The sequence below is a fragment of the Prionailurus bengalensis genome, chromosome X, assembly GCF_016509475.1.
Source record: "Prionailurus bengalensis isolate Pbe53 chromosome X, Fcat_Pben_1.1_paternal_pri, whole genome shotgun sequence".
Lineage (NCBI taxonomy): Eukaryota > Metazoa > Chordata > Mammalia > Carnivora > Felidae > Prionailurus > Prionailurus bengalensis.
Window position 1 is genome coordinate 53751475 of NC_057361.1, and position 144179 is coordinate 53895653.

Genomic DNA, 144179 nt, shown 5'->3' on the forward strand with positions numbered 1-144179 from the left:
AGACTCTTAAATACAGAGAACAAACTGAGGGCCAATGGGAGGGACTGGGGGGAGGGGAAAATGGGGGCTGGGCATTAAGGAGGGCACTTGTTGGGATGAGCACTGGATGTTGTATGTAAGTGATGAATCATGGAAATCTACTCCCAAAGCCAAGAACACACTATCTATATACTCTGTATGTTAGTTAACTTGACAATAAATTATATTAAAAAATAAACATAAATAAGTACATAAATAGATAAATAAATAAATAAATAAATAAATAAATAAATAAATAAATAAAATTTTAAAAAGACCATCTGTGAAAAACCCACAGCTAATATCGTCCTCAATGAAAAACTGAGAGTTTTTCCTCTATGATCAGGAACAAGATGTGGATCTTCGTTCTCACCACTGTTATTTAACACAGCACTGGAGGCCCTAGCCTCAGCAATCAGATAACAAAATGAAATAAAAGACATCCAAATGAGTAGGGCAGAAGTAAAACTTTCACTATTTGCAGAAATCCTGAAATAGTCCCCCGCAAAACTGCTAAAACTGACAAAATAATTCAGTAAAGTTGCAAGATATAAAATAAATGTACAGAAATCTGTTGCATTTATGCACACCAATAATGAAGCAGCAGAAAGATAAATTAAGAAATGAATACTATTTACAATTGCATCAAAAGTAATAAGATACCTAGGAATAAACCTAACCAATGGTTTGAAAAACCTCTATGCTGAAAACTATAAAACATTGATGAAAGAAATTGAAGATGACACAAAGAAATGTAAAGACATTCCATGCTCATAGATTGGTAAAACAAATATTGTTCAAATGTCTATGCTAGCCAAAGTAATCTATACATTTAATGCAGTCCTTATCAAAACACCACCGGCATTTTTCACAGAGCTAGAACAAATAATCCTGAAATTGTATGGAACCACAAAAGACTCTACATATCCAAAGCAACCTTGAAAAAGAAAAGCAAACATAAGACATCACAATTATGTAATTTAAGTTATATTACTGTTGTGATAAAAACAGTAAAAAGAAAATAATGGTACTGACAGAAAAATAGACACATACATCCATGGAACAGAATAGAATTTAAACCTTAGAAATTAAACCATATCTATATGGTCAATTCATGTTTTAACAAATATGGAAAGAACATCCAATGGGAAAAAGACAGTCCCTTCAACAATGGTGTTGGGAAATCTGGGCAGCAATATGCAAAAGAATGAAATTGGACCATTTTCTTATACCACACACAAAAGAAATTTAAAGTGGATTAATGAACTAAATGTAAGACCTAAAACTATAAAAAAATCCTAGAGGAGAACACAGGCAGTAACTCTTTGACATCAGCTATAGCAACTTGTTTCTACATATGTCTCCTGAGGCAAGCAATACAAAAGCAAAAAATAAACTATTGAGATTCCATGAAAATATAAGTTGCTGAGAATATATACAGATTGCCAATAGATACATGAAATTTGCTCAACATCACTGATCATCAGGGAACTATAAATAAAAACTCCAAGAGTTTTCAACTATTGAGACTTATTCAAAATAAAAGCTTCTGCACAGTGAAGGAAACTATCAACGAAACTAAAAGGCAACTGTTGGAATGGGAGAAGATATTTGCAAATGACATATGTGATAAAGGGCTAGTATCCAAACTTTATAAAGAACTTATCAAACTTAACATTCAAAAAAACCAAATAACCCAGTGAAAAAATGATCATAAGACATGAATAGACACCTTTCCAAAGAAGAAATTCAGATGTCTAACAGACATATGAAATGATGTTCAACACCACTCATCATTAGGGATATACAAATCAAAACCACAATGAGAAACCACTTCACACCTGTCAGAATGGCTAACATCAACAACACAAGAAACAGCAGGTGTTGGTAGGGATGCGGAGAATGAGGAACCCTCTTTCCCTATGGTGGTGCAAACTCGTGCAGCCACTCTGGAAATCCTTATGGAAGTTCCTCAGAAAGTTAAAAATAGAACTACCCTAGTATCTTGCAAATACACTACTGTGTGTTTATCCAAAAAAAGAAAAAAAATCAAGGACACTGATTCAAAGGGATACATGCATAGCGATGTTCATAGCAGCAGTATCTACAATAGCCAAATTATGGAAACAGTCAAAGTATCCATTGACTGATGAATTAATTAAGAAGATGTGGCATATACATACAACATAATATTATTGAGTCATAAAAAGAATGATATCTTGCCATTTTCAAATACATAGATGGATTTAGAGAGCATTATAAGAAGTGAAATAGTCAGAGAAAGACAAACACCTATTATTTCACTCATATGTGTAATTTAATAAACAAAGCAAATGAGCAAAGGGGAAAAAATAGAGAGAGAGGTGAACCAAGAAACAGTCTTAACTGTAGAGACAGACTAATGCTTACTAGATGGGAGGTATGTGAGGAGATGTCTGAAATAGGTGATGGGGATTAAGCAGTGTGCTTGTGATGAGCACAGGGTGACTTATGGAAATGTTGTATCACTATATTGTACACCTAAAACTAATATAACACTGTAAGTTATCTAAATGGAATAAAATAAATACTTAAAAATAAAAAAATAACAAAACTAAAAATAATAAAGTAATTCATAAAAAATCATAGCATTTGATAATTGAGTTTATTTGTCCCAGGTCATTGTATAGGCCATTATATGATGGATATTTTTGACCATTTATGTCCATTTTGGTGAATATCTATGAGCAAGTATTGATGTGGTATAAGGTATATTCATTTTACTTTTATTTTTTTAATATATGAAATTTATTGTCAAATTGGTTTCCATACAACACCCAGTGCTCATCCCAAAAGATGCCCTCTTCAATGCCCATCACCTACCCTGTCCTCCCTCCCACCCCCCATCAACCCTCAGTTTGTTCTCAGTTTTTAAGAGTCTCTTATGCTTTGGCTCTCTCCCACTCTAACCTCTTTCTCTTTTTTTTTTCCTTTCCCTCCCCCATGGGTTCCTGTTAAGTTTCTCAGGATCCACATAAGAGTGAAAACATATGGTATATTCATTTTAAATATTAGCAGATATTAACAAACTACTGTTTTTAATGTTTATTTTTGAGAGGGGGGGATCTGAAGTGGGCTCTGCACTGACAGAAGAGAGCCATATGAGGGGTTCAAACTCACAAAATGGGAGATCATGACCTAAGCCAAAAATGGGAAGCTTAACCAACTGAGCCACCCAGGCATCCCAACAAACTACTCTTGAAGGACGTTTCAATATACAGTTTACATTACAGTATGAGAGAACTTGTTTTTGCACACATTTGCATGCACTTTTATCAATTTTTGAAATGCTTGAAGAATGTTAACAAATAGTTGGTTGGTGAGAAATTATATCATTTGTTACTTTGATTTTCAGTTTTCATTTCCCTGATTACTGGTGAGATTATCTTTTCTTGTGTTTATTTTTCATTTGGGTTTTCTTTTTTATTTATTTACTTTGCCATCTATACACATATTTTCATGGGTATTAATTGTATTATTTCTACATGTTGTTATATATGTGGGAGATATTTTGCCTGGTATATTGCTCCTAGTTCCATTTCTCTCATGTTATTTTTATTGTGGAGAACTATTCCACATATTTTATATGGCACTTTTACTTTATTTGATCTCCAAATCTACATGTGACATTAGCCAACAAGGTGTTTTTTCCTCATTTTAAAGGTGAGAACTCTTGGGGCGTCTGGGTAGTTCAGTCGGTAGGTGTCCGACTTCGGCTCAGGTCGTGATCTCATGGTTCATGAGTTTGAGCCCCGCATCGGACTCTGCACTGGCAGCTCAGAGTCTGGAGCCTGCTTCGGATTCAGTGTCTCCCTCTCTCTCCGCTCCTCCCCCACTCACACTCTGTCTCTCTCTCAAAAATAAATAAGCATTAAAAAAGTTAAAAAAATAAAGATGAGAACTCTAAATCTTAGGTAAAGAAATCTTCCTGGTATTACACAGCTAGTATGCGGCAATAGCAAGACTTAAAAAGTTAAGCCTATTTACCCCTCTATTAGTTTTCTACTGCAATTGTAACAGATTAGCTTAAAACAACACATATTTGTTATTTTACAATTCTAACAGGTTATAAGTCTAAGATAGGACTCACTGAGCCAAAATGAAGATGTCAACACGGTTACATTTCTTCTGGAGGCTCTACAAGATAATCTATTTAGTTGCCTTTTCCAACTTTTTATGACCTGGATTTCCTGGGTCATGGCTCCTTTTCTCTATCTTCCAACCCAACAGCAGTGAGTGGAGTCTTTCTCACACTTTGTCACCCTGGAATTCTCCTCTGTCTTTCTCCTCCAATTTAAAGCACTGTTGTGATAATATTAGGCCCACACAGATAATACAAGATAATCTCATTTTAAAGTCAGATGATTAGCAACCTTAATTCTATCTGCAAACTTAATTCCTCTTTGTCATATAATTTAACATATTCACAAATTCTGGGGATTAGGGCATGTACATCTTTGAGTAAGGCATTATTCTATCTACTTCATTCCCTCAAACTAGTGTCTTTTCCACTGTAACAGAATAACAAATAGCCAAAGAAGTAGATCAATTTGTTTGGAAGGTAAGGCTGAGAAGGGAGCAGTCTACCACAGCCTGGGCTATACCCTGAGTTTCTATTGTATTCACCTTTCCTGAAGCAACAGTTGAATCCTGAGAATGCCTGTGTTTTCTTCTTCTCATCTAAATAGAGATTTAGATTTCAAAACTTCACACAGTTATTTTTTCCAAATGGTTAACTTGTCATAAAGTAATTCATGCAAATTCAGCTGTCCTATAACTTGTTTTCAGACACGTGCACATGCTTTCTGTATACTGGTAGGCACTAATCCAAAAGACTTAATGATAGAAATATAGAGTGAGAAATATTGAAGATACCTCAAAGATCAGCTAATAAGAAAATATAATTTTACAAGTGAGAAGACGGTGGACAAAGAAGGAAGGATAAGCAGTAAACTAGAAAGATTAGGAGGGGCAGATAACATCATGTAATCTTCTATCACAATATGAAGAAAGTATAGGCATGAGACCAAAGACAAGATGGGATCTGGGAGCAAGCATTGAATTTTAGGTACCCAAGAGGATAAACACTCTCCACAAGAGAATGGGTTCTTTTGCTGTTAAAAAATGATGATATGGCATTGACTAGAATTTTTCTCAGGAGTCCTCAATTCAATAGAAAAACGATGCAATGAACAGAAGGTAGAAGATGACAGATGTTTGGCTATTTAATATAATGAAAAGTAATACAGAAGTTGAATGAGTTTTCTTGGGAGATTGTGAGCCTTCAGTTATTGGAAGCATCCAAGTAGAGTTTGTGTAGCCATTTGGAAAGAATACTTTATTTACAATTTCAGGTTTATTTTACTAATATTTTTTTCTTTGAATGAAAATCTACACATCTGCTTAACCAAGAATATAAAACAGGTAAATGAGGCTTTTTTCTTTAATTTTTTAATGTTTATATTTGAGAGAGAGAGAGAGAGAGAGCGAGCAAATGGGGGAGGGACAGAGAGACAGGGAGGCACAGAATCTGAAACAGGGTCTAGGTTCTAAGCTGCCAGCACCAAGCCTGATGCGGAGCTCGAACTCATAGACCCTGAGATCATGACATGAGCCAAAGTTGGACGTTTAACCAACTAGGCCACAACCAGGTGCCCCAAAGATCCTTTAAGAGCACTGGGAGGCAACCTAATCTGGAAGCAAACACCTCCCCATGTCTTCTGAAGTCTCCTTTTGATCACTATATTTGTAATCCAAGATACCCCAGGAGAATTTAGGGGTCAGATGCTTAGAAGAACAAAGTTGTGACAGTGTTATAATGGATAAATTAGAATAGCAGAGGGACCGGCATTGACATACAACACATATTTGGGGAACAAGCTGGTTGATCAAGTAGTGAAAATATCAGGTACAACTGAGTCAACCTCGAAGTTGGAAAAGTCCCACCTGTCATTTTCCTAAAAATGAAGTTTACAAATGCAGCCATTTTATGGTAGGATTTTGCTCACCATGAAGCCTGGCTCAAGGCTATTTTTTTATTCATCATTCACGTATTTCATTCATCAAGCATATTGAGCATCAAGTCTGTATCAAATGCTATGCTAGGCTCTGAGGCTATAATTGGAAGCATGAACGAGGTTATCTCTGGTCTCACAGAGCTACCATTATAAGCTTTAAAGACAGGCAGTTAAACAAGAAATTTTAATAAACTGTTTAATATACAGGGTTTATTAGGAGTATATGGCAACGTCATCTAAAAGAGAAACATGGGAAGTCAGGAAAAAACTCTGGAAGAAGGGAATTTTAAAAAGAGACCCAAAAGATAAGTTAGAGAGTAAATAAGGTGAAGCATGTTGGAGCCAAATAGAACAACACATAAGATCTGGAGGTAAGAGAAAGCACACAGTACCTTGGAAAAATGGGAAACTGATATAATTCTGGCATGGGTGGATCATAGTATATGAGGTGAGGAAGGTCAAACAGTGAGCTAGAAAGATTAGTAAGGTGCACATCACAAAGAGCCATGTAGTCCTTGTTAAAGATTTTGGCTTTTGTCCTAGTGAAAATGAAGTCATTAGTTTTCTTAAAATACAGTTATAACTTTCTTTTTCATGCATAGAAACACACACAAAAAGAAACAAAAGTGAGTTTATATTCACTTTCCATAATTAAAAAAATTAATATATGAAGTTTTGAAATTTAAACTTTAAACATTAAATTTCAAAATGAAAAATGCAAATCACTCTTTCCCAACCAGATCACTCTCCCTAAAGGAAACCACTGTTAAAAAAACATATTTTTATGACTATCAGAAAAAAAATCCTTACCCTACCATCTGTGTGTGTGTACACACACACACACACATACGTACATAGATGTGTGTGGATGTATGTGTGTGCATGTGTGTATCTATAAAGCAAATGCAAGATGTTCACTCTTTTGTGCCTTGCCTTTTACTTAATGATATATCTTGGAGATATTTCCATATATGCATTCACACATACATATATTCAACACATTTTACCAGTTTGAATGTCTTCCTTACTCAGGGGCCCTGCTAAACTCTGTATTACTCTAATTTCAGTCATTACAGCAAATGCTGCTGGAGGGTGTTAAGTAAGGTATTAAGTAAAAATCACCTTTGTGGTTTGGGAAAGTAGTTTTGGCTGTTATTTGAAGAGCAGAATATGTGGGACAGAAATTAAGGCAAAAATCACAGCAAGGTGGTTATTATAATGATCCTGTTAAGAGATGAGTATGGCTCAGACCAAGGCTATGGTAGTGGAGAAACAGAGAAGTAGGTGTATTCAAAAGACATTTAGAATACTGATATGACAGCATTTGTCAATGGAATGCATGTGGAGAGTGAGACAAAAACTAGGAATCTTGGATGACATTCAGCTTTTTAGCTGGAGAAATGGGAGTGGGAGGGAAGATGCTATCATCTTCCTGAAGCTTATCCTGATGCCCACCCTTTGAAAATTATCTCTCCTTTCTCTTAAGTGATATATCACTTTGTATAGGCCTCCCTCTCTCATTTACCATGTTCTTTAATACTAATGAAAGACTTTATTCCTGCATTGTCTAATTCTTATTTACTGCCAGCTTCTTACTGGGGGGTGGGGGAAGATAGGCAGGTGTAAGGAAAGTAGAGGGGGTAAAGAAAGAGAGTAACATTAATTGGTCAACTATTATGTACTAGGCCCTTTTATAGACATTCTTCCATTTTGTTTTCACAACCTGATTTTGCAGGTGACAGATTAAGGCTCAGAGAATTCAAGCAACTTCCCCAAGATCCTCTTTAGGAAGAGGCAGAAACAGGATTCAAACCAGAATTGTCCATGCCCAAAACCCACAATCAGGAAGCCACATAATGTAAAGAAGAGTAAAGTAGGAGCTAATGCCATTCATAGAGCTATTCAAGGAAGGCAGCCAAAAAACAAGACATATTAACTGAGCATGATGGGGAAAGAGAGGTTTGCCAAGACAGGTAGGAAGGATCTGGGACAAAGGAGTGGGTAAATAAGTGTTAGGAGGATGCTCAGGGAGTGTGTACATGAATAAAGTACCAGGAGGCTGAAGGAAATATACCTTTGGTCTTGGGACATAGATAGATACCTGAAGACTAGGGGTGTCAAGAATCCAAGAATCAGCCTGCATTTTCAAGTTAACTAGCAGGGGGTGAGTTTCAAAGCAACTGAGATTTGAGCAGTGGTTCTCAAAGTGTGGTCCTCAGTCCAGCAGCATCAGCATCACCTGGCAACCTGTTGAAAATGCAGATTATCAGGCCTCACCACAGATTTACTGAAGCAGACACTCATTGCCTTAACAAATCCTCCAAGGAATTCTGGTGCATACTTAAGGGTGAGACCCATTGCTTTGGAGGGCTGAAGAAAGCAGCAAATAGAATTCAAGAACTAGTGTTTCCTGAGAGAGCCCAGGACAGTTACACATTGCAGCAGTGTAGATGAATACTTTCAAAGCATGATGGAGCCTGCTGGTCAGAAGTGGTGGTGGGGAATGTAAAGGGAGTGTGGTGGCTTCAGAGGTGTGGTCTCTAGGGGAAAACCTTTTCATCCCTGAACCTCTCCACTTTTTTCCATAGGTCTTTCTTTCTTTCTTTCTTTCTTTCTTTCTTTCTCTTTCTTCTTTCTTTTAGAACTGTTAAGGGTAAGCTAAATCAAATGACCCTGTGATAAAGTAGACAGACTGGCTATGCTGGAACACTGCCCATGGCTTTTTGTTTCTGTTTATGTATTTATGAGAGGTGAAGAGGGGTAGAGACAGAAGGGGAACAGTATCTGAAGTGGACTCTGTGCTGATCGCAGAGAGCCTGATGTGGGGCTCTAATTTATGAACCACAAGATCATGATCTGAGCCAAGAGTCCGACATTTAACCCACTAAGCCACCTAGGCAACCCTGCCCATGGCTTTTATTTTCACCAAGTACCTTATGCTGTCGCTAAATTTCACTGTAAGAAGGATGGAAAGGAAAAATAAAACATTTATTGAAGGTCCTCAATGTGTTGAGCAGTGTGCTAATGGTTCATGCAAATGCAAGCTTATTTAATCCTCACAATGTTACACTCATGGAGATTTATTTATTTATTTATTTATGAGACAGAGAGAGAGAGAAAGAGGCAGGGAAAGAAGGAGAGAGAGAATCTTAAGCAGGCTCCACACTGCCTGATGCAGTGCCTGATCTCATGACTGAGGTCATGACCTGAGCCTAAATCAAGAGTTGGAGGCTCAACGGACTGAGCCACCCAGGTGCCCCCAGTCATGAATGTTTTATTGTTTCTATTTTACAGATGAGGAAACAGTGGCTCAGAAAGGTTAAGTAACATAGTTCAGAAGAAACCATGTAGGATACAATCGCTAGTCCTAACTTCAAACACCATGCTTCTCATATTAGATAGTGAGCTACCCTGTGAACCTCTCATCTAACCATCCTAGGGCCATGCCTTGTGATTATCCATACAAAGTTAACTTGGAAATATCAATTAGGTGAATTGATAAATGGATGGGTTAGTGAAAGTATTTGAAACTTAAAGGACTTTTTCTTTCTTCCTTTCTTTTTTTTTGTTTTTTGTTATTGAAGTATAAGTAACATACAGTGTTATATTACTTTCAGGTATTTACTGTAATGACTCAACAATTCTAAACATTGCTCAGTGCTCATAAAGGTAAGTGTACTCTTGATCTCCTTTATCTATTTCATCCCTCCCTTCAACCACCTCCCCTCTGGCAGCCACCAGTTTGTTCTCTGTATTTAAGAGACTATTTTTAACTTTTTTTTTTAAATAAAAGGACCTCTTCAGGCCCTCTACCCATTTTTAAATCATATTATTTGGTTTTTTGGGGGTTTTGGTTTTGAGTTGTATAAATTCTTTATATGTTTTGGATATTAATCTCTAATTGGATATATCATTTATAAATATTTTCTCCCATTCAGCAGGGTGCCTTTTTGTTTTGAGACTTAAGGGACTTTTAAGTATATTCTGGTCTTGTGTTTCTCAAATGTTCTTTTAAAGCTATCAAGATTCCTTGCTGGTGCTCCAGGGTTAAGCACATTGCCTGGGTGGGCAGCCATACAAGTGAGAAAGTCCCTAGGTACCCTTAGCCCTGACCAATTTTTTTCTTTTCCTAGCCTTACCAGAAAAGCTACACTTCATCTTCCATAGGTAGTGGGCATTTACTGTAAGATTCTGTTTGGGTCAATAGTTTTGCTGTCAAAAATAATTTTGAAAAATGACAAATCTAGACCGCCTTCTTCATTTTACAGGTGAAGTACTCAGTCCCATAAAGGCAAAATCATGTATCCAAGATTACCTGTGTTTTCTTTAGTAAAATAACTAAAACTTAAAACCAGCATTCATGAAATATTCTTTTTTTTTTAATTACAGAGAGAGACAGAGAATGAGCATGGGAGGGTCAGAGAGAGGGGGAGACACAGAATCTGAAGCAGGTTCCAGGCTCTTAGATGTCACCACAGAGCCCTGATGTGGGGCTCGAACTCACAAACCACAAGACCATCACCTGAACTGACCTGAGCTGAAGTCAGAAACCCAACCGACTGAGCCACCCAGGCACTCCAAAATATTCTTTTTTTATTTTTACCATGAATTAGTACAACTTGTTTTCTAAGAAGAATTTAGATTAATTTCTTTGTTGAAAAATTTGGAGTGATAACTTTTTTTTGGAATTTTTTTTGCCAGATACTGTGCTAAATATACTGTGTATAATTTTATTTCAGTTTTCATAAAAGCCTTATAAGATATGTACTATTATTATACTCAATTTTACAGAGGTAAAACTGAGGTTTAGAAGGATTTAATGACTTTTCCAAGGTCACAGGCTCAGGAAGTTGTAGAGTTGAGATTTCAATCCAGATTGTCTGATTCTAGTTTCTGTGCTCTTAATAAGTTGCCATGTTGCAAGTGTTTATATTTCAAAGCAGGCTGTAGTGGGAGTATTCAAACTACAGCTTGTGGGCCAAATCTGTCCTGCTTCTTGTTTATGAAATTAACTTTTATTGGTTCATAGATATATCCAATGTGCTGCAATAGCCTGTTTTAATACTTATGACAGAGAGATGCTATATGTTCTCCAAATAAAATGTTTATTAACTGTCCTTTTACTGAAATACTTTAAAAACCTGTATTCTATAGGTATCAAGTTAAACATTTTTTAGGTGTCTCCTGAGGAAAAACACCAGAAATATGCCTAGGATTTGTAGAAGAGGTAGGCATTGTGTGCCCTGCAGTGAATTGCTGAATGAATAAAACAAGCTCAGAAACCTAGCCTCTCTGCCTCCTGCAGCCTTCATTGTGTTGGCTTAAGTGTGTCTATATGACCTCTTTCTTGTTGTCTTTTATGAGTCACAACAGAGGCCTTATCCCTTCCACTCCCTGTCATAAATGCCTTAGAGCCTGGACTTGGATCTCAGCTTAATGGGTTTGATCCCCACCTTCCCCTTTAACTCCAAGGTCTGCATCCGTGCCAGGTAGGGAAAGAGGCAGATAACTCCAAGGGCTGCTGTAGCCTGATCCAGCTTCCTTTGATCACTAAGTATTTCTCAGGGAACTGTAGCTTGCGACTCCACCCTTCTCCCCGTCAGTTGCTTCTACTTGATTAAGCCTGGGGTGCAGTCTGTGAGGGCAGCTCCCAAGTGTCTAGGCACTCTTAAGCACCTCCACTGGTTTATGAGCCAGACTTTGCCCCACCAGTTCAGTCTTTGAAAGTCCTCCTCCCTGGACCCTGCTCCAGACACTTTGAATCCAGGAGAGAAAGATGTGTCAAGCCTGCCTGGAGAACAGCATCTGCTTCTAGCCAAGATCTCTCATCACAAAGTAAGGATACTAAGTGGTGGAATCACCATCATACCTATCTCCTTCTTATACCTTGTTCTGTTGGGTAGATGCAGTCCTTTCCAAAGAGGCATGAAATTATCTGCCTTTTCTCCACAAATTACTCAGTACCCATTCTTTCCTTATACTTTGCATTTTTGAAATCTCTTTTTCTTCTACTGTTAATATAAATAATATGCTGTCTTCATGGAATCCCAGATATGTAAGTTTATAGAGCTGGGAGAGTCTGTATCTAGTTCTATGCCTTTATTATGCAAATGGAGAAACTGTAGCCAGAAGAAAATAAGAGCCTGGGCCAAGGCCAAATGGCTGATTACTGCCAGAGCAAACCAGGGCTGGAACCTAGGGCACTTGACTGAGGCTAATCACTTTCCACTACTCTCTCTTTCCAGCAGGGACAAGGATAGCCTTTGTTTTTTTTTTTTTTTTTTTTTTTTTTTTTTTTAATCCAAACTCCAGTTTCACTTAGAAATTTTAGGGCCCATTTACTTTTTTTTTTTAGTTTTTTTTTTAATTTAATATTTCCAGTTATTCTGGGTCTTCTCAGATTTTAGGATGTTGACCTATTTTCAAGCTACATCTGGTCTCCTTGATGGAAAAAATGTTGGTAATATAGTCCTGGGTTTTCACTGTAGGAGTTGCTAGAAATTGCAGAGGTAGAACTAATGTACATAAAAAAAAAAAACTATCAGTAACTGGTGGACAGCAGGCACATAATTTTGAAGTCACTTTTCCTAACTCAAAAAGGTCCTCTGTTTCTCCCCTTAGCAGCACAGTGTGGTAGTGTGGCAGCTAAAAGTCTAGACATACGCAGTAAAATCCCCAACTCAACTTTTACTTCCTAACTGTGTGACCTTGAACAAGTTACCTTCCTTCTCAAAGACTGGTTTTATTCAATTGTAAAATAAGAATAAGAGCAGCCTTTTCACAGGATATTCATGAGACTTAAAGAATGCATGTAAAGTGGTTAGCTTAGGGCCTGACATGTAGGAAGCTCTTTTGTTTTATTACCAGATTCATTTTTCTCTATTAACAAGCAATGATCACCTTAGAATAACAGACATGGCTGATAACTGTGCTTCACAGCAAGAAGGAAAAAATTTGGCGGTGGTGGGGCCCCTTCCCACATTTAATAATATTTCTGAAATAGAGCTGCTGGAATCTGTGAGCTTTGAATGGGCAACTGGCAGTGCATTCTCCTCCCCTTTTCAGCAAAAAACCAACTACCAAGCTTCAATAACAAAAATGAAGCCCACCCCCTGTGATTCCTCCTGAGATCCTAACCAGGATTTGGAAAACACCCATATATGGTCAAAGAACCATCTAGTGTTTTGTACCAAACCAGGATAAACAAGACATTCCAATATAAGGCACCCAGCACTGCCCCTCGTCCATTCATCCCACCCCAGTAACACCAGCCAAATTGGAATCTTGGACTTAATTTATGAGAAAGGCTCTGTAACCCAGGATACTGACTGAACAGGGCTGGCTGTCTCTCGCTGGGGTCTGCAGTGCAGCATCACTAGGCTGCTGACATGAATATGGAAGGATTTACTCTAGCAAAGGTAAGCTTTCTTTCTTCCCTTTCCAAACCCTACCTCACCTTCTTTTCTTTGTAAAACCTTTATGTGGCTGGATTTAGGAGAATTTTTGGCCACTGGGAGAGAAAGTCAGTGGCAGAGAAGTTGGAGGAAGCTTGGCTAGGTGTGCAGGGAAGTTAAAGTGAACAATAGGCTCCTTTCATTCCTTTGGCCAAAATGACCAGGACCACCCTGGCTTAACTGCTTCAGGAATGGTTATGGAGTTGTAGAGAGTAGTTAATTTTCTTGTTGAAATAATGTGCTAGTCCTCTGTCTCACAAATTGAGGAGTTTATTGATGTGATGGATCTGAAGACTAAAGTGAGAATCTCAAATGCTTGAAACAACCACTTGGTTTCGTGTTTTGAGATCCAGATTGGCATAAACTAAGCCAATAAACGAGAGCTGAACCAAACTATCAGCTTAAAATCTAAATTATTTCTCATACATAATGTCTAAATAGTAGAAATATTTTAGAAAACATGTTTTCAAATTCTGGCTTTGGCAGTAACTGGCTGGTTGACTTTGAGCAAATCCCTTCACCTCTCTGGGGTTGAAATAAGATGGTTTCTAAAAGTCTTTATGGATGTATGAATCTATAATGCATTCAGTCTTTTTACAGAGCATCTATTGTATTCCAAGCCCTTTGCTAGGGTCTCAAATCCATGTATTTATTTTAATTTCAAAATACTCCTGTAAGATAAATATTGCTATTTTTGGATGAGAAAACTGAGGCTCAGGGAGGTAAAAGTGATTTGTTGAAAGATCACATAGCTATTACAGGCAAGAGGAAGAATTTGATTCTAGGTCTTCTGATTTCAAATTAGTTTGCTTCTATGATACCACAATTGGAGTATGAAGAAATAAAGCAGTCTTATTACTACAAATGCAAGTATGTAGTGGAATCATATTGTCCCAGAAATGATATAAAGGTGATATGCCAGAAATTATTGCCAGGCTGAGGTATCAGGACTCTTAGGTTCTAGTACTAGTTCTGAGGACTTTAGGTGAGTCCCTTCCTTTTTGGGCCTCAATTTTCCTACCTCCGGAATACTAGGATACAGTAATAATGATTAAACAATAATACAAATTGTATTTGTACTATCTGGATCCTCTTGGGGCTTTTAACACTCTCTCCATTTTCCGTCCCAGAAAAGAAAGGCCTATGCCTATTGAAGGTGAGAAAATCCCTATATGGAATCTATTTTTTTTTTTTAGTTTTTATTCAAATTCCAGTTAGTTAATATACAGTGTAATATTAGTTTCAGGTGTACAATTTAGTGATTCAACACTTCTATATAACACCTGGTGCTTATCACAAGTGAACTCCTTAATCCCCATCTCCTATTTCACTCATCCCCCCACCCCCACCAACTCTGGAAATCATCAGTTCATTTTTTACAGTTAACAGTCTGTTTCTTGGCTTGCCTCTCTCTCTCTCTCTCTCTCCCTCTCTCACTTTTCCCCCCTTTGCTCATTTGTTTTGTTTTGAGTTACAGAGTGAAGAAAGAGCATTAAACCTTTAAAAAACAGAGAACTAAAAGGTCAGTCTTGACAGTGGGTTCTGTTAGGAAGGCTGCTGAGATTAAGACAGGTGGCCAAGAGTAGCTAAGAATTCCTGTGCTCCCTTGAGTGATCCTTTCACTCTAAAATAAACCTGTCCAGCCCAGTGTAGCCCAATGCAGAGAGAAATATGGAGGGAGAGAAAAGAGCATTGTTTTGTTGAAGGAAAAACTTGCAAATTCTAGGGAAAACAACGCAATTTGTCCTGGGTAATGGGGATCAGGCCCACATGATACTGAGATGACAGGAAGATAAGGTAAAGGAAAGAGAGGCTTGACCTACTGCTAGCTGACCTTCCCCCTAAGGCTATTTTCAAGTGTATATTAGTTAAACTATATCTAATTCCAAGTAGCCCAAAAATTCATTCACCCTTTCTCTTTCTCTCTTTCTCCATCTTTCTATTTCCCCCTCTCCTCCTTTGGTCATCTCTTCATTCTTGTTTTCTTTTGTTTTCTTTTCTTTCTTTTGATTTTATTTCTTTTCTTTTCTTTTCACCCACGACTCTTGCTCACCTTGCCTATTTCATTTCTTTTTTTTTTTCACCTTTCCCTCTTATTTTCCATCCTCAGTCTGGCCTTTCTTTAAGACTTCCTCCTGTGGACTCAGCTGGGAGAAAATATCCCTGCCCAAGTGAAAAGTTTACATAGGGTTTTACATCCTTTACCTCACCAGATTTTCATAGCAAACTTTTGAGGAGCCCAAAGGAGAGATTATTTCCATTTAACAGATCACCTCCACTTATAGCTCAGGATATTAGGTGCTTGTTCAATATCACAACTAATACATGATGATTCTGGAACTATAACCCTTTTTTTTCTACAATATGAAAACTTTCAGTTTTACCATTAAATACCCAAGTGATCCTTAAGGAGTTTTATGGGTTTTCCCTTTCTTCTATTCTTATACTGTATTATAAAAACAAATTAAAAATGACAACAACAGTAGCAACAACAAATGCAGTTTTGGGAAGAAAAAGAGGACTGGCCAGTGTGTTAGAAACTAAGAAAACTAATATTTATCAGGTGCTTGTTAAGTACTCAATGCTATCTCATTCAAACACAACTGAAAACAATACTCAAACCTGAATTTATCTGACTCAAAAGTTTTGATTTTTTTTCATTATATCATGTTGCTTCCAAAGAGACTAATCTCAGCCATATACATATACATGTACATGTATGCTTAGTATGTGTTACTGTGTATCGGAACTTATGAGTGTGTACATGTTGTAGCTATCTATAAAATGTTAAAGCTTCGTGATCCTGTCAAGTTTCATTTCTAAACCTGTTTCCCATTTGTAATAATAATAGCTATTAATACTTTTTGATTACTGACTTGGGCAACTTGATCACTTATTTGTGTCCTATTAACTTACAGATTTTAATTTATTTAATACTCAAAGCTACTCTGAGATGTAACTAATAGTATTAATTTAATTTCAAAGATGAAAACACTATGTCTAGAGAAATGAAGCAGTTTATAAAATCACAGAGCTTGGAAAAGTGGAGCCAGGATTTTGTTTAGGTAGTCTGATTCCAAACCCTGTGCACTGGATGAAAAATGGGGAAGACAATCCTTATCTCACAAAAGTTTAGAATTAACAAGATGGCAGATATAAAAACCATGTTGTATAGTGGGAAGTGCTAGGCAAATGCTAGGTAGCATTTTTCTCCCAGGATTTATTATCTAGCTCTTCTGGTCATTAGTCACCACTTTTTAATGCTTGTTCATTGTATGCTGAAGATCTGTACTGGTTTATTTATAGAATGTTTTCACATTTATTATGTACTTCTCTAATGGTGAAACTCTTACCTGGGGCAGTTTTCTCTCTAGTTAAGTGAGTTTAAGGCACAATAGCTTTGCTGGCATCTTTGCTTACACAAGGTCTATGTTATATCCAGACTTTTGTTGAATTAAGACACTCCCTTCCTGTTGAGTGTTCCAAGGAATTTGTGTGACCATATGTGGTACTATGTGTAGACACATGTAAATGCACCTGTGTTTCATTAGTGAATGTGAGTATTGGCAGAGTGTGAGAGCTTAAAAGGACTTTTTTTTTAAATTTTTTTTCAACGTTTATTTATTTTTGGGACAGAGAGAGACAGAGCATGAACGGGGGAGGGGCAGAGAGAGAGGGAGACACAGAATCGGAAACAGGCTCCAGGCTCTGAGCCATCAGCCCAGAGCCTGACGCGGGGCTCGAACTCACGGACCGCAAGATCGTGACCTGGCTGAAGGCGGACGCTTAACTGACTGCGCCACCCAGGCGCCCCTAAAAGGACTTTTTGAGAGCTCTTTATGTAAAATATTTTTTGTAGTTCTGCAATTTGCATTTCATTATATTCTCAAATATTCTGACCCCACAAAGGTAGTAACTATATAATGCAGCTCTATTATTTTATAGATAGGGAAACTCAGGCTCACTAAGGTGATGTAACTTGTGTAAAGTCACTCTTTAAATCAGTGGCAAACTTGAACTAGTGTCAACTAGTGGAAAAATGTATGTTTGGGGCGCCTGGGTGGCGCAGTCGGTTAGGCACCCGACTTCAGCCAGGTCACGATCTCGCGGTCCGTGAGTTCAAGCCCCGCCTCGGGCTCTGGGCTGATGGCTCAGAGCCTGGAGCCTGTTTCCGATTCTGTGTCTCCCTCTCTCTCTGCCCCTCCCCTGTTCATGCTCTGTCTCTCTCTGTCCCAAAAATAAATAAACGTTGAAAAAAAAATAAAAAAAAAAATAAAAATGTATGTTTGTGTCACTTTATGACACTCTAGTAGTAGCTGTTTATGGTATACCTGCAGAGCCCCCATCACCATTTTTGGCAAAAGATACACAAAGACTTCTAAGACATGATGTCCACCTCCAGAGAGTTTATAGTCAAATTTGGGAAATAAAAACAGTTCATGAGGCAGCTCACCGAAGGGTAACAAAAATACAAAGTCTGACTTAATGTAAGTAGTCTTTAAGAGGACACTGGTATAGAAAGCCTACAAAGGGCCTTCTGGGGAAGTTAGGATTTAGATTCGCCTTAGAGTAGAAATATAGAACATATGGTGTGTGGGGACAGTGCAGATTAATAAAACAAACAAACAAACAAACAAACGAAAACTATAGCCAGGGGGGAGAAGGAGAAGAAAACAAGCAGTTACTTTCTGTTATGTTCCAAACTCTAATTGTACTGAGGCCCTTTTGTGTAAGTTTTCAAATTTACTTCTCCAAGGTTGATATTATTATATATATTTCATAGGTAAGGAAAAAAAGTTTAGCATGGTTAAATATTACCAAAGACTGCCCAACTGGTCAGTGGGAAGCCTAGGTTTTGGAAAGAAAAATCCAGGAACAGGTCCTCCTCTATATCAAGGGCTTTCTGCCAAATCACATATGGAGACTGGGGATAAACACTTTGGCCACTGCTGTGTGGGGAAGGGCCTGAGATTTTGTAGACAAGTCTATTGTTCTGTTTATTAATAAAGGTAAATATCTAGGCCTAGCCAGAATAAATATCTGGGAATTTCCTATCCATATGTGAGTCTGTGCATATTTTTGATTTTCTCTTTTTGATTAACAGTCCCTATCTCATGAGTGTAGGACTAGGATTTAGTGAAATAATTTATATAAACCACTGAACATGGTGTTTAGTATATAGTAACTTCTCAATAAATGGCAGTTTCCATAATTATTATCATAATAATAAATGATATCAATTCAGTGTCTCCCTTCCAATATGAGTATGCATGTCTGTTTCTAGAAGTGATTATAACTACATATGATTGCATGTTTCAGAATGTACAGGGTTTTCCCAGATATGGCTATGGATATGGCATATTCATGTTCTCTGTGTATATATGTATGTGAGTGTGCAAGTATATTTTGTGGAAAGTGGTATAGTAAGGTGATTAAGAATATAGACAATGGAATCATAATTTCTGGGCTAACAACCCAACTCTAACTGATTGTTAATGAGGTGACCTTGTTCAAATTACTTTACACTTCTGTAGTTTTTTCCTCCATAATGTAGGGATAATAATGGCATATGTTTCATAGTGCGGTTGTGAGGATTAAAAGATTTAATCTACATGGGCTGCCTAGGTGGCTCAGTCAGTTAAGCATCCGACTTCGTCCCAGCTCATGATCTAGCGGTTTGTGAGTTCGAGCCCTGCTTTGGGCTCTGTGCTGATGGCTTGGAGCCTGGAGCCTGCTTCGGATTCTGTGTCTTCCTCTCTCTCTGCCCCTCCCCAGCTCATGCTCACACTCTGTCTCTGTCAAAAATAAATAAACTTTGGGGCGCCTGGGTGGCTCAGTCGGTTAAGCAGCCGACTTCGGCTCAGGTCATGATCTCGCGGTCCGTGAGTTCGAGCCCCCTGTCGGGCTCTGTGCTGACAGCTCAGAGCCTGGAGCCTGTTTCAGATTCTGTGTCTCCCTCTCTCTGGCCCTCCCCCTTTCATGCTCTGTCTTTCTCTGTCTCAAAAATAAATAAACGTTAAAAAAAAGTTAAAAAAATAAACTTAAAACAATTTAAAAAAAGATTTAATCTACATAAAACACATGGAATAGTGTCTGGCTTATTATGCACACTCAATAAATATCAATTTATTATTATTATTATTAAAGTACAAAGGTTCTGTGTGACAGTGTGGTTTTATGGGTGGATGCAAGTGCGTGCATTTCTGCTTTTAGATAAGATTGCATAAGCTTATTTATGTGTATTTATATTATTGTCTGCGTTTCTGAGTTTGACTGTAGCTGTGTATGGTATGACTGAATGTTTCATCCCCCCCCCCCCCACAAGTCTAACATCTTGGCTGATGTACTATGAAAACCTAGAATGAAAGCCTAGAGGTTTTTGTTCTCACTCTGACTCAGGATTGGTCCAATAAAAAGGGTTTGTGCATAGCAGAGAACATTTCATCTGAGAAGTTAATATTTCCCTCACATATTCTCACTTGTTTTGTTTCATTTTTCACTTCTTTGAAGTATAACATATATGCAGAAAAGTGCACAAATGCTAAATTTATAGCTCAATATATTTTCCAAGTTTATAGCTCAATATATTTTCACAAACTGAATACACGCATGTAACCAGTATGTGTAGATCAAGATACATAACATTACTTAGAAGCTTTTATCCTCTTCTTTTCTTAGTCACTTTTCCCTTCCTCATGTTTACTCCACAGGTAAACATTATCCTGACTTCTAACAACATAGATTAGTTTTGTCTGATTTTGTGCTTCACAGAAATTAATTCATATAGAATGTACCTTTTTCTCTGGTTTCTGGTGTCTTGTTTCTTTCTGTAACATTACATTTGCGAGAGACATCCATATTTTTATGTAAGGTTGTAGTGGGTTCATTATCATTGCTATATAGAATTCCATTGTATGAATAAAATACAATTTAGTCATTCATTCTAGTGTTCATGGACATTTAATTATCATTTGTTTTTAAACACAATTCAAAGAGGATGGGAAGTGACAACAATGAAAAAAGAAGCAGAGGAAGAATTGGTGACTTGACTTAGGTAATAAGTGAGTTAGTGTCCAAATCAGGTTTCTAGTGCCTGTTTTCTGATTCTTGGGCCAGAGTACATTCTTACTTTTATACTTTTGAAGGAACTCTATCCAGATTTCTAATCTGAAAGAAGTGATACATAATTATCACTATAAGTGACCTTTTAACTTTGCTCTCCAAAGTCCAATATACAGATATTATTGAATGTTTCTTGAACTGAAAGGGATCAGGTAAGAGAGAGAGAGATTCTGGGCTAATTGGTTTTTGCTTTCTCAGGCACTTTGTTTGGCTCTTGCCTTTTTAGTTTTCCAGACACACACAAAGCCCTTTTGTTTTCTTTCTTTCTTTCTTTCTTTCTTCTTTCTTTCTTCTTCTTTCTTTCTTTCATACCAGCAGCTATTCATTTGCCTGTTTCCCAGAGTTATGTGGGCCATGAAACCAGGCCATCTCTTCTGGGCTCTGTTGTTTCTGCAACCTTTGTGGCCCCGACTGACTGATGGGGCCACTCGAGTCTACTACTTGGGCATCCTGGATGTGCAGTGGAACTATGCTCCCAAGGGAAGGAATGTCATCATGAACCAGCCTCTGGACAATGATACGTATGTTTAATCATTTGTGCAATTATAGCTGGAGTGGGGGGGGGGCACCACTGAGCTCAGGAGGTAGCCTTTTGAAGACCTTTTTTCAGGGTGTGGTTAGCCAGCTCCTGATCTCCATGGCCATACACCCAGTGGCACGTTTCCTGGTAAGATGGTTAGTTCACTCAGGTGCCAGCATCCTATATGGAGTCTGCTTTTCCACACTGAGGTGTCCCAGCATTTTTAGGGTCCTAAAGGTAATTCCATATTCTCTTGATTCTAAAATGTTATCTACAATGCTTTCAAAGAAGAAAGAAATGTGAAAAATATACAGTATTTCTAAGATGTATGTGATGGAACCATGCTACCATAGGTCAGTGGAACTATATTGATTTCAGATATGTGAAAACTTGAAAAATTATGGTATCCTCAGAATCAGGTAACTAACAGTAATGGCTATCACCATGTAACACTTTCTCTATGACAGTCACCATACTAGAAATTTACATACTTTGTCTCACCTAATTCTCACAAAACTCTAGGACGTGAGTATGAATATCCTCATATTATAGATGAGAAAACTGAGATTCAGGAAGATCAAGTGACCTGCCCAAGTCCCACAGCTAGTAAATGGAAGAGCTGGAATTTAAGCCTGTGTAAAGTGAATACAAAATTGGTACTCTTGTCACAATTCTGCCTTTCACAGTTTCCATAAGATTAACCTTTCTTTTTTAATGGTTATTTTTGAGACAGAGAGAGAGTGTGTGATAGAGAGAAAGAGAGAGAGAGAGAGAAAGAGAGAGACAGCGACCAAGTGTGAGTGGGAGAGGGCAGAGGGAGAGGGAAACACAGAATCAGAAGCAGGTTCCAGGCTCTGAGCTGTCAGCACAGAGTCCAATACGGGGTTCAAACCCATAAACTGTGAGATCATGACTTGAGCCGAAGTCGGACACTCAACCAACTGAGCCACCCAGGCTTCCTGAGATTAACCTTTCTTAATCTTAGAGGCTTGAAGATTCTCCACAAATATCTATTGGGGAAAAAAAAGAAATGTATTAAATATTCTTTTGTGATATTGAGTCACTTTGTCTCCCCAAAGTGTCAGAGTTTTCTAAAGTTGATTGTAATGTCTTAGAACTCTATAAGAAAAACTAAAGTAAGACTAGCAGCTATCTTTTTTTTTAAAACCACCTTCCTATCCATCTAGTTTTGGAGTAACAGTCTTTTTATTAAAGGTGTCCTTGAGGGATAACTTTATTATCTTCCATTCCTAATACTTTGAAATAATAGTTAACATTTATTAAGCTGTTACTATTTTCCAGGCACTGTCTTAAGCTCTTTATGTATTTAAAATTTTTTAGTCACCAGTATTGACTGTTCAAGTTGGGTACCATGATTATGTCCATTTTACGATGGGAAAAATATGCATAAAGAAGTTAAATAACTTGGGGCACCTGGATGGCTCAGTTGGTTAAGCGCCCAACTCTTGACTTTGTCTCAGGTCATGATGTCACGGTTCATGAGTTTGAGCCCTACATTGGACTCTGTGCTGACAGTGCGGAGCCTACTTGGGATTCTGTCTTCTTCTCTTTCTGTCCCTCCCCCACTTGCTATCTCTCTCTCAATCTAAATACAAATAAACTTTAAAAAAAAGCTAAGTAACTTTCTCAAAGTTCCACAAATTTGTAAGTGACAATATGGGCAGTATGGGAATCATCTGGCTCCAGAGCTTGTGATCTTAACCATTATGCTAGAAGACCTCTCATATATAGCAAGATGACTCAAGTTCAGGTCATATGGATTGGGAGTTGATGACCTAAAAAGAGTGAGTCTGTAATTGCTTGTCTCTTCATTACTATATATTAGGTTGAAGTGTGAAATTGCCTTTTTTTTGTAGTTTAAAAGTGGTCAAATATCAACAATTTAATATGGTCTAATTTCAATTTTATATAGTTGAATTTAATGCTTCCAATTGTCTAACAGTTAGATTCTAACCTAAAGCTTCTGTGTTTTGATCAGTACAATCACATTTTCTTTTAAACAAAAATAGACATTTTTTGGTAAGCTCCCTCTGGAGAAAGGTCTCCAGATGTTTAAAGACTGTGGCAAAATTGTGCATCGTTATTTTCTTTCTTCCCAGAGTAGCTTCCAGCTTCTTAAAATCTGACAAGAACCGGATAGGGAGCAGCTACAAGAAGACCATCTACAAGGAATACAGAGATAGCTCTTATGTGGATGAAATAGCCCAGCCTACTTGGCTGGGCTTCTTGGGGCCAGTGTTGCAGGCTGAGGTGGGAGATGTCATCCTTATCCACCTGAAGAATTTTGCCACTCGTCCTTACACAATCCACCCCCATGGTGTTTTCTATGAGAAGGACTCAGAAGGTAAATCAGACCACCCTTTCTTTCTCCTATCCACAACGAAGACTGCATTTCTTTTAGTGTCATTTTAGAGACAGGAGCTGGGAATGAAAATAATATTTAATCTCCTTATTGATCTGAATTGGCAGGGTAGATAATATGGAGATTCAATCTACCTTTTATCATAAAGAATTACTTGAATAAGATTTTTTCAAAATTTTATTTAAATTATAGTTAGTTAAAATATGGTATAATATTGATTTCAGGAGTAGAATCTAGTGATTCATCACTTATATATAATACCCAGTGCTCATCAAAACAAGTGCCCTCCATAATATACATAAAATATTTGACTGTACTTTGGGAAGAGAAGAGTGTGCTTCAAATGTAATGGAGTGTTATTCTAGTGTCACAGTCTTTTTTTTTTGCATCCATATACCACATTTAATATAATTTACATATGTTTAATTTACTTATATGTTGAGGTGGGTTTTACTTGACTAGTTAACATATTATATTTTGTAAGCATTTATAATCCTAATTTCATTATTTTACCTTAACATTTTGAACAACACATTCTTTCTTCTGAATCTTAAATAATTCCGTAAACCCTTGAAAAACTTAGTGAGCATCAGGTACTGTGCCCATGGGTTTATTTATTTATTTATTTTTAATTTTAATTTATTTATTTAAATTCAAGTTAGTTAACATAGAGTGTAGTATTGGTTTCAGGAGTAGAACCCAGTGATTCATCATTTAAATATAACATCCAGTGTTCATCTCAGCACAGTGTCACAGTCTTCTGAAAGGTCCGGTTTTCTTCTTAAGAGGAAGTTCAGTTTACTAATCTGTAACCCCCATCCAATGGCCTATGATAATGACACAACAGTGAGTGAGGGAAGTAGAAGGGAATCAGGTTTTGACTGGGCCACTAACGTCCTGTATCACCTTGGGTAAGTTATTTTTCCACAGTTTTCTCCTCTGTAAAATGGGTAAGTGGACCAACTGATCATTAAGTTGGCTTCATTTAAAAAAGTAATTCTAATATAGTTAACATTCAATGTTATATTAGATTCAGATGTACAATATAGTGATTCAACACTTCCATACATCATCTGGTACTCATCACAAGTGCCCTCCTTAATCCCCATCACTTATTTAAGCCATCCCCCCACCCACCTTCCTTCTGATAACCATCAATTTGTTCTTTATAGTTATGAGTCTGTTTCTTGGTTTCTTCCCCCCTCCCCATTTTATTTATTTTGCTTATATGTTTTCTTTCTTAAATTCCACATATGAGTGAAATCACATGGCATTTGTCTTTCTCTGACTGAATGATTTTGCTTAGCATAATACTCTATAGTTCTATTCATATCATTGCAAATGGCAAGATTTCATTCTTTTTATGGCTGAATAATACTCCATTGCATATATATCTATATATCTATATCTATATCTATATATCTATATCTATATCTATCTATCTATCTATCTATCTATCTATATTATAGATATAAGCAACAGAAATAAAACGGGGAGGGGGAAGAAACCAAGAAACAGACTCATAACTCTATCTATAGATATCTATATTATAGATAGATAGATAGAGAGATGGATATCATATCTTCTTTATCCATCCATCAATGGATGCACACCTGGGCTGCTTCCATGTCTTGACTATTGTAAGTAATGCTACTATAAACATACGGGTGTATGTATCCCTTTGAATTAGTGTTTTTGCTCTACTCTAGAGGAAGGGGGTGGGTCCACACAGTGCTGGGTCCTTTAAGACTTCAAGTTTTGAATCCCAGCCATGTGCCAAAGAAAGCACACAGGAGAGCTGTGGTGCAGGGTAAGTTGACTGATATTGTTATTCTGTGATGGCTGCCTGAACAGTGCAGGGTGTAAGATCCCTTGTCTGGGAACAAGAGATTAGGGTGGTGCCATTCCCCCCACCCAACACCAACAGGATGGGACTTCAGAGCAGTACAGCAGCCCCCAGTGAAAGCAGGAAATGTTTACACTAAACCCACCCCCCTGTGCCTGGCAACTGCATATTTACTAGAACAAGACTGACTTTAAGCCAGCACAGAATGTCTCTCCTCTAGAAGACCAGCATAGGCAGCACCCAACATGCACTAAATATACTGAAAATTGAGTGCTTCAAAATGACACCTGCAGTTCTGGTGGAAATAGGTCCAGGCTTATTTTTTTCCTGTTTTTTTCTTTCTTCTTCTTCTTTTTTTCTTTCTTTCTTTCTTTCTTTCTTTTTTTTTTTTTTTTTGGAATCGGTTCATAGTTTCTTGTTTGTTTCATTTCCATTTCTGTTCTGTTTTGTTTTTTTGTGATCAGTCTTCTTTTTGTATTTTCTTTTTCTTTTTACTTTACTATTTTTTTCCTTTATTTTTCTCTGGAATCGACTGTATAGGTTTTTTTTTTTTAATTCGCTGTTTTTTTTTTAAATTCCCTTTCCATTTCTCTTGTTTTGGGGAATCAGGATTTTTTCCTCTAGGCTTATTTTAACAATCAAATCAAAGCACACCTACTTAAATGTCCAAACACTTCCCATTAAAATCAAAGAGAAACTCAACAGAGGACTGACCAGTGGGAAAGAGCAGACAAAACACAACAGCAGAGTGCACACAGCATATACCAGAAATACTTCTTAAAGTGCCACGTGACCCCTTTTTAATATAGCAGTACTCTCAGTTTCAGGAAACATAACACGCTTTTAAACCATGCAAAAGGCAGAAACTTAGCCAAAATGACAAGAGGAATTCTCCCCAAAAGAAAGGTCAAGAAGAAATCATAGCCAGGGAGTTGCTCAAAAAAGATATAAACAATACATCTGAACAAGAGTTTAGAACAACTGTCATAAGACTACTAGCTCGGCTTGAAAAAGGCATAGAAGACACCAGAGAAACCCTTACTGAATAGATCAAAGACCTAAAATCTAGTGAGGCTGAAATAAAAATTCTATAACTGAGATGCAAAACCAACTGGATTAGTCACAATGAGGACTGAAGAAGCAGAGGAGAGAATAGGTGATACAGAAGATAAAATTGTGGAAAATAATGAAGTTGAAAATAACAGGTAAAGTAAACTATTACAACATGAGGGGAGACTTAGGGAACTTAGTGACTCCATTAAATGAAACAATATCTGTATCATAAGAGTCCCAAAGGAAGATGAACAGGAAAAAAGGGGCAGAAGTTTTATTCAAACAAATTATCGCTGAGAACTTCCCTAATCTGGGAACGAAAAAAGGCATTCAAGTCCAAGAGACACAAAGAACTCCCCTCAAAATCAGCAAAAACACGTCATCAGCTTGACATATCAGAGTGAAACCTGAAAAATACAAAACTAAGAAATAACTTGGAAAGCAGCTAGGGACAAATGTCCTTAACCTACAAGGGTAGACACATATATGGTTAGCATCAGACTTGTCCACTAAAACTTGGCAAGCCAGAATGGAGTGGCAGGAGATATTTCACATGCTGAACAAGAAAAATATGCAGCCAAAAATTCTTTATACAGCAAGGCTGTCATTTAGAATAGAAGGAAAGATAAAGAGTTTCTCTTTTTCTTCTTCTTCTTTGGGGTCGATCCCCAGTAGTGTGATTACTGAATCATAGGGTAGTTTTATTTTTAATATTTTGAGGAACTTCAGTTAGCTTTAGTTTGAAATTCTGTAATTGTCTATTTTCCAAAGAGGGCCTGAAGAAAGGGCGGTGAGGGCAGGAATTCTGTCTTCTTTCTTGCTTCTATGCCATTGGTTTTGCACGAGGATACTATTGGATCAGGCTGTGCAGCACTTTCCATGGCCACAGCTCCTTCTCCAATGGCTGGCACCTCTCTAGGTGCTGGGAGGTTGATATAAAGTCTGTGGTTCTTTGGCTGGATATTACCTGAACAGGTGCCCTCTTCAGGTTGTGAGGACCACTGTCTCATATATCATCTCTCTCTTGGCTTCTATATCTGTTACGTTCGTTCTCACTCACCCTGAGATTGGGCATGTGCAATTTCATTTTTTAGGCTCCCTATACCCAGATGGCTCCTCTGGTCAGCTAAAAGCTGATGACTTTGTTCCCCCGGGAGGCAGCCACATTTACAACTGGACCATTCCAGAAGGCCACGCACCCACTGATGCTGACCCAGCATGCCTCACCTGGATCTACCATTCTCATGTAGATGCTCCACGAGACATTGCTACTGGTCTCATTGGACCCCTTATCACTTGTAAAAGAGGTACAGACCCCATGGGTGAGCTACTGAGATGTGGTGTGGGATATTTCCAGGAAGCAGTGATGTGTGTTGGATCACCTACATATTAAACAGGAACCTCAAGGAGTGTTAATCCAGCACCTTTATTTATTATTAGGAATAAACCACACTAAACTTCCTTTCTACTATTTTTTTTTATTTCATTACCTTTTAAAAAACTTTTGGGGCACTTGGGTGGCTCACTTGGTTAAGTGTTTGACTTTGGCTCAGGTCATGATCTTGTGGTTTGTGAGTTCAAGTGCTGCATCAGGCTCTGTGCTGACAGCTCGGAGCCTAAAGCCTGCTTCAGATTTTGTGTCTCCCTCTCTCTGCCCCTCCCCAGCTCTCCCTCTCTAAAAAAAAATAAACATTTAAAAAATAATGTTTTATTATTTTTTTTCTTCATTTTAAAACCTTGAATTAGTAATGATGAGAGTCAAGTAACATAAAAGTAAGGTGTGCACTAAGAGTTTAAGTGTGATTTATATCAAAAGTGGAGCCATTAGGATTTGGGGAGAACTGGAACTTGGTTGGAAATATGATAAGTTTAAGTACTGCCAGGCCCAGAAGACCTGGGTGTTGCAGAAGTATGGTCAGATTAAAGCCCTGGGTTGAAGGCATAGGTAGGGATGGTGGGAGGGATATTAATCCTATATGCTTAACCTTCAAGTCCTAGGCTCAGCTGAATTGGGTTTAACTGGGGTAATCGAAATTTGGAAATCGAAATTAGCAGTAAAAGGGGTGCCAGGTGGCTCAGTCAGTTAAGCATCTGATTTTTGATTTTGGCTCAGGTCATGATCTTACGGTTTGTGAGTTTGAGACCCATGTTGGGCTCTGTGCTGATAGCACAGAGCTTTCTTGGGATCCTTTCTCTCCCCCCCTCTTTCTCTCTGCCCCTCCCCCACTTGATCTCTCTGTGTCTAAAAATAAATAAATAAACATTTAAAAATAGGAAAATAAAAGAAATTATCAGCAAAAGGCCTTATCTGTTTTCCTGTTGACAACAGACTCTTAAGTCACCCTGTATTGCTATTTATTTCTTATGAGTACCCTTTGCAGGTTACTGTTGCTAAGGAAGGGATGTTTTCAAGGGCATCTTTCTTTCTCACTCTAGGAACCCTGGATGGGAATTCCCCTCCTCAGCGGAAGGATGTGGACAGTTATTTCTTCCTGCTCTTCAGTGTGGTAGATGAGAACCTTAGCTGGCATATTGATGAGAACATTGTCACTTACTGCTCAGACCCTGCCTCAGTAGACAAAGAAGATGAGGCCTTTCAGGAAAGCAATAGGATGCATGGTGAGCTGGGAGAGGGTGGCCACACCATGATAGTGAAGACTGATGGAGAGTTTGTACTGGGCCTAGCATTTGGTGGGTACTTTCACATATTTGGTTCTTTTTAACTTCACAAGAACTTAAAATAGTAGGTATCTTTTCTCTGTTTTACCTATAAGGAAACTGAGGATCCAGGATCACAGCTAACAGATCTGTCAGCTGTTATCCAGCTAACAGATAAACTGCACAGCTAAAATTCTAACCCTTATCTGTCTTCCTGCACAGTCTGTGCTCTTGCCATTAGATGCCCTGCCTTCTAATGTGGAATGGCCTAGGTTATCAATTCTAAAGTCAAGTACTATATGCTCAGTCACTCAGGGTGAGGGTTGCCCACTGATATAATTAGTCAACATTTCTTTGTCCTAAAAAGGTTAGAAGAATTACCCACTTTGTGGGGGGAAATGGTTGGCAATGAGGGAGTTGATCATCTTAATTAATCCAAAACAAACTAAAGACACAAAAGCCCTGAGTCATGAGCAGATAACTTATTTTAGTAATAGAAACAATTTGATTTTATTTTTGTTTAATTAAGAAAGGGATTTACTTCTTCTCAAAGCCAGACAATTCCAAGGGGAGGCGAAAACTCAGATGGAAGATGTAGGGATGGCTTGCACAGTTCAAATTTATCTTTAGTGTTACACCAATTGCTTTTGATAACCATGGTAATTAGTTAACTTGAAAATTGTCCTGTGGAAATTTCCGAAGGAAATTGGCCTGGAATGAAAGATTAGCTTGCAAAATAAACCCCATTCTTTAGAAAACTTCTTCAGATTTCTGGGTTGGAATCTTGGTTCTATCACTTAATAGCTCTGTGGCTTTGGCAGAGAAGTAACTTTATTTCTCTGAGCCTTGGTTTTCTCGTTGTTTGTTTGAGAGCAACAATATCTGCTTATTTCCCAGGAGTGTTTGTAAGGTTTTAAATGAAATAAAGCATATGGTCAACATAGTCTACTTTTTAAAAATTTATTTAAATGTTATCTATTATTATTGTCAGATGGCAAACCTTCTCCCATTAGGCTGTATTTTCCTAACTCTGATATTTTATTTGGATTTTTATTTGCAGCAATCAATGGCTTTGTTTTTGGTAACTTACCAGATCTAAGCATGTGTGCACAGAAGCGTGTGGCCTGGCACTTGTTTGGCATGGGCAATGAAGTAGATGTCCACACAGCTTTCTTCCATGGACAAATACTAACCATCCGGGGCCACCGCACTGATGTGGCTCACATCTTTCCAGCCACCTTTGTGACTGCTGAGATGGTGCCTCAGGAACCTGGCACCTGGTTGATTAGCTGTCAAGTGAATAGTCACTTGCGAGGTGAGATTAAGCAACTCTGACCCTTGAAGTATAGAAGGGAGATGGCATTAATGGTCATCAGGTGTCTGGAGCCATAAGATAGGTCTTTCAGGTGGGACAGCTAGGTATAAAGAATGAAATACTAGACTAGAATTCTGGGACCTAGCCAGGACTTTCCCTAGCTCAGCAGTTAACTTGCTGTCCTCTTTGCTCGGAATTTGAAGGAATTAAGATCTGGAGCAATTTGCAGCTTATTGAACAGGGAATGAAGGAGAGAGTAAAGAAGAGTAAGGCTTCTTCAGGAGATCATAGAGTACTGTGAACAAGTAGTGATGCTCTAGTTGGGAACCAACAGTTATAGGGGTAGAAGATTTGGTTTTCAGAGAGAACATTGTTGAAGTAATGACATAGTGCATTGAGAAGCATCAAAGGAGAAGGAGAATATATGAGACAATGAAAAGAGCACTAGATGAGTGATTAGAAGGTTTGAGATATTGTCTCACCTCTGTCAAAAACTCACTGTATGACTTTGGAAAAGTGTTTTCCCATATATAGACCTCATTTTCCACATCTATAAAATTTGTTAGTCTACATACTAAGATCATTGCTAGCTCTTTCTTTTTTTTTTCTTTCAAATTTTTATTTAAATTCTAGTTAGGTAACATATAGTATAATATTGAGCTCACACTTTCTAGCATTATTTGATATATGATAAATTAGGTGGATCTCAGGAAGGTAATATGAGCCAGCCAGAAAAGCCTGAATTCAAATCTTGGTTCTACCAGTTGTTTAATTAACTTTGGTTGAGCTCAGGTAACTTCTCTGAGAGAAGAACATAAGCATTCCAATTTGCAGTTAAAAGATAGGATTATAAATCTCAGTTTCACCATTGACGAGCTGTGTAATCTTGGGCAAGTTTCTTAACCTCTCTGATCCTTAGTTTTCTTCATCTGCAAAAGGGCACATTAAAAGTTTGTTTCACAAGACTTTTAATCCTCATAATCATATGAGGATTGAAGGAGGTAACATATGTAAAGGTAACATAAGGTATTATTATCCGTTATTACTATGCATACCTCAATGTAAATTCTTGCACATTTGGAGATACTATTTAGAATTCAAATTTTCCTGGGGTGCCTGGGTGGCTCAGTTGGTTACGCATCTGACTTCAGCTCAGGTCATGACCTCACGGTTTGTGAGTTTGAGCCCCGCATCAGGCTCTGTGCTGACAGCTCAGAACCTGGAGTCTGCTTCAGATTCTGTGTCTCCCTCTCTCTCTGCCCCTCCCCTGCTCATGTTCCGTCTGTCCCTCTCTCTCTCTCAAGAATAAATAAACATTATTATTATGATTATTTAGAATTTGAATTTTCCTGACATCCCCAAGTCTGCAGCTTCATCTCTATGTATAGAAGAAGTTCCATTATTTTGGGAACTTTCCAGTTTACATGTAACTTACTTCCCTTTTTCTTCTTACTCCTCTTTTTAAAAAAATGTGATGCTCCTGCCAGCCCAGTGGTAGATTTCCCTATTCTCCTCATTTACAAAACAGGGGTTAAAACTCAGATCTAGGAAGTGACTGGCCTAAGGTCATATAGCGAGTGATAAGGATTAGATTTGAACTCAGGTATTTCTGACTTCAAACTCTGTGATGTTGCTACAATGTAAGCCTTTTGAAGAAGCAAGAATGTGATCTAGTAAACAAACAAGTGGTGGTGAGCAAGTGAAGGTACTTGAATTCCCACATGGAATTCCCACATGGAATGCTCCCTTTCTCCCAGTCATGCTGTTAAGGAGTAAAAGAAAGTGGCATAGTGAAGGGGGGTTGGTAACAGGAGAAGGAGGAAGGTGGGTCATCTGGGTATATGACCTGTTGGGTAGAATGGATCCAGCCATTATGTCCTTCCTCCAGATGGCATGCAAGCACTCTACCAGGTCAAGTCTTGCTCCATGACTCCTCCCATGAACCAACTCACAGGCAAAGTCCGGCAGTACTTCATTGAGGCCCGTGAGATTCTATGGGACTATGGCCCGATGGGACATGATGGGAGTACTGGGAAGAATTTGAAGGAGCCAGGCAGGTAAGAGGCAGTGGGCTTCCTCCCCCAGCTCCTGGGACCAGCCCACCACCTATTACACCCTCTCAGAAATCTTTCACTTCACATAGACGTTACAATCATTGTCTGGCTGGAATTACATGACACAACTGTTAGCAAAATTCTTGTGGTCCCTTAGAGAGTTTGCTCTTGGGAAGCTACAAAGATTTTTGTAGGGTTATGTCATATTCTCAGCAAAGGATCCAAGTAGAGTTTGGGATTGCTCCTGTTATGATTCCAGGCCACATTCAGAAAATAAAACTCAAAAGAAACCAGAACAGTTGAAATGGCATTTATCCAATTCTTCTTTATTTGACTCATTGTTTACCTCATGGTCCCTTCCTTTCTTTTCTACAGCCTGAAGGAGGCAATTGAAAAGGAGTGTAAAAAGCACTGTGAGAAATGTAGGAAGAGTGGGAGAAACCCACATTGTAGCCATTCCATTCTCACCCTTTTGGAAGAACTTCTCCAAATTCTCCTACCTCACCCATGAATCATGTAGGGAAAATAGAGCAGAAGGTTAGTTCCCTATTCAGTTGCTAGGTCTTAACTTATACTGACTCACTGGGCTATCAGTGATTCCAGATCTTTTACAGAAGAGGTACTTAGTAAATGACTAGGAGAGTTTTGGGTGGAATATTCTAGGGCACCTGTCGTGTTTATTCTTCTAGTGAGGAATAATGGAATGAATCTGTAGAAACCATAAAAAAGTAGGAACTTGGATCTCAGCATAGCTTCTAGAATCTCCAACTGTGCTTGCTAAGTTTGTTGGCTTTCACTTTTAAGTTAAGAATATTTTTTATTAAGGTGAGAAAGGATCTTGAATACATGAGGATAATTAGGACATGTATAAGGCTATGTAACTTAAGAGGGCAGAACTTTTCCCATTGTCTGGAACTTGCTAAGGGAAGATTTCAGCCTACTGTAAAGAATCCCAACCATTAAAACTCCAATAACAAGAAGGATTGTTTTCTCTGAAAATAAGTCCCCTGACCTTTGAAAGACTCAAGCAGGCAGAAGCTATATATCATTAATTAGTGGTGTCATCAAAGGATATAATTTCACTGTGTGGAATTTAACCTGGGTTATCCCTGAGGTTCTTACTAAACATAAGTACCCATAACTTAATGAGACCAAGGATGAGATGGGGATCTATATGATATATAATTAAATCATATGACATTTACCTCTTTATATCCAGTGGCTCAGATAAATTCTTCCAGAAGAGCTCCAGTCGAATTGGGGGCACTTACTGGAAAGTCCGATATGAAGCCTTCCAAGATGAGACATTCCAGGAAAAGGTGCAGATAGAGGAAAATACGCATCTTGGAATCCTGGGTGAGGAATTTTTAACATATGAAATTCATTTACTGGAACCTGAGAACTGGTGAGGACTTAGACACTGGAACCTGGGGAACCTCAGAGGTACACTTGAAACAAGCATCTCCCAAACTGAGTCCTGAGGGATGAATATCTGGTGAAAAAAAGGCTACAAGTCTGAATGTGTTTGCAAAACACTAGGTTAAACGTGGTCAAATAGTGTTTTCTGCAGGACTTCTCATAAACTTGTATTTATTTTTGTTCATCAAAAATATTCAAAATGTGAAGAATATATAGAATTCATCATACTTAATTCCTGAACTTTTTATTAGTGAACATCTTCTGGTAACACTGTTATACAGATCACACTTTAATTTTTTTTAACATTTGTTTATTCTTGGGGGGGGGCAGAGAGAGAGGGAGACACAGAATCTGAAGTAGGGTCCAGACTCCGAGCTGTCAGCACAGAACCCAACATGGGGCTTGAACCCACAAGCTGCAAGATCATGACCTGAGTTGAAGTTGGATGCCTAACTGACTGAGCCACCCAAGCGTCCCCAGATTACACTTTTAGAAGTTCTTCTCTAGGTGTATTTCTGAAGGGATATACAAGGCAGTAAGACTGTTCAGGTTCCTGGCAATATGAGACCAGGAACAGACTGGCATGACATGCAGACATGCTTGCTATGGTGAGGGATATAGTACAAGGTTTAAAGCCTGATCCTGGATAACGCATCCAGAAGAATAATATTCTGTAAAGCACAGATATAGCAAAGTTGGGTGTGGTTTAGCCACTTGGTAGAGCCAGGAAGTAAAATAGATTGGATAGAAGAAAACTTTTGTAATGAAAGTAATGGAATTGGCCATGTTCTGGGGTTAAGTGTGTGTCAGTTGATTCTAGGAAATATGAACATAGACAACAGGTATTACATCTGCTGGACAGGAAGATGCAAGGAGCAGAAAGCCACTTTGGGAAAGAAGGTGGACCGTGAGTATTAAGAAGCTATCATTAGCTGGTGTCCAGTATGAGTTTCAGTCTTCTTTGTTCAACATTTTTATTGGGAAAACATACATATAGCATAAAATTTAACATCTTAACCATTTTAAGTGTACACTTCAACGGCATTAAATACATTTCATAGTGTTGTGTAATCATCACCACTATCCATCTTCATAAATCTTTTCATCTTATGAAACTGAAACTTTACACCCATTAAACAATAACTTCCCATTCTTCCCTCTCCCTAGTTCCTGACAACTGTTGTACTTTCTGTCTCTATGATTTTAACTACTCAAAGTGCCTCATATAAGAGGAATCATGCAGTATTTGTCTGTCCATGACCAGCATATTTCACTTAGCAATCACATTGCAGCATATTGCAGAATTTCCTTCCTTTTTTTCTTGTCATCTATCATTCTCATGTCTTTATTTTTTATTAAATTTAAAAATTTTAATTCTCTTATAGTTAACATACAGTGTTATATTTGTTTCAGGTGTATGATACAGTGATTCAACTGCATATAACATAACACCCAGTGCTCATCATGACAAGTGCACACCTTAATCCTCACCACCTATTTACCCCATACACCCATGTCCCCTGCCCCTGGTAAATAGTTTGTTTTTTATAGTTAAGAATCTATTTCTTGGTTTCTCTATCTCTCTCTTTTTTTTCCTTTGTTCCTTTGTTTTGTTTCTTAAATTCCACATATGATGGATATTGTATGGTATTTATTGTTCTCTGGCTGACTAATTTCACATTATACTCTCTAGCTTCATCCAAGTTAGTGCACATCAAAAGATTTCATTCTTTTTCGTGGTTTAATAATATTTCATTGTATGTGTATATTATATTTTGTTTATCCATTCATCTATCAGTGGACACTTTGGTTGCATCCACATTTTGGCTATTGAGAATAATGCTACTATGAATATGGGTGTACAATATCTCTTTGAGACATGCTTTGGATACATTTTGTTATGTGCACAGAAGTGGAAATGCTGTATAATACGGTAAATTTATTTTTTTAAATTTTCTAAGGAACCACTGTACTCTTTTCCATAGTGGCTGTAACATTTTGTATTTCCACCAACAGTGCACAAGGGTTCCAATTTCTCCACATCCTTGCCAATGCTTGTTTTCTCTTTTGTTTTGTTTTGTACTGTATTGTTTTTGTTTTGATAGTAACCATCCTAAGAGGTATGAGGAGGTATCCCATTGTATTTTTGATTATCATTTCCCTAATAATTGGTGATGTTGAATATCCTTCCGTGTTCCTATTGGTCATTTGTACATTTTTAAATTTAAATTCAAGTTAGTTGACATACAGGGTAGTCTTGGCTTCAGGGTCCTTTGTGTATTCACTGGAGAAAAGTCTATTTAAGTCACTTGCCCATTTTTAGTTGAGTTTTTTTAATTTTTTGTTGTTGATTTTTAGGAGTTCCATATGCATTATTGATATTAATCTCCTATCAGACTTAGGAATTGCAAATATTTTTTTCCCCATTCTGTGGGTGGTTTTTAACTCTGTTTATAGTGTATTTTGATGCACAGTTAAAAAATACTGAAATTAATTATGTTTATTTTTTTCTCTTATTACCTATGCTTCTTGTGTCATATCTAAGAAATCATTAGCAAAGCAAATGTTGGGAAGATTTCGCCATATGTTTTCTTACCAGAGTTGTATAGTTTTAGATCTTAAATTTACGTCTTGAATATATTTTGAGTTAATATTTATATATGGTAATGAGGTATTAAATAGAAGTCCCACTTTATTGTTTTGCATGTGGAAATCCAGTTTTCTCAGCATTATATGTTTAAAAGACTGTTCCCACAGAAAAGGTCTCTTCAACAAATATTGGCAAAACTGGTCAGCTACATGCAAAATAATGGAACTGCACCACTTTCTTACACTATACACAAAAATAAATTCAAAATGGATTAAAGACCTAAATGTGAGACCTGAAATCATAAAAATCCTAGAAGAGAGCACAAGCATAAATGTCTCTGACATTGGCGGTATCAACCTTTTTCTAGATATGTATACTAAGGCAAGGGATATAAAGCTAAATAAACTATTGGGACAACATAAAAATAAGAAAGCTTCTGCACAGTAAAGGAAACAGTCAACAAAGCTAAAGGGCATCCTACCCTATTTGCAAATTATCAACCTAATATTTGCAAATTATTATCCAATAAGGAATTAGTATCTAAAATATATAAAGAAGTTACACAACTCAACACTCAAAAACAAATAATCCAATTAACCATGGGCAGAATAAATGAACAGACATTTCTCCAATGAGGACATTGAGATACCCAACAGACACATGATAAGATGCTCAACATTACTCATCATTAGGGAAATACAAGTCCAAACTACAATGAGGTATCCCCTCACACCTGTCAGAGTAGCTAAAATCAAAAACACAAGAAACAACAAGTGTTGACAAGAATTTGGAGAGAAGAGATCCCTTTTGCACAGTTGGTGGGAATGCAAAGTGGTGCACCCACTTTGGAAAACAGTATGGAGGTTCCATAAAAAGTTAAAAATAGAACTACCCTAGAATCCAGTAATCACACTACTGCATATCTACCCCCAAAATATAAACACTAAATCAAAATACAATGCTAAACCAAAGGGATACAACCATCTGTATGTTTATAGAAGCATTACTTACAATAAGCAGATTATGGAAGCAGCCCAAGTGTCCATTGATATAAGAAGATATACAGATAGATAGATAGATATAGATATACATCTATCTATATACATATATATATATATGTATATATATATACACACACACACACACATATATATATATATATATATACACACACACACATATATCTTCTTTATATATAATTCAGCCATAAAAAATAATGAAAGCTTGCAATTTGCACCAACATGGATGGTGCTAGAGAGTATAATGCTAAATGAAAAATGTCAGTCAGAGAAAGATAAATACCATATGATTTGACTTCTATGTGTAATTTAAGTAACAAAACAAATGAGCAAAGGAAAACAAAGAGAGAGAGAGAAAGAAATAAAGAAGCAAAACAAGAAACAGACTCTTAACTATAAAGAAAAAACTGTTGGTTACCAGAGGGGAGGTGCGTGGGGGGGATGGGTGAAATAGGTGGTGGGGATTAAGGAGGGCACTTGTGACGAGCACCAGATGTTGTATTGAAGTGTTGAATCATTATATTATACACCTGAAGCTAATATAACACTGTATGTTAAATACACTGAAGTTAAAGTAAGAATAAAAATAAAGAAGAAAATACACTTGCTAGTTACAATTCTATTCAGACTTTCTATTTCTTTATGCTTTAGTCTTGGTAGGTTTTCTGTTCTAGGACTTTTTCCATTTCATCTAGGTTACCCAATTTGTCAGTATACAATCATTCATAGTACTATCTTACAATATTTTTTATTTCTGTAGAATTGGTAATAAAGTCTTCACTTTTATTTCTTATTTTAGTAATTTGAGTCTTATCTATTTTCTCTTAATCCATATCTATGACAGTTAGTCAATTTTGTTGATCTTTTCAGAGAATCAACTTTTGGTTTCATTGATTTTCTTTATTGTTTTTCTTTTCTATATCTCATTTATCTCTGATCTAGTCTTTATCAGTTTCTTCCTTCTTCTATTTTTGGATTTAGTTTGTTTTCTTTCCCTAATTCTTTAATTTGTAAAATAAGTTGTTGATTTGAGATGTTTTTTCAATGTAAATATTTATAGTTATAAAGGTCTCCCTTAGCACATTTTCCATGGCATCACATTTTGCTATGTTGTGTTTTCATTTTCATTTGATTCTTGGATCATAGGTGCAGCATTAGGTGTGGAAAGTGAGTAGAAAACAAACCAGAAACACTGAACTAGGGTTTAAGCCTGCACAAATGCTCAGGGTATTGTCTTGGTACTTCTGGTTAATCTCAAAGATGACTGAGCTAAGTTAGAGGTGGTGAATAGTGGAACAAAAACGGCTCCATGAATCATGGCCCAACTACCTAGTTCAGGACCTGGATAGAGGATATAATAATTTTATATGCTCAGAATTGGTTTAGGCTTGAGGCAAGATCAGATAGTTAGATGTATCTTACTAGGAAATGCAGCTATGGGAATTGGGGCAATAAACGTAAGGGAAATGGGATTGAACCTGACAGTGGGGGTGGGTGAAAGACTTGGCTTTAAGTCATGATCTGTTTCTAATCAGTTATTTGAATTTGGGAACATCAATTCAACCTCTCTGAGCTGCAGTTTCCACATTTGTAAAATAAAAATATCCCCAATATAATGTTTGAAGATCCAAATGAGATAATGAATTTAAAAAAGAAGTTTTTTATAGCTGTCAATTGCAACACACTTATAAGGGATTATTTTTATTATTACACAGGGAGGGTTTATCTTTTTCACTTCCTTTTTCTTTCCCTCCCTCTTATTTTGTCAACGTTTATTTATTTTTGGGACAGAGAGAGACAGAGCATGAACGGGGGAGGGGCAGAGAGAGAGGGAGACACAGAATCGGAAACAGGCTCCAGGCTCTGAGCCATCAGCCCAGAGCCTGACGCGGGGCTCGAACTCACGGACCGCGAGATCGTGACCTGGCTGAAGTCGGACGCTTAACCGACTGCGCCACCCAGGTGCCCCTTATTTTGTTTCCATCCTCCCTGGTCATCTCTGTTTTCATTCCCATTGTCTCTCCTTTCCATCTTCCAGGACCAGTGATCCGGGCTGAGGTGGGTGACACCATCCAGGTGATCTTTTACAACCGTGCTTCCCAGCCATTCAGCATACAGCCTCATGGAGTCTTTTATGAGAAAGATTATGAAGGAACAGTGTACAATAATGGTGAGCAAGCAGGGTTTCCAACTGATGTGGGCTGCAGTAAATATCAAGTAGCTCTTGAGGACAAATAAATAGGGGAGGAAATGAGGGAAGAGACAGAATTAATTGCCTTGCATGGATATTGTTGAATGCATGCATGATATTACAGTGAAGCAGAGCTGGGCTAAAAAAGAGACATATTCTTTCAAATATATTTCACATATATATTTCAAAATGATTGACATTTCAATGATATTTGTTTTTCCCATCCATGAGCATGGACTGTCTTTCAATTTCTTTGTTTTGTCTTCAGTTTCTTTCATCAGTGTTTTATAGTTTTCAGAGTACAGGTCTTTCACTTCTTTGGTTAGGTTGATTTCTAGGTTCTTATTTTGGTGCACTTGTAAATGGGATTATTTCTTAATTTTTTTCTGCTATATCATTATTAGTGTATAGAAATGCAACATATTTCTGCACATTTAATTTGTGTATCCTGGACTTTACTGAATTAATTTGCCATTGCCAGTATCTTTTTTGTGGAATCTTTAGGGTTTTCTTTAGATAGTATCATGTCATCTGCAAACAGTGAAAGTTTTACTTCTTTATTACCAATTTGGGTGCTTTTTATTTCTTTTTGTTGTCTAATTGCTGTGGCTAGAATTTCCAGTACTATGTTGAATGAAAGTAGTGAGTGGACATACTTTCCTTGTTTCTGACTTTAGGGGGAAAGCTGTCAGTTTTCACCGATTGAGTATTATGTTCTCTGTAGGTTTTTCATATATGGCCTTTAAGGTTAGTATCCAAAATATATAAAGAACTCATACAACTCAACACTCAAAAAAATAAATAATTCAATTAAAAATGAACAGAAGATATGAACAGACATTTCTCCAAATAAGACATCCAGAAGGCCAACAGACACATGAAAAGATGCTCAACACAACTCATCATTAGGGAAATGCAAATCAAACTACAATAAGATATCACCTCATGCCTGTCAGAATGACAAAAATCAAAAACACAAGAAACAACAGGTGTTGATGAGACTGTGGAGAAACAAGAACCCTCTTACACTGTTGGTTGGAATGCAAACTGGTGCAGCCACTATGGAAAACAGTATGGAGGTTTTTCAAAAAGTGAAAATTAGAACTACCCTATGATCCATTAATTTCATATTGGGTATACACCCACAAAATACAAAAAACACTACATTGAATATCATGTCATCTGCAAATATTTAAAGTTTTTCTTCTTCCTTGGTGATTTTGATTTTTTTTTAATTTCTTTTGTTGTCTGGTTGTGGCTAGGACTTCCAGTACAATGTTAAATAACATTGGTAAGAGTGAACATCATTATCTTGTTCCTGACCACAGTGGAAAAGACCAAATTATTGGTTGCTGGAGGGAAGGTGGATGTGGGATGGGTGAAATAGGTGATGGGGACAAAGGAGTGCACTTATTGTGATGAGCACTGAGTGTTGTATGGAAGTGGTGAATCACTATATGGTACACCTGAAATTAATATTACACTGTATTTTAGTGAACTAAACTTTAAATAATAAAAACTTTAAAAATTCCCCAAAACACTAATTTAGAGGGATACACACAGCCTTATGTTTACAGCAGCATTATTTACAATAGCCAAACTATGGAAGAAGACGAAGTGCCTATCAATAGGTGAATGGATAAATAAGTGACTATATATATATATATAGCCACATCTGCCTACTTTTTTATATTGTTTTGAAGTTTATATTTGAGAAAGAGATAGAGTGTGAGTGAGGGAGGGGCAGAGAAAGAGGGAAACACAGAATCCAAAGCAGGCTCCAGTCTCTGAGCTATTAGCACAGATCCCAATATAGGGCTCAAACTCACAAACCACGAGATCATGACCTGAGCTGAAGTTGGATGCTTAACCAACTGGGCCATCAAGTGCTCCCATGCAACATTTTCTTTATCCATTTATCAAAGGACATTTGGGCACTTTCAGTAACTTTGTATTGTTGATAGTGCTGCTATAAACGTTGAAGTGCATATGCCTCTTCAAATTTGCATTTTTGTATCCTTTGGATAAATACCTAGTAGTGCAATGGCTGGGTCATAGCGTAGTTCTAGTTTTAATTTTTTGAGGAACCTTCATACCGTTTTCCAGAGTGGCTGCACCAGTTTGCATTCCTACCAACAGTCCAAAAGAGTTCCCCTTTCTTTGCATCCTCACCAACATCTGCTGTTTCCTGAGTTGTTAATTTTAGCCGCTCTGACAGGTGTGAAATGGTATCTCTTTATGACTTTAATTTGTATGTCCCTGATGATGAGTGATATTGAGCATCTTTTCATGTGTCTGTTAGGCATCTGGATGTCTTCTTTGGAAAAGTGTCTATTCATGTCTTCTGTCCATTTCTTCACTGGATTATTTGTTTATTGAGTATGGAGTTTGATAAATTATTTATGGATTTTGGGTGCTAACCCTTTTTCTGATATATCATTTGCAAAATCTTTTCCCATTCTGTTGGTTGCTTTTTAGTTTTGTTTATTGTTCCCTTGCTATGCAGAAGACTTTTATCTTGATGAGGTTCCAATAGTTCATTTTATTTCTCTTGTCTCTGGAGACATGTCTAGGAAGAATTTCCTGTGGCCATGGTCAAAGAAGTTGCTGCCTGTTTTCTTCTGTAGGGCTTTGATGGTTTAATGTCTCACATTTAGGTCTTTCATCCATTTTGAATTTATTTTTGTGTATGCTGTAGGAAAGTGTTCCAGGTTCATTCTTTTGCATGTCGCTGTCCAGTTTTCCCAACACTATTTCCTGAAGATTCTGTCTTTTTTCCATTGGATACTCTTTTCTGCTTTGTCAAAGATTAGTTAGCCATAGATTTGTCATTCCATTTCTGGGTTCTCTGTTATGATCCACTGATCTACATGTCTGCTTTTGTGCCAGTCCCATACTGTCTTAATTAATACAGCCTTGTAATGAAGCTTGAAGTCTGGAATTGTGATGCTTCCAGTTGTGGTTTCCTTTTTCAACATTACTTTGGGTATTTGGGATCTTTTCTGGTTCCATACAAATTTTAAGACTGTTTGTTCTAGCTCTGTAAATAATGCTAATGTTATTTTGATAGCAATTGTATTGAATGTGTAGATTGATTTGGGTAGTATCAACATTTTAGCAATATTTATTCTTCCAACCCATGAGGATGGAATGTTTTTCCATTTGTTTGTGTCTTCTTCAATTTTATTCATAAATTTTCTATGGTTTTCAGCATACAGAAATCAAACTTTCATTCTTCATAGATGGCGTGACACTTACATGGAAAATTTGAAAGACTCAACAAAAAAACTGCTAGAACTGATACGTGAGTTCAGCAAAGACACAGGATGTAAAATCAACCTACATAAATTGGTTGCATTTCTATACACCAATAATGAAACAGCAGAAAGAAATCAAGGAATTGATCTCATTTACAATTGCACCAAAAAACAAAAGACACCTAGGAATAAACCTAACCAAAGAGGCCAAATAAGTTTTAAAGGCCCTTTTAATCCTTCAGTCCTATGAGTTTAGAAAACTGTAACTTGGCAAAGTTTAAATTTCCCCAGTTTGCATAACAACCATTAACAGAACCAGAAACTAACTTTGGTCTCTTCACTCCTACCAAGGATTCTTTTTAATATTCTATATTGTACATTGCTGCTGCTCAAAAATACCTTGTGGTTTATAATATTAACCACACTCTTTGGAGCTGTTGATTCTCACTGTAGCAAATATGATAATTAGTCATATTTTTCCCTGCAGGCTCATCCAACCTTGGCTTGGTGGCCAAGCCCTTTGAGAAAGTAACATATCGCTGGACAGTCCCCTCTCACGCTGGCCCTGCTGCTCAGGATCCTGCCTGTCTCACCTGGATGTACTTCTCTGCTGCAGATCCCATAAGAGATACGAATTCCGGTCTGGTGGGGCCCCTATTGGTGTGCAAGGCTGGTGCCTTGAATGCAGATGGTAAACAGGTATTGCCAAGGTTTATGGATGGAAAGCCTGCTGGGAAGAAGACAAGGCTATGTTGTTAAATAGGAGTTAAAAATGGAATGTGTTCTAGAGATAAGGGAATGGAAAAAATAACCAAGCTATTTAATCAGAAATGGATACTTGGTGACCTCATGCTATTTTGCATGGTATTCTTTCATTCACAAATATCTTTCTTAGTTTCTATTCCTTTCTATTCTTTATCCTCTCATCACCTCCTCATTTTTTAAACCTCTCCTTCCTCTAAACCTTGATCTTAATTTTTTAAATAGTTTTTTTCTAATTTTTAAATGTAAATTAAAGTTAATTAACACATGCTGTTGTCATGGATTTGGGAATAGAGCCCAGGGATTCAACTCTAAATATGATACCCAGTGCTCATCCCAAGTGCCTTTATTAATGCCCATCACCCACTTAACCCATTCTCCCACCCACTTCCCCTCCAGCAACCTGCAGTTTTTTCTCTGTATTTAAGAGTCTCTTATGGTTTGCCTCCCTCTCTTTTTTTGTCTTATTTTTCCTTCCCTTCCCCTATGTTCATCTGTCATGTTTCTCAAATTCAACATATGAGTGAAATCATATGATATTCATCTTTCTCTGACTGACTTATTTCAGTTAGTATTACGTTCTAATTCCATCCACGTTATTGCAAATGGCAAGATTTCATGCTTTTTCATTGCCAAGTAATATTCCATTGTTTATATAAACCACATCTTCTTTTTTTTTATTCTTATGCATATATTTTATTTATTTTTTTTTATGAAATTTATTGTCAAATTGGTTTCCATACAACACCCAGTGCTCATCCCAAAAGGTGCCCTCCTCAATACCCATCACCCACCCTCTCCTCCCTCCCATGCCCCATCAACCCTCAGTTTGTTCTCAGTTTTTAACAGTCTCTTATGCTTTGGCTCTCTCCCATTCTAACCTCTTTTTTTTTTTATTCCTCCCCTCCCCCATGGGTTCCTGTTCAGTTTCTCAGGATCCACATAAGAGTGAAAACATACGGTATCTGTCTTTCTCTGTATGGCTTATTTCACTTAGCATCACACTCTCCAGTTCCATCCACGTGGCTACAAAAGGCCATATTTCATTTTTTCTCATTGCCACGTAATATTCCATTGTGTATATAAACCACAATTTCTTTATCCATTCATCAGTTGCTGGGCATTTAGGCTCTTTCCATCATTTGGCTATTGTTGAGAGTGCTGCTATGAACATTGGGGTACAAGTGGCCCTATGCATCAGTACTCCTGTATCCCTTGGATAAATTCCTAGCAGTGCTATTGCTGGGTCATAGGGTAAGTCTATTTTTAATTTTCTGAGGAACCTCCACACTGCTTTCCAGAGCGGCTGCACCAATTTGCATTCCCACCAACAGTGCAAGAGGGTTCCCGTTTCTCCACATCCTCTCCAGCATCTATAGTCTCCTGATTTGTTCATTTTGGCCACTCTGACTGGCGTGAGGTGATACCTGAGTGTGGTTTTGATTTGTATTTCCCTGATAAGGAGCGACGCTGAACATCTTTTCATGTGCCTGTTGGCCATCCGGATGTCTTCTTTAGAGAAGTGTCTATTCATGTTTTCTGCCCATTTCTTCACTGGGTTATTTGTTTTTCGGGTGTGGAGTTTGGTGAGCTCTTTATAGATTTTGGATACTAGCCCTTTGTCCGATATGTCATTTGCGAATATCTTTTCCCATTCCGTTGGTTGCCTTTTAGTTTTGTTGGTTGTTTCCTTTGCTGTGCATAAGCTTTTGATCTTCATAAGGTCCCAGTAATTCACTTTTGCTTTTAATTCCCTTGCCTTTGGGGATGTGTCGAGTAAGAGATTGCTACGGCTGAGGTCAGAGAGGTCTTTTCCTGCTTTCTCCTCTAAGGTTTTGATGGTTTCCTGTCTCACATTTAGGTCCTTTATCCATTTTGAGTTTATTTTTGTGAATGGTGTCAGAAAGTGGTCTAGTTTCAGCCTTCTGCATGTTGCTGTCCAGTTCTCCCAGCACCATTTGTTAAAGAGGCTGTCTTTTTTCCATTGGATGTTCTTTCCTGCTTTGTCAAAGATGAGTTGGCCATACGTTTGTGGGTCTAGTTCTGGGGTTTCTATTCTATTCCATTGGTCTATGTGTCTGTTTTGGTGCCAATACCATGCTGTCTTGATGATGACAGCTTTGTAGTAGAGGCTAAAGTCTGGGATTGTGATGTCTCCTGCTTTGGTCTTCTTCTTCAAAATTCCTTTGGCTATTCGGGGCCTTTTGTGGTTCCATATGAATTTTAGAATTGCTTGTTCTAGTTTCGAGAAGAATGCTGGTGCAATTTTGATTGGGATTGCATTGAATGTGTAGATAGCTTTGGGTAGTATTGACATTTTGACAATATTTATTTTTCCAATCCATGAGCAGGGAATGTCTTTCCATTTCTTTAAATCTTCTTCAATTTCCTTCATAAGCTTTCTATAGTTTTCAGCATACAGATCCTTTACATCTTTGGTTAGATTTATTCCTAGGTATTTTATGCTTCTTGGTGCCATTGTGAATGGGATCAGTTTCTTTATTTGTCTTTCTGTTGCTTCATTGTTAGTGTATAATAATGCAACTGATTTCTGTACATTGATTTTGTATCCTGCAACTTTGCTGAATTCATGTATCAGTTCTAGCAGACTTTTGGTGGAGTCTATCGGATTTTCCATGTATAATATCATGTCATCTGCAAAAAGCGAAAGCTTGACTTCCTCTTTGCCAATTTTGATGCCTTTGATTTCCTTTTGTTGTCTGATTGCTGATGCTAGAACTTCCAGCACTATGTTAAACAGCAGCGGTGAGAGTGGGCATCCTTGTCGTGTTCCTGATCTCAGGGAAAAAGCTCTCAGTTTTTCCCCGTTGAGGATGATGTTAGTTGTGGGCTTTTCATAAATGGCTTTTATGATCCTTAAGTATGTTCCTTCCATCCCGACTTTCTCAAGGGTTTTTATTAAGAAAGAGTGCTGGATTTTGTCGAAGGCCTTTTCTGCATCGATTGACAGGATCATATGGTTCTTCTCTTTTTTTTTGTTAATGTGATGTATCACGTTGATTGATTTGCGAATGTTGAACCAGCCCTGCATCCCAGGAATGAATCCCACTTGATCATGGTGAATAATTCTTTTTATATGCTGTTGAATTCGATTTGCTAGTATCTTATTGAGAATTTTTGCATCCATATTCATCAGGGATATTGGCCTGTAGTTCTCTTTTTTTTACTGGGTCTCTGTCTGGTTTAGGAATCAAAGTAATACTGGCTTCATAGAATGAGTCTGGAAGTTTTCCTTCCCTTTCTATTTCTTGGAATAGCTTGAGAAGGATAGGTATTATCTCTGCTTTAAACGTCTGGTAGAACTCCCCTGGGAAGCCATCTGGTCCTGGACTCTTATTTGTTGGGAGATTTTTGATAACCGATTCAATTTCTTCACTGGTTATGAGTCTGTTCAAGCTTTCTATTTCCTCCTGATTGAGTTTTGGAAGCGTGTGGGTGTTCAGGAATTTGTCCATTTCTTCCAGGTTGTCCAATTTGTTGGCATATAATTTTTCATAGTATTCCCTGATAATTGTTTGTATCTCTGAGGGATTGGTTGTAATAATTCCATTTTCATTCATGATTTTATCTATTTGGGTCATCTCCCTTTTCTTTTTGAGAAGCCTGGCTAGAGGTTTGTCAATTTTGTTTATTTTTTCAAAAAACCAACTCTTGGTTTCGTTGATCTGCTCTACAGTTTTTTTAGTTTCTATATTGTTTATTTCTGCTCTGATCTTTATTATTTCTCTTCTTCTGCTGGGCTTAGGCTGCCTTTGCTGTTCTGCTTCTAGTTCCTTTAGGTGTGCTGTTAGATTTTGTATTTGGGATTTTTCTTGTTTCTTGAGATAGGCCTGGATTGCAATGTATTTTCCTCTCAGGACTGCCTTGCTGCGTCCCAAAGCGTTTGGATTGTTGTATTTTCATTTTCGTTTGTTTCCATATATTTTTTAATTTCTTCTCTAATTGTCTGGTTGACCCACTCATTCGTTAGTAGGGTGTTCTTTAACCTCCATGCTTTTGGAGGTTTTCCAGACTTTTTTCTGTGGTTGATTTCAAGCTTCATAGCATTGTGGTCTGAAAGTAAGCATGGTATAATTTCAATTCTTGTAAACTTATGAAGGGCTGTTTTGTGACCCAGTATATGATCTATCTTGGAGAATGTTCCATGTGCACTCGAGAAGAAAGTATATTCTGTTGCTTTGGGATGCAGAGTTCTCAATATATCTGTCAAGTCCATCTGATCCAATTTGTCATTCAGGGCCCTTGTTTCTTTATTGACCGTGTGTCTAGATGATCTATCCATTTCTGTAAGTGGTGTATTAAACTCCCCTGCAATTACCACATTCTTATCAATAAGGTTACTTGTGTTTATTAGTAATTGTTTTATATATTTGGGGGCTCCGGTATTCGGTGCATAGACATTTATAATTGTTAGCTCTTCCTGATGGATAGACCCTGTAACTATTATATAATGTCCTTCTTCATCTCTTGTTACAGCCTTTAATTTAAAGTCTCGTTTGTCTGATATAAGTATGGCTACTCCAGCTTTCTTTTGGCTTCCAGTCGCATGATAAATAGTTTTCCATCCCCTCACTCTCAATCTAAAGGTGTCCTCAGGTCTAAAATGAGTCTCTTGTAGACAGCAAATAGATGGGTCTTGTTTTTTTATCCATTCTGATACCGTATGTCTTTTGGTTGGCACATTTAATCCATTTACATTCAGTGTTATTATAGAAAGATACAGGTTTAGAGTCATTGTGATGTCTGTATGTTTTATGCTTGTAGTGATGTCTCTGGGACTTTGTCTCACAGGGTCCCCCTTAGGATCTCTTGTAGGGCTGGTTTAGTGGTGACAAATTCCTTCAGTTTTTGTTTGTTTGGGAAGACCTTTATCTCTCCTTCTATTCTAAATGACAGACTTGCTGGATAGAGGATTCTTGGCTGCATATTTTTTCTGTCTAGCACCCTGAAAATCTCGTGCCAATTCTTTCTGGCCTGTTTATCCATTTATATCAGTTGATGGACATTTGGGCTATTTCCATAAATGGCTATTGTTGATAGCATATAAACTTTAGGGTGCATATGCCTCTTCAAATTTGCATTTTTGTATCCTTTGGATAAATATCTAGTAGTGCAATGGCTGGGTCATAGCGTAGTTCTATTTTTAATTTTTTGAGGAACCTTCATACCGTTTTCCAGAGTGGCTGCACCAGTTTGCATTCCCATCAACAGTCCAAAAGTGTTCCCCTTTCTCTGCATCTTCACCAACATCTGCTATTTCCTGAGTTGTTAATTTTAGCCACTCTGACAGGTGTGAGATGGTATCTCTTTGTGATTTTGATTTGTGTGTCCCTGATGAAGAGTAATGTTGAGCATCTTTTCATGTGTCTGTTAGGCATCTGGATGTCTTCTTTGGAAACGTGTCCATTCATGTCTTCTGCCCATTTCTTAACTGTGTTATTTGTGTTTAGGGTGTTGAGTTTTGTAAGTTCTTTATAGATTTTGGATACTAACTCTTTTTCTGATATCATTTGCAAATATCTTCTCCCATTACATGTGTTGCCTTTCTTGTTTTGTTTCCTTCACTGTGCAGGGTTTTTTTTGTTTGTTTTTTGTTTTTTGTTTTTTGTTTTTTGTTTGTTTGTTTGTTTTATCTTGATTAGGTCCCAATAGTCCATTTTTACTTCTCTTGCCTTTGGAGACATGTCTAGTAAGAAGTTGTGGCTGAGGTTAAAAAGGTTGCTGTCTGTGTTCTCCTGTAGGATTTTGATGGTTTCCTGTCTCACATTCAGGTCTTGTAACCATTTTGAATTTATTGTTGTGTATGATGTAAGAAAGTGTGCAATTTCATGCTTCTGCGTGTCACTATCCAGTGTGATCCTAATTCCTAAATGTATTTTAATATTTGTTTGTGTTCTTTTATTTCCATCTCACCATTTCTAGCTGTATAACCTTGGGCAAGTTACTTAACCTCCCATTGCCTCAGCTTCTATATCTGTAGTAAAGGTTAACAATAAAGTCAGTATCTTGGGTTTTTGCAAGGATTAATTAAAATAATCCATGTGAAGTTTCTTTATCACAGTATCTGATATATAATAAGCACTCAGTAAATGTTAGAAGTAATAATAATAGTGATGATGGTGATAATGATCATCATCATCATAATAATGATAATAGTACATTAATAATAATTATATACCCTTTTCTCTTATTTTCTTCAGAGTCTTCTCTTGATCTCCAAGCCACCTTTCCCCGGGTGACTCTATGCTCTCTTCTATCACTCTTTATTTCTCCATAATCCCCATCTTGTGCTTCTTCATGTCCACTTTCATATATTCCTCCCCTCCAGTCTCGTCACTTTATTTTATTTTGACCTCTTTCACCCACCTTCAGTTTGAAATTACCAGAGGAGGGGCGCCTGGGTGGCTCAGTTGGTTGAGCATCCAACTTCAACTCATGTCATGATCTCACCGTTTGTGGGTTTTAGCCCTGCGTCTGGCTCTGTGATGACAACTTGGAGCCTGGACTCTGTTTCAGATTCTGTGTCTCCCTCTCTCTCTGCCCCTTCCCCTCTTTCATTCTGTCTCTTTCTCTTTCAAAAATAAACAAACATTTAGAAAATTGAAATTTCCAAATGAAAAACTGTGTAGCAACAACTACAACCCTAAGCAGGAGGAATGGGCATCACTCTGTATCTCAAAAAATAAATAGGAAAAATCGGGGTTTCTTAGGTCTAGAGCTGCACAACTCACAAATGTTGAAACCATTGTCATTTTTTTCCTATGTTCTCTACCATGGACCTACAGAAAGGGGTGGATAAGGAATTTTTTCTCCTTTTTACTGTGTTGGATGAGAACAAGAGCTGGTACAGCAATGCCAATCAAGCAACTGCTATGTTGGATTCCCGACTGCTCTCAGAGGATGTCAAAGGCTTCCAAGACTCCAATCGGATGCATGGTATGGAGAGTTTTTCCCCTGAGCTACAATTGAGAGGTTACAAGTAAAAACCTAACCTAAACGTAATCATGTCCCATCTGTGAAAGCACTGATCCCATGGTCAGCTCTACCCAAAATATGAGCTAGATTGAATAATTCAATCTAAGACAACAGATCTTATATTTTGTGCCTTCTTGGGCTCTATCTTGTGTTACAAAGTATGGGGGGCATTGGAAAAAGGTGCTATGAAATAAGAATTGCAAACAAGGCATCCACCAGAGAGTGAAGAGAGTAAGCTGGGATGATACCCATCCAGTCTTACCTCTTTCTGTTATTGACCACTATCCTTACTCCCCAACTCCATATTCCTGCCAAACAGGACTATTTTTCTCTATATAGACATACCTTGTACTTTTCTGACTTCATGCTTTTACAATGCTTTGCCCTCCAGTTGAAGCGCCTTTCCTTGTACTTTTTCCTTTAGCTTGTGGAAATTCTTTCCATTCCCTAAGGTCTTACTCAAAAGCGACTTAATCCATGTAACCATTTTTAGCACCCAATCCCAGGATAATGACACCCTCTTCTGAACCACTATTCAATTTGATCAGACTATTTTAATAGCATGTTCTATATAGTAATTTGTTACATGGCTTTTGACTTCTGCTAGAGTGTACTTTCCTGAAAGGTGGGTATTGTTTGCTGCTCTCTGTATAGTCTACATTTTCTAATACACAGTAAATGTTTAATGAACAAGTGAACTACCAAATTAATGGGTAGGTATGTAAGTGGGTGAGTGAGTAAATGTGAAGACATGGTCCCAGTTTGCAAAGAGCTCCCAACATTTTGCAATGAAATAAGACTAATAACACACATGAAATAATTATAGAACAATACAAGATCAATTATAATGAAGTGCTAAATTATGTGAAACAGCTCTCAAATGACATGGAGTTCATAGGAGAACGTTAATGAGGAACAATCCAATTGAGGGATTCCTGGGAGAAGGGAGTGCTGGAGCTGGTTTTGGAAGCTAAATAGGTTTGCGATTATACATTACAGGCAATGGAAGCAGAATCAGGAGATTAGCAACATTCTCATCAGCATTTTGAAGAATTGCCAAGTAGGATTACTCATTAAAGGTGATTCCAGTGGATGTGAGGACATTAAAAGGGGGTCAGATTTAAGCAGACCTCCCTATATTTTCAAAAGGAGTGTGAAGAAAGGGAGGGAGTCATGAATGACTGTGTTGTCTTTTGACTGTCTCTTTGGTTCTCATAACCAGTTATATCAGCTGGAAAAAGTAAACAAGTCCTGTGAACCAAGTTCATTTCAGTTTGACTTTATGAAGCACGTGAGTAGTACCAGACAATATGCCAGGTGCTTGGGCAGTCACACAAATATAGAAAAATGTGCTTGCTTCCAGGTCAATCTAGTGTGGGAGATACATTTGTAAGTAAATCATTGGACTCTGTGATAAGTGATATGGAAGAATTTTGTAGGGGGGGAAATTTCATGGAAATGAGAGAGAAGGAGAGAGAGAGAGGCACACACAGAGAGACATGGTGGGGGGGAGAGAGAAGTAGCCCTGCTTCACAGGGGAGTTGACATTTGAGCTGAGGTATAATGGATGAGTAGCAGTTTGCTGTAGAGAAACTAGAGGAAAATGTTATTCCAGGCAGAGGGAATAGCATGTGAAAACTCAACATGTGTTTATAAACACCTAGCATCTTTAAGGCTACAGAAGGATACAGAGACAAATAGAGCTCACAGGAATAGTGTGTTTCTCTGTGTGAGATAGGGTAGGAGGATAGACTGAAGGCAAGGGTACCAGGGAGAGGGTTTTTTCAGGAGTTCAGGCCAGAAATTATGAGAGCAAGATACTAGGCCATAGCAGTGAAGTAAAGAAAAAGAGACAGATTGAAAGATGAATATGGAAACTTGAGGAAACCCCAATACTTTCAGGAGGGATGGAGAACAAGAACAAGATGAAAGAGAAACAATCAGAGAGGTTGTAAGAAAACCAGGAAAGTGTGGCGTCACAGAAGCCAACGGAGGAGAGTTTCAAAAGAGTGGGAATAGTAGACGCTGGTATCTGTGTGTGTGTGTGTGTGTGTGTGTGTGTGTGAAAGAGTTGTGGTAGTGGAAAGAATTTCAGTTTTGCAAGAACGTGAAGTGTGATATAAGAGTTACAGGGGGTGAGTTCAGAAAGGACAGCTGGGCCCTTATCTCAAGGAGGCAGATCTTCATAAGTAGAACTAAAGTGGCTTAGGGAAGAAGGCAGAGAAGTTGAGGATGAATCCAACATTTCAAATTGTGGGAAACCATAGTACAGAACTGATGCTATGCTCCTGGCCAGTGCTTGAAGAATCTGTTCTCATCTTCCTGTTTTGTGTTGTGTTTTTGTTTTCCAGCCATTAATGGGTTTCTGTTCTCTAACCTGCCCAGGCTGGACATGTGCAAGGGTGACACAGTGGCCTGGCACCTGCTTGGCTTGGGCACAGAGACTGATGTGCATGGGGTCGTGTTCCAGGGCAACACTGTGCAGCTTCAGGGCATGAGGAAGAGTGCAGCCATGCTCTTTCCTCATACCTTTGTTATGGCCATCATGCAGCCTGAAAACCCTGGTAAGTGACTCAACAGCTGTCCCTAGGCTGAGAGGCTCTGTTGGGTATGGTGCTGGGTGAGGGGGGAAGGTGAAGATAAAAGAGGACAAGTTAAGGGTTCATGGGAAGTTTTCAAAACACTCTTATCTCCTCTCTCCTTAATGTGCACTCTGTTCTGGTTATTTGGATTTTTTCTTAGCTGTAGGCAAAAAGTAAAGAGCTAAGGAAGTTCTTTTCTGGAACAACAGGAAAGAAATATGGATACTGCCCAACAACAGGGCAATTCTTATATGGGTAGAGGGTGGACTTAACTGTGTAGTCCCATAGCTATATAGAGATTTTATAGCTAAAATCCTTGCATTGTGAGGGAGGTCCACAAGATGTACCTATCTTTAAAGTGCTTTTAACTCTGATATTCTATGAAGATTTGTGCAAACTTCTGGTGGGAGTGGGGTGGGGTGTGCTGTAACAAATTCAGCCCAGGAATCAGAACATAAAACCTTTTAGCCCAAGGTATTTAATTAATTTGCTATTTAATTGTGGTCTAACCAACCCCCACCCTGTGGCTGCATTTCATCATTCTTTTCTTTCTCTGTCCAGCCCCCTCACTTCCTCCCTCCGTTTCCTTTCCCATCCTCCCTTTTTCCTCCCTTTTTCCTTTCCTTTCTCTCCCTCCCTCTCTCTCCCATTGGTCATGCCCCTCCCCTTCCCTCTCTTTGTCTATCCCTTTCCCTCATTTCCATATCTTTCTTTCATAAAGAAAATTAGCTAGAATATTTCTTTTTTTAAATATGGAATTTATTGTCTAATTGGTTTCCATACAACACCCAGTCCTCATCCCAACAGGTGCCCTCCTCAATACCCATGACCCACACTCCCCTCTTTACCACCCCCCATCAACCCTCGGATTGTTCTTAGTTTTCAAGAGTATTTCTTTAGATTCCATCTATGTCTGACATTTTATAATGCAATAGTACTTTTTCTTTGCAGTTTGTAGTGTGTATTATTTTTTTAGGCAGTAGGTGGCAATAGCGTTTTCAGAAAAATTTGTGAATTCCATACAGTCTCCACTAAACTTTTATTTTAGTTCTGTAAATTCCATTACTGTTTGGAAAAAAAAATCCTCAACCAAACAAGTTTCCTTGACAATTTAATAATTTCCTTCTGGCACTACATTTGAAAAACATTTGACATAAAGCTGGTCTCCACAGACTTCTTGGAACTTCATTGATGGCCATCTACCTGGGGGATACTTTCTTGGTTAAGGAGAGATGGTGTTAGAAAATTAGAAACAATGGTTTATGGAGATGAAAAAAAACAACAGACACAAATGCTTGTAGTAAGGCCTAGGGTGGAAAACTTCTAAATGAAAAGACTTTCCAGGAAGGAAGGAAGGAAGGAAGGAAGAAATAAGGAAGGCAGGCAGAGAAGTCAAAGAAGCAAAAGGTGAAGGGGAAGAAAAAAGACCCTCCTCTCTATCCTTGATCCCAAAACCAAACCCTATGTTTACTCTCCTTCCTGCAAAATTAGCCAGGCTCCTCAGCCAAGTTTATATGTGTCCCTATGCTTACTCTTACTTTGGATAAATGAAATTATTTTTGTACCCACACAAAAGGAGTCCCAAGGAGGGTTGTTGTAGATGGTTTAAAAACATTATAATTGGTGATATGGGGGGAGAGGGAGTGAATGGGTTTATTAAAGACTTGAAAGGTTACTCTTGGTCCAATATCCCTTAAATATTAGCAAAAGCCCAGACTCTTCTTACCTTTGCATTTTACAGATCTTTCAAACTCTTTTTTCTTTATGAATAATTAATGAGTAATAAATTGTTGGAAGTGGTAGAACACTTTTGAGATAATCTCAATTTAGTTACTTTACTAATGAGAGGAAAGACAGAGACCTGGATGGAGGGGGTGATGATTTACTCAGGTTAAATACCTTGGCTTTTTTTTTTTCTTACTGTCTTGCCCTTTCCCTATCAAGTTCTATTAATTCTTACTCCTAGATGATCTCTTGAATCTGATGTTTCCTTCATTCTTTCCCTGAGGGCTTGATATCCAATGAAGATTGAGAGAGACCGTTGGGAGTAGCTCTCCAAACCCAAGACAAAAATACTGAGTTAATGGAAAAGCCAGCACTAGAATTTGGCTTTGGAATTCTAGAGGAAGGAGTAGCAATGGGGATTGGTAAAGATACATATGTAATTAAGTAACTTTGCAGATGCCTTAAAAACACCACCATGAATATTCAACATTTTGTGTACTGGAGGCTTACAGTTATGTTTAACAAACTAGAAAAACAAATCCCCAGAAAAAATGCAGCAAAAGGTTAAAAGTGTTTGATTCCTGTGGGTTTATTGGTGATTTTTAATCCTCTTTTATTTACTTTAAATTTAAATAAGGTTACATTTAATAAAAATGAACAATTGTATTTAAAATATTATCTTGCATACCTCATCTCTTCCAATACAACTAATGATACTGGAATTTTAATAGACAGGGAAACTGGAAGATAAAAATCTAGGGCTTGTAATGTCTTATTTCCACCCAATTCATGTTAGATTTCTCAGCAGCAAAGAGAAGAATTCATTATTTATTATTGCCCTGTCCTTCAGGGTGTCTTTCCTTTCCTTCATCATTGGAGCTTTCCTTATTCATCATTCCTCTATTCCCTCCTTTAAAATCTTGTTTTCTTTCCACTGCCCCTTTTTCCTGCCGTTTCTCATTTCTCCTCTTCCTCACCCATCTTCTTTGTTTTTCTTATCTTTTTTTTACTTCAAATATTTAATAATAAAAATTCTAATTATTATCTTTAAATAAAAATATTTAACAGTAAACAATATTCAACCACATGATTCATGTTAATAACAGATAATATCATATTGAAAAAATTACAGTTTAATATAGGAAACATTAACCATCAAATTCCTAGAGGATTTTGACCACAGGCCTTTTTTCTTAGTCCAAGCAATTCTTACTAGAAATGTCACTGAAGGCAAGGTAAACAAAAGCAAACATGAAGCATTGGGACCTAATCAAGATAAAAAGCTTCTGAACAGTGAAGGAATCTTAAAGGCAGCCTACAGAATGGGAGAAGATATTTGCAGGTGACATACATGATAAAGGGCTAGTGTCCAAAATCTATAAAGAACATATTAAACTCAAAACACACACACAAAATGTTCCAGCTAAGAAATGGGCAGAAGACATGAACATACATTTTTCCAAAGAAGACATCCAGATGGCTAACAGACACATGAAAAGATGCTCAGCATCACTCATCATCAGGGAAATGCAAATCAAAACCATGATTAGATATCACCTCACATCTGTCAGAATGGCTAAAATTAACAACTCAAGAAACAACAGCTATTGATGAGGATGTGAAGAGAGCGGAACCCTCTTGCACCATTGGTGGGAATGCAAACTGGTGCAGCCGTTCTGGAGAATAGTATGGAAGTTACTCAAAACATTAAAAATAGAACAACCCTATGACCAGGAATTGCAGTTAGGTATTTGCCCAAAGGATATAAAAGTACAGATCTGAAGGGTCACATGCACTCCAAATTTTAGAGCTGCATTGTTAACAATAGCCAAACTATGGAGAGAGCCCAAATGTCCATCGACTGATGAATGCATAAAGATGATATAAATATATATATATATATATTCTCTAGCTGACTTATTTCACTTAGCATGATACACTCTAGCTCCATAAACATTGTTGCAAATAGCAAGATATCACTATTGGTTGAGTAATATTCCAGTATATATTATATATAATATTATATATTATTTATTAAAATACATATTATATATGTATTACATATATATGTTATAATGCTATATATGGATATATCTTCTTTATTCAACAGTTGATGGACATTTGAGCTCTCTCCATCATTTGGCTATTATTGACAATGCTGCTGTAAACATCAGGGTGCATGTGACCCTTCAAATCTGTATTTTTGTATCTTTTGGGCAAATAGTGCAATTGCTGTGTCATAAGGTAGTTCTATTTTTAACTTTTTGACTAACTTCCATATTGTTTTCCAGAGTGATTGTGCCAGTGCATTCCCACCAATGGTGCAAGAGGGTTTCCCTTTCTCCACACCCTCACCAATATCTGTAGTTTCCTGTGTTGTTAATTTTAGCCATTCTGACAGGTGTGTGGTGCTATCTCATCGTGGTTTTGATTTGCATTTCCCTGATGATGAGTGATGATGAGTGATGTTGAGCATCTTTTCATGTGTCTGTTAGCCATCTGGATGTCTTCTTTGGAAAAATGTATGTTCATGTCTTCTACCCATTTTTAACTGGATTGTTTATTTTGTGGGGTTTTGAATTTGATAAGTTATTTATAAGATATTGGCTACTGACCCTTTATCAGACGTCATTTACAAATATCTTCTTCCATTCTGTAATCTGCCTTTTAGTTTTATTGTTTCCTTTCTTATGTCTTTTTATCTCTCATTTCTTATCTCTCTTCATTTGTTCATTCTTTTCTTCTTCTACTCCCAACTATTTTTATGTATATTACTTTCTGTCTCTTCTTTTTCTTTTTTTTCTTCCATTCTTTTTATCTCTCTTCTTTCTTCTTTTTTCTTTCTCTTTTTTACTTCCCTTCCCTTTATTTTCACCTTTTTTCAACTTTTCTTTCTTCCTTTGTTTTCCCCTCCTTTTTTGACTTTCCTTCTTTCCCATTACCTTCCCTTTTTATTCATTTTTCTTTCTTTCTCTTTTATTTATGTCTTTTCTTTCCCCTTCTTCCTGTTTTCTTCTTTATCCTTTTTCTTCCATTCTGTATATATCTTTTATTTCTCTATGTCTTCCTCTCTGTTTTTCCTTCATTTTTAGTCTTCACATCTTATTTTCCTTTTATTTTACAATTAAATTTTCACAAAACATGATTAATATGTTTTCTTCCACTTACTGGTCTAGATATAGGGATGTAAAGATGAATTAGGCAGCTCATAGTTATTGTGAAATGGAAATGATGACACCATTGTCCCAAGAACTATGGTAATACACAGCAAGCTATAACAAATTCTGTCTGACTTGTAGAGTAAAGCTTTCCTAGAGAATCAGGCCTTCAAACTGAGCATTTAAGTATGAGTAAACTGTCACCCAGCAAAGAAAGGGGATGGGGGGGGGGGTGAAGGGAGCATTATTATAGGCAGCAGGAAGCTTATGATAGTGACTTGGTAGAAGCATCTGCCTGAGAAAGGTTACATAAATTGGTTTTATTCAGTGACGTTCAACTCAAGGCAGTATGCTAAAAACTGTTTGGAAATGTTTGGAGGTACTTTTAGTTGTCACAATGACAGGGGATATGGAGGGGGTCATATTATTATTTAGAAAATGGGAGTCAGAGATGCTAAAACTTTATGCAATATGTAGGACAGTTTTAAACAATAAAGAATAATCCCATGCAAAATGTTACTATCAGCCCTGTGAAGGAATACTGAGAAGTAAGGCTTAAGTGATGTAAAGTAGGAGGCTAATGCAAGAGGTGATGAGAGGCTACCAATGGGTGTAAGCAACATGGAAAGAAGGGTTATAGTTAAGGGACATTTGACAGAGAAAATACAGAACTATTCTGAGGGGCTGAGCAAGAATAAAAGACACCCAAGTTTTCTAGCTTATGTATTATATGTTTTGTGGCACCATTAACCAAATGAGCAAATACAGAAACAAGGGCAGAGTAATAAAGTTTTCAGAGAAAGTACTCATTTTAAGGCATGTTGAGCTTTAAGTTCTTCATGAAATACAGGTGGCGTGGATTTCACAATAGGTAGTTATGGGTAGAAATGTAAAGTTTGGGGAGCAAATTTGAATGGTCTCATAGTTCATGTCCATAAGCATGTAAAGTGATAGGAAAGAAAACTTAAAGCAGAAATCAACATTTAAGAGCCAAGAAGGAAAAGAGAAGTCAAAGTAAGGAACCAGCAAATAAGGGGTCAAAGAGTTAGGAGGAGGCTCAGGTTCCAAGGACAGAGGAGTGCTGAAAAAGTGGCTTGGATAACAATGTTCATATGAAAAAAATTTAGATGATGTACCAGTCCAAAGTCACATGACTTCTTAGAATGTCTTCTATTTGTTTCATTCCCTTCAGTGATCATCAGACTTTCTTCCCCACACCAACTTCTGATCTATGACTTTGGGCAGCATATATGTTTATATATGCATTCATTTGCATATACATTTATTTACTCAAACGTATTTATCACACATTTTCAATGTGTTAACACTGGGGAATAAAGGTGAAAAGACAATGATTCTTATTCTCAGGAAAGATCCACAATAAACACATCAAAACCTACATAAAACAAAATAAATTTAGATTGGGATATATGTCATGAAGGAAATAAAATACAGTGATGTGATAAAATGATAGGAGCATCATTACTTTAGACAGGATGATCAGGAAGACATCTTTGAGAATGTGATATTTAAGCTAACGCCTAAATAATGAGGAGAAAAGAGCTATATAAAGTTTTCTGAGCAGAATATTTCAAACAGAGGGATAAGCAAGTGAAAATGTCCTAAACTGGGAAGAAGCATGGATTTTCAAGGGTCAGAAAGGTCAGTACCATTGGATTGTAGTAAGCTAGGAAAGTGACTGACATTATATCAGGCTGGCAAGATTCATATTATGTAGGGTCTTATAGACTATACTTAGGAGATTGGATTGCATTCTTAGTATAAAGGAAGCATTTAAAGCATTGGAGCAATGTGTTCTGAATAATATTCGTTAAAGAGAGCCTTGAATCCTATGTGAGGAATGGTTGAAGAAGGAAGGGGAAGAAGCAGAGATTTGGAATACTACTGAAGTTTTCCATGTGATAGATGATGGTGGTTTTGACTAGGGGAGTGAGGGTGAAAATGAAAGGGTAATTTTTGAGGAATAGCTGATAAGATTTACTGATGGAATAGATGTGGGACAGTAGGGGACAGAGAAGAGTTGGGGAGTAGTTGTGGAAAGAAAAGAGTAGAATCTTTCAAGAAATATATAAATGAGTGAAAAACTCTTTCATAAAGAGGAGCACTTAGTCCTTAACCATGTGGTTTAGATGTAAAATGAGTTAAAAATAGAGAGGCCAAGAATGTAGAAGTCATTGTGGGCCAGAATAGTCATGGAGAGATTTCTAGAAGAAATGAAACATGAGTTGGGTCTTGGAAAATGAGTGAGCTCTCTTAGGTATTTTGGGGAGGGGTGGGTGAGTACATTCTAGGGAGGAACAACATGAGTGAAAATTCCAAGATAGAAATGAGATATGTGATAAGGGATGTCAGGGACAGCTTTAGTTGGATCACTAGGTGCATTTGGCACTGGATCATAGTCTGGAGCCACCTCATAGAGGCCTTTGAAAACCAGGAGAAAAGAATCTGTAGTGATGGGATAGGTAATGGACAGCAAGGGAAGGAATGATGAAAAAAAAAATGTTTTAAGAAAGTCATTTTCTCCTGATTAACATTCTATAAGCCTTAATGTTCTTGACATAGAAAGACTGGGGCTTGATATCAGTTCCAGGCAGCTCCACAACTCTCATATTTAAGCCTGGTATCCAAACCTTTTATTATAAAAACCTAGGTAAGGCCAATCCAAAGCCCTCTGATATAAGCATCCCTATAACCAAGTTTTTGTTTGTTTGTTTGTTTTTGTTTTGGGGGGTTCTATTTAAGGCCACCTTTATTTCCTTGGTACTTGGTAGAAAATAGAGACATTGGTCAATGAATTGTTTGGAATAATAATTATTACAATTTTATTTACGTATTTATAACTTTACTTATTAAAATTTACTATGCATTATGCTAAGCAATGTGTAAACATTATTATGTTTAATTCTAAAACAGCCCAGTGAAATAAGTAAAATGACTCCCATTGTACCTCTGAAACATACAGAGGCTTAACTTACTTCAAGTTATATAGCTAATAAATGTCAGATAGGGTGACCAACTATCCCACTTTGGTCAGAACTGAGGATTTTTCACAGAGTATGGGACTTTCAGTGCTAAAACTGGGAAAGCCCTGGGTTAACACAGAAAAGTTGTCCATCCTGGAGGCAGAGTTTAGTTTTAAACCTAAACAATGGTAGTTTTGCAAGCAGAGCTTCTTAAACTCCGTGCTCATTGCTTTCAATACACTTATAATAATCTGTGGGGTGCCTAGATGGCTCAGGTTCTTGGGTTCAAGCCCCATGTCAGGCTCTGAGCCAGCAATCTGTTTTGGATTCTGTCTCCCTCCCACTCTCTCTGCCCCTCCCCTGCTTGTTCTCTCTCTGTCTCCCCTCTCTGTATCAAAAATAAATAAACTTTAAAAAATAACAATAATATTTTATCCAATGCATAGAAGAACCTTATTTGAAACTACACACTCTGTGCAGTATGCCTAGAGAGAGGCAGGGAATCCCCCAGGCGCTATGCAGGGATATTCAGATTCAGGTTTTGCTCTCTGTTCTTTCTTTAGGGATATTTGAGATTTACTGCCAGGCAGGCAGCCATAGAGAATCAGGGATGAAGGCAATCTATAATGTCTCCCAGTGTCCTGGCCACCAACCTGACTATCATCATCGATACCAGGCTGCAAGAATCTACTACATCATGGCAGAAGAGGTGGAGTGGGACTATTGCCCTGACAGGAGCTGGGAACTGGAATGGCACAACCAGTCTGAGAAGGACAGGTAAGGCTTCAGAAAATAAGATATCACACTTTCAGAGACTCTGCATCATTTTACCAATAAGGAGGATACTAAAATTCTGAGAAGAGGACTTATCTAAGGTCACGTAATAGGATACCAGGAAATCTGGAACCGGTGGTGGAATGCAGATAAGCTGGAACTCAGCACTTCTTCTATGTTGCAATGATGTAGGCCTGAAGTAAAAGATCTTATCCACACCTTCATGCTCTTAATCTTTGCCTCTTTTCTTCTGGTAGCTAGTAGCACCTATACCAGAAGTTAAATTTTGTAGAGGTATCACTCAAAAGATTGAACACCCCAAGCTTACCCATCACTTGACAAAATGTCATTAAGCTACAGGCTAAGCTGTATAGCAGAAAAAGCTCAACATAGAGTGCCTTACGTGAGTTATAGTTTTATTTCCTGCTCACATACTAGTATAAATATGAACAGACCAGAACCAGTAGTTAAACTAATCACTCGTAATACATTCTTTCATCTCTGTAGCTAAGATGCCGATTTTTGTTGTAGAGATTCCAAGCTATCACAAAAGGAGAAAGCAGTCCAAGGCAAGCATCACTGTCTATAAGACAATGACCTAAAAGTTGTAGACATCACTTTCTCTCATAATCCATTATCATGAACTTATTAATGTGGCCATACCTAGCTGCAAGAAAGTCTGGGACTTGGAGGTGGTAGATGGTTGGACAAAATGAATGAAGGGGAAGGTGATGTACAAGCTTCCAGTTAAGGAATAAGTAAGTTATGGAATAAATCACAGCATGTGAAATATGGTCAATGATTTTGTAATAAAGATGTATTGGCACAGACAGTAACTACACTTGTGGTAAACATAGCACAAATATATACATTTATCAAATCACTAAGTTGTACACATGAAGCTAATGTAACATGGTATGTCAACTATAGTAAAAATAAATAAATAAAGCCTGGAAAATATAATCTATGGTTAGGTGGCCATGTGCTCAGTTCAATCTAGGTGATTCTATCATTACAAGGAAGCAGAGGAGAACAGAAACTGAAATACAGTTTATCAATTTCCACTACAATTTTGGTGCTCTCACAACAATTTAGCAATTCTTGCCTTTTATGTTGGTTGTTGATTGTTGACATTTCCTTGCTAAGTTGTTCTGAAACCTAGAAAAAGTGTATTTTCTTCCCTGGGCCTTAATTTACTCACCTTTAAAGACACGTGATACAGGGGCGCCTGGATGGCGCAGTCGGTTAAGCGTCTGACTTCAGCCAGGTCACGATCTCGCGGTCCGTGAGTTCGAGCCCCGCGTCAGGCTCTGGGCTGACGGCTCAGAGCCTGGAGCCTGCTTCCGATTCTGTGTCTCCCTCTCTCTCTGCCCCTCCCCCGTTCATGCTCTGTCTCTCTCTGTCCCAAAAATAAATAAACGTTGAAAAAAAATTTAAAGACAAGTGATACAGTTAAAAGAAAATGACTAGAAAGAGATAAGGAGGAAGCAGCAAACTTGAATCCAAGTGCATGATCCCTTGATACCTTCTGGCTGACAGTATAAATGAAGATAAGTTCTGTCACCTCTGGACCACTGATTACACTTCTACCTATCTCATTATCTTATTGTAAATGTCAAATGATAAAATGAATAATAAGGTATTTGTAAACCAGAAAGCATCCCTTAAGGAGGAATCTGTAAAATTCCATTTCCTCCTTACCTTTTCCCATTCCTTACTCAGCAGCAGCAGCAGCAGCAGCAAAAGTTAGTACTCTCCTTGCACCTTGTACCTTGTCCTTTTGTCAAACTGATTCCATCTGAGAAATCACTAAGACTGGAGTTGAGCCCAGGGCTTCTGATTCTTATTCCAGTGTTCTGGCCATATTAATTGTACTAAAAATTCCTATCTGAATTATGGTAAACAAGGAAACATTAATATAAACTTAAATCTGCTATCTTTACTGAAGTTATACGACCAATGTGGTGGGAAATCTGACATTAGAAGGATTCTATTTGTGATATGATGTTGGGTCTGACTTAGGTTTCTCATAAGTGAAATTAAGGAGTCGAAGCCCAGGTGATGATACCACTCTTTGTATTCCATTAGTTATGGTCACATTTTCCTGAGCAACCAGGATGGACTCCTGGGTTCCAGATACAAGAAAGCTGTATTCAGAGAATACACGGATGGTACATTCAAGATCCCTCGGCCAAGGACTGGACCAGAGGAACACTTGGGAATATTAGGTGAGTTCTTCCTTGTGTTAGAAGTTTATACTGATCCTAAGGATGCCATGTCATATAAGGACCTTTTTTTCTTTCAATTAGTTTTTCCTTATTATATAATGGAACAATAGTCATATATTTTTTTTTAATCAACCATAAAAATAAGCAATCAAAGGGAGGATTTATTAATTTTGTTGTAACATGAACCATATTTTTCAGGAATCTCTCTAGGGATGTTTGATTGTGATAGATTTTTTAAATATACTAATGATAGGGGAACTTAGTAACATGAAAGAATAGGAAAAGCACTATACAGGGAATCAGTATTACCCTTGAACCCAGTTTAATTATTCATACAATTTATTCACTTTTTTATGGGCCAATGAGTTTCCTCATTCTTGTCCTCACAGAGAAGAAACCCATTGGCCTTTACAGAGATCCCAACATTTTTTTACTCTGTGCTAAACTCCTTACTGACAATGATTCCACAGAGCCCTGATTACCTAGATCCTTGGGATATTATAGATAATAGATAGATAGATAGATAGATAAATTAAATACATACATACCTACATACATACATTTGGGGTGGTAAAATAAGGATAATTGGGGCCACAATTTTCTTGTTGAAGTATCCTCATCCTGTAAGTAGCAGTATCAGTTAAAGAGCTTCTGGATTTAAAAAAATGGAACTGGTCATGATTTTCAGTCTAATGACTGAAAACCTTAATTCTAGAGAACTCTTCTGTGTGTCCTTTCTTCAATTCCTTTAGTACCCTTGTTCCAACACTCCACTAATGAGACTTTTCCTTCTTTTGCATATTTTAGGTCCACTTCTCAGAGGAGAGGTTGGTGATATTGTAACTGTGGTGTTCAAGAATAATGCCAGCCGCCCCTACTCTGTGCATGCTCATGGAGTGGTAGAATCTAGCACTGGTTGGCCACTGGCTGCTGATCCTGGTGAGTTGAAACACTTAGCTGAAGGGATAAAAGATGTGTAGCACCTCTGCTTCAGCCCTCTGACTTGTTTCTTTTTTTTTAATTTCTCTTTGAGAACTTAAAATATAATATTAACCAGGATAAAGTCACAGCCTGAGTTTGTCTCTATGAAACACTCATTTTCAATTTCAGAATAGGGTACTTAGTTTCACCAAAGAAATGCCTAATATTGATCACACATGGAGCAGTATACTGGCCTTAACCCTGGATGCATATTGAGTTTCTCACCCTCTCTAGATCTGAAGTTAATCTTGGCTATAATGTGAGCTTCTAAACATGATTAGAGAGCGACATGTCCCATACCAAAAATTGATCATTAATCTCAGTAATAGATAAGGTTCTTGTCATCCTATTACAGGATAAGTTATAATCCCATTTATATACTAGGTTTCTAATGTTAAAATGTAGGGTGATCATAATCTTGACCACATTGTCTTCCATCCATTTATTCATTGAGTAAAGGCTTGCAGGCAGCCTTGTTGGTGAAGAAACAATTTTAGAAGTTATGGATGCAGTAGGAAATAATACTTGCTCCTACCTTTACAAAACAGGCAATTATTATAGACAGACAAATAAACTGGTAATTATAATTCTATGTTTTATGTGTTAATAAGAGTTCTTAAAGTGTGCTGGAGAGGTATAGAAAAGGCTACCTAGGGAGGGGCGCTAAGATGGCAGGGTAGAAGGAGGACTAAAAGCTCCTCTCATCCCTTGAAAAAAAAAGCTAGATAATTTTCATATTATTCTGAACACACAAGTGATCAATCTGAGGATGGACATAACAAACTACACAAATAGAGAAAGAAAAGAGGCCACATTGAAGAAGGTAGGAAGTGTGAAGACACAGTTTTGGGGAGCAACAGATTGCAGTTGCTTCAGAGGGGAGCAAGCCCTGGTTTTAGGGAAGGGAACACAAGAGTGGAGCACATAGGATAACACACAAGGAGAACATTTCCCAAGGCCACTGGTTGGGAAAATTAGAGGGGCTGGTTTTTGTGAGTTCTTGTAACCAGCGGTGCTTGAAGACTGGAGTTTTAAAGGTCATTGGACACATAAGTCGTGCATGGGGGGGGACTGTTCACTCTTCTTGGAGTGCATCTGTGAGAGGTGGTGTTCACAGAGATGCCTTTCTGGGTACAAAAGAGCTTGCAGGTGCCATATACTTCCTCCACTCCTCAGTATATGAGCAGAGCCCAAAACTGGCTGCCTAGCCTGCTTGCTCCAAGTTCCATGCCCCTGTGCTCTGGTGAAACTGACCTTCTTGGATTAAACTACACCAGTACCAGCATGGTAAGACCCTCCTAAAACCAGCAAGGGCCCTGGCCTACAACACATTCCTAAAGTTTGGCATTTTAAAGGTCAGCAGGCTTGGTTGGAATAGAGCCTGGAGGGCACTGAGCTACTACTGTAGAGAAGGAAGGAAAACAACTCAGACACGGATAGCATGAAAATGGCCATCTGAAAAATACCTAAGATGCACAGGGGGGAGATTATTCACTATTCTGGGAGTACTTCCCTGAGAATATCAAGCCTGAAGACCACTCTTCATGGACAAAGGAGATGGCCAGCACCATTTGGCTCCCCACCTTCAGTTTAAGCTCAGAATCACCTTCAGTAAACAGCATAGTGCTGACAGTGCCTGCCTAACCTACTTACACCAAGTCCCACAACCTGCGCTCTGCCAGAACTGCCTTTCTCAGTCAAGTTTGCCTCAATCTGGGACCTTTCCTCAGAAGACCAGCAGAAAACACATGCATACAATGTCTCTGGACCAGAGGGTTCTACAACATTTCAGTTCTAGTGGAAGTAGCATCAGTTCTCATTTAACAAGCAGACCAGTACACACCTAGTTAAAACTCAGCACACTCTGGCCAAGGTCCAAACCCTGCCCAATTCAGGGAAGGAGAGCTTCTGCGGAGGATTGGCCTGAAGGATAGAGCAGCCAAAACACAGCAGCAGTGTGCATGCAGCACACACCAAGGACACTCCCTAAAGTTCCAGGATCTGGACAGTATATGGCCTCTTCTTCATAAAGCCATTATTCTAAGTAATAGAAAACATAGCAGGCTTATCTAACACAGAGAAGAAGACAGCAACTTAGACAAAATGCCAAGATGAGGTAATTCATCCCAAATGAAACAAAAAGATAAGGTCACGGCCAGAAATCTAATTGAGACAGATGTAAATAATATGCCTAATGGAAAATTTAAAGCATCAATCATAAGGATAATTCTGGACTTGATAAAAGAATGGAAGGCTTCAGGGAGGCTGTTAAAGCAGAGATATAAAAGTTACAAATCTGTCAGAAATTGAAAGCACAATAACAGATTCAAAACAGACTAAGAGTAATGAACACAAGAATGGAAAATGCAGAGAAATGAATACATATAGAAACTAATAATGAAGGTGAACAAAAGAAAGAATTATGTAACACAAGAATAGACTTAGTGAACTCAGTGACAACATCAGACATAATAACATTTGTATCGTAGGAGTCCCAGAAGAAGAAGAGTGAGAAAAGAGGGCAGAAATTTTATTTGAGCAAATGATAGAAGAAAACTTTCTGAATCTGAAGGAGGAAACCAAACATCCAAATCCAGGAAGCACAGAGAACTCCATCAAAATCAACAAAAGCAGGAAAACACCAAAATACATTGTAATTAAATTTATAAAATATTAGCTATACAAAAAAAAATCCTAAAAGGACCAAGACAAAAGAAGTCCCTAACTTACAAGAGAAGACCCTAAGGTTAGCTGCATATAACTCAAAAGAAATTTGGCAAGATAAAAGGGCATGATATATTCAAAGTGATGAATGGGAAAAATATGCAGCCGAGAATAGTCTATATAGTGACGCTGTCATTTAGAATAGAAGGAGAGATAAAAAGTATCCCAGACAAACAAAAACTAAAGGAGTTCTTGACCACTAAACCAGCCATGGAGGAAATATTAAAGAGGACTCTTTGAATGGGAAGGAAAGATCAAAAGTGACAAAGAAATAAGGATCAGAGAAAATCCCCAGAAACAATGAGAAAACAAGTAGAAAAAAACAAAAACTAAAGGAGTTTTTGACCACTAAACGAGCCATTCAAGAAATATTAAAGGGGACTCTTTGAATGGGAAGGAAAGATCAAAAGTGACAAAGAAATAAGGATCAGAGAAAATCCCCAGAAACAATGACAAAACAAGTAAAAATGGCAATAAAAACAAACCTATCAATAATAACTCTGAATGTGGCACCTGGGTGGCTCAATTGGTTGAGTATCCAACTTTTGATTTCAGCTCAGGTCCTTATCTCATGGTTCATGGGATCAAGGCCCACACCAGGCTCCATGCTCATGGTGAGGAGGCTTCTCAGAAGTGCGACCAATTTCTGTATATTGATTTTATATCTTGCCACATTGCTTAATTACTGTTATCAGCTCTAACAGTTTTTTTGGTGGAGTCTTTCAGGTTTTCCATGTAGAATATCATGTCGTCTGTGAAGAGTGAAAGTTTGACTTCTTCTTTGACAATTTTGGTGCTTTTAATTTCCTTTTGTTATCTGATTGCTGATGCTAAGACTTCCAACACTATGTTGAACAACAGTGGTGGGAGTGGATATCCCTGTTGTGTTCCTGAAAAACTGAGAGATTTCCCCATTAAGGATGATATTAGCTGTGGGCCTTTCATATATGGCTTTTATGATGTTAATGCATGTTCCTTCTATCATGACTTTCATGAGGGTTTTTATCAAGAAAGGATGCTGTATTTTGTCAAATGCTTTTCCTGCATCTGTTGAAAGAATCATATGGTTTTTCTCCTCTATGAATGTGGTGTATCACATTGATTGATTTGTGGATATTGAACCAGCCCTGCAGCCCAGGAATGAATCCCACTTGATCATGGTGAATAATTTTTTTAATGCACTGTTGAATTTTGTAGTATCTTGTTGAGAAATTTTGTATCCATGTTCATCAGGGATATTGACCTGTAATTATTTTTAGTGGGGTCTTTGTTTGGCTTGGAAATCAAGGAAATGCTGGCTTCATAGAATGAGCCCAGAAGATCTCCTTCCATTTTTTTAGAATAGTTTGAGAAGTATTGGTATTAATTCTGCCTTAAATGTCTGGTGGAATTCCCCCGGGAAGCCATCAGTCCCAGCTTTCTTATTTTTCAGGAGATTTTTGATAACCAATTCAATTTCTTTGATGGATATGGGTCTCCTCAAACTTTATATTTCTTCCTATTTGAGTTTTGAAAGTGTGTGAGTGTCTAGGAATTTGTCAATTTTCCCCCCGATTGTCCAGGTTGTTGGCAAGTGATTTTTCATAGTATTCCATATTTTTTTTGTATTTCTGTGCTGTTGGTTGTGATCTCTCCTGTTTTATTTGTGATTTTATCTATTTTGGTCCTCTTTTCTTTTGAGAAGTCTAGCTATGCATTTATCAATTTTGTTTATTCTTTCAAAAAACCAGATCTTGATCTGTTCTTTTTTTTTTTAATCTATGTTATTTATTTCTGCTGTAGTCTTTATTTCTCTTCTTCTCCTAGCTTTGGGATTTCTTTGATGCTGCCTTTTTAACTCCTTTAGGTGTAAGGTAAGTTGTGTATTTGGGACATTTCTTTCTTCTTGAAATAGGCCTGGATTGCACTGTATTTTTCTCTTAGGACTGTGTTTGCTGCATCCTAAAGGGTTGGACTGTTGTGTTTTCATTTTCATTTGCTTCCATGTATTTTTTAATTTCTTCTTTAATTTCCTGGTTGACCCAGTCATTCTTTAATAGGATGTTCTTTAACCTCAGTGTATTTGAGGACTTTCCACATTTTTTCTTGTGGTTGATTTCAAGTTTAATAGTGATCTGAAAATATGTGTGGGATGATCTCAGTCTTTTTAATACTTGTAAATGGCTGTTTTGTGACCCAGTATATGATCTATTTTGGTGAATATTCCATGTGCACTTGAGAAGAATGTGTATTCTGCTGCTTGAGGATGAAAAGTTCTCAACATATCTTTTAAGTCCATCTGGTCCAATGTGTCATTCAGAGTCATTGTTTCCTTATTGATTTTCTACCTAGATGTAAGTGGAGTATTAAAGATATTAAATATAAAATTATTAAATTAAAATTATGGTTTTATTTTATATACATGTTTATGTTTGTGATTAATTGATTTCTATATTTGGGTGTTTCACATTGGGGGCATAAATATTTACAATTGTTAGCTCTTCTTGATGGATAGATCCCTTATGATATAATGTCCTTCTACATCTCTTGTTACAGTCTTTGTTTTTAAATCTAGTTTTTCAGATATAAGTATGGTTACTGCAGCTGTCTTTTGATATCCAGTAGCATGATAGATCATTCTCCATCCCCTCTTTCAATCTGCAGGTGTCCTCCATTTGAAAACTAGTCTCTTATAGTCAGAATATAGATGAATTTTGTATTTTATCTATTCTGAAGCCCTATGTCTTTTGATTCGGGAATTTAGTCCATTTTCATTTAGAATGATTATTGAAATATATAAATTCAGTGTCATTGTATTATCTATAGGTTTTGTGCTTATGGTGATGTTTCTGGTCCTTTGTAGTCTTTCCACTAACAGAGTCTCCTTTAGGATCTCTTTCAGGGTTGGTTTAGTGGTCATGAACTCCTTTAGGTTTTGTTCATATTGGAAAGTCTTTATCTCTCCTTTTATTCTAAATGACAGTCCGACTGGATAAAGGATTCTTCACTGCATATTTTTCCTATTCAACGCATTGAATGTTTCCTTCCACTCTCTTCTGGCTTGTCAAGTTTCAGTGGACAGGTCTGTTACTACCCTTATGTGTCTACCCTTATAAATTAAGGTCTATTTGTCCCTATCTGCTTTCAGAATTCTCTATCTTTGTATTTTGCCAGTGTCATTATGATATGTTGTGGTGTTGACCTTTTTGTGTTGATTTTGAAGGGAGTTCTCTGTGCCTCTTGGACTTGGATGCCTGTTTCCTTTCCCAGATTAGGGAACTTCTCAGCTATAATTTGTTCAAATAAGCCTTCTGACCTTTTTTCTCACTTTTATTCCAGAACTCCTATGATATGGATATTAATTAATTTCATGGACTCACTTAGCTCTCTAATTCTCCTCCCGTAATCTAGTAATTTCCTTTCCTTATTTTCAGCTTCATCATTTTCCATAATTTTATCTTCCATTTCACATATTCTCTCCTCTGCTTATTCCATCTCCACTGTCACTGTATCTAGTTTATTTTTCATCTCACTTATAGCATTTCTTAATTCACCTTGGCTATTTCTTAGGTCTTTGATATTTGCAGCAAGAGATTCTCTGTTGTCTTATAATATTTTTTCAAACCAAGCTATTAGTCTTATGTCTATTATTCTCAATTTTTGTTCAGATATATTGTTTACATCTGTTTTGAGCAATTCTCTGGCTGTTATTTCTTCTTGATTTTTTTTTGAGGAGAATTCTTCCTTTTCATCATTTATGGTAGGTTTATGTCTTTTACATGTTTTAATAGCTTGTTATATGTCCTGCACCTGCAAGTACTACTATATTAAAAAAGGGTCATACACTATACAGGGCCTGGCACTTCAGGGAGAGTTTTTGGAGTGTTTTGCATGCACTCTTATTGCCTTTTGGCTGCTCTATCCCACTGGTCAGTCATCTACAAAGCTTTTTCTTGCTTGTAGTGGTGGAGTGTTTGGACCTTCACCCAGGTGTGATCTGATTTGTTTATTGAAGTACTCCATTGCATGGGGAAATGCAGACAAGGTGGCTTACTCAGCATAACCCGGGTGAGCATTCCTACTCTAACCCCAACTGGGGTGCAGGAGCAACTCCTCTACAGTTAGCCCAAAGAGTAGTCCTCAGATGCAGAGCCATGAGGTATCTCCTTGGGATTCTCTCTCTCTCCCTCTCTCTGCCCCTCTCCCACTTGTTCTCTCTCTCTCTCAGGTTAAATTAATAAATAAATACTCTGAATAAATGGAATAAATGCTCCAAAGACATAGGGTGTCAAAATAGAAAAATAAAGGACCATCTTCCTACAAGAGACTAATTTTAGACCTAAAGAACCACAGATTGATAAAGAGGGGATATAGAAACATTATGTTAGTGGATATCAAAAGAAACCTGAAGGAGCATTACTTATATCAGAACCTAGACATTAAAACAAAGACTGTCACAAGAGAAGGGCACTGTATCATAATAAAGGAGATTATCCAACAAGATATAACTACTATAAATATTTATGCCTGCAACTTCTGACACCAAAACATACAAAACAATTTAAACCAAACATAAAGGAATTCATTTATAATAATACAATAATACTAGTGGATTTTAACACCCCACTTACATTAATGTAGAAATCATCTAAACAGAAAATCAACTAGAAAAGAATGGCTTTGAATGACATGCTGGACCAGATGTATTTAACAGATATATTCAGAATATTTCATTGTAAAACAGCAGAATACACATTCTTCTTTAGTACAGATGGGACGTTCTCCAGAATAGAACACATATTGGGCCAGAAATCATGCATCAACAAGTAGAAAAATATTGAGACCATATCATACAAATTCTCTTATCACAATTTTATGAAACTTGAAGTCAGTCACAAGAAAAAATTTGGAAAGACCACAAATATATAGAGGTTAAACAACATGCTACTAAGCAATAAATGGGTCAACCAGGAAATCAAAAAAGAAATAAAAAATATACACGGAAATAAGTGAAAATGAAAACACGACAGCCCAAAATCCTTGTGATGAAGCAAAAGCTATCACAAAAGGGAAGTATAAAACAGTAGAAGAAAAAATCTCAAATAAACAATCTAACCTTACACCTAAAGGAGCTCAAAAAAGAACAACAAATGAAGTCTAAAACTAGTAGAACAATTAAAATAAATATTAGAGTAAAAATAAATCACATAACATCTAAAATAAGAAGAAAAAAATAGAACAGTCAAATGAAGCAAGGTGCTGCTTCTTTGAAAATATTGATACAATTTATAAAGCTTTAGACACACATACAAAAAAGAGAAAATACACAGATAAATGAAATTACAACTAAGAGAGAGGAGAAAAACAACCAACACCAGAGAAATAGAATTATAAGAGAATATTATGAAAGACTATATGCCAAAAAATTTGACAACCTAGAAGAAATGGATAAACTCCTAGAAACATATGAACTACCAGAACTGAAACAGACAGAAATGAAAACTCAAACAGCAGAATAATCAGGGAATAAATTGAACCAGGAATGAAAATTCTTCAGAGCCACATAGTTTCACAGGTGAATTCTATCAAACATTTTAAAGAAGAGTTAATACCTATTCTTTGCAAACTATTCCAAAAAACAGAAATTCAAGGAAACTTCCAAATTCATTCTATGAGACAAGCATTACCCTGATACAAAAACTAGATAAGACTCCACTACAAAAAGAGCATAGACAAATAACCCTGGCATTACCCTGATACAAGAACTAGGTAATACTCCACTACAAAAAGAGCATAGACAAATAACCCTGATGAAAACAAATGAAAAATAAATAAATAAAATTCTAACAAACCAAATCCAAAGGTGCATTAAAAGAAACATTCAGGGGTGCCTGGGTGGCTCAGTCAGTTGAGTGTCTGACTTCAGCTAAGGTCATGATCCTACAGTTTGTGGTTTCGTGCCCTGCATCGGGCATTATGCTGCAGACAACTATGAGCCTGGAGCCTGCTTCAGATTCTGTGTCCCCCTTTCTCTCTACCCCTTCCCCACTCGCACTGTCTCAAAAAGAAATGAACATTAAAAATTTTTTTTAAAGAAACATTCACCATGATCAACTTGGATTTATTCTTGGGATGCAAGTGTGGCTCAATATTTGAAAATCAATCAATTTGATACACCACATTAATAAAAAAAGATAAACATATGATCTTCTCAATAGATGTAGAAAATGCATTTGAAAAGTACAACATTCATTCATGATAAAACCCTCAACAAAGTAGGGTTAGAGGGAACATACCTCAACATACTAAAGGCCTTGTACAAAACAAAACACAGCTAATACCCTCAAGGAGTAAAAACTGAGAGCTTTTCCTCTATGGTCAGGAACAAGCATAGGGATGTGCACTCTCACCACTGTTATTTAAGATAGTAATGGAAGTCTTAGACTCAGCAATCAGACAATAAAAAGAAATAAAAGGAATCCAAATTGGCAAGGAAGAAGTACAACTTTCAGTAATTGTAGATGCCAAGATATTCAATATAGAAAACCTGAAAGACTTCACCAAAAAGTTACTATAACTGATACACAAATTCATTAAAATCACAGGGTATAAAATCAGTGTACAGAAATCTCTTGCATTCTGTACACTGATAATGAAGCAGCACAAAGAAATCAAGGAATTAGTCCCATTTCCAAATACACCAAAAAGAAGATGTGTAGGAATAAACCTAAGAAAAGAAGTGAGAGATCTGTAGTCTGAAAAATATAAAACATTGATGGAAGAAATTGAAGATGACAAAAAGAAATGGAAAAACATTCCATGCTCATGAATTGGAGGAACAAATATTGTTAAATGTAGATACTAACCACAGCAATCTACACATTTAATGCAATCTCTATAAAAATACTACCAGCATTATCCACAAAGCTAGAACAAACAATCCTAAAATTTATATGGAACTACAAAATACCCCAAAAATAGCCAAACTTATCAAAGAAAAGCAAAGCTGGAATCATCACAATTATGGACTTCAAGTTACACTACAAAGCTGAATTTATCAAAATAGTATGTTATTGGCACAAAAAAACAGACACATAGATCAATGGAACACAACAGAAAATCGAGAAATGGACCCACAACCATATGGTCTATTAATATTTCGCAAAGTAAGAAAGAATATCCAATGGACAAAATGCAGTCTTTTCAAGAAATTATGTTGGGAAAACTGGACAGCAAAGAATGTCATAAACATAAGCAAAGAATGAAACTGTACCACTTTCTTACACTATAATAAATTCAAAAGTGATTAAAGACCTAAATGTGAGACAAAACGCTAAAGAACACAGGTAGCAGCCTCCTTGACATCGTCCATAGTAGTTTGTTCCTAGATATGTCTCTGGAAATAAAACAATCAAAAGCAAACATAAACTATTGAGACTTCATCAAAATAAAAAGCTTCACAGTGAAGAAAACAATCACAAACTAAAAGTCAACATGCAGAATGGGACAAGATATTTGCAAATGACATATATGATAAATGGTTTGTGTCCAAAATATATAAAGAACTTATCAGACTCAACAACAAAAAAAGCAGATAATCCACTTTGAAAATGGGCAGAAGACATGAAAAGAAATTTTATCAAAATATACAGATTGATAACAGACACATGAAAAAATGCTCAACCTCACTCATCATCAGAGAAATACAAATCAAAACTCCAATGAGCTATCACCTCAAACAAGTCAGAATGGCTAAAATTAACACAAGAAATAACAGGTGTTGGTGAAGATGTGGTGAAAGAGGAACTCTGTTACACTGTTGGTGGGAATACAAACTAGTGCAGCCATTTTGGAAAACAGTATTGAGGTTCCTCCAAAAAAAGTGGAAAATAGAATTGTCCTATGATCCAGCAATTTCACTACTAGGTATTTACCCAAAGGTTACAAAAATACTAATTTGAAGGGATATGTGCACCTGGATGTTTAAGGTAGCATTATCAACAGTAGGCAAATTATGGAAAGAGCACAAATGTTCATTGACCAATGAATGGGTAAAGAACATATGGTGGGTGGGTGCGTCTGTGTGTGTGTGTGTATGTGTCAAATGAATATAATATATAATGAATATTACTCGGCTATAAAAATAATGAAATCTTGTCATTTACAACAATGTGGATGGAGCTAGAAGATATTATGCTATGCGAAATAAATCAGTCAGAGAAAGACAAATACCATGTGATTTCACTCATATGGAGAATTAAGAAGCTAAACAAATAGATATATGAAGAAAAAGAAAATAGGAAAACCAAGTAACATACTCTTAACCAGAGAGAAAAAACTGATGATTACCAGAGGGGAGTTGGGCGGGGGGATGATTTAAATATGTGATAGGTATAAAGGGGACAATTGTGATGAGTACCAGGAGTTGTATGTAAATGATGTTACTAAATGCTACATCTGAAACGATGGAATTTAAATTGGAATTTAAATACAATTTGTAATGAAAAAAGGACAAAAAAGAAAAGGTACCTAATTAATGTTTAGACTGTCAAGGGTAGTTTTCCAGAGCAGATAATACATCAGATGAGATTTAAATCAGTAGTTTTCAAAATTTAGTAAATTTCTGGGATCAATTTCAAGAATCTTTGATTCAGTAGGTTTGGTATGGGGTTTAAGAACGTGTTTTTTCAAGGGGTACCTGGGTGACTCAGTCAATTAAGAGTCCAACTCTTGATTTTGGCACGGGTCATGACCTCACAGTTCGTGAGATTGAGCCCAACATTGGGCACTGTGCTGACAGTGTGGAGCCTGTTTGGTGTTCTCTCTCTCTGTCTCTCTGTCTCTCTCTGTCTCTCTCTCCCTCCTTTCCTCTCTTTCTGCCCTTCCTGTGCTTTTGAACTCTCTCTTTTTCTCTCTAAAAAAAGTGGTTTTCAAACAAGTTTCCAGATAATTCTTGTGTTTATGGATCAGAAAAACTCAGAGCAATGTGAGAACCACTGATCTGAAGGATATGAAAAAGCATACAGGTAAAGGTATAGTACAAAAGAAGCACAGATAAAAAAAAAAGTTCGGGTGTAGGGAACGCAATATGTAATGACCTATTAAGAGTGGTGATAGTTGGGGTAGAGGAAAGGAGGAAAGGGGATAGGCTCTAAAAAAGATCAATGAAGTGAAATCAATAGGATTCAGTGACTAATTGAATATTGAAGGAGAGAGAGTAAAGGATTTTGGAAAGATACCCAAAGTTCTGAAATGATACCTACATTTTTGGCTTTAAGAACCTAATAGTGATGTCAATATCCAAGATAGGAAACATGGGGAGAATGTGACGTGGGATGGGGGAGATTGGATAATGATGTGTTCATTTTTGACTTTGTTGAATTTGAAATGTTTGTAAGTCAACCGAATAGAGGCATCTAATTGTCACAAAGGTCTAAAGCTCAGGAGAAAGATAAAATCAGAAAGAATATATTTGAAAGGCATCAACATTTAAGTATAATTGAAACCAAAGTAACGAACACAGCTTCCTTAGAAGAGTACATTAAATTAAATCATAAGAATCCTACAATAAGATTCTAGGAAGACCTATTTTTAAGGGAGGCAATGATTAAAAATTAAGCCTGGGGAAAAAGTGAGCAAGACATTAGAAGAGAGAAGATGGTGTCAAACATGTTAAAAAGATAATGTCAGGGGTGAAAAGATCAACAATTTCAAGTGCTTCAGAAAGGTTAAATAAGAATGGAAAATTTCTCATTGGATATAGCAAAAAGGGAGAAGCTGGTTATTTTTAATTGGTGGAAAAGAAGTCATATTAGAATGGATTAGAAAGTAATTGGAAGATAAACCACAATTTCTTTATTCATTCATCAGTTGATGGAGATTTAGGCTTTTTCCATACTTTGGCTATTGTTGAGAGTGCTGCTATGAACATTGGGGTACAAGTGCCCCTATGCATCAGTACTCCTATATCCCTTGGGTAAATTCCTAGCAGTGCTATTGCTGGGTCATAGGATATGTCTATTTTTAATTTTTTGATGAACCTCCACACTGTTTTCCAGAGTGGCTGCACCAATTTGCATTCCCACCAACAGTGCAAGAGGATTCCCGTTTCTCCACATCCTCGCCAGCGTCTATAGTCTCCTGATTTGTTCATTTTGGCCACTCTGACTGGCATGAGGTGATATCTGAGTGTGGTTTTCATTTGTATTTCCCTGATGAGCAGCGACGTTGAGCATCTTTTCATGTGCCTGTTAGCGATCTGGATGTCTTCTTTAGAGAAGTGTCTATTCATGTTTTCTGCCCATTTCTTCACTGGAATATTAGTTTTCCAGGTGTGGAGTTTGGTGAGTTCTTTATAGATTTTGGATACTAGCCCTTTGTCCGATATGTCATTTGCAAAGATCTTTTCCCATTCCGTTGGTTGCCTTTTAATTTTGTTGGTTGTTTCCTTTGCTGTGCAGAAGCTTTTTATCTTCATAAGGTCCCAGTAGTTCATTTTTGCTTTTAATTCCCTTGCCTTTGGGGATGTGTCGAGTAAGAGATTGCTACGGCTGAGGTCAGAGAGGTCTTTTCCTGCTTTCTCCTCTAGGGTTTTCATGGATGCCTGTCTCACATTCAGGTCCTTTATCCATTTTGAGTTTATTTCTGTGAATGGTGTGAGAAAGTGGTCGAGTTTCAATCTTCCGCATGTTGCTGTCCAGTACTCCCAGAACCATTTGTTAAAGAGACTGTCTTTTTTCCATTGGATGTTCTTTCCTGCTTTGTCAAAGATGAGTTGGCCACACATTTGTGGGTCTAGTTCTGGGGTTTCTATTCTATTCCATTGGTCTATGTGTCTGTTTTTGTGCCAATATCATGCTGTCTTGATGATTACAGCTTTGTAGTAGAGGTTAAAGTATGGGATTGTGATGCCTCCTGCTTTGGTCTTTTTCTTCAAAATTACTTTGGCTATTCGGGGCCTTTTGTGGTTCCAAATGAATTTTAGGATTGCTTGTTCTAGCTTTGAGAAGAATGCTGGTGCAATTTTGATTGGGATTGCATTGAATGTGTAGATAGCTTTGGGTAGTATTGACATTTTGACAATATTTATTCTTCCAATCCATGAGCATGGAATGTTTTTCCATTTCTTTATATCTTCTTCAATTTCCTTCATAAGCTTTCTATAGCTTTCAGCATACAGATCTTTTACATCTTTGGTTAGATTTATTCATAGGTATTTTATGCTTCTTGGTGCAATTGTGAATGGGATCAGATTCTTTATTTGTCTTTATATTGCTTCATTGTTAGTGTATAAGAATGCAACTGATTTCTGTACATTGATTTTGTATCCTGCAACTTGCTGAATTCATGTATCAGTTCTAGCAGACTTTTGGTGGAGTCTATCAGAAATTCCATGTATAATATCATGTCATCTGCAAAAAGTGAAAGCTTGACTTCATCTTTGCCAATTTTGATGCCTTTGATATCCTTTTGTTGTCTGATTGCTGATGCTAGCACTTCCAACACTGTGTTAAACAACAGCGGTGAGAGTGGACATCCCTGTCGTGTTCCTGATCTCAGGGAAAAAGCTCTCAGTTTTTCCCCATTGAAGATGATGTTAGCTGTGGGATTTTCATAAATGACTTTTATGATCTTTAAGATGTTCCTTCTATCCAGACTTTCTCGAGGGTCTTTATTAAGAAAGTGTGCTGAATTTTGTCAAAGGCCTTTTCTGCATTGATTGACAGGATCATATGGTTCTTATCTTTTATTTTATTAATGTCATGTATCACATTGATTGATTTGCGAATGTTGAATCAGCCCTGAATCCCAGGAATGAATCCCACTTGATCATGGTGAATCATTCTTTTTATAAGCTGTTGAATTCGATTTGCTGGTATCTTATTGAGAATTTTTGCATCCATATTCATCAGGGATATTGTCCTGTAGTTCTTTTTTTTACTGGGTCTCTGTTTGGTTTAGGAAGCAAAGTAATACTGGCTTCATAGAATGAGTCTGGAAGTTTTCCTTCCCTTTCTATTTTTTGGAATAACTTGAGAAGGATAGGTATTATCTCTGCTCTACACGTCTGGTAGAACTCCCCTGGGAAGCCATCTGGTCCTGGACTCTTATTTGTTGGGAGATTTTTGATAACCAGTTCAATTTCTTCTCTGGTTATGGGTCTGTTCAAGCTTTCTATTTCCTCCTGACTGAATTTTGGAAGAGTATGGGTGCTTAGGAATTTGTCCATTCCTTCCAGGTTGTCCAGTTTGTTGGCATATAATTTTTCATAGTATTCCCTGATAATTGCTTGTATCTCTGAGGGATTGGTTGTAATAATTCCATTTTCATTCATGATTTTATCTATTTGACATCTCCCTTTTCTTTTTGAGAAGCCTGGCTACAGGTTTATCAATTTTATATTTTTTTCAAAAAACAAAGTCTTGGTTTCGTTGATCTGTTCTACAGTTTTTTTTAGATTCTATATTGTTTATTTCTGCTCTGATCTACATTATATCTCTTCTTCTGCTGGGTTTAGACTGTCTTTGCTTTTCTGCTTCTAGTTCCTTTAGGTGTGCTGTTAGATTTTGTATTTGGGATTTTTCCTGTTTCTTGAGATAGGCCTAGATTGCAATGTATTTTCCTCTCAGGACTGCCTTTGCTGCATCAAAGCATTTGGATTGTTGTATTTTCATTTTCATTTGTTTCCATATATTTTTTAATTTCTTCTCTAATTGCCTGGTTGACCCACTCATTCTTTTTTTTTTATATATGAAATTTATTGACAAATTGGTTTCCATACAACACCCAGTGCTCATCCCAAAAGGTGCCCTCCTCAATACCCATCACCCACCCTCTCCTCCCTCCCACCCCCATCAACCCTCAGTTTGTTGTCAGTTTTTAACAGTCTCTTATGCTTTGGCTCTCTCGCACTCTAACCTCTTTTTTTTTTTCCTTCCCCACCCCCCGGGTTCCTGTTAAGTTTCTCAGGATCCACATAAGAGTGAAACCATATGGTATCTGTCTTTCTCTGTATGGCTTATTTCACTTAGCATCACACTCTCCAGTTCCATCCACGTGGCTACAAAAGGCCATATTTCATTTTTTCTCATTGCCACGTAGTACTCCATTGTGTATATAAACCACAATTTCTTTATCCATTCATCAGTTGATGGACATTTAGGCTCTTTCCCTAATTTGGCTATTGTTGAGAGTGCTGCTATGAACATTGGGGTACAAGTGGCCCTATGCATCAGTGCTCCTGTATCCCTTGGATAAATTCCTAGCAGTGCTATTGCTGGGTCATAGGGTAGGTCTATTTTTAATTTTCTGAGGAACCTCCACACTGCTTTCCAGAGCGGCTGCACCAATTTGCATTCCCACCAACAGTGCAAGAAGGTTCCCGTTTCTCCACATCCTCTCCAGCATCTATAGTCTCCTGATTTCTTCATTTTGGCCACTCTGACTGGCGTGAGGTGATACCTGAGTGTGGTTTTGATTTGTATTTCCCTGATAAGGAGCGACGCTGAACATCTTTTCATGTGCCTGTTGGCCATCCGGATGTCTTCTTTAGAGAAGTGTCTATTCATGTTTTCTGCCCATTTCTTCACTGGGTTATTTGTTTTTCGGGTGTGGAGTTTGGTGAGCTCTTTATAGATTTTGGATACTAGCCCTTTGTCCGATATGTCATTTGCGAATATCTTTTCCCATTCCGTTGGTTGCCTTTTAGTTTTGTTGGTTGTTTCCTTTGCTGTGCATAAGCTTTTAATCTTCATAAGGTCCCAGTAATTCACTTTTGCTTTTAATTCCCTTGCCTTTGGGGATGTGTCGAGTAAGAGGTTGCTACGGCTGAGGTCAGAGAGGTCTTTTCCTGCTTTCTCCTCTAAGGTTTAATGGTTTCCTGTCTCACATTTAGGTCCTTTATCCATTTTACGTTTATTTTTATGAATGGTGTGAGAAAGTGGTCTAGTTTCAACCTTCTGCATGTTGCTGTCCAGTTCTCCCAGCACCATTTGTTAAAGAGGCTGTCTTTTTTCCATTAGATGTTCTTTCCTGCTTTGTCAAAGATGAGTTGGCCATACGTTTGTGGGTCTAGTTCTGGGGTTTCTATTCTATTCCATTGGTCTATGTGTCTGTTTTTGTGCCAGACCCACTCATTCTTTAGTAGGGTGTTCTTTAACCTCCATGCTTTTGGAGGTTTTCCAGACTTTCTCCTGTGGTTGATTTCAAGCTTCATAGCATTGTGGTCTGAAAGTATGCATGGTGTGATTTCAATTCTTGTATACTTACGAAGGGCTGTTTTGTGACCCAGTATGTGATCTATCTTAGAGAATGTTCCATGTGCACTCGAAAAGAAAGTATATTCTGTTGCTTTGGGATGCAGAGTTCTCAATATATCTGTCAAGTCCATCTGATCCAATTTGTCATTCAGGGCCCTTGTTTCTTTATTGACTGTGTGTCTAGATGATCTATCCATTTCTGTAAGTGCGGTGTTAAAGTCCCCTGCAATGACCACATTCTTATCAATAAGGTTGCCAATGTTTATGAGTAGTTGTTTTCTATATTTGGGGGCTCCGGTATTCGGTGCATAGACATTTATAATTGTTAGCTCTTCCTGATGGGTAGACCCTGTAATTATTATATAATGCCCTTCTTCATCTCTTGTTACAGACTTTAATTTAAAGTCTAGTTTGTCTGATATAAGTATGGCTACTCCAGCTTTCTTTTGGCTTCCAGTGGCATGATAAATAGTTCTCCATCCCCTCACTCTCAATCTAAAGGTGTCCTCAGGTCTAAAATGAGTCTCTTGTAGACAGCAAATAGATGGGTCTTGTTTTTTTATCCATTCTGATACCCTATGTCTTTTGGTTGGCACATTTAGTCCATTTACATTCAGTGTTATTATAGAAAGATATGGGCTTAGGGTCATTGTGATGTCTGTATGTTTTATGCTTGTAGCGATGTCTCTGGTACTTTGTCTCAAAGGATCCCCCTTAGGATCTCTTGTAGGGCTGGTTTAGTGGTGACAAATTCCTTCAGTTTTTGTTTGTTTAGGAAGACCTTTATCTCTCCTTCTATTGTAAATGACAGACTTGCTGGATAAAGGATTCTCGGCTGCATATTTTTCCTATTCATCACACTGAAGATCTCCTGCCATTCCTTTCTGGCCTGCCAAGTTTCAGAAGAGAGATTGGTCACTAGTCTTATAGGTCTCCCTTTATATGTTAGAGCACATTTATCCCTCGCTGCTTTCCGAATTTTCTCTTTATCCTTGTATTTTGCCAGTTTCACTATGATATGTCCTGCAAAAGATCGATTCAAGTTACATCTGAAAGGAGTTCTCTGTGCCTCTTGGATTTCAATGCCTTTTTCCTTCCCAAGATCCGGGAAGTTCTTAGTTATGATTGCCTCAAGTACACCTTCAGCACCTTTCCCTCTCTCTTCCTCCTCTGGAATACCAATTATGCATAGATTCTCTTTAGTGCATCACTTAGTTCTCTAATTTTCCCCTCATACTCCTGGATTTTTTTATCTCTCTTTTGCTCAGCTTCTTCTTTTCCCATAATTTTATCTTCTAGTTCACTTATTCTCTCCTCTGCCTCTTCAATCCGACCCATGGTCATTTCCATTTTATTTTGCAGCTCATTTATCACATTTTTTAGCTCCTCCTGGCTGTTCCTTAGTCCCTTGATCTCTGTAGCAATAGATTCTTTGCTGTCCTCTATACTGTTTTCAAGCCCAGTGATTAATTTTATGACCGTTGTTCTAAATTCACTTTCTGTTATATTATTTAAATCCTTTTTGATCAGTTCGTTAGCTCTTGTTATTTCCTGGAGATTCTTTTGATTGGAATTCTTCCGTTTCGTCATTTTGGATAGTTCCTGGAGTGGTGCGGAACTGCAGGGCACTTCCCCTGTGCTGTGTTGAACAACTCGCCTTGGTGGGTGGGGCTGCAGTCAGACCTATTGTCTGCTCCCAGCCCACTGCTGGGGCCACAGTCAGACATGTGTGTGTCTTCTCTTTCCCTATCTTAGGGGCGGGATTCACTGTTGGGTGGTGTGGTCCATCTGGGCTACTTGCACGATGCCAGGCTTGTGGTGCTAGGGATCTGGCATATTAGCTGGGGTGGATAGGCGAGGTGCACGGGGGTGGGAGGGGCAGGCTTAGCTCGCTTCTCCTTCAGTGATCCGCTTTGGGAGGGGCCCTGAGGCAGCAGGAGGGAGTCAGATCCACCACCAGAGGTGTGGATCTGCAAAAGCACAGGTTGGGTGTTTGTGAGGTGCAAGCAATTTCTCTGCAGGAACTGGTTCCCTTTGGGATTATGGCTGGGGGATGGGCAAGGGAGATGGCGCTGGCGAGTGTCTTTGTTCCCCGCCAAACTGAGCTCTGTCATCCTGGGGCTTAGCAACTCTCCCTCCAGTTGTCCTCAGGCTTTCCCACTCTCTGAGCTGCGCTTGTCTCAGGAGACTCTGTTCTGCTTGTCTTTTAGCGGTTTTCTTGGTTATTTAGGCAGGTATAGGTGGAATCTAAGTGATCAGAAGGACGCGGTGAGCCCAGCATTCTCCTACGTCAGCATCTTCAAAATCCAATTCCTCTCCCCTCTTTCAATCTACAGGTGTCTCTAGGTCTAAAATGAGTCTCTTGTAGGCAGCATATGATGTTTCTTATTTTTAATCCATTCTGACCCGCTATGGCTTTAGATTGGAGTGTTTAGTCCATTTACATTTAAAGTAATTTTGATAGATATGCATTTATTGACATTTTATTACTTATTTTGTTTTTTCTGGAAATTTTCTCTGATCCTTTCTTGTCTTTTTGTCTTTCGTGTTTTGCTGTTTTTCTTTAGTGATATATTTGGATTTCTTTCTATCTATTCATTGTATGTTTTTTAGTTATTTTTGATGTATGGTTACCATTAGTTTTGTATATAAACTCTTCTGGAAATATCAGTTTATATTAAGTTGATGGTCATTCAGGTTTGAACACATTCACTTCTCTTCTCCCCATATTTCAGGTGTATGTTATATTTTATATCCTTTTTGTAAATGCCCGTTCCCTCACTGATTTTTACATAAATATTCATTTTTACTGCTTTGGTTTTTTTCTGCGTTTATACTGTCACTTTGGTCTCTACTTTGCACTCAAAGTTTTCCCTTTATTATTTCTTGTAGGACTGCTTTAGTGTTCATAAACTCCTTTATGAGTTTATGTGGGTTTTTTTGTTGTTGTTTTTTGTCTGAGAAATTCTTTATCTCTTCTATTCTGAATTATAGCCTTGCTGTATAGAGAATTCTTGGCTGCAAAGTTTTTATTTTCATTCATGCTATTCTTTTCTGACTTGCTGGGATTATGTTGAAAAATATTTAGCTAGCCTTATGGGTTTTCTTTTGTAAGTTAAGAACTTCTTTTGCCTTGCTACTTTTAAGATTTTTATTTGTAATTATGTTTTGACAATTAAATTACAGTATGTCTTGGTGTTGGTCTGCTTTACTTTATTTTGATGGGAGTTCTCTGTGACTCTTGTATCTGGAATGTCTGTTTCCATCCCCAGATTAGGAAAGTTTTCAATGATTATTTCTTCAAATAAATTTTCTGCCTCTTTTTCTCTCTATTCTCCATCTTGGACTCCTATAATATAAATGTTACTACATTTTATGGAGTCACTGAGTTCCCTAAGTCTATCCTTGTGTTACATACTTTGTTTTTCAGTGTTTTTTTGTTCAGTTTCATTAATTTCCATTACTTTGTCTCCTAAGTCACTAATTCATTCTTCTGCTTCTAGCTTGCTGTTCATTGTATCAAGCATGTTTCTTTAAAAAAAAATAATGTTTATTTTTGAGAGAGAGAGACAGAGAGGGAGAGAGAGAGATAGTGTGAGTCAGGGAGGGGAAGAGAAAGGGAGAGACGCATAATCAGAACAGGTTCCAGGATCTGAGCTGTCAGCACAGAATCCAACATACAGCTCAAACTCATGAACCATGAGATCATGCCCTGAGATGAAGTCAGATGCTTAACTGACTGAGCCACCCAGATGCCCCTGCATCAAATGTGCTTCTAAACTTGTTTATTGCACTCTTCATCTCTGATTGAATCTTTTTAATTCTTATCTCAGTGGTAAGGGTCTCACTGATGTCTTCTATTCTTTTCTCAAGTCCAGTGAGTATCATTATAATCATTGATTTAAGTTCTCCATCAGACATGTTACTTATACCTGTTTTGCTTAGATCTCTGTCTTTCACCTATTGTGTTCTTTCATTTGGGATAATTTCCTCTTTCTTCACATTTTGTCTAAGTGTCTGTCTTCTTCTCTGTGTTGGAAAAGACAGCTATGTCTCCTGCTCCTAAAAATAATGACCCTATGAAGAAGATATTATGCAATATCCAGTGCCTGGTGTTGCATGGAATTTCTCTGGTGTGTTCTATATGCACTCTGATGTTGTTTTGGTTGTTCTATCCTTCAGGCCAGTAAGATGTAGTCATTCTTGCCTGATGTGGGCAGTGTTTGATTCTGGCCTGAATGTGGCAAGTTTTAATTCAGTGTGCTCTGATCTGCTTGTGATGAGTCCTGTCATCCCTTCCACAGTAACTGAGGCCCTGAAAACTCTCTGGTCTGGAGAAATGGTGTGGGCAGATGTTTGTGCTGGTCTTCTGGGGAAGGGCCCACAGCACTGGAATTGAGACTAACGTGACTGAGAAAGGCAGTTCCACCAGAACGAAGATGGTGGGACTTGGTGTAAACAAGTTAGGCAGAGTTGGTGCTGTGCCACTTCCTGCAGGTGGTTCTGTGTTTATACTGAAGAGTGGGGGAGGGAGATGGCAGCTGCCAGCTGTTTTTTTTTTTTTTCCCGGAGAGGTGTCTCCTTGAACACTGCATCTCAGGGACACACTCTGAGAAAACCAAATCACCTCCCCCTGTGGTCCCCAGGCATTTTTCAGTAGTTGTTTCCATGCTCGCTGCCCCAGAATTATTTGCATGCCTTCTTACCAGGAGCAGTGAAGTGCCCTCCAGGCTCTATCCCAGGCAAGCTAATTGACCTTTAAACTCCAGGCTTTAAGCTTGGGTGACTGCCAGAACTGACAAAATTCAGGCCCTCTTGTTTTTCAAACCAATGGATTTGAGGAAATATTCTTTTTTTTGTAATGTTTATTCATTTTTGAAAAACAGAGAGAGCATGAATGGAGAGTAGCAGAGAGAGGGAGTCACAGAATCTGAAGCAGGCTCCAGGCTCTCAGCTGTCAGCACAGAGCCCGATATGGGGTTCAAACCCACAAACTGTGAGATCATAACCTGAGCTGAAGTCAGATGCTCAACTGACTGAGACACCCAGGTGTCTCATGTCCACTTTATATTTTAAAGGATTACATTTCTTGCTATGTAGGTCATGTGTTATGAGGGACCATTTAGGTGTTTATTATGGTTATTCAGGTGACAGAACATGATGGCATAGACTAGGGTATTAACAGTGGTGACAAATAGAAGTGGATGGGTAGGGAATATATTTCTTAGGTATATCCCTCATAACTTGCTGATAAATATGAGCTATAGGGGAAAAGAATAAAAAATAACTCCTGGGGCGCCTGGGTGGCTCAGTTGGTTAAGCGTCTGACTTCAGCTCAGGTCATGATCTCACAGGTTCATGAGTTTGAGCCCCACGTTGGGCTCTGTGCTGACAGCTCAGAACCCAGAGCCTGCTTTGGATTCTATGGCTCCCTCTCTCTCTGCCCATCGCCACTCATGCTCTGTCTCTCTCCGTCTCAAAAATAAACACTATTTAAAAAAATAACTCCTGAGTTTTGGCTTCAACAACTGGTTTCACTATTTACTGAGATAGGAGGAGTAAATTTGAGGGAGAAGTCAATGATGTACTTTGGATATGTTTAGTTTGAGATGAAAATTAGACAAATGTAAATATCAAGTAGGAAATTGAATAAAGGAGTCTAGAATTCAATGTAGAGGTTGGAGAATAGTTTAGGTAATGAGAAGAACATGATAAAGTCACAGATATGTGAAAGTATGGGATATGCTAAAGTATACAATTAGTTAAATTTTGCCAGTGTATATTTTGCAAAAGTAGGAAGAGTAAAAGTTAAGGCTAAAAGGTAGGTTAGGTCTGAGTTATCAAGGCTTGGATGTTTGGATGAAGTGTTTGAGCTTCATTACTTGGGTATAAGGGAGCCATTAAAATTTTGAACAGAAGAATAACATGAATAAACAGAAGTTTGGGAAGATTGAAATAATATAGCAAAAACAATGTTCAAAAAGAGTAATGAAGTTGGAGAACTTAGACATACCAATTTCAAAATTTACTATAAAAAGCTACAATAATCAAGACCGTCTGGTAAACCCTCATATTTATGGCAAATTAATTTTTAAAAAGGGTGCCAATACTAATTAATGGAGAAATAATAGTCTTTTCAACAAATGATGCTGGAACATACTAAACATATCTATATACAAAACAATGGAATCATACCCCCTACCTTTTACCATATATAAAAACTAACTCAAAATGAACCAAGCACATAAATGTAAGAGCTAAAGCTACAAAACTTTTAAAACATAACAGTAAATCTTTGTGACCTTGAGTTAGAAAAGTTTCTTAAATATAACACTAAAAGCACAAGTGACTAAATTATAAATAAATAAATAAATAAATATTTGGACTTCCTTGAAATCAAAAACTTTTGTGCCATCACAACTTGTGATCCATCAAGAAAGTGAAAGGTGGCCGCTGCCTCTGGATGGAGAGAAGCATCAGTGGTTCCTTCTAACCATTGCAGAGCTGACCCCTTTGGAGGGCTCAGCAACAGCAGCTCCTTACGTGGAGGATCAATGTATTAGTGGTTCCTACTCTTGGAGAACACAGAGGTGTTGGCTCCTTGTGTGGTGAGGGGACATCAGTGGCTCCCTCTTGCGGGTTGAGGTTGTTAATAGCTCTTTATGGGAGAGCAGAATGTGGCTCTTTGGGTGGCAAGTTGAATGAAGCAGCTTCTTGAGGGGAATTTGGAGCCCTAGCGGCTCCTTCTGGGGTTAGGCAAAGAAACAAGGGGCCCTTATGGGAAATTCAGCACTGATGCATCTCAGGGGGACAGTGAGAAGAAGGGCAGCAGTTTGTTTATTTTTCTGGGTGTGGGGCATGTAGTGGTAGCAGCTTCTTCTTGGGAGGATGCAGTGGTGGTGTCTCCTTCTAAGGGAGTAGACTAGTAGCAGCTCGTTTTCTGATGAAATACAACAGAAATGACTGCGGAACTGGAAGCAAATAACCTGTGATTCCTTGGGGGAAAGAAGATGGATAGTGGATCCTTAGGGGGCAGTGCAGTGGAGGATCCTTCTTGGGGAGCAAGGGAATGACAGCTCCTTTGAGGATGCAGATAAGATACAACTTCTTGGGTTGGGGCAAAGTCGTAATGATTCCTTATAGAAGTGGCAGAGCAGCATGGGATCCAGGCAGCACCATCAACTGGGGTCAGTGCCAAGAAAGACTCCCTGGTGGTGAGGGCTGCTGGGGTTCACCTTCTGTTCTTTTCCCCCATGAGTTTTCCCTCTTGGTACCAGCTGCACCAGACTGGGACAAGGTAGGTAAGATACTTCGTATACTTTTTTGTATGGCCATGTTCAGGTTTTTGCCCCCCTGGGTTGTTATAATTATTTCATATATTCTGGAGCTCTCTCAGATATATTTTTGTGAGTATATAGTTGCTTATTCCTTATTTTTGTTGTTATCGTGGAAGGAAATGAGCATTGAGACCTTCTTACTCTGCTAAGTTGCTGACATCCATCCTATATAACTGAATTTGTATAAAATACTCAAAATGGGCAACTCTATAAAGATATAGATTAGTGGTTGTCCAGGTCTTGAGTGAGTGGGTGATTACAGAATGATGGCGAAAGAGTGAAGATTTTATTTCAGAGGTAGTGATCTTTCTAAAATTGATGTGGTTATGTTACAAAATTCTGTGAATATACTAAAACATTTAATTGTACCCTTTAAATGGTTGAATTGTATGGTATACAAATTCTATATCAATAGAAATCTTATAAAAGTAATATTGCATCAGTTGGAAGAAGGATTGGAGAGGACGAAACTTGGAAGCAGAGAAACGTGTTAGGGGTTTTTTGTAATAGTCTGGTTGAGAAAATAAAGGTCTATACGAGGGCAATATTCTTGGGAATTGGAAGGAGGAGAGCATGGCAACACAATATATTGTAGAGATACAATCAGTAGACTCACTACTTAGTTGCATGTGGAGTGTGTAAAGGTTAGAAGACAAAAACTAAAGTGTTGTGTGTGGGTAAGTATGAGGGTTTTGTTATCATTACTAGATACTGGGAGCACATATTGAGTAATAGGTTCTTTTTTCAAAGGAGGTAAGTGAATTCAGAACAATTTTAGTTTTTGATGTGTTGTCAGGACAATCTTTAAAAGATGCTCAGTATCTAATTAAAAATTTCAGATTGGAGCTTAATGCTAGCAAGGGAGTTCTGGTTAAGTATTTAAGAGTCATCAATACATAGTTCATAATTGACACCAGAAAGGTAGCTAAAAGCGTTCATAGAGAGAGTATGAAAAAAAAAAAAAAACCGAGAAGAGAACTGGAGACAGCCTTGGGAAAATAGTTGAATATAAGAAGCATCAGCAAGAAAAGGAGAACAAAGCATGCTAAAAAAAGGAAGGAGGGAAGACATTATAAGATGAAAGAACAATATCAGAGTGGATTTACCAGGGAATTGGAACTGGACTTTTAAAGATAGGGGTATAGAAGAGAGGCTGAATGTGTCCCAGGAGTTAGAAGAGCAATATCATAAAACTAAAATGGAGACTGGTATGGAAATAATGGAAAAAGATCTTAAAAGTCCTGAGGCTCATCCACCATATCAACTGGGAAAAAGTTGATTTGGCCCAACTGGAGATCCCTGTTACCCTTCCTAGGTGAGGTTCTCACTTACCAATGGAACATCCCAGAAAGATCTGGCCCAGGGCCTAATGATTCTGCTTGTGTTTCCTGGATCTATTATTCTGCAGTGGATCCCATCAAGGTAAAGACAATATTGATTTCTTGGAGGTGAGTCTCATAAATGGGCAGAGCCCAACCCTGAAATAATGCAGCCCAGAGTTTGGGGAAAATTCCTCAAATGTGGTACTTATTTTAAAGACAGAAGGAGGGATGAAGGGAATAGGTAGCACCATATCTTTGTCCTAAGGGTTTTCTTCTTTGTTTCTTTTCTTTTCTTTTTCCTTTTGAATCCTATAGGTGAGTATGTTCCCATTTAAAAAGCCTAGGATTGGTTGTCAAATAATTGGAGTTTTAGTCCCAAAATTTGTTTCAATATTGCTTTTGGAGTGAATTTCGATAGGGCATTATCTCCCCATTTCCTCATCTGGAAAATGAGTGTATCTATCTATCCAACCATTCACAACCATCTGTCAGCAATAATTTATTGAGAGACTACTATATTTTAGGGATTTTATTTGGTGCTTTGGTTGATAAAAATGTAAGATACAGTTCCCATCTTCAATCATATATATATATATAATTAAATATATTATAATTATAATAAATAACAATATAATATAACATAAATTAAATATAATATAAATTTATTTTTACATATATTTATTTATATAAATATATATTATATGTATATGTAAATATATATTTTTTTATATATACAAATAAGTAAAATACTAACAGCTCCTTAAAAAAAACATGTAATAGAGGGGTGCCTGGGTGGCTCCGTTGGATAAACACCCAGCCCTTGACCTCAGCTCAGGTCATGATCTCACAGTTAGTGGGTCTGAGCCCCACATTGGGCTCTGCACTGGCAGTGCAGAGCTTGCTAGGGATTTTCTCTCTCCCTCTCTCTGCCTCTCCCCTGCTCATGTGCTCTTTATTTCTCTCTCTCAAAATAAATAAATAAACTTTAAAAAATAATAAAAGAACCCATATAATAGTACTGTGAGGGGATCATCAGGGAGTGATCACTTTTGGTTGGAGGAGATGATTAAAGGGAAGCTGTAGAATGCACCACAATGAAAGCTACATGTATTTCATACTTTAAGCCTTGAATACTAAATAGCAGTATACCTTAAGATAAGGTATGTGGCAGAGGGAAGGCATTATACAAAGAAGAAACAACATAAGGAAAGGCACTGGGTTGTGAAAGTGCCTTGTGAGTTTGGAGATCAGTGGATAGGCCAGCCTAGCTAAAACATAGGTTGCATAGGTACCTCTTATCTGTATCTCAAATTATTGTGAGGATGAATTCAGATAATATATTAGAGTTGCCTATAAATGTAAGACATTATGATCAAGTGCTGAGTACAGTAGGCTTGACTTAGAAGTCAGTCTGGCACCATGTACAACACTGCTACCCAGGAACAACTCCATTTGATTTACTGTCTTCCCCTTCCTCCCATCCTCAGGACATGTATAGTGGTCTTGTTGGACCCTTGACCATCTGCCGAAAGGGCATCCTGGAGCCTTATGGAGGACGGAGTGACATGGACAGAGAATTTGCCTTGTTATTCTTGATCTTTGATGAGAACCAGTCTTGGTATCTAGAGGAAAATGTAGCAACCCATGGGGCCCAGGAGCCAGGCCGTGTTAACCTACAGAATGAGACTTTTTTGGAGAGCAATAAAATGCATGGTCTGTAGAAAATAACCTACCTTTCTTCCAAAGAACTCCCCATTGGTTTCATGGAGGTATATGATAGGCCCATCACTACCTAAGGGAGCATAATTGAAAGTATGGGAAAGTAGGAAGGTGGTATGTGGGCAAATTAAAAGAACTGTCTCCTACTATTGTACATTTATATACACAAAATATATAAATAGTCAGCATTAGATCGGGTGCACATAAAGCAAGAAGCTGACTCTGTAAAGTTGTTGTAGTGACACCAGCATACTTTAACACACTAGAAAAGAAAGATGGAAATTTGTGACTCTCAATGGACCTGGTAGGTTGGTTGTTTAGGGTCCTTCTATTTCAAAATCCTGAGTTTAGTCTCTCAATATCATTTTATTTCTTTACCCCCCTGCATCTGGAATGTACTTTCTCAATAGATTCCAAGATAGACAAATTAAGGACAGCTTGTCTTTTAGTCTAATTTCACAACAAAGTTTCAATTTACAAATAGGAAAGAACCTCAGAGAAAATAATGCTGGATTTATATTACATACAATGAAGAGATTTTGATGCTTGAATGGATTTTGGAAGAAAATTGTGCATCCAAGCCTTCCTTTGTTTCAAAGATCTGTGTAGCATTTCACAAACAAAAGAAAATCTAAAATAAGAGTGAGAACTTAAATACATTTAAATGTGTGAAGTGATTTCTCACCATCCTTTCTAGTGTAATATTTCTTTGACGTGAGGATAAGGTGCAGCTTTTTTTTTTTAATTTTTTTTCAACGTTTATTTATTTTTTTTGGGACAGAGAGAGACAGAGCATGAACGGGGGAGGGGCAGAGAGAGAGGGAGACACAGAATCGGAAACAGGCTCCAGGCTCTGAGCCATCAGCCCAGAGCCTGACGTGGGGCTCGAACTCACGGACCGCGAGATCGCGACCTGGCTGAAGTCGGACGCTTAACCGACTGCGCCACCCAGGCGCCCCAAGGTGCAGCTTTGATAGTGATTCCAATGGAACTCAAAATTAGTATCTCATTGTCGCATTGATTCTAGCTATTTCCCCTTGCTGGAGATAAAAATGATTCACATTGAAATAGAAGATTCACAAACTGAACAATGTGAACTTTGTATCTCCTGACAAATCAGAGAAATTAGTTGCCCAGGGGAAAAAGGGAATTAGGGCACATTTACAACTTGCTAGTGTCCATTTGTTTGGTTAATGCCCATTTCTATCTGTTTGTTTATATGTTCATTCATCCAAACTCCTCAGACATCAATCCATCTACTTATGTATCAGGAATTTGTTGAACACTTTCTAAATGCTGGTACTGAAGATAGAAAGATAATGTTATATTCTGAGGGAAAACAAATAATATATCGTTCCTTTCCCTTCCAGATTCTTGAAACAATTGAGAAAAAAAAAGAGATGCTTATGACCAAATGTGGGCTTACTGAGAAGGAACTAATTAGAACTAATTAGTTCTCCTGAGAATTAGTTCCTGAGAAGGACACTGAATTTATTTCTGAAGCTAAATGGGCTTGCTGATACTCCTCCTGCAAGGAATAGATTTTCTACCTTGACATTGATATAGATAAACAACAATAGCCTCCCCTTTGCAGCAGTAGAATCTTCTCTACAATGTAATATTAAATCAATTTGAATTATTTTCTATGTCAAGACTGATTCAAGAGAGAGAAGATTCACAAAGGGTAGAGTTGAGCATCTTTAGTTCCTTTTTTACAAATTCACAATTTGATTGGGGTAAATAAATGACAGGTTATAAATGTTCCTTCCATTATTTCCACTCTTGAAACGTAGAGTAAAAATGACTTTCCCTCCATAAGAATATGTGGGGCACAGGAATGTGCTCTGGGCATAGTCCTGACAATATGAATTAACATGGCTATGAGTAGTTTGTTGTCTTTAGAGCATAGGATGTGGCCTGTGAAGAAACAGATAATGAAGCCTATGCAATTAATATAATTATTAATTCCAAGAATATTGCAAGTACTTTTTATTTAACATGTATTGTAGGCTCAGGTGTCTTCTGGGTGCTCTGAAGAATATAAGGAAACTATATTAGTATAGTATATACTTTCATTTCCTGCTTACTAGGAACCTATAGTCCAGTTGGGGATATGAGCTTCCACCAATTTAAAGATAGGTAAGTATATAAGGGAGGTTTTTGTGACTTCCAAATATGGTACAGACAGTACTGGGGGAGTTCAGAAGTAGAAGTAAATGAAGGGAAAGAGAGTTACTAAGAGGAGCTAGATCAAGGAAGTGTTCTTGGATAAGGTAAAGTTATGATTGGGCTTTGAAAAGAATAAAAGAAGGCAGGATTTCTAGGGGGAAATATCAGAAGCATGAGCAAGGACACAAAGAACATGAATATGGGGCCATATTGGGGATGGTGAATAAATCACCTTCATTGGAAAAAATGTGTTAGATAATGGGAAATGAATATGAGAAGGTGGTTTGGCCTTATATTGTGAAGGACCTCGTTGGCTGAACTAAGGAGCTTGATCTTTTAGGCATTAGGCATCTATTATAGTATTTTAAGCAGTAGAAAGAAATGGTCAGATTAGATATTTAGAAAGACCACTCTTATAACACCAATGTGTAAGATAGACTTATGGAACGCAAATGTTATAGAGATTAGAGAAATTAAGAAGATATTGTTATCATCAAACATGATAGGGACTAGCCCTAAGGCAATGGCAATGGGAAATCAAAACAAAAGATATGAGACTTTTTTTTTTTTACAGCCATTAATGGAAAGCTCTACAGCAACCTCAGGGGTCTTACCATGTACCAAGGAGAACGAGTGGCATGGTACATGCTGGCCATGGGCCAAGATATTGACCTACACACTATCCACTTCCATGCAGAGAGCTTCCTATATCGGGTGAGCTGGCAAAGGGCTGAGTACCTCAGGAACAATTAGAGGAATGCTTTGACAGTCATTAAGGAAGAAAGGGATAGCTTCTTAAGGAACAAGATAATAGTTAAAAGAGGAGAGGTCTTGTACATGGAGAATTGAACTGGGAATTCTAGTTTGGCTGTGTACTCCAGGGTTAGTCACTTCCCTCTAGTCCTTGGCTTTCCCCTCTGACATAGAAGAAATCAGTAGCTCAAAGGAAAAAAAGAAGAAGTGAGTAGCTCATTTGTGGTGTAAGTAGATTGAAGAAACTGAAGTAATTGAACATCAGTCAAGGACTGGAGTTCCATTAAACAGTGATCCTAAGAGCAAGAAATTTCATAGTGATGTCTCAGAATCTATGAAAGTTCTTAATCCATTATAAGAAACTTCAATTCAGAAGCTACATGGAACAACATGTAGGTTTTGAAAAAGAAGTTTTAGTCTTAGGAAAAGGGGGCAGTTGAAGGGAAAGGGAGTTGAAGGCATTGATATAGATTTAAAGATATAGAAGTGTGATACAGATGATAGCATAGAGGAGAAATCTAAATTGAGATAAATTTCTAAAGGAAATAAGTAGTTCCTTCCTAGGAGTCAAGGATTAAGCCAAATTCCCCAGATGTCAGCATGATGAAAAGTATGGAGATTCTAATTTTAGCTCCCAAAGTGTCCTTTGGGACACTTTAAGGAAAAGTAGGAAGATAGGGTCTCCTCTGATGGTTCAATTTGTGTGGGCAGATTTATAGAGGAGATGGATCAGTTGTACTTGTTAAGCTGCTCTCTGATCTATGAATCTTGGAGCCCCATGTCCCTGATTTGTACATCCAAGTTTTTTTTTAGCTCCTATAAGCTCTAAGATGAACTCTTTACCCTTCATTTCTTCTCTTCCACCCCAATCTCTTTTGCAGAATGGAGAGAGCTACCGTGCAGATGTTGTAGATCTGTTCCCAGGGACCTTTGAGGTTGTGGAGATGGTAGCCAGCAACCCTGGGACATGGCTGATGCACTGCCACGTTTCTGACCATGTCCATGCTGGCATGGAGACCCTTTTTACTGTCTTGTCCCAAAGAGGTAAGGTATAACTTCCCCCAAGATTGGAAATCTTTGAATACTTTATGTAGTCTACAGGAACCAGATAATCCCAAGAAATTCCTTACCCCTGTCTTTCTGATCCCAGAAGAACCAGGACTTAAGACAATGCATGCCACACTCAGGTGTTCTCCCAACTATATTTCTCATTCTCCATTGTTTCCTTGCTCCTTCCCCATCCTAATTACTTTGACACTTGTTTATTTCACATGGGTTGACCCAGCCTGAAATTCATTAGGCTCTATGCATTGTTGCTTAGCATAGATTTGCTTCCTTTGAAATATATTTCATTTAAATAGAAATCTATTATTTTAGGATTCATTAGAAGTACTCACTATTTCAAGAAATCTTGCTAATGAGTTCTTTAAAAAATAAATATAGTTCTAATAGTCACCCCTTAATTGATTTGTTTTGTGGAGCTTGTGAAAAAGTTCTTTCTGTATTGGAACAACTATGTCTAAAGCTAGATGGACATATTGGTCTTTAGTTATGGCTTATCTCAGAAAGAGTTGCTACCAAGGGTGCAAAAAGGTTTTGCCTTTTTTCTTTTTTAATATGGAGAGTGAATTGCTGGGTTGGTTTCTTTATCAGTCAATTTTTGATCATCACCAAGAACATAAAAGTTTTGGCTGGCTATGGATTTTGTCTTTTGGTCATTAATTGTTTAGGAATCTCTTGACCTGTGTCTAGGATTTTCGGTCATTGGCACTCTATCAGCAGAAATACAAAGTTTGAAAATGTCTTTGGGCTTTTAAACAAGCTTAGCAAACCAGGGTAGAGAATACAACTCTGCTCTTTACCCCCAGGGAAAGAGAAATTTTCCATTATAATAACCTGTATCTTTGAAAAGCTTTGTTCTCTAGTAATCTATACTGCTAAAATGTGTCTTCAACTTACTACTATAGTACTATTCCTTACTACTCAGATAGGTACACAAAACTCTTTGTTGTGTTTTGTCAGCCCTTAGAAACAAAGTCAAGTGATAAATTGATGTGTCATCAAGATGCTATAGGTTCAAGACAACAGGTTTTGCCTGTGTATAGTAATGGGTCATCCAAAATCTGGACCATTTCACAAAATTATCTCAATATATAACATCAAAGAACTTCCATGAATAAAGATAACTCATATCTCTCTCTGACAATGAGCCAGCCTACAAAGCCTACCTATTTGCTTTTTATTGTTTGTTTATACTTCAAGATAGTCTAATTCAGTATTGCTCCAACCACATATATGCTACCTGGCCAACCAGAGGGAATAGTTGTAGACAGGGAAGAAAGGGCTAATTGTTGAAACAACGTTCCTGATGAGGAAACAGGGTATGAAAACCAGAGATAAAATGAAAAATTAGACTGGAATAGATTTTTTTTTTTACTAAAAGAAGAGAAGACAGAAAAGTAAATGATCATTGTATAAGTTTGGGTGAGGAGTCTGACAGAAAGAATATTTATTTCCTTGTCTCTGCTTCATTTGTTCATTTGTGGGAGAGAATTCATCTGCTTAGAGTGAAGGATAGAAAGTAGGATAAGGAACTTGAAGAGAGTGGGCTAAGGTTTGAAATAACCACTTTAGGAGATGGGAAAACAAAGCTTACTCTGAGTGATAGAAAATAATTTATTGGCAGGAAAAATTGAGGGCTTAGTTAAAGTTTGACACAAAGAATACTTATCTTTACAATTACATGATTTTTATACACCAACATTCAGCATACCAGACAAAACACAGAGAAATCATACTCACTGTGGTTTCATCAGTCAATTATAATGCTCCTGGTAAGTCAGTAGTTGAAGTGATAGACCATAGAGTCTAGCTAGACCAGGAATGGGGTAAACAAAAAAAGGCATGATAAAGCTGACAGTTTGGGAAAAAATGGAAGGATCCAGGAGCTAGAGATCTGTATGAGGTGATGATAACAGGTTAAATGGAATAAGTATCATTACACTATGTAAGGAAGAGGAGGCTGTTGTTAGATTTTATATTTCTGAGATGGAGCAGTTCTGAATAACAAGTTCAATGTGGCCATGGGAATTGTTAATAGAATTAGAGTAGATATAAAAGTTGTTGGAATTGAAAGGTACAGAAACTGTGAAGTTTGAAGGATGAATGGGTCAATAGCTATGGTGGGAATGGAGGAATGGGAAGACTGAGTCAGGTAGCAAAGATTTCCGGGAATGAAAAGAACTACTAGGTAACAGTAACAAAAAGTGGTTGTGAGTTTTGTAGTCGAAAAATATAATCTTCAAAACAGATATTTACCCCAAAAAGGGAGGAAAAATTATCTAAAAGCAGTATTGAGAGGATATAAAGGAAACATAGTCCTCAGAGAAAAGCTCAGCCTCATTAAAGCAAGAAGAGGAAGCAGTGTTCTCAAAAGGGTTTGAATATGTAGGGATGTAGTTTTGACAAGGAGCAGAGATTTATTGAAAGGAGGGTGGGAAAGGGTGACAAAGAACACAAGAATGTGGGTAGGAAATATCAATCAATATGTACATAATGGCAGAGGGGTGACTTACCTTTTGGACTCCTAAGCCTATGTTTTTGCTTATATTTTTGTCACTACTCAAAACTAAATACAAGCGTCCGACTTCAGCCAGGTCACGATCTCGCGGTCCGTGAGTTCGAGCCCCGCGTCAGGCTCTGGGCTGATGGCTCGGAGCCTGGAGCCTGTTTCCGATTCTGTGTCTCCCTCTCTCTCTGCCCCTCCCCGTTCATGCTCTGTCTCTCTCTGTCCCAAAAATAAATAAAAAACGTTGAAAAAAAATAAAAAATAAATACATATGCCAATAATGACTTTGACCATAAGGTAATTAATTCCAGGCACCTTCTTTTTGCTTAGGATACTACAGAGAAATTCCTCTATCCAATGCCAATGCCCACAGCAAACCTGTGGATTGGTAGGAAGAATAACAGCGCTAACTAACCTCTTTTTTTTTCTTTTCTACCAGAACACGTAAGCACTATCACCACCATCACCAAAGAGATTGGAAAAGGTAGGAAGGATAATGCATAAACTGTGTAGTTATATGTGGTATGTACTTGGGGGGAGGTGTAGTGCCTCTAGAAAATGAGATTCACTACCAAAACATGGACTACAATACTAGCAGGAAGCACCCTGAAATTTCTGTAATACTTCAAAAGTCAGGAACCCAAGGTTCAGTTTTTCTCAGCATATTTATTCTCTCTGTCCCCTATTCCCAACATCCTAAGTTAGGGAAAACAGCCTCACCCCAGTTGAAAGTTGCTATCTTAGCTTCTCACCTAATGTGTGAAGGGGGGGGTGTGGATTCAAGGTTTCTTTGGGTTAGACATGAAGGAGCTGTAACACAGACATAAATTATTCACAGAGACAGTATGAAACTAGTATAAATACCATACAGTCTACATCAGCTTTTTTATTCTTGTTTCTATGGAATACCAAATAGTTGACTCTTTGGAACCAGCCATTTCTTCCATTCACAAAAGTAGAAATTATTTTCCTACCTAAACTAGGTCCAAATAGTGGGCCTTACCTACCTCACTCTCCCCCATCCCATTTGTACATGGACTGAGAAAGTCTCAGAGAGTTATGAGAAGTAGAAGGGATTCTACAGACCATCAGTTTAATATGGGGATTTTTTTCAGCTCTGTTTTGAAAAGTCCTAATGATCTCCCCAAGTATTTTATAAACTGTGAACCAGGAGACTAAGGTATGTTTTGGAGGGATTGGGAATAGTAAAAGTGAGGTTGGGATAGTGTAAACTCTTGGTCTAATAAAGCCCAAAAATTTTCTACATGAGAAATTGAGAAATGGAAAGTAATTTGTCCAAGATCACAAGAGGAGTAAGTAGTAGAATGTAAACTTAGAACTATGAAGTTTCCAGCGTCCATTTTAACTCACACTTCATCTTTTCTTATTTCTTTAATAATGTTCATTTATCCATTTATATATTTATCAAACATGTGCTGAGTTCCAGGGAAACCAAAACAAGTAAGATATTACTATCCAGGAGATTTTCATCTATAAATTGAATGAGATACAAAAACAATAATTGCATTGCTGGTATACATTGTAAAAAGGGGCAAAACGACAGCTATTAATTATTGTTCATTTGCTATCTTCCAGGTGCTATGCTAAATATTTTATAAATATTAGCTAATTTAAATATCACAATAAACCTCTGACCTAAGTATAGTTCTTATAATCATTTTATAAAAAAGGAGACTGAAGTCCAAAAGTGAAGGAGATAGTTCACTTGGCCCAAGCAAGTAAATCATGAGAATACAAACAGTACAGATACTTTGGGAACACAGAAGAAAGGACCATTAACTGACCTCAAATGTAACATTTAATATGCGTATAGAAAAGTGAAGAGGGAGAAAGGGTGGCCTGAAAGAGGGTCACCTGTTCTTGGAAACAAAGAATCAGTTGCTGTGGCTAAAGAGTATAATATAAAACCAAAATGGTAAGTTAGAGCCTGATTGTGAGAGTTGGAATGCCTAGTTTGATTCATAGCTTTGCTGTGTAGGTTAATTGGAGATCACCAAAAGTTTGTATGTCAGTAACTAAAACAATCATATTATTTCACCTCGAAAGATCAATGTGACATCAGTGTATTAATACTCAAAGAGCTGAGAGACAAGACAGCACAGTGGTAGGCTGTTGTCATGGTACAAATAGTCAAATTGAGCATTTATAAGCTAGATGATTGAGTCAAACTGCCTTCTTGAAAATTCCACTCATTGCTCCCAATTCTATCCTCTGGAAACATATAAACCAAATCCAATTCTTTTCATTGTTAGCTTTACATCACAAACATTTTTATATTTGAAGAAATATATCAGGGCCCTTTCTACTCAGTTTTAGTTCTTTCCATGGGGGTAAAGAACACAGTGATTCCTAAGGGCTTTCTTAGCAGTGACTTCCTGTTACACAAATTCTTTGTAACCTATAAACCTGTATTCATCAGCTGGTGTTTTTAGGGATAGGAGCAATTCCTCTGCCCTATGTTGATGGAGTTATTTCCTATTTCCCAAGAGTTGACCGCGAATGGTGCCACATTAGAGTACTCTCCAGCTCAGGGTGCCATTTTTCTCTTGTTCTATTTCAGCATCAATCCTCAGAAACACTGGAGAAGGCAATGTGAGAGTGCTGGGCATGTGGATCCCTGTAAAGAATATTGAGATACTGGCTTCTCTTTTAATTGCCATGAGTATCATTCTCCTCCTCATTGCTCTAGCTCTTGGTGGTGTGATCTGGTACCAGTATCGACAGAGAAAGCTACGACGCAACAGGAGGTCCATCCTGGATGACAGCTTCAAGCTTCTGTCCCTCAAACAGTAGCAGATGGGTCCTGCAACTGCACATCTTGAATGCAGTCCCAGCAGGTCGTGCTCTAGTAACTAACTCCACTGTCAAAGGGACATGAGTGGTAGAGAGGCAGAGCTCATCTGGGAATTTCTTCACTTATTTACTTACATGGAAATTATGTACCTTCTCTTTTTCTTTATTTTTTTTCTCCACTTGGGAAGCTGGGGCAAGAAAATCCCATATTATCTTATATCACAAATTTCAACAGCTGGATTATATCAACCACTGACACTTGGAAGATCTGGAAATTACTAATAGCCTATTCTTCTTACAAAGTAGATACCTAAGGTAAAATCAATTGATTAGGTTTTTATTGCTTTTTCAGAACCTAGGTAAGTGAGCTGTGAAGATAATCCACATCTAAACTAAGGGCTAACAACATGGGCATGATGGAGAATGTGTGGGGTGGGATTTGAAGATCCAAATTTTATTTTGATTCTCCTTGGAAATAAACTATTTTGGAAAAGAAGCAGATGGAATATTATTGCTATGAGCACCTACAACCTCTGGAGCCAGAAGCTTCTCAGGAGGTCAGTCTTCAAAATTTCTGGCACAGTTTTCCACTCCATACTGTAGGCAAAAAATACTGTATGTTAAAGTACTTGTTAGAACACTATAAGAGTGAACATGGTGATTTTAATGATCTCTGTGGCCTCTGGGAATCTGTGACCATGATTGAAACAAAGAACACTCACTGGGAGGGGGTATAATATGGGTCTAGCTATCCTTTTTGTGGGGCCTATGTGTTTGTGTTTTGGAAAAAAAAAACTAAGTCAGACTGGTGGGTACCATCTTGTAACACATAGGTGCCAAAACACTTTTGAATTCTAAGAAAATTTTCCAGAGAGAAACAGAAGTCTGAGACAAACCTTAAACCTATCCACTGGGCAAGGTGAGATGGGCACCAATCTTGTGGACTCTTTGGCAATTGGGCATATGAGAGGTCTACTTGCAATTTTTGGAGTTTTTTTTAAATAGGACAGACTCCTTTCTGGTATCTTAAAGCAATATTCCTTTGTTGCCTGTAAGTTCAAGCCTCTCTGAAAACTTGGTGGGAGACCACAGATGAACAAGATGTAGAGTAAGGATGAGATAGGATGATCCACCCTCACTATATATCCATAATACCATTTCACATGGGAAATGAAGAAAAGAAAACATTAGAAGCAGAATTAAGATAATAACTGAAATATGTACTGGTTTACACTTTACAAAACATCTAATACCTGATTGCATTTAACTCGCCTTAGCTTTATCAGAGTGATACTTTGTTTTATATTTGAGTAAACAAATGATCAGAGTAATTTTATCCACGGGCATTCAACTAGAAGTTGAGCAAAGATTCATGTCAATCTATTTGACTCCAAATACTTGTTTTATCCTGGTGTATCATAGAAACATCCACCAATCTCCATCCTTTGTATCCATATTAACTGCAATTTTCTCGTCTTCCCAGCCAATCTCTCTGCCTAATTAGGTATCCTATACAGATCAAATGTAGAAACCCACAGGGCTAGTATTCAGTTGCCATATAATGTTGAAGGTTGGAAGAGAAAACATGGTTCTGAGCCTATTATTCATCTTGCTTTACTGTGGTCAGTGGCTTTCTGGTGAGCTTTACTGGAAATCTCAGAAACATAACAGGGGAAGGAGATGATGGAAGGTTTAAATTGCTAGTTATAAAATAAAATGGTGGGTTATTTAAGCCATTGCAAAATCAATGCACTTAAAAGCAAACAATTTTGGTCTATGGTAAATGTGGAGGTTATTGAAAACCCAGTGCGCACTGAGGACTCGAGTCAATTAATAGCTATGATTTGCACACAACTGGGATGTTACCTTGGTCATGGTCATGAATCAGAGACAAAGAAAAGTAGGTGGAATGAGGATAAGTTTCCTCTGAGGATGTAACCCTCCTACAGTTTGGGGAAACTAAGCTCAAGCATATATATATATATATATATATATATATATATATATATATATTTGTGGTGGTTTTGCTCCCAGTGGGGATGTAGAAGATGTTTTTGATAATTAAGTGACACTTCAATTCGTTCAGTTGATCAAGCCAGAAATCCCCAAAGTAATCACACTGGTGAGCCTTGTCTGTTTGCCTCCTAAATTGGTATAACTGATTCACTTGTTTGTATCTTTACTGCTACCACCTCAGTCTAAAAAACAACCATCTTTTACCTGGACTAGAGTGGTAGCCTCATTATTACTCTCCTTTCATTTACTCTAGCCCTTCACATTTTATTCTCCATGCAGAAAAGTGATGTTTTAAAAATATAAATTGGGCTTACTTTTCAGGTGAGATGCCACAAACTCATCTGTGTTTAATGATAAATAAACACTGTAAATAATGAAAGAGGCAATAGGAAGACTGAAAAATATAGAAAGAAAATGGCAATGTGGAAAAGAACAGGATGACAAAGCAACTGGGTATCTTTCCAACATCCAACCTAGCAGAACACAGACCGACATCAACGAGGAATCCTAATGACAACCCCAGATGGCCCTGGATACAAAAAGGGGGATTGAGGAAGAGCTCTGCATACATCAAATAGGCAGGGAAACTGGTATTCATCTCTTTTGGTCAGAGACTCCCCGTTCCTAATTAGACATTGGGAAGGACCTGCAGGGGGAATCTCAACATAGCAAGCTGCCAAGCCCAGGAAGCAATTTTGCTGCGAGCTGCAATCCCTTTCACTATCCAGAAATAATAAGTGGCTCTGTCAGGGATAAACAAAAACACTAGTGACACCAGAGAAACCAAGCAAACCAAAATCCCACAGCAAGGTCTCTGAAAATTACACTGTCATTGGAACACAGAATTATGCCAGGACTTGTGTGCTAAATATAAACAAGATGAATATCTTCTAAAATAGATTGCTTAAATATGCTTCATTATTTCCATGATATCAAGAACGAGCAAAATCACAACTTGAATGAGAAGATAATAACCAAACACAAAAACTGAAATGAAGCAGATGTTCAAATTACCTGAAAAGGATTTTAAAATAGCTATAATGCAACTGCTACAACAAGCAATTACAAATGTCTCTGAGACAAATTAAAAAAATAGAAAACTTCAGCAAAGCAATTAAAAAATATATGTGTATGTATGTATATACATACATACATACATACATATGGGTACATATGTACACACACACACACATATATATACCATTTTACATGGTAAACGGAGAACGTATATATATATATATATATATAACATATATATTATATATATACATGTATATACATGTATATATATTTTCTGTTCTCTGTTTACCATGTAAAATGGTATTATGGATATATAGTGAGGGTGGATCATCTTATCTCATCCCTACTTTATAACTTGGTTGTCTGCAGTCTCACACCAAAATTTCAGAGATGCTTGAACTTACAGGCAAGAAAGGAATATTGCTTTAAGGTAACAGAGAGAAGGAATCTTACCTATAAAAAAACTCAAAATTTCAAGGACTCTGCTCTGGCAGTGTGGAGCCTGCTTGGGATTCTCCCCCATCCCTTTGCCCATCTCCCACTTGTGTGCTCTATCTCTCTGGATAAATAAATAGATAAATAAATAAACAAACTTTAAAAAAATGTAAGATACAGCTATAGCAGTGCTGATAAGCAAATTTATAGAACTAAAATGCATTAGAAAAGATAAAACTTCTTAAGCTGATTAAAAAAATAAGTTCTTACATAAAGAAACTAAAAATAGAAGAGGAAGTAAGTCCAAAGCAAACAAAATAATGGGAAACATACAGATAAGAGCAGAAACAAATGAAATTGAAAAAAGAAAAATAATAGAGAAAACAAATGAAACAAAACTCGGTCACTTAAAAAAGTCAATAAAATATAAAATAAAAGTGAAAAACCAGCAATACTGACAAAAATAAAAATAGTAGAAAAGGTAAAAACCACCAGTATCAGAATTGAAATGGATTTTCATTACAAATCCTGTATTCATGGATGATGATATCATCAAGATTGTAACAAAGGTCATTTCACTTTAGTCTTTCTCACAAAAAGACGAACAAAATCTATCCATAGACAAAATGCCACTGGAAAACCCTAGAACCTATAGGTGAGGCACAAGCACCACACTGGATCAGAGAGATGGAGAATAACAGTAGTAAAAGGGTAAAAGGGAGGGCACCTGGCTAGGTCAGTCAGTATAGCATGTGACTCTTGATCTCCAGGTTGTGATTTGAGCCCCACATTGGCCTAGAGACTACTTAAAAAAAAAGAAAGAAAGAAAAATAAAAAGAAAAAGGAAAACAAAAAAGAAAAGGAAAGGTAGAGCAGCAGTTTCATTTTGCCCAGATCACCACTCACCAGGTAAACCATCAGGTTATTCTCAATAGGTAAGTGTCTGTTTCTCTCTTTCTCTTTTTTTCCCTGCTCATTTGTTTTGTTTATTAAATTCCACATGTGAGTAAAGTCATATGGTATTTTTATTTCTCTGACTGACTTATTTCAATTAACAATATACTCTCTCATTCTATCCATGTTGTTGCAAATGTCAAGATTTTATTCTTTTTTATGACTGAATAATATTCCTTTGTATATATACAACCCATCTTCTTTGTCCATTCATCTAGCCAGGGACACGTGACCTGCTTTCATAGTTTGGCAATTGTAAATAATGCTGCTATAAACAGAGAGGTTCGTGTATCCTGTTGAATTACTGTCTTTTTATTTTTTTGGGTAAATAACCAGTATGATTACTGGATCATAGGGTAGTTTTATTTTTAATTTTTTGAGGAACTTCCATACTGTTTTGCATAGTGGCTGCACCAGTTTGTATTCCCATCAAGAGTGAATGCGGGCTCATTTTTCTCCACATCCTTGTCAACACTTGTTTCTTGTGTTATTGATTTTAGCCATTCTTATAGGTGCAAGGTGATATCTCATTGTAGTTTTGATTTGCATTTCCCTACTTATGAGTGATGTGGAACATCTTTTCATGTGACTGTTGGCCATCTAGATGTTCTCCTTGGAGGAATGTCTGTTCATCTCTTCTGCTAATTTTTAATTTTGATTATTTGCTTTTGGGGTGTTGATTTGCATAAGTTCTTTATATATTTTGGATATTAACCTTTTATCAGATATATCATTTGCAAATAACTTCTCTCATTCCGAGGGTGGAAATTTACATTTTTAATTGTTTCTTTTTGTATGGATAAACTTTTTATTTTGATATAGGCTCAATAGATTATTGTTGTTTTTGTTTCCATTGCCTCAGGACATACAGAAGGAATTTGCTGTGGCTGATTTCAAAGACATCTAAACCTACCCTAAACCTACTTTGTTGAGGGTTTTTATCATAAATGATGTTATACTTTGTCAAATACCTTTTCTGTATATGCTGTCCTCCAGGATTTTTATGTTTTCAGTTTTTACATTTGGGTCTTTAATATATTTTATGTTTTGGGTATAATGTAATAAATTGGTCCAGTTTCTTTCTTTTGCATGTAGCTGACAAATTTTTCCAACACCATTTGTTTAAGAGTCTGTGTTATTTCTCATTGGATATTCTTTCCTGCTTTGACAAAGATTATATGACCATATAATTGTGGGTTTATGTCTGGGTTTTCTGTTCTGTTACCTTGGTCTACATGTCTATTTTTGTGTCAGTACCACACTGTTTTGATTACTACATCTTTGTAATATAACTTGAAGTCTGGAATTGTGATACCTATAGCTTTGCTTTTATTTTTCAAAACTGTTTGACTCTTGAGGGTCTTTTGTGATTCCAGACAAATTTTAGGATTGCTTGTTCTAACTCTGAAACATGCTGATATTTTGATAGGGATTGCATTAAAATGCATAGATTGCTTGGGGAAGTCTAGACATTTTAACAATACTTATTCTTTTAATCCATGAGCATGGAATGTCATTCCATTTCTATGTACTCTTCAATTTATTTCATCAGTGTTTTATAGTTTTCAGAGTACAAATCTTTTACCTCTTTGATGAAGTTTATTTCTAGATATCTTATTATTTTTGGTGTAGTTTTAATGGTACTTTTTTTCAATTTTTCTTTTTGCTGTTTCATTATTAGTGTATAGAAATGCAACAAATTTTTGCACGTTGATTTAGTATCCTTCAAATGTACTGAATTCATTCATCAGTTCCAGTAGTTTTTTGGTGGAATCTTTAAGTTTTTCTATATAGAGCATCATGTCACCTGAAAATAAGGAGTTTTACTTCTTTTGTTTTTACCAATTTGTATGCATTTTATTGTTTTGTTGTTATCTAATTGCTGTGGCTAGGACTCCCAGTAGTCTTTTAAATAAAAGCGGTGAGAATAGACATCTTTGTCTTGTTTCTAGCCTTAGGGGAAAAGCTCTCAGATTTTTTTTTTTTTTTACTATTGAGTGTGATGTTCACTGTAGATTTTTTTTATACATGGCCTTTATTATGTTGAGGTACGTTCTCTCTACTTTCTGACAGCTTTTATCATGAAACGATGTTATACTTTGTCAAATAAGTTTTCTATGTCTATTGAAATTATCATTTAATTTTTATTGTTTCTCTTAATTTTGTGATTCCTAACATTGAATGGTTTGCAAATATTGAACCACTCTTTCACACCAGCAATAAATCCTATTTGATGACAGTGGATGATTTTTTAATGTATTGTTGGAATCTCCTGCCCAACTATTGAACATAGTCTCTAAATCTGCATAACCAGGGAGCCCAAAGAGTGACTCTGTGTAGCTTTTGAGTACTGTTAACTGTCTTGCCCACCCATGGAACCCAACCTAGAACCATGCCTGATTAATGAACACAGTCTTCAATATCACCCACAAAAAAGTGACTAGAGCCCAGCTAGTATCCCCACTTGACTATAAAACCAAGTAAGCCTGCCCAACCAAGAAGCCTACCCAGTGGCCACCCTCCAGTGTTGAGTTCAGCCAGCAGACCCACTCAACCTCAGAGCCCAGCCATTGGTTACTTGCCTCCACAATTGGCCTCACCTAATTACAGACATTGATGATAAACACTGACAGCCTGTGGATGTTACCAGCTGACCCTTTCAGTGTCTCAAGCAAAGCTCACTTGTGAAGGTTATTTCCTTGATGCAGTTAACCTGTAAGTTCTGGAAGAGGAGACTGCTTACTCAAATGTGCAAATACCAATGCAAGGATACAGGGATCATGAAGAATAAAGTAAAACTGGAATGACAAAAGGAAACTAATAAAGCTATAAATGAGCCTCTAAAAATGGAGATATAAAAACTGTGTAACAAATAACTCAGAATAATCCTCTTAAAGAAGTCCACCGAATGCAAAAGTGCACAGATAACTAAATAAATCTAGAAAAATAATGCATGGACAAAATAACAAGTTAAATAAATAAAAGCAAACAGCAACAAACAGAAATCATAGACCAAAAAATAAAGAGAATGGACTGAAGAATTCAACAGAGAGCTTAAGAACAGACTCAACTGAGCAGAAGTTAGAATCAATTAACTTGAAGGTGAGTCATTTGAAATTTTGCAGAAAGAGGAACCAAAACAAATGTGAAAAAGAAGAGTAAAAACAGCCTGTGAGGTTTGTGGGATATTATCAAGAAAAACAAAATACACATCATGGCATTACAAGGAGAGAAAATGAAAGGACATAGTGTTGATTTAAAGCAATAATGGCTGAGAAATTCCCAAACATGAAGAGACAAATGAACATCTAAATTCATGAGGCTCAAAAAATTGCAAATAAGAAAAATTGGAAAAGGGTTACACCGAGATACATTACAATTAAGTGATCAAATGTCAAAAACAAAAAACTTTGAAAGCAGCAAGAGAAAAGTCACTTGTCAATTGTCACATACAAAGGAGCCCCATAAGACTATTAGTGTATTTCTCGGAAGAAACTTTGTAGGCCTGGAGGGTGGGATGACATATTCAAAATATTAAAATAAAAACCAAAACTGTCAACCAAGAACATTATACATGGCAATGATGTCTTTCAGAAATGAAGGAGGGTTGCCTGGGTGGCTCAGTCGGTTCAGTGTCTGACTTCAGCTCAAGTCATGGTCTTGCAGTTTATGAGTTGAAGCCCTATGTCAGGCTCTGTGATAACAAACAGCTCAGAGCCTGGAGACTGCTTTGGATTCTGTGTGTGTCTCTCTCTCCCCCTCCCCTGCTCATGCTCTGCCTCTCTCTGTCTCTCAAAAAATAAATAAATGTTAAAAAATTAAAAAAAAAATAAAAAAGAAATGAAGGAGAGATAGACTTTCCCAAACAAAAAATAAACAAACAACTGAGGGAGTACAACACCGGTAGGCTTTCCTTACAAGAAATGATAAAGGGTGCTCTTCAAGCTGAAATGGAAAGATGCTAATTCACATGTAAAACCATATGAATGCATAAAACTTACTATTTAAAGTAAACATATGGTCAAAGCCAGAATCTCTAATATTGTAATGGTGGTGTGTAAATTGCTTACAACCTCAGTTTAATAGTTTTTAAAAAGGATATATAAAGTAAGGGTGCCTGGGTGGCTCAATTGTTTAAGTGCCCAACTTTGGATCAGATCATGATCTTGCAGTTCATGAGTTCAAGCTCCATGTCACTCTCTGGGCTGACAGCTCAGAGCCTGGATCCTGCTTTGAATTCTGTGTCTCCTTCTCTCTCCGTGCCCCTTTTCCACTCACACTCTGTGTCTCTTTCCTTCTCTCTCCCTCAAAAATAAACATTGAGAAAAGTATATATAAAGTAATTATAACTATAGTAATTTTTATTGGATACATGTTATTAAAAATGTACATTGTATGGGGCACCTGGGTGGCTCAGTGGGTTAAGTGTTTGACTTTGGCTCAGGTCATCATCTCATGATTCATGGGTTCAAGTCCCACATCAGGCTTCACACTTGGAGACTGCTTTGGATTCTCTCTCTTCTTCTCTCTCTGCACCTCCCCTGCTCTTATTCTCCCTCTCTAAAAATAAATAAGTAAACTCAAAAAATGTATATTGTAACTTCAAAAAAAAAATTAAAGGTAAGAGGAAAGTAGTAAAAATATAACTCTGTTTAAGCTATTGAAGTTAAGTTGTGACAAAAAATTTTGTTAAGGTGTTAAAGTATACCACTACAAAAAGTAATCAAATTAAATTGGGAGATAACATGAGAGGAACCAAGGAACAAAAGATCTACAACAGTCATAAATATAATTAATAATATGGTACTAGTCTTTACCTACCAGAAATAATTACTTTAAATGTAAATGGATTAAATTCTCCAGTCCAAAGACATCCAATGACTGGACTGATTAAAAACAAAAAAGATCTGATGATGTGCTGCCTAAGAGAGACTCATTTTACATTTAAGGACACAGAAAGGTTGAAAATTAAAGGATGTAAAAAGATATTTTGAATTAATGAATACCAAAATAAAAATCAGGGGTAGCTATACTTATATCAGACAAAATGGACTTTAAGTGAAAACTGGTCACAAAGGACAAAAAGATATAGAATATATAATGTGTATGTATATATAATGATATAAGGGTCAATTGGTCAAGGTGATATAACAAATGTAAATATTTATTCACCAATCATCAGAGCACATAATACATGAGGTAAATGCAAATAAAACTAAAAGGAAAACTAAACAACAATACAGTAACACTTGGGGACTGTAATTTTTTACTATAAGCAATGGACAGATCATCCAAAGAGAAAATCAATAAAAAGCAGTGGATATCAAAAACTTTATTGACCAAATGGGTCCACAGACATATACAGGACATTCCATTAAGCAGCAGTAGAATATACATTCTCAGATGCACACACATAATTTTTTACAAGTTTTACTTACTATTTTTGAGAGAGAGAGAGAGAGACAGAGAGAGAGAGAATGGGCAGGGAAGGGGTGGAGAGAGAGGGAAAGAGGGAAAATCCCAAGCAAACGCTACACGGTCAGCACAGAGCCTGATGTGGTACTCGAACTCACAAGTTGTGAGATCATGACTTCAGCTGAAATCGAGAGTCAGATGGTTAACTGATCCACCCAGGCACCCATACACACAGACATGTTTTAACGAAAAGTTAAGTATTAGCCATCAAAACAAGTCCAAAAATTTCAAGAAATTAGAAATTATATAATATATATTTTCTGACCACTATTATTTGAAAGTGGAAATCAATAACAGGAGGAAAACTGGAAAATACACAAATATATGGAAATAAAACCATGCACTACTGAACAGGCAAGTATCACACACACAAAAGATATATATCAAAAGTGATACTCAGGAAATATAGCAGAGTAGGAAGATTCTGAGCTCAATTTGTCCCACAGACACAATGATGTAACAACTACATCTATGTGATTAACTCTGAAAATGACCTGAAGACTGGCAGAACAAATTTTCCATAGCTAATTATAGACAGAAGGCAATATAAAAAGTGGTAGAAGAGAAGAAAGCAATATCAAAAAGGGTAGAAGGGACAGAGATGTGGTTTAGAACCAAACCTCCAGTGCAACTAAGTGTAAACAAAAGGGGTATAACAAACAAAAAGCAAGGGGATCAGACCCCACAGCAGGCAACCCTGACACTAGGGAGTTGTACTGAGAAGACAAGTTCTCATAACATCTGGCTTTGAAAAACCAATGGAGCTTTAAAAATCAGTTGACTTAACTCCAGGAGAGCCAGAGGGTGATAAGAACCTGAGTTCCCACCCTTAAAGAGACATATTACAAAACAAGCCTAAGACACAGCACAGGAAAAGCACTTGGAAAGGAAAGAAAAAAAAAACTGTGGTGTAATACACAAGAGTTATATTAATACTAATCTTAGAACATGCTATGGAGAGGCAGGGATCTTTAGGAGATCTCCCTGGGAACAAAAGTTCTGTTAGTTTCCAAGAGCTGGTGGTTGCCATTTCTCTTCCCCTCATCCAACCTATATAGTTGGATATTTATAGGAGTTAACACCATATGCTCTGTCCCAGAATTCCCTTGTGTACTTGCCTCATCCAATTCACCTGCTTCAGCAAACACCCTTTCCAAGCAGTCTCTGACCCAACACACCTAGCAGGCAGTCTTCTGCCATTTGGCATACCTAGAGCTATGGCAGAGAAGATAATTGTAGACTCATAAGTTTACTTTCAACCCTACCTACAAATGAGAATGTGGTAGCTACAGACAGGCCACTCAAAAGAACTGAGAACAAACTCTGCCTGGTGTCCCCACAACAGGCAAAGCAGGTCACTACATCTGCTGGGATGAAGGCAACCAAATCTCAGACACAATAGGAAGGCACACACAACCCATACAAAGGACACCCATGGAGTGTCTGGTCCTATTGACCAAGGGAAATTGTTCTACAGGGCACCATAAGAACTCATCTACACAAGGCCACAATTTTTTTTAATTTTTTTTCAACGTTTATTTATTTTTGGGACAGAGAGAGACAGAGCATGAACGGGGGAGGGGCAGAGAGAGAGGGAGACACAGAATCGGAAACAGGCTCCAGGCTCTGAGCCATCAGCCCAGAGCCCAACGCGGGGCTCGAACTCACGGACCGCGAGATCATGACCTGGCTGAAGTTGGACGCTTAACCGACTGCGCCACCCAGGCGCCCCACACAAGGCCACAATTTTTAAGACCAAAAGACATAGTTGACCTGAGTAAGACATACAAACAAAGAGAAATAGAAAAATATGAAAACAAAGAAGATTATGTCCCAAGTGAAAGAACAAGACAAAAATCACAGAAAAACAGCTAAATACAAGAGATACATAAATGGGAGAGAGATACATAATGTGACTGATAAGGACATAAAGTAATTGTCATAAAGATATTCACTGGGCTTGTAAAATAAGTGGAAGAACTCAGTGAGAATTTCAAAAAAAAAAGGACATATAAAACATAACCAGTCAGAGAGGGATAATTTAATAACTGAAGATTTAAAAATCCACAAAAAGGAGGGGCACCTGGGTTGCTCAGGCAGTTGAGCGTCCGACTTCGGCTCAGGTTATGGTCTCACAGTCTGTGAGTTTGAGCACTGCATCGGGCTCTGTGCTGACAGCTCGGAGCCTGGATCCTGCTTCAGATTCTGTGTCTCCCTCTCTCTCTGCCCTTCCCCTGCTCATGCTCTGTCTCTCTCTGTCTCAAAAATAAATAAAAACATTAAAAAAATTAAAAATCCACAAAAAGGAATCAACACCACATTAGAAGATGTGGAACCAATCAATGATTAGGAAGACAAGGTAATGGAAAGCAACCATGATGCACAGTAAAATGGAAAAAAAAAGTAATTTAGAAAATGAGAATAGGTTGAAACTCTGTGAAATCATTAACACTAATAATATTCAAAGGGAAAAGAGATAGTGGGGTAGGAAATTTATGTGAAGAAATAATAGCTGAAAACTTCCAAAATCTGTGGTAGGAAACACAAGTCTGATTGAAGAGGCACAGAGAGCCCCAAAAAACTCAACCAAAAGAGATTCACATCAACACATTGTAAGTAAAATGGGAAAAAAAGTAATGATAAAAACAGAAATACAAACAACTGTAACAGAATATTATGAAAATCAAAATGCCAACAAACGTGGACAAATTTAGAAGAAATGGATAAATTTCTAAAATCATACAACCTATCAAAACTTAAGCAAGAAGAAATGGAACATTTGAACATACCATTTACCAGAAATGAAATTGAATCAGTAATCAAAAACCTCCAATAAACAAAAGTCCAAGACAAGATGGGTTCACAGGTAAAATTTACCAAATTTAAAGAAGAGTTAATACCTGTACTTCTCAAATTTTCCAAAAAATAGAAGAGGAAGGAAAACTTCCAAATTCAATGTATGTGGGGGATAAGCTTAAGAATCACCCAGGCTTATACCAATGGGTTAACAAGACACAAAGAAATACAAAGTCAATAAAATGTTCACACCCGAGTTTGGGTAAACCAGTTTGGCACTCCAAGAATAGGGGGGTGCAAAGATACCCCAAGAATATGGAGGCACAAAGGTGCCAGGAATGGGGAGGTGCAAGGCTCCCCAAAATAAGGAGAGGGTGCTGAACCCCCCAAAATATATAGAGAGAGGCAAAGGCCTGAAATAGAATTGGCGCAAAGGTTCCAAATACATAGGAATAACAAGATTAGATATTAAGGGTGAAGGCACCCTAAGTTTAGTACTATAGCAGAAAGTTGCTCTCATAGGAGAATAGGGCCAGGTCAGGTAAACTGGTGAATTGGACTTTGGACTCCTGTGCTGCAGGCAAGGCAGCCCAGAGCTGAGATGGCTAACAAAAGAAAAGCTGTCTTGTTAACCCTGAGGTTATTCCCCTTATCTGTCTCATCCCCTAGGCTGGCAAAGATAAACAGGCATGGCGCCTCCTATCTGTGTTAACAACAGCAGACATCTGCCCATGTGCCCAGCACCTGGATTATGTTTTATATTGGACCAAACCCCAAACACTGTATATCTTAAAAATCCCCTTTTCCTCCTCACATCCCCATGTTAATGTTCCTAGATTCTTTGTCTCTTTGTACATGCCCATCACATTTGCAAGCCTTCTGATCTGAATAAATATGGGGCAAGGACGCTTATTCAGGGCTCTTGTCTTTTTCCCAGACATTATCCATCTCTTGTTTTAATCCTGCATCTGCTCTTCTGCTAGACAAAAGAGAACTTTAGACTTAGAGTCTATGACAATTGTATAAGGCCAGTATCACCCTGTCACCAAAACAAGATAAAGACCCACAAAAAAAAGAGAACTACAGACCCAATAACTCTCATGAATATATATGTGAAAAACCTCAACAAATTATTAGCTAACTGAATTCAACAATACATTAAAATAAATCATTCACCACAATCAAATGGGATTTATTCCTTAGTTGCAAGTGTGGTTCAATATTTACAATCAAAGTGATACATCACTCAATAGAAGAAAATATAAGAACATGATAATTTCAATAGATGAAAAAACTGACAAAATTCATGATAAAAACTTCAACAAATTAGGTTTAGAGAGAATACACCTCAACATAATAAAAGCCATATATGAAAAATCCGCAGCCAACATCATTCTTAATGGGGAAAAACAGAACTTTCCCCCTAAGTTCAGAAAGAAGACAAGGATGTCCACTGTCACCACGTTTATTCACCATAGTCCCAGAAATCCTAGCCACAGCAATCAGAAAACAAAAATAAATAAAAGATATCCAAATCAATAAGGAAGAAGTAAAACTTTAACTATTTGCAGATGACATGATACGATATAAAGAAAACCTGAACAATTCCACAAAAAAACTGCTAGAACTGGTAAACAAATTCAGTAAAGCTACAGTATACAAAATCAATGTAGAGAAATATCTTCCATTTTTATATATTAATAATGTAAACAGCAGAGAAATTAAGAAAACAAACCATTTACAATTGCACCCAAAATAATAAGATACCTAAAAGTAAACCTAACCACAGAGGTGAAAGGCCTGCACTCAGAAAACTATAAAATACTGATGAAGAAAATTAAAGACAACATTAAGAAATGAAAAAAAACGCATCCCATGTTTCTGGGTTGGAAGAAAAAAATATTGTTAAAATGTTTATACTACCCAAAGCAGCTGCACATTTAATGCAATCTCTATCAAAACCCCAACAGCATTTTTCACAGAACAAGAGCAAGCATTCCTAAAATTTGTATTGAACCACAAAAGACCATGAATAGCAAAAGCAATTTTGAAAAAGAAAAATGTGTCTGGAGACTTTACAGTTCTGGACTCCATGTTATATTACAAAGCTATAGCAATCAAGTAAGTATAAAAATGGCACAAAAGTAGATGCATATATCAATAGAACAGAGTAGAAAATCCAGAAATAGACCCATGCAAATACGATCAATTACTTTATAACAAAAAAGCCAAGAATATACAATGAGGTAAGGACAGTCCCTTCAATAAATGGTGTTGTAAAAACTGGATAGCCACATGAAAAATAAACAAATAAAACTGGACCGCTATCCTATATCATATACAAAAACAAAACCCCTCAAAATGGACTATAGACTTGAACATTAAGTCCTGAAACCATAAAACTCCTAGAAAAAAAAATTGTAAGCTCCTAGACTTTGATCTTGGTAATGATTTGTTTGCATTTGATACCAAAGGTAAAGAAAATAAAAAATAAAAATGTGGAACTATGCCAGTGTGCTGGTTCCACCCAAGTGGGTTTATCTATTTTCAGTCTTGGAATTAATCATATCTGCCTCATGATGTTGCAAATAACGTTATTCATCAGCTTTCATCTTCTTTGTGCTGGTCAGAGTTCTGGGTTGCAAGCAACAGAAACTTTCTGTAGTTAACATAATAATAAAGATGATTTATTTACAGAATATTGGATGGCTCAAAGAGTTGAAAATATTCACTTTATGATCCTCTAAACTTGGGTGTTATTTTTATTACCACGTGTGGAGTAAATTTTTAATTATTCTCTGATTCTTTGCTATCATTCCATTTTTATAGTCTTATGTAGTAAAATCAATTGGACAAGTCTTCTTGCCTTCTACCAATACTCACACAATGATGGATTCCCTAAACATATGAAGGGAGTTTTTAGAATAAGCGGCTAAGAAAATAAATGAATAAGTAAAATAAAGACAAATATCCATATACACTTCCTAATGTTTTCCCTAACTCTCAATATCCTCATGATTCTTTTTTTTTTCTTTTCTTTTCTTTTTTTTTTTTTTACAATGGCCCTCCTATACTGGAGCCATATATTTCAAATGTATTCTGCCTTCTTTTCATTTGAATTCTGTTTTTTTTCTTTTTAATTAATAAGATCTGGATGATCTGGAAACCACTTATACAAACCAAATTAAATATTGTTTGGGTAAGAACAGTGTATGATACACATTTATCTACAAAAGAAGTGGGATTTGTTTTTATTAAAACAATATGCTTATTGCAAGTAAAATTTATCAAAAATGATTTCACTATTTTATAACTTACTTCATATAATAAGATACAATTAGAAAACAATCTAGTGGGCATTTTATATTCTTCTGCATCATAAATTGACAAATGTTAAGAAAACAAAAAGCTTGGTATCTACTATCTATCCACATCTGTAAATATTGCAGAGGAGATTTGTGTCAACAACAATGCTACATATGGTTCTGTCTTCTAATATTTAAATTATGCTTCTCAAAATATATTGCATCAAACTTGAAGAAGTATAGAAGGGCAAAGATCTTTGACAGTGTAACATTAAAATTTGTATTCCTTCAGGCCACTAACCTCTGCTGTCAGATCACTAATTCAAAGTGCAGAACTAATGACTGTTACCAGCTGAAAGCATGATGTGACTCAAAATTCCAATGGCATTTTTTTACAATAATAGAAAAAAATCCTAATTTTTTTATAGTATCACTAAAGACCTTAAATGTCCAAAGCAATTTTGACAAAGAACACAGCTGTATATATCACACATTTTGATTTCAAACTATATTACAAAACTATAGTAGTCAAGATAGTATAGTTTTGGTACAAAAGAAGGCACATGAACCATTGAAATAGAATAGGGAGTCCAGAAATAATCCCATGTATATATGATCAGCTAATATTTGACAAAATTTTCAAGAACCTACAACGGGGAAAGGATACAATATACAAACAAGCAAGCAAATGCTTGATCAAAAAATGAGCAAAGGACCTGAATAAACATTTCCCTAAAGAAAACATACAAATGGCCAACAGGTACAATAAAAGGTGCTTTAACGACAGTAATCATCAGGGAAATGCAAATGAAATTGACAAACATGGAATGGAATGTACAATGGAATATTACTTGGCAATCAAAAATAATGAAATCTTGCCATTTGCAACAATGTGAATGGAACTAGAGTGTATTATGAAAAGTTAAACAAGTCAATCTGAGAAAGACAAATATCATATGATTTTATTCATATGTGGAATCTAAGAAATACACCAGATGAATAAAGGGTAAGGGAAAGAAAAATAAGAAAAAAACAGTGATGGAGGCAAACCATAAGAGACTCTTAAATACAGAAAACAAACAAGATAAAAACAGTGAGGGAGGCAAACCATAAGAGACCTTTAAATACAGAGAACAAAATGAAAGTTGATGTGGGGAAGTGTGTGTGGGTTGGTCTAAATGACTGATGAGCATTTAGGAGCCTATTGGTTAGGATGGGCTGAGTGTTATATTTAAGTGATGAATCACTAAATTCTCGTGAACCAATACTACACTATACATTCAATAACTTGAATTTAAATAAATTTAAAAAAGCCTAAAAATATGAAATAAGAGTAAATTAAATTAAACAATGAGATATAACTTCACACCTGTTGGGATTGCCATTCTCAAAAAGATCAGAAAAACCAAGTGCTGGCAGGGATGTAGAGAAAAGGCAAGTCTTGTGTATTGATAGTGGGAATAGAAATGGGTACAGCAATTATGGCAAACAGTAATGTGGTTCCTAAAAAAAAAATAGAGTTACTATATGATTCAACAATCCCACTCAGGGTATATAACCAACAGATATGAAGTTAGTATCTCAAAGAAATATCTGCACCTCCATGTTCATTTCAGCATTACTCACAATAGCCAAGATGTGGAAACAAACTGTTCATTGATGGATGAATATGGATAATGAAAATGTGTGTTTATGTATAACTAATCCATGAAAAATAAGGAAATCCTGCGATTTACAGCAACATTCGTAAACCTGAAGGGCATCATGCTAAGTGGAATAAGCCATACAGAGAAAAGAAAATACTGTGTAGTATCACTTTTATGTGGAATATGAAAAAAAAAACCAAAAAGCCTATCTCGTGGGAACATAGAATAGAATGGTGATGGTTGCCAGGGGCTGGAAGATGTGGGAAATAAGGGGTATAAGTTAAAGGGTATAAATTTTTAGTTATGAGTAAACTCTGAGTATCTAATATCCTGCATGATGACTACAGTTAATTATACAGTATTGCATACTTGAAACTTGTTGCAAGTGAATTATAAGCATTCTCACCACAAAAAGAGAAAAATTAATTAAACTATGTGAGGCAATGGACATGTTAATTAATTTGATCATAGTAATCATTTGACTGATTTATGCCAAATCGGCATGTTGTGCAGTTCAAATATATACAACTTTGTGTGTCAATTATTCCTTAATAAAGCTGGAAAAACTATTTTCCATTTTGAAAGGTTAAAACTTGATGTAATGATGATTTAACATAAAGGGATGGAGCATTAAAAATGACAGGCAAGGGGCGCCTGGGTGGCCCAGTCGGTTAAGCGTCGGACTTCAGCCAGGTCACGATCTCGCGGTCCGTGAGTTTGAGCCCCGCGTTGGGCTCTGGGCTGATGGCTCAGAGCCTGGAGCCTGTTTCTGATTCTGTGTTTCCCTCTCTCTCTGCCCCTCCCCCGTTCATGCTCTGTCTCTCTCTGTCCCAAAAAGAAATAAACGTTGAAAAAAATTAAAAAAAAAAATGACAGGCAAGCGCACTGAAAATTTTGGTTATTTCCTACCTTCTCACTCTCTGCCCACTGACACCCATCCCTGATAAATCCTGTAGTAAGTGCTAAGTATCTTAGTATGAATCTAATAGCTGATGTTGAGCTACAATGACATGAAGTTTTGAGGGTGATAATGTGGAACTGAAGCTGATAATCATAAACAAGTAAGGCCAGGCCCACTGAATTAATTGGGGTGCAAGTCATGTAGAAATTTTGAGGAATTTTGGTCCCAGGACAATTTGTAAGATTCTTGGAGAGATCCTACACATCTGCTCTACAGCAGCCCATGAGGTATTTTTGGATTTTTCTGTATGCAGTACTTTGATCCCTACCAGGAGAATTTCAATAAAGCAGACAGGGTTGCCACAACCTCCACTGACCTCTGCTCTATGGAATATACCAGGCCTACTATAGGCTGTTATTTAGTTGAGAGGTACACTTAAGATGTCTGATTTCATGGAGCCAAGAGATAAGGGCTCCTTTGGGAAGTGAGTGGGACTCATGAAGGAACCTCAGGCAGGAGCCAATCATTTCTGGAGCAAAAGTAATACCCAGTGTTTACGCACTTTCAATGACATGAAATGCCCAACTCCATCCTTGGAAGAGGCCTTTCCTGCCAACACCAGACTTTACCTATCTTTCTATTCCATACCACAAAGAATCTGTACCATTTCATTTACAACTAAACCTAGAGTATTGTGTTCTATTTATAAATTGTGTCTAATTATGGCATATGGTATAGGATACTGGTCAATAAAGTAAGAGTTATATTCAGGCACACCTGTAATGAATTATTACCCCACACTAGTAGTCTCAATTATGGTTTCTTTAGGCTGTAAGTAAGAGAAAATCCATCTATAGTACCTTAAACAAATATATATATATATATATATATATATATATATATATATATATTTACATAACAAGAAATATAAAGTGGTCGCTAGTGATTTAGTAACCCAGTGACATTAGGGCGAAGTCATTGAGATACTCTTGAGCTATTTTCTCACATCACAAAATAGTTACTGTTATTCCAGCAATCATAACTGTATTTAAGGAAGGAAGAAGAAGGAAGAGACTGTATTTTTCCATGTTTACATTTTTTTAAGTTTTTTTTAAAATTTATTTTCAGAGAGAGGGAGAGAGAGAGAGAGAATGCATGCGCATGTGTGTGTGTGTGTGTGTGTGAGAGAGAGAGAGAGAGAGAGAGAATGCAGGCACAAGCAGGGGATAGGCAGAGATGACCAACAGACACATGAAAAGATGCTCAATGTCACTCATTATCAGGGAAATACAAATCAAAACCACATTAAAAAAAACACATTGAGATACCACCTCACACCAGTCAGTGTGGCTAAAATAAACAACTCAAGAAATTACAGATGCTGGTGAGGACATGGAGAAACAGAAACCTTTTTACACTGTTGGTGGGAATGCAAACTGGTGCAGCCACTCTGGAAAACAGTGTGGAGTTTCCTCAAAAAATTAAAAATTGAACTACCCTATGACCCAGCAATAGCACTCCTAGCAATTTATCCAAGGGATACAGGAGTGCTGATTCATAGCGACACATGTACGCCAATGTTTATAGCAATGCTTTCAACAGTAGCCAAATTATGGAAAGAGCCTAAATGTCCATCAACTGATGAATGTATAAAGAAGATGTGGTTTATATATACAATGGAATACTACTTGGCAATGAGAAAGAATGAAATCATGCCATTTGCAGCAACGTAGATGGAACTGGAAGGCATTATCCTGGGTGAGGTAAGTCAGTCAGAGAAGGACATATATCAGTCAGAGAAGGTTCATTACTTACATATAGCACCCAGTACTCATCCCAACAAGTGCCCATCACCCATTTCCCTCTCTCCCCCACCCCCATCCACCTTCAGTTTGTTCTATGTATTTAAAAGTCTCTTACGGTTTGTCTCCCTCCCTCTCTGTTTGTAACTATTTTTTCCCCTTCCCTTCCCCCATGGTCTTCTGTTAAATTTCTCAATATCCACTCTGTGAATTCCCCAGTTTCAGTAGATAAGACTTCTACTACCCTTATGTGTCCAGTCTGGTAGGTTAAGGCCCGTTTATCCCTACCTGCTTTCAGAATTCTCTCTTTGTCTTTGTATTTTGCCAGTTTCACTATGATTTGTTGGGCATAACTATTTTGCCAGTTTCACTATGATATGTTCAGCATAAGATCAATTCAAATTATGCCTGAAGGGAGTTCTCTGTGCCTCTTGGATTTCAATGTTTGTTTCCTTCCCCAGATTGAGAAAGTTCTCAGCTAAGTTTGGTTCAAGTACACTTTCAGCCCTTTTTCTTTCTCTTCTTCTTCTGGAACTCCTATGATATGGATATTGTTCTGTTTAATTCAATCACTTAGTTCTCTAATTCTTCCCTCATAGTCCAGAATTTTTTATCTTTTTCTCAGCTTTATCTTTTTCCATAATTTCATATTCTTTTTCACTTAATATGCCCTCTGCCTCTTCAATCCTTGCTGTCACCGCCTCTAGTTTATTTTGCAACTCATTTATAGCATTTTAAATTCATTATGACTATTTTTTAGTTCCTTGATCTCTGCAACAATAGATTCTCTGCTGTCTTCTTTGCTGCTTTCAATCCCAGAAATTGTTATGACTATTAGTCTAAATTACTGTTCAGCTATACTGTTTATATTTATTTTGATCAATTCTTTAGTTGCCATTTCTTCCTGGAATTTCTTTTGATGAGCATTCTTGCATTTCATCATTGTCTCTAGTTTTCTGTCCCTTAAAACGAGTTTTAAAAGCTCGTTTTGTGGCCTGCACCTGTGAGCACTACTATATAAAAGAGGGATAATACACTGTCCAGGGCCTGGCCCTTCAGGCGGTGTTTTGGGGAGTGTTACTTGCTCTTTATTGTTATGACTTTGGTTACTTTATCTCCATACTCTTAGTGAAGTTTTGGACCTTCCACTAGATGTGCTTTGATTTGTTCATTGAAGTAGTCCTGGAAAGGAAAACAAACAAGCAAACAAACAAAAAAAAACCCACAAAACCAAACAGAAAACAATAACAAACACACAAGGAGAAAAAAAAAAACAAAGACAAAAACCATAAACACCAGCTACAAGTAAACAACAGGGAGGAGGTGGTGCTGATGATGGAAGAGGCCTTATCCCATAAAAAAGAGACAAATGACAGCGGTGGGGAAAAATAAAAGAAAATAAAAATTGACCAGAAAGAGAAACTATACGACCTACTCCAAAGAGAGAGAAAAGAAATTAAAGAAGGAGGCGGGGAAAAAGAAAAGAAAAGAAAATTGATCAGATAGAGAAACTATATGGCTTAATCCAGAGAGAGAGAGAGAAGGGAGAATAAAGAAGTTGTAGAACATTTATCAAGAAAATAGATTAAATATGTCTGCTTAAACAAACCAACAACCAGAGTAATCAGACTAGAGGAGGGAAGAGATAAGAAGGAGAAAAGGAAGGAAGAATATATCTATATAATTAGAATTGTCAGAGAATTAAATCAAGAAATGCAACAGCATTGGTCTGGAGGATGGGCTGTCTGGTTACTCAAAATCAATCCTGCTCTTGTAGACATGCAGTTAACCACTGTGGAGGGGTGTGGTTTGGTGTAGGCGGGTCCTGCATCCACTGTGGGCCCACTGTTCATTCCCTGAAGCCCCACCTTGTTGGTGATGGAAAGAAAAATGGCGACTCCCTAGTTTCCCCTTCATGGACCGGATGTCCCAAACCACTCTGTTCAAGCCATCCTCACTGTGTTGAGGGTGCAAATGAAGCAGTTTGCCCTGCTCCTTCGACTCTCATGCCTCCCTGGCACTTGGTTGGGGTTTAAACCCCTTTGTCTTAAACATTCCCACTCCGTGCTTCCCAGTTCCGGGGAAGAGCTGCCCCCCTGCCTCACAATGCTGTGTGTGCAGTTTGTCCCTGCTCTGCCAACTCCTGCACCTCCCTGGTGCTTAGCTGGGACTTAAACCCAGTGGTCTTTAAGGTTCCCACTCCATCTTTCCTGGTTTCTGGGAAGTGCTGCTTCTTTGAGCGGACATTCTTCCCACAGCAGTTCCAGTAGGGGATCAATTTCTCCCACTACAGACTGTGCCTCTGAACTAGTTACTGAGCCCAGGGCTGGCTCCCCTCCTCCCAGGTTGCAGGAATAGGGCAGCTGACCCCAGTCTGGAGAAAGCCCCACTATTAGAGATTGGATCTTTTCCCATCCCAGTCCATGGTTTTTCTCCTGTCAAGATACAGTCCTATGTTTCCCCAGCCTGTCTTTCTTTTCCCTTTGTCTCTCCACAGAAAGGGATCCCACCCCGCCATTCATTTTATCTCTCTCCATTAACAATCACACACCTATGACCTGTCATGTTGTTCCAGTGGGTCTCTGGAAGCATATCTGTCACTTTTCCACCCAGACTCTTGGAGTTCAAAGTCCTTTGGCCTCAACCCTGCTTTGTTTGAGAGAGGAGGAAACTTCGGATTGTTAGATCTGGGCCAATTATTAGATCTTCTTGTTTCATTGTCCCCTTAATTATAATATAGTGCCCTTCCTCCATGTTGGCAGTGTGGAGCCTGCTCAGAAATCTCTCTCTCCATCAGCAACTTCCTCTTCTCAAAATAAATAAATAAATAATAATATATATATATATATATATATATTTATAAAATTAAAAATATATATAGTGCCCTTTTTCATCTCTTGTTACAGTCTAGTGTATTTGACACAGGTATTGATAGTCTGGCTTTCTTTTGACATCCATTTGAATGGTAAATATTTCTCAGTCCACTCACTTTCAGTCTGCAGGTGTCTGTATATCTGAAATGAGTCTCTTGTACATAGCATATAGATGGATCTTGTTTTAGGTTTTATCCATTCTGACACCTATGTCTTTTGATTAGAGCATTTTGTCCTTTTACATTAGAGTAATTATTGACAGATATGTATTTAGTGCCATTTTATTACTTTTTTTATCATTGTTTCTGGAGATTTTCTCTGTTACTTTCTAAGAAAGGGAAATGGTGACTACTTGCTCCTTTGCTACTGGACAACTTTTCTTGTGATCCCTGTCTCTCTGGGACATCCTCTGAGATAAGTAAATAACTCTCCCTCCTATATGCCTCAGGCATTTCTGAAACTGCTGCTTCCAGGTTGTAAATCCAAGAGGGTTTTTTTTGTCCTTTTATCTATTTAAGGGTGGGGACTTAGCTTCCTAAAGTCCTCTGAACTCGCCCAAAGCTGATCCTACTGAGTTTTAAAATTCCAAGTTTTAAGTTCTGCTGGTTGTAATAATTCGTGAAATCCAGCCCTTCTCATTTTCAGAGCCAACTGTTATAAGGATTTGTCTTCCCCATGCAGGGTCCCCAGTGTGATAATTTGTTTCTCGCTATTTTCCTTGCCCTTGGCTCCTTCCTGACTAGCTGTCACCTTAGGACCCCACAGAATCCATATGTTTCTTCCAAAGACAGATACCAGGTGTCCCCGAGTCCTTGGTGAGTCTTATATTCTTTTATTGTACTTCATTCTCCTTTTATCTATACATACACTCTGTGTAGGTGATCTTATCCAAACTCTGGACTTTAGTAATAATGTATATGTTAAAAAATTCCCAAAATTATAACTCTAGCCAAGTTATTCTTTATGAACAGCAGTCCTCTATATTCAACCATCTACTTGACTTCTCCACTGGATGTCACAGAAGCATCTTGATCTCCATATTGCTCAACATGCTCTTGCCCTTCAAATCTTTCTTTTCCAGTGTTTTTTTTCAGTGAATGGATCCATCTATCCAGAGACCTTAAAGTCATTCTTGATATTTTTCTCTCCCTTACCCACATCCTGTCTATCACCACATCTTGCCAATGTTACCTAATTCCTAAATATCTCAAGTATGTTGTTACTATTTTGAATAATATTATTTCCAATTACACTGGCACAACCTTAATCCCTTACTTGGGTTACTAAAAGGACCTTCCATTAGTTATTTCTGAATCCACACTTGACCTGTTCTCCTTAATGCAGACGAAGTGGTCTTACCAAAACATGAATTTGATCATTTCACGCAACCTTATCTTTTCCTAAAAACACGCGAATTTTTTTTTCTCTTACTCTTAGAATGAAGACTAAAATCTTTACCATGGACTACAGGCCCTGAATAGTATGGCCCAGCCCATTTCTCCAGCTCTACTTTCACCATATTTTACCTCATTTATTTGACTCAAAACTCATTGTCTTTATTTCAGTTTCTTAAATGTTTATTTAATTTTGAAAGAGAGAGAGAGAGAGAGGCAGAAAGAAAGGGAAAGTGGATCTGAAGCAGGCTCTACACTGACAGCAGAGAGTGAGGCTCGAACTCACCAACTGTGAAATTATGACCTGCGCCAAAGTTCGATGCTTAACTGATTGAGCCACCCAGGTGCCCCTATTTAAGTTTCTTAAATCAGTTGCACTCTTTCCTACCACAAGGCCTCTGTGCATGCTTTTCTCCCTGGACCAACTTTCTCCCACACATATCTTTCTTACCTGGTTGATTTCTGCTCTTTCTTCAGATCATAATTTGTGCTACTCTCAGGGAAACATTCCCTGACATCCTTGACTAATTTAAGTCCCAACTTTTGTCCCCCAACAACTCCATACACTATTCAGTGCTCATTAAGATAGGTGTACTCTTAATCTCCTTAACCTGTTTCACACATTCTGCCACCTACCTCCCTTCTAGTAACAATTAGCTGATTCTCTACATTTCTTGTAACAATTAGCTGATTCTCTACATTTAAGAATCTGAGTTTTTTGGTCTCTGTTTTTCTTTGTTAATTTTTTGTTTCTTAAATTCCACATATGAATAAAATCATATAGTATTTATTTTTCTCTGAATGACTTCTTTCACATAGTATTATGCCCTTTAGATTCCATTCATATTGTTGTAAATGGCAATGCTTCATTTATTTTGTGGCTGACTGATATTCCATGGTATGTATATGTGTATGTATAGTTGCTATACATACTGTTTTCTTTACCTATATATATTTATCTATTTATCTATTGATGGACACTTGGATTGTTTCCATAACTTGGCTATTATAAATAATGTTGCAATGAACATAAGGTTGCATATATCCCTTTGAATTAGTATTTTTGTATTTTTTGGGTAAATACCCAGTAGGGAATTTACTGGATCACGGGGTAGTCCTATTTTTAATTTTTTGAGAAACCTTCATATTGTCTTCCACAGTGGTTGCACCAATTTACACATTCCTACCAACAGTGCAAAAGAGTTCTTTTTTCTCCACATCCTTGCAAACACTTATTGTTTCTTGTGTTGTTGATTTTAGCCATTCTTACCATTCTGACAGGTGTGAGGTGACATCTCATTATGGTTTTGATTTGCCTTTCCCTGACAATGAGTGATATTGAGTATGTTTCCATGTGTCTTTTGGCCATCTCTATGTCTTCTTTGGGAAAATATGTGTTTATGTCTTTATCCAGTTTTTAAAGATTTTTTCCTGTTCAGTTGTATAAGTTTTTTTGGATTTTGGATACTAACCCTTCATCAGATATGTCATTTGCAATTATCTCCTCTAATTCTGTAGGTGGCCTTTTACTTTTGTTGATTGTCTCCTTTGCTGTACAAAAGCTTTTAATTTTATGTAATCCCAGTAGTTTATTTTTTTTCTTTTGTTTTCCTCTCCTCAGGAGACATATCTAAAAAAAAATTTGCTATGGCTGATGTCAGAGAAATTACTGCTTGAGTTTGCTTCTAGGAATTTTATGATTTCGGGTCTCACATTTTTACATTTTCATAGCCCCATACTTTTACCTCTTACAAATCATCCCACCTGTATTTTTACATTTTTGTATGATTTTTACAATTAACTTAAAATTTCCCTTACTAAACTGTAAGCTCATTGAAGTTTGAAGCCAAATCTGTTTTGGCTCATGCTTGTATCCCCAGAAACTAGTGCCACATCAGGTGTATGGTAGGTATCCAAAACATTGTGGTAAATTCAATACATTAAAATGTTGAAGAAGACAGGGCCTGCTAGGTATTGAAGTGTCCAAGATGATTATTAGGGGTAGAATGGGTAGAGAAAGGAGTGATGAAATTATTTATTACTGAGCTATGTCAGTGGGAACAGAAAGAGAGTAGACAGGAAAAATAGATTAAGAACCCAGAATATGCCTGAAAATTCAGATAGCACCTATAATTAGTTATTCAAGATATCTCAGGCCAATTAACCTCAGCACCATTCCAGGTGGTTCTATGTATCAAGGCAGTAGGACAAAGAAGATGCATAACTAATAAATCTTAGTACTTTTGAAAGTTTACAGACTTTTAATTCTCCCCTATTGTGAACTACAACCTTTAAAATATATACTAGGTGTTTCCTTAGAGACTATCTAGTTCAAACCCTCATGGTAAAAATAGAGAAACAGTTTTCAAAAGATCATGTAATTTAGAAACATGTGTCATGTGGTCAGTTCAGGCATCAACTCCTCCCTGAGATCTTCCTAAATCACCACTGTTCCCTTTCTATTTTGAATATAACTTTATCATACTCTGCTGCAATAATTTATAGACATGTCTGTCACATCATTGACTAGTGAACTCCTCAAAGTCAAAAGATGTGTCTTAGTCATCTCTGTATCCCAAAGCTGAAGATAGGATTTTGCATAGAGTATACACTTCGTAAATTCTTGTGAACTGAATGAATTAATAAAGAAAACCAAAATCTCTTTATTCCCCAGTGCAAATATCTCCCGTTGTACTGTTTCCTTTTATCCAAGTTTCCAAAATAAAACCCCCTGCAGATGATCTGCCCTCAGAAAAAGGACCTCTGGATGCTTGATCAGAATACTTACCTAGGTTTCAAATCTACTTTGTCACTTTGCAGGCTTGTGATTTTATGCAAGTCATATTAACCTCTGAATCTAAGTTTTTGTAGTTGTGAAGTAGAACCAATGAATTCTACACCACCTACTTTGCAAGGTTCTAGATCCTTGAGATAATGGCCCTTAAAAGGCCCTCTCTAAGTTCTAAAATGACTCATACATATAGGATTGGAATTATGGTTGCATTAATTCCCCCTTGTGTCTACATTGAGGAATTGATTTCTTCTTTCCTCCTTCATTCCCAGCCCATAAGACTAAGGATAATGTGTCTGACTTCTATCTCTCAGCACAACTATAGTACTTACAGCACATAGTACCTAATTACTGACATAAAAGAGAAATGGAATGTCATTCTTCCAACCCTTGGGAAACTCTTAGCCTGATAAAGTATGATAATCAGAACAAAACATGGGGCTGAGTCAATGAGACCTAGGAACCAACTCTGTTACCCATGAGGTACTTGGTAAAGCTGCTGCCATAAGCAATCCTTCTTATGGCCCTAAGACAAGGCTCACACCTCCCAGGTATGTTGGCATAGGAAGGCAGGCACCAGTAAAACACCATAAAAGTGCAATATTTTATGATGTAATAAGCAAACACAGTAACCAACTCACATTTAATTAATTGGCTTTAAATGCTAGGTTACCTGTGGATCTCTCAGTACCCATCATGATGAAATCACAGATCATGCACTAGTTATTGAATGAACGACTAACTGAATGAATAAGAATCCTTAAAATAGAAATACAATCTCTGTTTTAATATTCTACTGTGACCTTCTTAAAAAGTTTTCATACAAGTCAGTAATTAATGAGTAGTTAGTAGGTATTAGTGGACACAACTCCAGACCTAAACATTTGTATATTTATGTGACTTTGATTAAGCACTTTCTGCTCTTTGGACCTTAGTTTTCTCACTCTGTGATCACTTAGAAAACTTGTCTTTAGCTATCAATGTTTCTTTCTAATTTGGGAACAACTAAGGATTTTTAAGAGGAATGATCCTAAACGAATGATTGGCAGGCCTGGGCAGGTATAGTAATTTCAAGGACTTACTGCTTGTTAATTTTCATTATTTGAATGTTGATCAGTTAGCTTTGGCTCTCAGTGATTTTTCACTTTGTTTGTTTTCTTCATCTAGTTTCCTACTTTCTAGTAAGTTAGGGCAGACCCTGCTAGTTTACAGGGTACAACTAAGACTACCATTATATATATAAATAAGACAGAGTCAATAGGCATCCCGTGGACATGCCTCAAGGAAGTTAATGCACGGTTGCAAAAAAGAACAGACTTTGTCTTTTTCTGATTGATTTATTTCACTTATCTCCATGCATATCTATATGATTTCATATGTGGATGTCTCCTTTAAATCCCTGACTCACATGTCCTACTGCTTATTTGCTGCCTAGTTTCATTTCTCAATATATATCTCAATGCATATATATATATATATATATATATATATGATTTCACTCACATGTGAAATTTAAGAAACAAAACAAGCAAGCAAAGAGAAAAAAAATAAGATAGAAAGACAGATAAATCAAGAAACAGACTCCTAATTATAGAGAACAAACTGATGGTTACCAGAGGGGAGTAGGATGGATGGATGGGTTAAATAGATGATAGGCATTAAGGCAGGCACTTGTCATGATGAGCACAGGATGATGAATGGAAGTGTTTAATAACTATGTTTTATACCTGAAACCTATATAACACTGTATACTTACTACTGGAATTAAAATAAAAACTTAAAAAAATACTTTTGCCGAGAAAATAGCTTAGGGTATTTGCAGCAATATATTTGTGCTTTTAACTGAGAACTATTGGGAGAAAATTATATTCAACAATGCAGGAATAAACAAAATAAACTGCAGCACAGCTATTTTTCAGGGGCATCTGGGTGGCTCAGTCAGTTGAGATTCCGACTTTGGCTCAGGTCATGATCTCGTGGTCTGCGAGTTTGAGCCCCACATTGGGTTCTGTGCTCACAGCTCAGAAGCTGGAGCCTGCTTCGGATTTCTGTGTCTCCCTCTCTCTCTCTGCTCCTCCCCCTCCTGCCCTGTATCTGTCTCTCAAAAATAAATGAATGTTTAAAAAGTATATATAAAAAAGGAAATAATTTCTGAAACACAAAAAGAAGAACTTCTGAATTAAAAAATTGAAATGCTCATGGCAGAGAGATTAGCAGGTAAGAAAAAGAGTGAAAACACTCAAACAGATGATGAGCAACGGTCGAAAAGCACAACAGCAACAATATCTTACCAATAACCATTGTTTCTTTATAGGTAAATATGCACGACCCTCACAGATATCCTATGAGGGAAACAAGACAGAAATTATTATACATATTTTTTTTAATTTCCTTATGGTGGCAATTTTATTTTCACAGTTAATGAAGTTAACACCTAGAAGACTGGATGAGAAAAATGAACAAAATGCATAAGTGTCTGCAAAATGAGGACAAATGCCAAATCAAAACACAAGAAAACAAGTAATGTTACAATAAAATATTAAAGCTAACTTGCAAATGATATTTTTTTAAGTTGAATTCTACGGTTAACTTTTTTCCTACAGTATTTACACAAACTACTGACCTTTGACATGGCATTCCTTTTTCTGTTTTTCTTTTCACTTCTTTTTCTTTTTTTCAATATATGAATTTTATTCTCAAATTGGTCCGTACAACGCCCAGTGCTCATCCCAAAAGGTGCCCTCCTCAATACCCATCACCTATCCTCCCCTCCCTCCCACCACCCGTTCAACCCTCAGTTTGTTTTCAGTTTTTAGGAGTCTCTTATGCCTTGGCTCTCTTCCACTCTAACCTCTTTTTTTTTCCTTGCCCTGCCCCATGGGTTTCTGTTAAGTTTTTCAGGATCCACATAAGACTGAAACCATATGGTATCTGTCTTTCTCTGTATGGCTTATTTCACTTAGCATCACACTCTCCAGTTCCATCCATGTTGCTACAAAGGGCCATATTTCATTCTTTCTCATTGCCACGTAGTACTCCATTATGTATATAAACCACAATTTCTTTATCCATTCATTAGTTGATGGACATTTAGGCTCTTTCCATAATTTGGCTATCGTTGAGAGTGCTGCTATAAACATTGGGGTACAAGTGGCCCTATGCATCAGTACTACTGTATCCCTTGGGGAAATTCCTAGCAGTGCTATTGCTGGGTCAGAGGGGAGGTCTATTTTTAATTTTTTGAGGAACCTCCACACTGTTTTCCAGAGTGGCTGAGCCAATTTGCATTCCCACCAACAGTGCAAGAGGGTTCCCGTTTCTCCACATCCTCTCCAGCATCTATAGTCTCCTGATTTGTTCATTTTGGCCACTCTGACTGGCGTGAGGTGATATCTGAGTGTGGTTTTGATTTGTATTTCCCTGATGGGGAGCGATGTTGGGCATCTTTTCATGTGCCTGTTGGCCATCTGGATGTCTTCTTTAGAGAAGTGTCTATTCATGTTTTCTGCCCATTTCTTCACTGGGTTATTTGTTTTTCGGGTGTGGAGTTTGGTGAGCTCATTATAGATTTTGGAAACTAGACCTTTGTCCCATATGTCATTTGCAAATATCTTTTCCCATTCTGTTGGTTGCCTTTTAGTTTTGTTGGTTGTTTCCTTTGCTGTGCAGAAGCCTTTTATCTTCTTAAGGTCCCAGTAGTTCATTTTTGCATTTAATTCCCTTGCCTTTGGGGATGTGTCAGGTTAAAAATTGCTACGGCTGAGGTCAGAGAGGTCTTTTCCTGCTTTCTCCTCTAAGGTTTTGATGGTTTCCTGTCTCACATTTAGGTCCTTTATCCATTTTGAGTTTATTTTTGTGAATGGTGAGAGAAAGTGGTCTAGTTTCAGCCTTCTGCATGTTGCTGTCCAGTTCTCCCAGCACCATTTGTTAAAGAGGCTGTCTTTTTTCCATTGGATGTTCTTTCCTGCTTTGTCAAAGATGAGTTGGCCATACGTTTGTGGGTCTAGTTCTGGGGTTTCTATTCTATTCCATTGGTCTATGTGTCTGTTTTGGTGCCAATCCCATGCTGTCTTGATGAGTACAGCTTTGTAGTAGAGGCTAAAGTCTGGGATTGTGATGCCACCTGCTTTGGTCTTCTTCTTCAAATTTACTTTGGCTATTCGGGGCCTTTTGTGGTTCCATATGTATTTTAGGATTGCTTGTTCCAGCTTCGAGAAGAATGCTGGTGCAATTTTGATTGGGATTGCATTGAATGTGTTGATAGCTTTGGGTAGTATTGACATTTTGACAATATTTGTTTTTCCAATCCATGAGCAGGGAATGTTTTTCCATTTCTTTCTATCGTCTTCAATTTCCTTCATCAGCTTTCTATAGTTTTCAGCATACAGATCTTGTACATCTTTGGTTAGATTTATTCCTAGGTATTTTATGCTTCTTGGTGCAATTGTGAATGGGATAAGTTTCTTTATTTGTCTTTCTGTTGCTTCATTGTCAGTGTATAAGCATGCAACTGATTTCTGTACATTGATTTTGTATCCTGCAACTTTGCTGAATTCATGTATCAGTTCTAGCAGACTTTTGGTGGAGACTATCGGATTTTCCATGTATAATACCATGTCATCTACAAAAAATGAAAGCTTAACTTCCTCTTTGCCAATTTTGATGCCTTTGATTTCCTTTTGTTGTCTGATTGCTGATGCTAGCACTTACATCACTATGTTAAACAACAGCGGTGAGAGTGGACATCCCTGTCGTGTTCCTGACCTCAGGGAAAAAGCTCTCAGTTTTTCCCCAATGAGCATGATATTAGTTGAGGGCTTTTCATGAATGGCTTTTATGATCTTTAAGTATGTTCCTTCTATCCAGACTTTCTCGAGGGTTTTTATTAAGAAAGATTGCTGAATTTTTTCAAAGGCCTTTTCTGCATCAATTGACAGGATCATATGGTTCTTATCTTTTCTTTTATTAATGTGATGTATCACGGTGATTGATTTGTGAATGTTGAACCAGCCCTGCATCCCAGGAATGAATCCCACTTGATCATGGTGAATCATTCTTTTTATATGCCATTGAATTCGATTTGCTAGTATCTTATTGAGAATTTTTGCATCCATATTCATCAGGGATATGGGCCTGTAGTTCTCTTTTTTTACTGGGTCCCTCTCTGCTTTAGGAATCAAAGTAATACTGGCTTCATAGACTGAGTCTGGAAGTTTTCCTTCCCTTTCTATTTTTCGAATAGCTTGAGAAGGATAGGCATTATCTCTGCTTTAAACGTCTGGGAGAACTCCCCTGGGAAGGTATCTGGTCCTGGACTCTTATTTGTTGGGAGATTTTTGATGACTGATTCAATTTCTTCGCTGGTTATGGGTCTGTTCAAGCTTTCTATTTCCTCCTGATTGAGTTTTTGAAGCGTGTGCGTGTTTAGGAATTTGTCCATTCCTTCTGGGTTGTCCAGTTTGTTGGCATATAATTTTTCATAGTATTCCCTGTAATTGCTTGTATCTCTGAGGGATTGGTTGTAATAATTCCATTTTCATTCATGATTTTATCTATTTGGGTCATCTCCCTTTTCTTTTGAGAAGCCTGGCTAGAGGTTTATCAATTTTGTTTATTTTTTCAAAAAACAACTCTTGGTTTTGTTGATCTGCTCTACAGGTTTTTTTTTTTTTTGCTTTTTTTTGTTTTGTTTTTTTTTTTTTTGATTCTATATTGTTTATTTCTGCTCTGATCTTTATTATTTCTCTTCTTCTGCTGGATTTAGGCTGTCTTTGCTTTTCTGCTTCTATTTCCTTTAGGTGTGCTGTTAGATTTTGTATTTGGGATTTTTCTTGTTTCTTGAGATAGGCCTGGATTGCAATGTATTTTCCTCTCAGGACTGCTTTTGCTGCATCCCAAAGCGTTTGGATTGTTTTATATTCATTTTTATTTGTTTCCATATATTTTTTAATTTCTTCTCTAATTGCCTGGTTGACCCATTGATTCTTTAGTAGGGTGTTCTTTAACCTCCATGCTTTTGGAGGTTTTCCAGACTTTTTTCTGGGGTTGATTTCAAGCTTCATACCATTGTGGTCTAAGAGTATGCATGGTATGATTTCAATTCTTGTAAACTTATGAAGGGCTGTTTTGTGACCCAGTATGTGATGTATCATGGAGAATATTCCATGTGCACTCGAGAAAAAGTATATTCTGTGCTTGGGAGGCAGAGTTCTAAATAGATCTGTCAAGTCCATCTGATCCAATGTCTCATTCAGGGCCCTTGTTCCTTTACTGACCGTGTTTCTAGATGATCTATCCATTTCTGTAAGTGGAGTGTTAAAGTCCCCTGCAATTACCACATTCTTATCCATAAGGTTGCTTATGTTTGTGAGTAATTGTTTTATATATTTGGGGGGGTCCTGTATTTGGTGCATAGACATTTATAATTGTTAGCTCTTCCTGATGGGTAGACTCTGTGATTATTATATAATGCCCTTCTTCATCTCTTGTTACAGCCTTGAATTTAAAGTCTAGTTTGTCTCATATAAATATGGCTACTCCAGCTTTCTTTTGACTTCCAGTGGCATGATAAATAGTTCTCCATCCCCTCACTCTGAATCTGAAGGTGTCCTCAGGTCTATAATGAATCTCTTGTAGACAGCAAATAGATGGGTTTTGTTTTTTTATCCACTCTGATACCCTATGTCTTTTGGTTGGTGCATTTAGTCCATTTACATTCAGCCGTATTCTAGAAATATATGGATTTAGAGTCATTGTGATGTCAGTAGGTTTCATGCTTGCAGCGATGTCTCTGGTACTTTGTCTCACAGGATCCCCCTCAGGATCTTGTAGGTCTGGTTTAGTGGTGATGAATTCCTTCAGTTTTTGTGTGTTTGGGAAGACCATTATCTCTCCTTCTATTCTAAATGACAGACTTGCTGGATAAAGGACTTTTGGCTGCATATTTTTTCTGTTGATCACATAGAAGATCTCCTGACAATCCTTTCTCGCCTGCCAAGTTTCAGTAGAGAGATCGGTCACGAGTCTTATAGGCCTCCCTTTGTATGTTAGAGCACGTTTGTCTCTAGCTGCTTTCACAATTTTCTCTTTATCCTTGTATTTTGCCAGTTTCACTATGATATGTCGTGCAGAAGATCGATTCAAGTTACGTCTGAAGGGAGTTCTCTGTGCCTCTTGAATATCAATGCCTTTTTCCTTTCCCAGATCCAGGAAGTTCTCAGCTATGGTTTCTTCAAGTACACCTTCAGCACCTTTCTCTCTCTCTTCCTCCTCTGGAATACCAATTTTGCGTAGATTATTTCTTTTTAGTGCATCACTTAGTTCTCTAATTTTCCCCTCATACTCTGGGATTTTTTTTATCTCTCTTTTTCTCAGCTTCCTCTTTTTCCACAATTTTATCTTCTAGTTCACCTATTCTCTCCTCTGCCTCTTCAATCCGAGCCATAGTTGTCTCCATTTTATTTGTAACTCGTTGATAGCATTTTTTAGCTCCACCTGGCTGTTTCTTAGTCCCTTGATATCTGTAGCAAGAGATTCTCTGCTGTCCTCTATACTGTTTTCAAGCCCAGAGATTAATTTTATGACTATTATTCTAAATTCACTTTCTGTTATATTGTTTAAATCATTTTTGATCAGTTCCTTAGCTGTTGTTATTTCCTGGACATTTTTCTTAGGGGAATTCTTCCATTTCGTCATTTGGGATAGTTCCTGGAGTGGTTCGGGACTCCGGGGCACTTCCCCTGTGCTGTCTTGAATAACTTGCGTTGGTGGGCGAGGCCACAGTCAGACCTGATGCCTGCCCCCAGCACACCGCTGGGGCCACAGTCAGACTGGTGTGTTCCTTCTCTTCCCCTCTCCTAGGGGCGGAATTCACTTGGGGTGGCGTGGCACATCTGGGCTACTTGCACACTGACAGGCTTGTGGTGCTGGGGATCTGGCGTATTAGCTGGGGTGGATCGACAAGGTGCACGGGGGCGGGAGGGGTAGGCTCAGCTCGCTTATCCTTCTTCGATCAGCTTTTGGAGGGGCCCTGTGGCACTGGGAGGGAGTCATACCCTCTGCCACCGGAGGGATGGATCCACAGAAGCACAACGTTTGGTGTTTGTGCAGTGCAAGCAATTTCCCTGGCAGGAACTGGTTCCCTTTGGGATTTTGGGTGGGGGATGGGCGAGGGAGATGGCTCTGGCAAGTGCCTTTGTTTCCCACCACGCTCAGCTCTGTAGTCAGGGGCTCAACAACTCTCCCTCCCGTTGTCCTCCAGCCCTCCTGTTCTCCGAGCAGAGCTGTTAACTTATAACCTTCCAGATGTCAAGTCCCTCTTGCTGTCGGAACACATTCCATCCAGCTCCTCTGCTTTTGCAAGCCAGACTCGGGGGCTCTGCTTGGCTGGCGGGCCGCCCCTCTGCCATGGCTCCCTCCCGCCAGTCTGTTTACTGTGCATCGCCTCACCGCCCTTCCTACCCTTTCCTTGGGCCTCTCATCTGTGCTTGGCTCAGGAGACTTTGTTCTGCTAGTGTTCTGGCTGTTTTCTGGGTTATTTAGGCAGGTGTAGGTGGAATCTAAGTGATCAGCAGGACGTGCGGTGAGCCCAGCGTCCTCCTATGCTGCCATCTTCCCAGGATTATTTGTTTATTCTTTACTTCTTTGTACTCTGATGTATAGTTGAAGATACTATTTTCCCATTACATTCTAGCTAGTGTTTATAAATTTCCTCCCATATTTCTCTTCTCTTCTCTTCTCTTCTCTTCTCTTCTCTTCTCTTCTTTTCTCTTCAGAATTTGGATTTCTCTTTTATCCTTATTGGATGGTATGGATTTGGGGAGCAACTGCCTCTGGATTTAATCTTTACAGTCTCTTCATTAATGCATAGGCCTCTGTGTGGAATTTGTGATGGTCAGAATGAGTGTTGGCCGCTGATTACAAGAATCCACAGTGGATTTCTGGAGCCAGAACCCCAGACGTCTCTGGAAAATTTCCATACTTGCTAGAGTGTTTCATCTCCTCATTAGATCAAGGAGAATTTGATGGGAAAGATCTGTAGTTTGAATTGTCTTTTTTTATTTGCATTTTTGCTTTCATGGATGTAAATTTAACTCCTCTCTCTTCCAAATCTTACCACCATCAAAATATTTTTCTCTTCTATATTTCTCTTTCTCATGCAATTGTAAGTATCAAAAGGTGACTGGCCATTGTGCCCTCTAAAGGGATAGGATGGTTCACCTTAGAATAATAGGGAAAATTGTACAGACTTAGGCCATAACTTCTGTGTCTTCAGGGAAGTTATTACCATGCAGTGACCACCAAGAACATGGGTCAGTTCACTCTGAAGGAATTATACCCAGTTCAAGCATGTTTCATCTCTAGCCACTCGTGGTTTTTTTTCAAAGTCTGTTTTATAGCATTTTAGCTATTGTTCATTTTCCTCTCTTGATCTCTTTCCCATAGCCATTCCCAAGGAAGCAAAATAACTTATAAAAATAGAAAATAACTAAAAACAATAACAATAACAACAATAGATTCTAATCAACACAGGACAACTGTGGAGATTCCTGGAAGTCCCATGCCCAGCTGACTGGCTTCAGACTTCTCCTGCTGCCTTTGTTGTCAACTTCATAATGGCTATCCTACTCCATTAGGTTTAACAGTTTTGAAAATGGATTATCATCATTTGGTTAGAGTTTATGTGTTTATCTGCTTCCTCTTCTTTTTCCTCAACCATCTTCTCTTTCTTCTTCTATCTTGATCATTCTCTTTGTAATGAGGACATATTATTCAAAGTACTTTGAGTCCTTGAGTTTCCTCTGGAAAAGGGCAAGCCAATCTCTAAAAGCATAAAGCAAATTAACTGGAGTTTAACTTCTGGTAGTTTTGTCCCACCTTATGACAGGGAAAGGTGGATTTTGGATTCAGAACTCCAGGCATCTCTTTAAAATTTCCATACTTGTTAAAGTATTGCATCTACCTTTTTAGTCAAGGAGAATTTAAAGGGAAAGGTCTGTAGTTTAAATTGTCTTTTTTTCTTTCCATTTTTTGCTTTCATTGATGTACCCTTTATCTCCTCTCTCTTCCAAATCTTACCACCACCTGTATATATTACTTTTCCACACAAGTATAAGATTAAATATTTAGAGAAATCCTGGGCTGAGTAGATGACCAATATTCTATGGCCACTGTTGTCAATTGCACATCCACCTATCAATCTCCTTTTATCTTTAGCTGTTTTTGAGATTAGTAGTTTTTGTGGGTGTTGAGCTCTGCTGGTATCTTTTCCTCTTTCCTCTGGTAAATCCTTCTCACTCTTTTAACTAAGGACAGAGAGTTATGCTTCCTATTCTCCTTTTGTCGAATGGATATATCCCAGAACAATCAGGCTGACTGTCTATGGTCTCCCTATAAGGAGAGGAAAGAATGAAAATACCCCTAGGTACCTGTGCTTCTTGGAGAAATCATACCTTGTTTTGTGATGCTCCTTCTCCTGCTTTGACTTAGAAATACGTCAGATAAAAGGGCTATTATTGTATTTTAAGTGATTATTGTGCTATTGTATTTTCACCTCATGTTTTTTCATTCCCAGGAAAACCCCTCCCTACTCTCATCTCTATCCTCCAAAAAGTCACTTTTGTTTACGCTCAGCAAGGCTGAAGATCTGGAATATTCCATGATGGACAGATGATCCAGCTTCAAAGTTTGCTGTTGCCTCAACGCCACACTCATAGAACTTTGTCTACCCATCAACTTTGGTGTATACAGGATGTTGGAAGAATTGGGCCTCTTGATAGTTTGAGTTTCTTGTGAGTTTTGTGTACACGTTTTTTAGCAGCAACTAATCTGAACTTGGCAAGTATGCGGACGCTGCCATTGTAAGTAGTTTCTGACCGGTGGGCTAATTTGGTTGGAACATGGTGCTGGTGAGCTCTAGGCATTTGACTGTAACCCATGTACAGCTATTTAGCTCCATGGATTTGAGCATGGTGCCAGAGAACAATGGTCATGTGGTTTCAAAACCCCAAGGGTGATTGTAATAGACTGCACCACTCACTTGGACCAGACTTTTTCTGAACATGGATTATCAGCTAACTGGAAGACCCAGCAAAACCATTGTGTCAATAGCCCTGCAAAATTTTCATGTATGCAGAAACAGTTTAAAGTATATTCCTTAATAATAGCGTGTAGTAATGTCACTTTGTCAGAAGGGCATTATTTTTGAAATGTGTATTTGAGCAAAAAGAGTTAAAGCAATGGTGGATAGGAGAAGCTGCCAAATTCTCCCCTTTCACACATCCAAATGCATATACTAGTCTTTGTCCAATGCCAAGAAACTGTATTTGGTCCAACCTAGGACATTTGGAGACATACTTCGGAGAAAGCAAGATCTACATGCATTTTGTCCAATGTCTCCACTGAAACAGTTGGAGTGGAGGAATTTATCCTCTGACACATATAACTAGATGGTAATCAATCTTATGTGCTAGTCATGTATGCATGTGTAATGTAGATTCACTTTTAGGTTTTCTGAGCTGAAGACATCTTTCATTGAAAATTCTCTCCACTCCTGCATTTAAGGTGCCTTCATACACACACACACACACACACACACACACACACATACACACATATACCTATACAGATACCCTTTACACATTGCACAGGTATGAATATACATAAATACCTTCACACATATACAAGCATACACACACATGCACACACATACAGAAAAATACACACAGATTTATTGTGTTCTTAGAAGAAACACACTGAATCTTCTCATAACATATATTTCAAATTTTAATTTTAATTTTCAGTCAATTATCTGTTTTAATGAATGAACTCTGTAATCTTTTCAACAGTTTCATCATTCTTCTGGGTGATTAGATGACTATTTTGTACATCGTTGGAGTTGCTAATCCTAACTTATTAAAATTTGTTGTATCATTTACATTTCTGACATAATAACATAGTAAGTATCTTATTAGCAAATGTGTATAAGAATGCCAATTATTGGATATTTGTTTTTCTAAAGAAAATTCACTTCATTTTATGCTTAAACACACATAAAAACAAACCCTTAAAAGTATCAATTTTAATACACATGAACATAAACACATTCATACACAGATAATTACATAAATATACACAAATGAAGAAATGATAAAAAAATCTTTCTAAAGGCTGATATACAAGGAAAGCCATTTTAGAGTTCTTCCTAAATCAGCATGACTGTACATAAACTTTGTTCAAACTAAAACCTGATTTATGGCCCACCACATAGGCATTGTACGTTTGCTTTGTGAATGAGTAGCCTAAAGGAAAACCATCTCTCTTTGCGATATCAATCAATGCTCTTACTCCCTGTATTTCTTGATGTTAAAACTTGCAATTCTTGCCTATATGTTAATCTATAATCTTTTGAGATTTTGCAAGATATAAAAAAGTATAGGGGTGCCCGGGTGGCTAGGTTGGTTGAGTGTCTGATTCTGGATTTTGGTTCAGGTCATGATCTCATGGTTCATGGATTCAAGACCCACATCAGGCTCTCCACTGACAGTACAGAGCCTGCTTGGAATTCTCTCTCTCCCTCTCTTTCTGCCCCTCCTATTCGTTCTCTCTCTCTCCATCTCTCTCTCAAAAATAAACTTTAAAAGTGTATATAAACCTGTAAAAACTGTTTATTTTCTGGAGCACTTTCTTCCCTGTGAATATTGTGTTTCCTGGGCAGCTGTCTTAATTTAGGCCTGAATAAAACTCTCTGTTTTCTTTTTATAATAGAGTCCTCTCTCTAGTAAATTTGTGTCAACATTTCTTGGCATAGTTGTCAGGATATCAGAGATACCAACCTGAGGCCACCTGACGTCTTCTGGAACTTGATGCTTGGTAACAGCACAGGCTCCTTGTGCCCCTCTGGCTTCTTGCCAACTTTCTGGTGGATCGGTGAGTTCTCCTGATATGTGGATCTCCTTATTTTACATTGACGGTCCTGACTTTTATTTAATATGTTATTTAGACTGATTTTGTTTATACCAGTACATTTTTCTAGATACAAAACCTAAGGAAAAGTAATAAAACTTGGGTTGGCTAATTCATATTTGGCTTTGATTTAGCATAAAAATTTAAAGACTGCACAATGCTAATTGGTCAGAAAATAAGAGACTGAATTATTCAGCTCCAAAGATAATGGACACTTTCCCCTTCCAGCTGAAACACAACCTCTATAGGGGAGGAAATGCTCTGAAGAATGAGCTGTTTTTAAAAATTTATATATATATTTTTACATCTTTTAAAAATTATTCAGCTCCAAAAATAAGGGACACTTTCCTTTTCCAGCTGAAAGGTGTTCTCTGGAGACCCAGAACCTATAGAAATTTCTGAAGTTATTCCTAAAGACAAAAAAATGGTGCCATAGGGAATTCCATCTTTTTAACATAGTAAGTAAAGTTTTGCTCATCCAGGGTTGCACAGATAAGGGTTGATCATCTGGCTCCCCAACCTCCACAGCAGTTTAGATGATTAGTGGGAAACCAGAGACACATAAGAGTGTGTTTCATGGCCTCTTGGAACTGTCACTTATAAACAGCACATTTTTATCCACTATATTTTTCTCCTCTCCCACGAAAATTGTTCAGTCTTTATACTAAAACTACAACCCAAATAATATGGGAATTTCTGTTTCTAAAGATGAACAACTTCTGAACATAAAACAGTCACATACAGGAAATCAGGGAGATTTTATGTATGGAAAATGCATACAGAATTCCTATTTTTAAGTACTCAATTAAATGAGAAAATTTGACAAAAGATAATCTAAGTCTTATATGGCCAAAATGGGATTCATTTGATTTACCAAAAATAATTGTATTGTATGCATAATTGGAAAAACAGCTATAATTTTATTTTATTTTATTTTATTTTATTTTATTTTATTTATTTTTATTTATTTTTTAAGAACAGCTATAAAATTAAAGAAATGGAATGGAAAGTTTATTTTGATTGGTATTTAGAAGCTTAAAAATGTGGTAACAAGATGTCTTCCTTACAGGAAAATAACAACAACAACAGCAACAACAACAAACTTTTAGAATCTAGTGGTAAGCTAGAAAACACCATGGAAACAACTGCCAATAACTTTTTCCCACCTTTGCCCCCTTTCACTTCTTTGCATCCCTTTCTTTATGAACTCCCCTATTTATCTGCTGTTTATCCACTATTTATCTGCTTTACCGCCACTTACTTTCCCAAAGAAGAACCCCCCCAAAACTCAAGGAATTAATACTGAGGGATCAACAATTATTCAAGTAACCTTTAAGGAAAAACCAATGTCAGGGAGAGGTGAGCTGGCACTTATTTACACCCCACTGGACTAGAATAGTGCTTAAAAAATTGAAGAATTCCTAGACTATTTATAAGATCCCAAAGGATTTGCTAGAGATTTTTGATTTAACTGTTAGGGCATATGAATTGTGGATATGCTGGCCTATACCAGCTTGTGCATATGCTCATATCTGATAGTAAAGCAAAGGAATGGTTAAAAAAGGCAGAATGGAAAATACAAATGGAAGATTTCCTTAGACATGAAGTGATCTTGAAAATTGTAGAAGAATTGCCCATGGATTATACTGGAAATTACTTAGATTTTCTGCAAAAAGAGTAGATTGGACAAAAATTCAACAATGTAAAGAAAAGTCTGGAGAGACTACTTTTGACTATTTTGAAAGATTTGAAAAAAAAATTTAACAATATTCTGCAATGGTTCCTGAGAGTTTTCAAAGTCATCAAAGTGATTTGTTCTTAAATTCAGCCTTCCTAGAAGATCTAGATGAAGAATTGGTTTCACTAGTAAGGAGATTTGACTTAGAAAAGGCAACATTACCTACCAATAACCTTGTTTCCTTTGTGGATCAAATTTCTAAGAGCTTCCAATGAAAAAATAAGGAAAGAAAAACAGCTAAAGTTATGAATTTACAATTACAACATCTTCATGGTCTCACTA

General features: G+C 37.4%; 1 protein-coding gene and 1 pseudogene across 1 annotated transcript; one reads left to right on the forward strand and one right to left on the reverse strand.

The window, feature by feature from the left end:
* Positions 1–7061: 7061 nt before the first annotated feature.
* Positions 7062–7160, reverse strand: LOC122478111 (annotated as a pseudogene).
* Positions 7161–20991: 13831 nt separating this feature from the next.
* Positions 20992–103693, forward strand: HEPH (hephaestin). Its single transcript, XM_043570332.1, has 20 exons — positions 20992–21171; positions 23291–23535; positions 27547–27759; positions 28889–29071; positions 30171–30425; positions 32314–32482; positions 33699–33835; positions 39546–39677; positions 43443–43654; positions 50524–50674; positions 53065–53277; positions 61726–61939; positions 64025–64164; positions 64972–65103; positions 90759–90865; positions 92253–92478; positions 95228–95367; positions 96288–96450; positions 99414–99458; positions 101556–103693. The coding sequence occupies exons 1-20, from the start codon at positions 20996–20998 to the stop codon at positions 101786–101788; spliced, it is 3486 nt and encodes a 1161-aa protein (XP_043426267.1). The 5' UTR covers positions 20992–20995; the 3' UTR covers positions 101789–103693.
* Positions 103694–144179: the final 40486 nt, after the last annotated feature.

What these genes read in the sequence shown, in the direction of transcription:
- HEPH (XM_043570332.1), top strand. Translation starts at nt 20,996, where the DNA reads ATGTGGGCCATGAAACCAGGCCATCTCTTCTGGGCTCTGTTGTTTCTG. An exon ending in AGACTCCAATCGGATGCATG is followed by an intron (nt 50,675 to 53,064) that starts GTATGGAGAGTT and finishes TTTGTTTTCCAG; the next exon opens with CCATTAATGGGTTTCTGTTC. An exon ending in GGAACACTTGGGAATATTAG is followed by an intron (nt 64,165 to 64,971) that starts GTGAGTTCTTCC and finishes TGCATATTTTAG; the next exon opens with GTCCACTTCTCAGAGGAGAG.